The sequence below is a fragment of the Thamnophis sirtalis genome, unplaced genomic scaffold (assembly GCF_051295495.1).
Source record: "Thamnophis sirtalis isolate CommonGarterSnake01/CBP01778 unplaced genomic scaffold, rThaSir2_p1.2 scaffold_7, whole genome shotgun sequence".
Classification (NCBI taxonomy): Eukaryota; Metazoa; Chordata; class Lepidosauria; order Squamata; family Natricidae; genus Thamnophis; species Thamnophis sirtalis.
Window position 1 is genome coordinate 57,023,997 of NW_028261387.1, and position 121,896 is coordinate 57,145,892.

At 36.6% G+C, this 121,896-nt stretch overlaps 1 protein-coding gene across 3 annotated transcripts; it reads left to right on the forward strand.

Annotated features, from left to right (window-relative positions):
• Window positions 1-33,288: 33,288 nt before the first annotated feature.
• RAP1A (RAP1A, member of RAS oncogene family) lies at window positions 33,289-121,327 on the forward strand. 3 transcript variants are annotated; one of them, XM_087720135.1, is made up of 10 exons: window positions 33,290-33,484; window positions 35,455-35,504; window positions 84,032-84,102; window positions 95,372-95,455; window positions 100,947-101,015; window positions 102,612-102,668; window positions 103,767-103,907; window positions 111,550-111,693; window positions 117,399-117,514; window positions 120,596-121,327. In XM_087720135.1, the coding sequence occupies exons 4-9, from the start codon at window positions 95,399-95,401 to the stop codon at window positions 117,483-117,485; spliced, it is 555 nt and encodes a 184-aa protein (XP_087576261.1). In that variant the 5' UTR covers window positions 33,290-33,484; window positions 35,455-35,504; window positions 84,032-84,102; window positions 95,372-95,398; the 3' UTR covers window positions 117,486-117,514; window positions 120,596-121,327. The 3 variants fall into 3 exon arrangements, with proteins under 3 accessions (XP_087576263.1, XP_087576261.1, XP_087576260.1); XM_087720134.1 differs by lacking the exon at window positions 35,455-35,504; XM_087720137.1 differs by lacking the exons at window positions 35,455-35,504; window positions 84,032-84,102 and having other exon boundaries at window positions 33,289-33,484.
• Window positions 121,328-121,896: the final 569 nt, after the last annotated feature.

Below are 121,896 nucleotides of genomic sequence, written 5' to 3' on the forward strand. Positions count from 1 at the left end.
CTTACCATTTCTACTGGTCCTCAAATAAATGTGAGCGCGCTCAACACATTTTTTGAATTGTGGCAACCAGAACTAGACACAGTATTTCAGGTATGGCCTTACTAGGGCAATATAGAGCAGTACTATCACTTCTCATGATCTTGATGGTATCCCTCTGTTGATGCATCATAGGACTGCATGTGGCTTTTTTGGCAGCTGCAGCACACTGCTTGCTCATACTTAAGTGATAGTCCACTATGACACCTCTCAAAGTTACTACTGTGAGCCAGGTAGTACCTATTCTACACCTGTGCATTTGATTTTTCCTGCCTAAGTGCAGGACCTTATTTTTCTGAGCACTGAATTGCAGCCCATTGTTCAAATCTGTCAAGATCCTTCTGTATCTTCAGTCTATCTTCTAAAGGGTTGGCAAATCCACCCACCCACCCAAGCTTGATGTTGTATACAATTTTGATGAGTCCTTTTATATCCCCTCATTAGATCATTTATGAAGATATTGAAGAACAATGGTCCTAAGACAGAGCCTTGAACTACTCCACTGCATGCTTCCCTCTGTGTAGATATACAGTAGTTCCATTGAGGACTATATGTTGAGAGCGGTTGGTCTGCTAGTTGTGAATCCATCTGGTGGCGATGTTGTCTATCCCACATTTTTTTAACTTGCCAAGAAATAGGCCATGATCTACTTTGTCAAATGCCTTACTGAAATCTAAGGAAACTAAGTCCACAGTATTTCTCTGATCCACTAATTTAGTCATTTTATCAAAGAAAGCAATAGGGCTTGTCTGGCATGACCTGTTTTTAACAAACCCGTGTTCACTTTTTGTAACAGCTTTGCTCATTTCTAGGTGCTTGCAAATCTACTTCTTGATTATCTGTTCCAGGATTTTCATATGCATTGATGTTAGGCTGATTGTCCTGTCTGTCTGTATGCAGTAATAACAGGTGAGACTCCTTTGTTTTAACTAAGCTAAGAAGTGACATTACAGCATATGCATTTGGAAGCACATCTCACCATATTTGAGAGGGATTTAGTTGTTTTAGTTACCTAATTGTTATTTTAGCAGTCCACTTTACTGTATTTAGGGATGATCTGCTGATTTCAAGTAATCTTTACATAATTTAATTGGGCATGAGCATCCTGTAATATATATCTGATTCTAAAACACCCATGGCAATCTTTGTAATACTTGAAATACCTCTAGAATTCTTATGAATATCCCCATTGGGTAGATATAAATTTAAAGCAGTCTTTCCTAAGCTTGTGTCCTTCCGATTAAGACTCCAGGTAGTGTCAGGGGGAAGAAAGTTGTACTGAAGTCTTAAGATGACAACTGTGTTTCCAAAGGAAGAAGCAAGAATGATTATACTCAATGAATATGTGTGCTTTTTCTGTTGTCTCTTATATGTCATGCTGGTATGGGGTGACTATAAACTAAACTGTATGATGTAGGCCAGTGGTGGGTTTCAAAAAATTTTCGAACCTACTCTGTAGCTGTGGTAATGTATTTGGTACATTAGGTGTGGCCTCCTTTGTGGGAGTGGCTTGTCACCCATGTGACTGGATGGGAGTGGCTTGCCGCCCATGTGACCGGATATGAAGATGCCGACGACATTTGTCAGAACCACCTTAAATTACCTCACACACAGCACTGGTATGCATAAGAATATGATGTAAACTTGTTTTTTAAAAGGCATCTTTGGTTTGCGTTAAAACAACTTCAACACACGCAATGTTCTGATTGCACCACAAATGCAGTAGTCATCCTTACCTTTCACAGAGGCACTGAGTTTTATAAATATGAGCATGATAGTGTAGAATAATCATATCCAAGGACCAGTGGTGGGTTTCAAAAAATTTTGGAACCTCTTCTGTAGGTGTGGCCTGCTTTCTGGGTCCACTGGTGGAACCTTTTCTAACCGGTTCGGTAGATTTGACGAACCGGTTCTACCGAATAGGTGCGAACTGGTAGGAACCCACCTCTGATGTAGGCAGAAGTCTTTAGATAAAATAGCAAAGAAAAGGTAGTAAAAAAACCATCAGTAAGAAGGAGACTGCAACCAATTCAGCTAGGAACAAAAATAACTGGAAGGGCCTGGAAATTTGGTTGCCTGAGATATTTCTACCCTTAATAATAAAAACGCAATAAATTAAATAGCTATTTTGTGCTTATTTGCAATATTCAAGATCTAGTATCTGAGATGGCCACTTCACTTTCACTAGTGGTAGACCAATCCTGAAAAGTTAAAATACAGCATATAGGATCAACAACTGAATATAGGCCTCGCTGCATATTTGATGGGAGTCAGTTTTATGAATGAGGAGCTTGCTCTATCAAAAAGTACCCAGTTCTTTTCTTGTTGCCTTATTGCTCTGAAACCAGAGTCATACCTAATCTTACACTTTAGGATGTTTTTTTTAATGTGTTTAGTTTGCTCCTAGGTAGAATAAAAGGTTATAATGACATTTACCACACTTTATCACTCTGCCTTTTATATGACTGTTTGCTGAACGCTGTCAAATGTTTGTCTTCCTTATCACATGGAAATCCAATTTATGGAATAAAGTCCCCTTCTTTTGCTTGACTGGCATTAGTATGACTTCACAGTTTGCATGCCTGTTTTACAAAAGGATGCTCAATTGATTTTTTATTGTAGCAAGGAAGTAACTCCCAGCATTTCAGGTTACTAGGTGACCTAATGCAAATGTTTAAAAATAACAGCATAGTTGTATCAAATGGATATTTATAGAAAATGGAAAGTAGTTCCTAGTATTACCATCTGGTAACCATGACGAGGCAAGTGACATGAAATGGTAATGGCTACAATCCTGCTTCAACAATGTGTGTGAACATAGAAAGATAGCACGGTGCAGTTAGATTATACAGTAACTTCAAATAGTAGCTAAACTGAGTCAGCCAGGCGCTTTACTATAGTTTCTCCTACACTCCCCAAGTAAGACACAATTATTACTTCTGTGGAAAACAGCTTTACATATAGGATCAAAAGATAAACAGACTGCTAGGTCCTTCATTTAACCCAGCAGAAACTCAGCTGACATATTATCTCAGTTCTTCTTGTGCAGCAATGAGAATAATGGAGAGGGGAGAGTTGTATTGTTTAACATTTCTGAGATGGGGGAGGGAAAGGACAGGTAGATGCCTTCAATTGAATTTAATTCCTGCAAATTATATGGAATAACCATCGACGATTTTTGGCAACAAGTAGTAGTTTTACCACTGCCTTTTTCCAGGATGTTTTTCAGTTTCCTGGTCTAGTCTATATTATCTGGTACACGTATATGCTTATAAAGTTTTGTTTACTGTTTCAAAAGTTTCCAGAAGGATGGCCCTGTTTCATTATCATTCTTCATATGTGATCTAGGTCCGTGATGGCGAACCTATGGCACACGTGCCCAAAGTGGCACACGAAACCATGTTGCCCAGCATGCACGGCCTTGCCTGTTTGTCTTCTGGATTTCTGGCATGCATGCACGTGCAATGATCAGATGTCCTTTGTGTGCACAGCAGTGCCAAAAATCGGTGTGTGCATGCACACGCGCTAGCTGATTGTCGGGTGCATATGCATGCCAGAACCCAGAAGTTCAGCTTTTATGGTGTGCGTGGCAGTGCCAGAAACCAGCCTGTGCATATGCGCCAGCCAGCTGATCATCAGGCATGCACACGTGCTAGAACCCAGAAGTTTGGCTTTTCCAGACTTTCTGACGAGTGCAGGTGCAACATTTCTGCATGACCTTTTTGGCCCTTGGTGCCGAAAAGGTTCACCATCTCTGATCTAGGTCTTTAAGTGGGTGATTCGTGAACAGTTCCCATTTATTTATATGGGTCTGAAAACAAAATCATATCTTGCTTCTATGTACTTAAACATAAACAAAAAGCCAAAGAACTGTTTTTCCTCTGGGCCATTTTAAATATGTAATGTTATTTTTTTAATCAGGCGTTTCCTTGCATTTTCCATTTCTTTTTAATATTTGTGATATAATTTCATGATACATCAATGGAAGAAGGAGAAATTATCAAGTCCAATCCAAAAAGATTCTCTCTCAAAGGCACTTCTACACCCTTCCATTACCATCACTGCTTTCTCTCACAAACACCAGGAAAGTAACTGTGACCAATTTTACTCCTGCTAATCTTAATACGGATAATGAGGGAAAGAAAGGATGTGGAGGCAGAACAAGCCAGAGTTTCCATTAATGAGAAAGCAGACTCTCTACCAGCTTGGTCAGATTGCAGTGACTGAAGACAAAAAGGCCATCTTTAGTATAATGTTACATATACTGTGAAATTGACTCTCTCCCAGACTGCAGATGTGGAGGGTAAGGCAGATCAGGAAATTTACAAATCTCCCCTATGGAAGCATCCTCAGCCTCTGACTTCATCTTCTTATGGAATAGCTATGTTAACAGATACAGTATATACCCGTGATGGTGAACCTATGGAATGCATGCCACAGGTGGCATGCAGAGCCCTCTCTTCAGGAATGCGAGTCATTGCTCCAGCTCAGTCCCACTGCACATGCATGCACGACTCCCACCAGGCCTCCTTTTGGGCCTCTACCACACATGCGCTGGAGCTGGGTGCATGCGTGGGTAGCATGCAGGGATGTGTGGCGCAGGCCTCCTAGGGCCCATTTTTGTTCCAAGGAGGCTGCAGGGAGGCCAATTAGGCCCAAAATGGGGCACAGGAGTCATGTGCACATGGATGGGGGGGTCATGGGCACTTGTGCAGGGGGCAGGGCACTCGGGTAGGGTCACACACAAACATACACGTTGCATTATGGGTGCAGGCACACGTGCTGTCCCGCACATGTGCTTTCGGCACACAACAGCAAAAAGGTTACCCATCACTGGTATATACTTTGGAGGGGAAGGAGGATAGCAAAAAGCACTATGTGGCTAAGCTCTCTACCCTCATAATTAGATGGTGCACTTTTGCCTTTCTTTCCATTTTGAAAAGTTACTTATCACCAGTGGTGGGTTTCAAAAAAAATTGGAACCTACTCTGTGGGTGTGGCCTCCTTTGTGGGAGTGGCTTGCCGGCCATGTGACCTGGTGGGAGTGGCTTGCCGGCCATGTGTTCTCTCTCTCTCTCTCTCCCCCTTCCTTTTGTCTCTCTGTCCCTTTTTTCTTTTTTCTTTCATCTCTCTCTCACTTTTTTCTTTCTTTTCTCTCTCTCTCTCTCTCTCTCTCTCTCTCTCTCTCTCTCTCTCTCTCTCTCTCTCTCTCTCTCTCTGTCTCTCTCTCTCTCTCTCTCTCTCTCTCTCTCTCTCTCTCTCTCTCTCTCTCTCTGTCTATGTGGCAGTAGTGGGTTTCAAAAATTTTTGGAACCTCTTCTGTAGGTGTGGCTTGCTTTCCGGGTTCACTGGTGGAACCTCTTCTAACCAGTTCGGTAGATTTGACGAACCAGTTCTACCGAAAAGGTGCGAACTGGTAGGAACCCACCTCTGCTTATCACCCATCTTTGCCTCATGCTAAATTTCCCTTTCTCTTTCTGTAAGTATTTTGGTTCCAGTGCCTTATTTCCTTTGTTGTGGTGGAGAAATAATCCCTCTTGAGTTTTGTATTCCTTTGGTTTGAGCATGCACTTTGCAAAGGGAAAATTAACTACAGATTCCTGCAGGAGTGACCTGGATTGTGGAACTGGCCATGAACATGCCTAGATTGCAAATATCTCCTGACTGAGATCTGGAAAGAACTGAAATGAACATGACTGATAAACAACAACAAACAAAACCCTAAGCTAATGCCTCTCAGTAGTATACAGAGAAGTTTTTCCAAAATCGTTTAAAATGGAAAGATTTGTAATAGAATGCTACTATAAATGGGACAAAGCCTGGAGAGTTTAATGGGATTTATGCCTTTATGCTTCTCTTTTCTAACAGTTGGGAGCTCCCCATATTTGTTTCAGTAATGTACAGCATTTTAAAATGTTTGCAGAGCCACAACTGTGGAAATAAAAGAACTACTGCTTTGGGGTTTGCTCTGCTGTGACTAAAAAATAAAATAAATCCATATTCTCCAATCGGGAATAAAACAGCCCAAAGGAATCCTGTTTTTTTGGAACAGGCAACCCACTCAAATATTTGCTGCTTGGGGAAGGAAGTTGTTCTACTCCTGAGCCATCTGTGTTATCTCTTCCAGGCATCCTAAGGGAAACAGCAGTACATTTCTGGTGAATCTTCTTGAAGTAATTTAACAACAACTACAGATCTCATGTGAGCTGTATAGGCGAAAGGGATACCCACTGAGAATGTATAAATTCCCAGTAGTAAACTATTAGCGCAAGCATCTCCTAATGTACATAGCATACACAACTACTGGTGGATGCAAAGTAGCAATTGCACTAAACTCTTGTGTTAGGAACATGCCTGTAATACTCACAAACAAGTTGGAGGTAGTGAGATAGGATAATAGTTGCTAAAGGTTAATGGGAGAAATGGTATTGACACACTGAAGAGGAAGTGCAATAGTATGTATTGATCTAATTCGCAACCCAAATCAACCACAAATTTGACCATATCTATGCTTAACAACTAAGTGCACCTACTGGTGCACTCTTTTATGGTTCTCATACTGGCTTGACTCTTTTAAAAAATCCCATTTGACTAAAAGGCCTTGGCAATGGCTTTCAAGGTATTTAGAGCTGGATACCATGTCATCCCATTTTACAATTTCCCTGGTGCTCAGTCCTCCATTTCCAAGAACGAAACAACAATCATTTTTCTTCCTAGGCAATTATGATGATACAGATAGCTCTCGAGTTATGACCACAATTGAACGTAAAATTTCTGTTGCTACATGTAACATTTGTTTTGCCCCATTTTATGACATTTCTTGCCACAATTGTTGAGTGAATGAGTGTGGTTGTTAAGTTAGTAATGTAGTTGTTAAGTGAATTGAGTTTCCCCATTGACTTTGCTTGTCAGAATGTTGCAAAAGGTGATGACATGACCCTGGGACAGGCAACTGTCATACATTTGTGTCAGTTGCCAAGCATCTTTGATCATGTGATTGTGGGAATGCTGCAATAGTTGTAAGTGTGAAAAATGGTCATAAGTCATTTTTTTCCAGTGCCATTGTATCTTTGAACAGTCACCAACTGAATTGTTTTAAGTTGAGAACCACCTGTAGTTGATAGTGAACTAGCTAGCTAGCGTTCATGACCCATGGAGTTACCAATTTTAACTATTTAAGAAATAAGTTATGACTTGCAGCCATCAGTCACTTTCCTTTCCTTGTTTTGGCTTTAATTTGGTCAGGTTCATGTAGTTTAGTGTATTGTCATCATTTTAGCCATTGTCTATCCACTGCAGGATGAAGGCCTTTTCTGCCTGTTTCCAGTTAATACAGCTTTCTTTTGCCAATTGAGCCCACAATACTTGTTTTAGAGCTCTTTTGTGGATGCTTTTTATCAAGTAAGATTCATTTTATGACTGCCTTGGTTCTTGCTATGCCGCTGCTGGCCCACTTCTTCTGTGACTGCTGGCTGCCAATGGCACATGTTGCTCCCAGCCTCCATCTTGTCATCAGAGGCCTTCAGGAAGGGCCTCTGAAGCTGAGAAATGGTCTCCAGATTGATGCATGCAGCATCAATCTGAGAAACAAGCTCTGAATTGATGCACACATCAGTCTGGAGCTCTTTTATTGGCTGCAGAGGCCTCCTGAAGAACTCTGACACTCTGTGCAACCAGGTATAATGGAGTGGGTGGGGTCTTAACTGGGTTTTTTGGGAGGGTAGAGTGTATATTGGGCACACGTGTAAAAGTCAAGCTAGGGTTTATTTTGGGAATACGCCTTATTTTCAGGAAAACACAGTATAAAATCTACTATTTTTACCATTAGCTTTTTGATTAAGTAAAGCCAACTCATTAGACAGTCGCTAAGATTTATAATAAAATTGCAGGAACTGTGAATTCAACCTCTTGCTCTCCTGCCAGAAAAGTTAATGGAAATCTTAAACAAATACATAATATTCTCAATCCCTTTTCTGCTTTGCTTTCTTTCCATAACCACCTAGTCTGTAAAGGTCACCATCATAACATTCCCACCCACATGCTGTTCACTACTCACAAACTCACATTTGTAAGTTGTCCAGTAAACTCCTTCTAACTGTACTAATCATAGAAGTGAATGTTTCTTTGCTTTCCAAAAAAGAAAAAAAATAGAAACAATGAGTCTTTCCCAGGGAGTGGCTAGCTACACCATTACCCAAGGGCCTGAAGCCTTCTCGTTGGCAAGCTGTTCAAGCTGTTCAACCCTGACAACCCAAAAATAACATCCTTCCCCTGGATAGCTTTGCTCTAGCTAGATAATGGGTGGTTCCACCTTCTCTGCAGGCTCATCACTTCCTTCCCCCACAGGAATGGAAACGTCCTCCATCTATTTCCTGCCCAGTGCATTTCCTTAACACACCAACCAGGTCATGTATGACTAATCTTGGAGCTGAGCTGAAACAGTGCATAATAAGGTTTTAAGGCATGAGTCAGTGGTCTAAGCTGGAATCATGAGACAAAGTTTCTTTAGTTTCTGACTCAAGAAGGCAACAGGGATCAACTGCAGGATTGAGAAAGCACTTTATGACTTTTGCCTTATGGTGGAAATAACCATGAAGTGAGTCAGAGATTATCATGATTTTTACATAGAATAAAACAGGAGCATGTGTAGTTTATTTAATGAACTCACATATATTTATTTAATCAGAGTTTTAAAAAAAATTATAATCTGGAACTATTGCAAATTTGAAAAATCAAACTGTGAATTAGCTAATATTTAGGTTCTTCAAGAAAAGGTCAGTGTATGAACCTGACTGAAAATCACCTCCTACAATGAAGAAAGTATTCTTGTAATCTTAGGCACAGTTTAGAAAGAAAGAAATCCATGAAATCCAAGATCCTGCAAATTACTTTACATGTTATTTGAGAGTTACTACATAGTGGTTTGAAGGAGAGGTTCAAAAACATACAAGTGACTGAATGAATCATCTTTGGTAGATCAAAGATGGTTCTTTGGCCTCATTGGTTATCTATGGACATATGTCACAGGAGATTACAATGCTGATGAGAATATAGAATTAGAGGATTAGTACAAAACTACATGTATTACAATTGTTTAGGACAAAGATGATAACAAATTTTATTCATTAGTGCTGAAGCAATTATGAGTGGCAGCTATCTATAGAAACTTTGTAGATTGATGTTGCATGCTGGAAATCACATATATCAGGTAGTAGAATTAAGAGCTTGAATAATGCAGATGTGGAATAGCATGAAAACTTTACTTAAGATGAATAAAGGAATGATACTGCAATGCTAAGTATCCTACTGAAAGAAAACCTTAAGTTATTCTGGAACATAGAATTTATTCTGCCCTTTGAACACAAATTGCCTATTGTCTAGTTTAAATTGCAATGGCAGGCAAATATGGAAAATAGAAGCAGGTGCAACATAAAATTTAGCTGTGCCGAAAGAGTAGGAATTGAAGCAATGTTTTTCAGCATGCAAAGTAAATGTGTTGATATTCAGCTGTGCTCCTATTCCTTTTCCCTTTGATTGCATTCGAGCACAGATTCTCATGTAGAATGTAGCTCAGTAGACATCACATACAAAAATGTGATCATTCCAAAATCTTAGGAAAATGGGAAGTGAGAAATTTCATACTCACATTAATAGAAGTGGTAGAGATTCTCCAGAAAGCAGCATGCAGGCCATAATTTTCCTGCATGTTTCAATTACAGATATAGGAACAGCTTAATCTGAAACAGCGTCTGTATGCAAACCATGACCCATTTCTAAATGCATATGCCTATTTGTCTGATGGCAAATATTATAGCAGGAAAAAAAGATATCTAAGGAAACTAGGTATATCTAGCTTCACCTTGGGGTGATATGATAGTCATATTCCAATATTTGAAGGACTGTTGCAGAGAAAGGAAGACAATTTATTCTCTAAAGCACCAAAGCTAAGACAAAAAGCTTTTCAAGCCTGCCATACCTACATTCTTCAAAATTTAGAGAGGAGAATTGACATCACCAACGTGGTTATCAGCTGAACAGTAGACTGAGAAGTATATTAAATAAACCATTATATGATAGTAATACGTGTACTGTATATGATAGCATCCAGAACATTCTGATGTGGACAGATTTAACATGATTCTTGGTATTTGAGTACATTAAAGACAAATAAACATGTTCTGTGGAAGGTTTTGAAGACAGAAGTGTGAAAGCATAGAAAAATAGAAGAATTGTGGGTAGGAAAAACAAAATTTCAGTCCCCAGACCTGACTCTGAGACATTGTGACAAAAGTTTATTCTCTAAAAGGTTTTTTTTTATCCCCCCCACCCCCACGCCTTCACACTTCTACTTATAGAGTAAGATGTTTAACTTTATTTTCATCATTAGCATCTTGGTGTGAACTGATGATAGTAGGATGTCTAATGTATCAGTTCTGGGCTGAAAAAAGGTTATTTATTTTAACAGTCTACACACTTATCCATATTATAATACAATGATGTAGTGTAGATGGTGAACAAAAAGATTAAAACAAAAGCACAGTATTAAAAAAGCAACCAGAACCGATATTAAAAAATATATACCAGATTGAAAAATACATTCCATTTCTAATCCAAGGATTGGAACAAAATAAATTAATCAACAAATCTTCCTTCAGCTCTGGTTTCAAAAGGCATTAAAGACATGGGACAACAATCAGGTCTTTATAATAATGCTACATGAAAGATCCAAAGGGGTTAAGGATATCTGATACTCTTCTAGGGGGTAACTTTATCAAAGATAAGATATAACTACTTTATCCCTACTTAACAGGCAAAACCTGGAATATGCCCATCTTTTCTGCAAAAACAATCAAAGACAGGCAGTCGCACAGATACCCTTTATGCAATGACTTCTAGCTGGCAATAAAATAATACTAAAAAAAAATCTGACATCTAATAATTATGTAGATTTTTGCACTCCAGATCAAGTAAGTCTATTGGAGCCCCAATCACACAAAAGGAACGAGAGAGTTCCAAGGTCAAAATAGCAAGGAAGAATGGGCAGAGTAGTTGCCAATTCTGGCGAAATCAACAAACAATGGCTAGGCAAGCAACCATTCAAGACATATAAGTTCAATCACTATTTGTTCATAAAAAAGAAGGCTATCATTTCTTGCGCTAAGAAACTAACACATGGACATATGTCTGAAAATATGAACAAAAAACTTGTGGCTGGTCTGTTACCTTAGAACTGCATGCTGTAATGTCTTCTCTGCTCTGGTTGAATACTTAATAATCATTTCTCCTAGGCTTCACTAGCACATTGTCAGAAGATTGCACAATTCTATTGCCTGGAATAATCTATTTTTCTTCTTTATGTGGTGAGTAGATTATCATTTTTGTTAGAACTCATTGTCAGAAACGAGTGGCAACCTTTGCCTCTTGTCTCTCCCCACCAAAGTTTTCCATAATGCAGACTACAGTATTCTGACGGTTTTTTTTTCTCTTTTACTGAAAAATTTGTTCCTTAACATATTAATTCACTTATCAATGGACTTAATATGCTGTTCTTTCTGCCAAAGGTTATCAGAACAGTGTGCATATGCGCGCACACACACACACACACAAACGCACACATATCAAATGAAATAAAAATCTTTATTACAGTCATAGGTCAGTATAGACACCCATCACACATGCACACACAGTATATAAAAATAATATATTTTTTAAAAAATCTAATCACAAATATAAAGTTCACTTTAAAAGGGAAGTCTAAAAGGTTTTGTGGCAGGTGGTGTCTCACAAAGCCAGAGGTGGTATTCAGCCAGTTCTGGAAATGGAAATTTTGAGTAGTTCTGAGAAATGGCAAATACCACCTCTGACTGGTCCCACCCCCATCTATTTGCTGCCTCCCAAGTCCCAGCTGATTGGCTGGGTCTTCTTCTGTTGCCCTGCACAGGAGAACGGAGCTGGAAAGCAGGCTAATGAGGTGGGGAGGGAATGGGGATTTTACAGTATCCTTGCCCTGGAGTGGGATAGAAATGGGGATTTTGCAGTATTCTTCCCCTGCCATGCACACCAAGGCATGCCCACCAAATCACACCACACACACAGAACTGGTAGTAAAATTTTTGGAATCCCATCCCTGCACAAAGCCCTGGGTAAAGAAGCATGTTTTTAGTTGTTATTATTACACACAGACACACAGACACACATACACAAATACAGACACACATTCTACATGGGGATCAGTTGTTTTTTCTTGGGAAAATTTTCTAACTGAGGATTGACCTGAAGGAAGGCTTAGTCCTAACCATTATAACTGCATCAAATCCAACAGTGAAAGTTGTATGGGAACGAAAATGAAGATAACTGCAGAATTATTATTTTCCCTTCGTTTTTCATGTAGTATTAGACAACCTGTGCCTTGTTGGGTCATCCTTTCAGAGGTAATTCCTTACCTGAACAAAGAAACAGAATGACCACAGGGCGTAACCCCCCCCCCCCCTAGTGATTTCTGAAATCCTGCCAGTTTTCCCATTAATATTGCTTGTGAGAAATTAGCAGGGAATGTTGGAAATCACTCTTCCTCTTCCTTGGTTGACCTGAGGAACTTTCTGCCATTTTGTTCAAGAACCATGAAGAATACTCATCCTGTTCCGCATCCCAGCATCTTCCAAAAGGGCCTATCCTTCCTGAGAGGAAGTGGCTTATCCATCAACTGCTGGCATTCCCCAGTCAGCTCTACCACACAGCATTTATCTGAGTTGCTGCTTCATCCTCATAACCCGACCATGGTTAAGAGATTTGTCCCTGGTTCCAAAGCAGCTAACTGCCACTCACTCATCAGGCTCTTCCACCAGCCAAATAGGAACAGGAAAAGGAAAGAGAGTGGGGACATACTCCTCCCATTTTCAATTGCACCGCATAATCTATGAGTTTGGGGAATGTATAGTCAGTAGTGCTGAAGCTGCCACAACTTTATCAAATTTAAATCCCACAGGAGTCATGGATCCCAGATTTTGGATGCATTTTGCAAGTTAACCCATCTGAGTTACATTGGTTCAAAATCTGTTGCCCTATAATGCACAATTTCACCCAATTGAAGGTTGCAAACAGACACAAGAGCTTTAACAATATAATAGTTTGGAGAATATTAATTTGATAGTTGAATAATGCTTTAAATTTTATCTCCCACAACACTAGTCTTAAGCCACTTCATTTTTTTTCCGTACTGGATGATTTAAAGTTAGAAAAAAAGTTGGCAGATCTAATACAATGTTTTCAGCATAGCCTTAATTTTTATGCCTTTATTTACAACATCATCCTATTAGATATGGATCTGCCCAAAATTATTTACTCTGCATTGCTGTGAAATTAGAGATTCACTATAACCATTGGGGCTATTAAAAATAAATTAAATTTCTGCAGTTTACATGTTTAGAAAAGGAAGCAGGTAACTTAGTTCAAATTTTATCTATACTGTTTGTCTGTATATCCACAATTACATTTCCTGAAAAATAATCCTTGCCTACGTTACTTTTAACAGTTAGGGTTTATCACTTAGTTTTTCCAAGTGTGTAAAAAAATAAAACACACCTTGATATTTTAAGGAGCAATTTATACGTACTTTTGAAAAGTCAATATATATTTATGTTAAAGCACATACATATCATAAACATATATTCCTGTATACAACACAATAAAATGTAAATTATATTTGTAGAGTGAACTATTTGTTCGTAAAAGTGAAGTCTGCAGAATTATAATGTATGGTTCCTTACACTTGAGGGCCATTGTCTCATCTGACTCATATGGGAAACATCATTAATTGTGAGAACCACATGATGGGATGTGTTTTCTGAAGTTATCTTTTCCCATATGATGCAGAAGATGAAAATTTCAAAAGGAAGCCTTTCTGTCTCTGGGCCTGGTTCCTTAAGTCTCACAGATCTTAACTTTAGAACATTGTTTTTTTGTTTCTACATTTGTAAGACAGAAGACTTTATATCCCTTGGGATATAAGGATATCTGCACTAGATCAAAGAGTTTCTGCTTCTGGGTAGTTATGTATCTAGAATCAGAAATTGGTGATTTATTAGGAATTGTTCACTGGTAATTAGCTCACCTGTATCAGTCTTGTGAAGAGCTAGTTTGATATTAAAAGGTTTGGAAAGAATGTAAGATGAAAATATTGTCAGTGTTTTGCAGAGATTTGAGGAGGGTCTGCCATTAGTGGTGGTGTGTGGTGTGTGGTGCTTTTCCAGAACCTAAAATAACTGGGGCTGACAAAGCTTGTTTCAAAACCTCTAATGTTTTATCATAATGGCTTTTTCTTGGTAGTTGAATAAAGATTTTGGTTCCTTTTTTAAATTATCGTTTCTTCTGGAACTATATTTGGCATTGAGAGAGTTAAAAGTTATACAGTTAATATTCATTGTCATTGTTCAAGGCTGGCTTATCCAGCACAAGTAGCATTTGTTTTACTCTGGGTTTGGGGTCTTAGCTACACACCTCTGATTTATACTAGGTGGTGATGGCTTAATGCAGCTATCACAAAAAAACACAACTGAGAACATTTGAAAGAATTCCAAGTCGTTTTTCATTTCAAAAAGAATGAACAGGATAATTAATGTTTTAAAATTAATTATCCTACTGTCTTCAGAGGAACTAGAAAGCCATTCTTTTGTCTCTGGGTCAATTTGAGGAACTGGAAATCAAAGTAATTAGCTGAGAATAAAAAATAATAATTGTCTTACGGGAAGTCCATTTGTTCCTCTTGGTGGAGTTTCTGATAGCAAGTATTATTAGTACATACAGTACATAAGAGGATTCAGCCAGCGGATAGGATATCATGCTCCTATTTGAGTCACTTACTCCTCTCCCCAGCTGCTAGGAGTTACCTTCAGCAGACACACAGGCAGACAGATGATTTAGAAAATGATGTCTGTCAAGTTCGTCATTAATGGAGGCAAGATGTAGATGGATCAAAGATGCGCTGTCCTCTGAAAAAATAAAAGCATTGACTTTAGAGCTGTTCAGAAAGGGAACAGGCAAGCAGTGGGAATTCATGTGTGGCTCATCTCGACTGGGCTGTTATTATGTTTTGTTTGTAAGCAATGTATAAAACACTCAGAAAGGGAAGAAGGCTCATTGTTTATTACAATAGCTCTAATTTTAGTTTCAGTTAGAAGTAAGCAATGAGATTGATTGTTTAATATGAATAAATAATCTTGTCAGGGTTTCAGGTAACACCCTTAATGAAAGAAGGCTCCAAGGCTTGAGGTTCCTCAAAGTTCCATTTTATTAGAGATGTCATATTAGCACATCTGGGAAAACCCAAATCTGAAAGTTTCCAGGTTTTCCCCACCCAAGTGAAAATTCAAGTCCCTGCCAAGCATCCACATGTCCATCCCATGATCCAATCAGACACCACTCAAAACTGGAGATGCCTCCCAGTCATCTCATCACAGCTGCAGGGCAAGGTGACATTGACTCTCTGAATTTTTTTTTTATTTTGACTATATATCTCCCATACGCCATATAATCCCCCCTCCTATTTTCTTACAGTTGAAAATGTGGGAGGCCTGAAAGCCCAATGTAAAAGATGCTTCCAGGTCTGACATATCTTTATTTCCCAAGGTGTGCAGACTACCACTGGAATTAATTCATCAATTTTCACTTATTTTGAGGCTTTCATGGGCTTGGGAGTATGGAATTTGTTTATCCCTTCTTCCTCTCTGCCTACATTGCAGCTGATAGTAGGCTTCCAAGAAAAGCCAGTATCTAAGAAAGAGCGGGTAATTAAAAATGAAATGAAAGTAAAATAAAATTAAGCATACTAAAGCCTACACAGAAATGTAATGAATAAAGCAGAGATGCTTTAAGTAGTCACCGTCTTGACTACATACGTATGCAAATCAAATACAGGGCATAAAGCTACATATTTTCACTATACCACTGTACTACGTGTACAAAGTTGGTATTACATGCTAGTAATCATGTACTTGCACTAACAGCCTTTCCTTCCTGCTTTCCGCTGTCCATATAAAGTCTCCAGAATGGATCCAGAACAGAAAAATCCAATCAACTGTCTGATAGTCAATAACACAGAAGATATAGCAGGTTTCTTATCTTTGTTTTCAGTGCAGAAGTGGAAAGAAATGGCAGAGAAGCATAGTCTGATGAAATGTTAGCTGAACCACCTGAATTGTCTTAGTGACAATTATATAATGTCTGATCTTTTTGAAACACTACTCTGCATAGTAGAGTGAGAAGTCGAGGTTGTATTATTTGCATGGTGTGCACAATGTATACTGTACTATTAAGCTTTCATCTCTCCTTAAAGATGGAAGCTTAAGAAAAAGAAAGAAAAAAGGATATTACTGGCTCCAGCTAAAATTTCCACAGTGGAATACAATTAAAGGGAAGAAGACTCATAGTTCAAAAATGTGAAAAATAAATAAATAAATAAAGGGCAATATTAATGCATCAAATACATGCTCAACTGCTCAAAGCAAAGCTCAATTTAACCACTTACCATAACAATATTTCAGTGAGTAATGTTTCAGGTTAGCATTCAAATCATGCAATCAGTTACCAAATTTTCGGAGTATAAGACGCACTGGAATATAAGACTCACCAAGAATTTGAAGAGGGAAATTAAAAAAAAAAGTTTTTCCACTCTGCAGACCTCCCCAAAATGCCTCCCCTTTTTTTGCAAAAACAGGCCTATTACAATAGCCTTTAGGAGGTTTATAGAGTGCTCCTGGGGGCTGGGGGGGCAAAATTGAGCAAAAAGCGGCCTGTTTTTTGTCATTTCTGCCTTCACCAGCCTCCAGGAGCACCCTGAAAGCCTCCTAAAGGCTATGCATGACCATTTTGATGAAGGGGCAAGGTTTCAGGAGGCAAAAAAATGCTGCATTCAGTGTATAAGATGCACCAAGATTTTCATCCTCTTTTCTGAAGAAAAAATGTGCATCTTATACTCCAAAAAATATGGTAAGTCCTTTCCAAGGACTCTCAAGTCCAGCTGCACCCCCACCCCACTCCATTTTCCATTTCAATTCCTCAGCTGTTGCTACTTAAGGTAAAGGTTCTTTTGTACATATGTGCTAGTCATTCCCGACTCTAGGGGATGGTGCTCATCTCTGTTTCAAAGCCAAAGAGCCAGTGCTGTCCAAAGATGTCTCTGTGGTCATGTAGTCGGCATGACTAAATGCCAAAGGCTCACGGAATGCTGTTACCTTCCCACCAAAGATGGTTCCTATTTTTCTACTTTCATTTTTAACATGCTTTCGAATTGCTAGGTTGGCAGAAGCTGGGAGAAGTAACGGAAGCTCACTCCGTTACGCGGTGCTAGGGATTCAAACCGTAGAACTGCCAACCTTTCTGAGCAACAAGCTCAGCATCTTAGCCACTGAGCCACTGTGCCCCCAGCCCACCCCATTTTCCATTCCAACTCCTCAGCTATTGGTACTTAGCATTTGGTAAAAACTTAGCATATTTGATCCTCACTGAGCTCTATTTTCCCTACAGAAGTTCTATTATTCTGTATTCTCTTACTGAATTCATCCCGGTAACAGTTTTGTTTGCATAAGGTTGCACTCAGCTTGGCATACCCTATTCTCAGAATCATTGGTTTGGATTCCAACGTTCAAAATCTTCTGTGGTTCAAAGTGGGATCTGCTATTTCAGGGTCTTTGGTCTGTCAAGTCAGAGAAATAGTCAGGTTTGTATTTAAATTAGCAGAATTAGCAGAAGGTGGCATTTGTGGATACTGAGAAAAGGATGTCCCTCAAGGCTTCTCTCCTTACTGAAATGCATTTTAGCTGTTTCCTAGTTTACAGGAAGGTATCTGTGTTGTTCAATCAATGTCTTGTATAGCCTACAGTACATTCTAGCTGTTAGAGAAGCTTGTGGTTTTGGTGCATTGCATCTAACTGCTGCATTGCCCTGCGACATTAGCCTTCAGAAATTAATGATGCCTGCACTCACTTGCCATGTATGAGAAGCCATTACAGTATTAGACCTTTTTAATATGAATGAACCTGATCACACAGTACAGCAAGCATATAGCGGAAAATTTGTGCACCTCTATATCAGACGTTTCTATGGCTATTTTATATTTCTAAGTTTTTTTTTACATATTCATAACTACAGGACAGAGTTTAAACTACCCATAGTTTAAAAAGCAGACAAATTTGTAACACTGAAATTCAAGGAAATTTATTACCATCTGTAATTCCTGATACTGATGACCTGTACATAGTAACAGCACTGAATACATTTTCATTGAAACAGAGGACTGATCTGTTTTGAACTTGACCTTCCTCTACTCTCCAGGGACATGATCCTATCTTACAAGAATCTGTGCTCATTATGAACATGCAACTTGTTTCTGAATGCCGTTACATTGCCAAATGTGCATTAATGAATCACTTGTGCTATTGAATAATATATTCTATTGGGCAATAGCAATTTTGAATCAGAGAAAGTTTTTATAGAGATTAAGGAGGGGGGGGGGTTGTACGCAGAGATACACATACCATATGTGATCCCATATTTCCAGAAATTCAGAGTGCTTTCTTGTATGTTTCAGTGGTTTGTATTTGGTCCTGATGTCATACAGCAGGGATAGTCAACCTTTTTATACCTACCACCCACTTTTGTACCTCTGTTAGTAGTAAAATTTTCTAACCGCCCACAGTAATGGTGATTTATAAAGTAGGGAAGTAACTTTATAAAATTTATAAAGCAGAGTTACAGCAAACTCCTACCGCCCACCATGAAAGCTGGAACACCCAGTAGTGGGCGGTAGGGACCAGGTTGACTATCACTGTCATACAGTGAAAATATTTACTCTTATAATATTAAGAAAAAACAGCTAAATGGTACTGATCCCATGTTAGATACTAAGGGTGGTTTCACATATTTCTCTGGAACTCTGCATCCACGATTACAAGCCCACATGTTGAATTCATGACATCAGAAGTGAGCAACAAGTTCATCTCCCAACAGCTGTGATAATTTCCCTCCATGGCATATCGCCACCATATTTCAGCTCAAGGATTTCATAGTTAAACAGGAACTGAAGACTGCTATTATATCCCATTTTATTAATCAATTTCCTCATGCTATTATCTATTAAGCAAATACAGGTATTCCTTGTATTAAAACAGTTCATTTAGTGACCGTTCAAAGTTACAATGGCACTGAAAAAAGTGACATGACCATTTTTCACACATGTGACCATTGCAGCATGCCCCTGGTCACATGATTTACATTTGGATGCTTGACAACTGACTCATATTTATGATGGTTGTAGTCACGCAACCCCTTTTTGTGACCTTCTGACAAGCCAAGTCAATGGGGAAATCAGATTCACTTAACAACCGTGTTACTAATTTAACAACTGCAGTGATTCACTTAACAAATGTGGCAAGGAAAGTCATAAAATGGGGTGAAACTCACTTAAGAAGAATTTTCTCACTTAGCAACATCAATTTTAGGCTCTATTGTAGTCATAAGTCGAGGACTAGCTGTAACCTACACAATATCATTTTTTAATTATATAAAAAGCTCACAAACAATATTTTAATACTTTATATTTTCATATTTTCATTCTTGCACAACACAACATCTAAGTTTTGAATTGAGTCTTAGGAATATCTTTAGTAATTACTTCTTTTTTGAATCCATATTTTCAATTAATCAATCACTAATTTTTATTTGGTCATAGACCAGCAAATAAAACAAAGATCACACTTAAGATAAAAAAGAGACATAAAATTCTAAAATATTCTAATTCTAAAATTCTACAAATATAAGAAAAATTGGAGGAGATATTACAGGGTATTATACAAACTATAGAGCACTACTTAATTGTCGTCAGCAAAACAAAATTGGAATGATCAGTTAGTAACTTGAAATAGAAAGCATCGTTTAAATTGCCACAGTCTTTGTTCAAAAGGGATATTTTGATATTTCCTTTCAATGACAGCTGTTGAGAGGGCATTAAATCTCACCAAGGATAAAGCTCTTCTAAATTTCAGAGTTGTTATGGAAGTTAGGTTTCTATCTAATTTGAAAGAATATGTAGAATGGCCCCAAAAGACGTTTCTAGGTAGGATTGATAAATCAGATCTAGATTCATGATACATTGCACATTTCTAGCCTATAGTGATGGCTGCCCATGTAAAGCCATAGGATCTATTTAGCATGTATTGCCTAGGACTAGGAAAGGGACAAGGCAACTGGGGAAAAAAGAGCTTAAGCCAACAGGAGGAGATGTAAATCCAAGCATAAGTTTCTGTTTAAGAAAAGACATGATAACTGCTTTTCAAAGAAAAGCATCAGGAAGGTCATCTGAGTTAATGTTTTACCCAATACTAACATTTCCTATGGTTTGTCCTAGTATTCTTTATGGATGAAAGGTAACTTTCTAAAAAAAAATTTGGCCAGGGAACATTATCCTATATTTAGACTTGTATACCTTTATCTTAAACTGAAATGTATATTGTTAACGTGATTATATCTGTGATGGCGAACCTATGGCACGCCTGCCACAGATGGCATGCAGAGCCCTCTCTGCGGGCATGCCAGCCCAGCTCCACTGCGAATGCATGTGCATCTCCCACTAGCCAGCTGGTCTTTGGGTCTCTGCCGCAAATGCATGGGAGGTGGGGTGCATGTGGGGAAGACATGCGCGTATGTGCGGGAAGTGGGGCGCATGTTCGGGGAGAACTCACATTGCATTTTGGGGATTCACACCTCTGTTTGTGTTCTCCTGTGTCCCATTTTGGGCCTGGAAGCCAAATGGGGCACCGGGGCACTGCATGAGGCCCCCCAAGCTCCGTTTTGGACCTGGAAGGCCTCCTGCACCAACCTGGAAGCCAAAAATGGGCGAGAGGGGGCAGAGCGCATGCACAGGGGACACATACATATGTGTGCAGGGTGGGTCACGTGTGAAGGGTGCATGTGTGTGGGGCGCTCGCATTGCATTTTGAGGTTTTGCATGCACGCATGCACTTTGAACACTCAGCACCAAAAAGGTTAGTCATTACTGGACTACAGTATATCATCTTTGGTTTGGAAAGAAACATGCAGCCAATGAAGGTGTTTTTATTTGTAGATTGTATGTAACTCATTATGACTTAGATTAATGAATAACCAAAGGATGAACAAGTGAAGCTAAAACACAGCACCAAATAAAACATTTCAGAGCAATCTTATCATAAGGTCACTAGAGATACTAGCCAAATCTTGGGGTCCCCCCCAATAGATAGTGAAAATGGTATACAAAAAGTGCTCTGAGCAATGTCAGGTTTAGGGCTGCTCACAAACTATAAATCTGATTCCAGAGGTTTTCCCTAGTTGTCAATGGAGCATTCCATCAATACCACCTTTGCTCTGTTTTTATCTGAACTAAGTTTTGATTTACTTACCCTCAGCTATCTATAGCAGTCATATTCTACCAGGATCTGATGGAAGGAGAAACAGAGCTGAGTTTACTGCTGTGTCAACTTCCCATATCAATTCTTCATTCAATAGAGCAACCTGGACTTTGAAAGGCAGGTTTGCCAGGTCACGATGAGGTGAGATTAGAAGACAACTCCAGTTTACTACTGTTTTAATCCAGTCTTCTATCTTTGCTATAATAGAACCTTTCTTAGCTCATCGAAATGAACTGGTTATCAAATAACAGAGTTAGCTCTGGATTTTCCCATTTCATTTAAGAAATATTTTGTCTAGTTACTTACAGTGAAACATCTGATTCAGCAATTATTTAAGTCTGTTTTTTGCATCTTTCTCAGAAAAGCTTGCTCTCAAATGTAACAAGATATAATATGGGTTTCCATGCTAAATCAAACACACAGCCCCTATCTACAGATGGATAATACGATCTTCACAACTGTTAGGTATGGAAGAAATAATAGATAAGTATATCATGAGTCATTGGTTACAAAGGTCAAAGTACTAAATAGGAAACAAGAGATAAATAGATAATAGAACAAAGGTTTAGTTTCAAATGCTGGCTCACGTTCAAATCTATACTGAGAGGGAACAAAAAAAATTATATGCCAAGCCACTTGTAGCTCTTCTGAAAAAAAACAAAAACATGACATTTCAAAACATCAGAGGTTATAAAATATAGAATTTATAATTAGTTCAAGTGCCCTTTACTATACCTTAATCCCCAAATGATAGCCAATTTCTGAACAGCCCCCCAACCAGAGAAACTCTTCTTTCTTACCAACAAATCTGCTCACCAGTTTCTTCTGTTTTTCCTAAGTCTCCTTCTCTTTCAGTTTTTTTCTGTCCCACCTAACCTTTTAGATACGTTTATTACCTCTTAGATTTATATCCTACTTTTTCCTCTCAAAGCTCAAAACAGAGTTGATAGAACTTCATTCTATAATTTTTAACCACAACAATGTGAGCCAGGGGTGGGTTGCTGCCGGTTTTACTACTGGTTTGCAACCTACGCACAACGTGTGCCAGACATGTGCTGTGCGTGCTATGTGCAGAACAATTTACAGTGAACTGTGCACGTGCAGTCACTAAAAACCAAACAGGCAGCAGCCCAGTGGCGGCGAGGGAACTGGTTCGTGGGCGTGGCAGTCCTGGGTCGCTGCTGGTTCTGTCACCCAGGCCTGAATTTCACTACTGGTTTGGCTGAACCAGGTCGAACCATGAGCAACCCACCTCTAGTGTGAGCTAAATTGTGTTAAGCACCAGTGACTGCCACTCTCATTCTGAGTTTTCATTCTGTAGGTGGTACTTTTAATTACATCTTCCTTCTCTTGGGCCACTCCTATAACCAGAGGTTCTCTCCTCTGGGGGACACAATCATTGTATGATCCCTACAACCTTATTGAAGCTCACACAGGCTAGAAAACATGAATATTTATTGCAACCCAATTGTGAAATTAGGAAGCCAAAAAACATTGTTGGGTTCCAGCTTCTTTTGCAATTCAGAATTTGAAACTTAAGAACCGAATGCAGATGTTAGCTTGTGTCACTGTTTCTGCACTTAAGATGCAGAATGTAGAATGGATCAAGTACAGAAACTGCCTAGCCATGATTATCTACCACTTCCATGTTTGAAGAAGCACACCTCTAGAACAAGACATAGGCAGCATTCCATGGGTGGGACTGAATAGGCAGATGTTGATGTACATGAATTTTGATTTGCTGATGGTTCTGAATCCAATTCTCCCTTCCAGATTCAATAAAAGTAATTTATTTAGGGTATTTTTCTGTAGGAACATCAGTGGCAACTTTGGTGCCATCTGGGATGATACCGGTTATGTTCCCTTTCAGTTCATGTTAACACTGCAGAATCAGATATACTTTTTAAACCGATGCCAACAAATTTCACCTGAAGAGTTGCTCTTTGCATATTGGGTCTATTGTCTATGACCATGAATTATTTATTTATATTCCATATTTGTTATTTTTGTAAATAATTCATGGTGGCAAACATAGCTGACACTCTTCCTTCTCCTATGTTTTCCCCACCCACCCAGCGAGGTGGGTGAAGCTGAAAGAGAGTGACTGGCCCAAAATCACCAAGCCAGCTAAAGCAAGGCTAGAACTCATGATTTCCTTGGTTGCTAGCCTGGTGCCTTAACCAGTAAACCAAACTGACTATATATGTGACCATATCTGGCTTTCTGGATGATCAGATCACAACCATGCGCTTCATAGTTGTAACTGGGTGAGTCATGTGGAGCACCACAGCAAGAAGCAATATTTATCCTACATTCTGAAAAGAGTTGGGGCCTATAATTGCAAACATTCCTTTCTTAGTGAGTACAAGACAAGAAACATGAAGTCTACCTCAACTGAGGTGCAATGTATATAAGAAGTAAGCATATTTGCAACTATGCCAGCATTTCCTCCCTGCATTGGTGAGAGAGAGGATATCATCCATCTGCATTGATAGCATTTGTCAGCTATGATGCCTTCGAAACATCTGCCTGATAGCTACTTCCACTATTGTGCAAATATCCTGCTGTACTCATGAGCTGACGCCCTGCTGCTGGATGGCATCATGGGCTGCCTAGTGTTGCCAAAGGTGGGAATGACATCTAGGTGCCTAAGCAGATGCGGAAACAACCACAAGAGCAAAAGACACCTGGTGTTTTTCTCTTGCTCAGATATTTCCTACAATAGTTGTAGAACATATAACAGGTGTTTTCAAGCAGAACCTTGATGGGATTCCATATTATGTTACTTTTTGGATTGCTGTGCCCATTTGGGTCCACCATGGCCATGGACTCAAATTTGAAAGGACAATTCCTCCTAATCTTGACCTTTATTTTCACTCCTAGTTGCTAATTGAGAAGAACATGCTTGTTGCTTGAAGTGTTAATCTCATCACATTTTCTGGTTTAATTTCAATCATTTCCAATCAAAATAATTGTGTTTTGATTCATATTCAAAAGTAATTCTTGTTTTAATTTGTATTTGTATATCTTTGGTTTCATTTGTGAACATTGTATTCCAAGTTCTAGGCTTGAAATGGGTAATTTTCAGACTGTTTTGGATATCCCTAGGGAATAACCATTGCTTGTGGGATGGATGTTATTCATTATAGCACAGTGACGTGCGGTCAGCTTTAGGGCTGGTGAGGCACTTTTTAGACTTGTGGACTTCAACTCCCAGAATTCCACAGCCAGGTATGCTCAATTCCGATTTAAAGCGACAGCATTTTCCCTCCTTGCAAAATAAGTTTTCCCATTCTTTTTCTTCTCCCTCCCCCTCCTTCCTCCCTCTCTCCCTCCCTCCCCCCTCTCTCAAACAGACACACGCACAGAGAACTTTGATCCCTCTCTCATTCACTCACTCTCAAACACAAACACAAACACAGAAGTTGGATTGGATATATTTTCCAAAGGCTTGAAAGCAGCTCCTCTGCCATACTCCCCCCTTCCCCTGCTGCCTTCCGATCAAACATTTTGAATTCCTCCCCCCTCCCCACACAAACCTTTTCCAGCTGTTTCAGAGACGATTTCAACTCTGCTTCTCCCTGCCCTGCCCTGCCCTGCCCTGCCCTCCCCTCATGAAAGGCCAGAGCTCTGTCAGACTGAGCTAGTTGTTCCCAGAGAACTCTAAAAAGCCTCTAAAAATGCCCTTTACAGGAGGCAAGAGAATACGTGCCTCATTTGCATAAGGAATCTTTTTCTTGTTAACCCTTGCTTAACTCTTAAAAGGCGAAAAATTCCTTATGCAAAAGAGGCCCTAGTTCTCTGGCCTCCTCCTATGGTTAACACAAAGCACTGTTCCAAGTCACTGTGAATCTGGCAGCAACTACCTTGGCTTTAATTATTTTAAAAAAATTCTTTAAAATTCTTTTTCTTTTCCTCATGACTGGTGAGGCCATGCCTCCCTTGCCTTTAGTGACTGCACATCCCTGTTATAGCAATATTAGTAAAATTTGAGATGAAGTCTGGAACATCACTGAATCATCATTACAGTCTGCTTCTACATTTCCTGCAACAAACTTGATGCAGGAGATGACCAGGCTGAACCCAAGGGAGGGTCAATGCATCATCAGTCTCAAGTCTCTTTGTACCCACAAGAAATCTAAGTCCAGCCCACATTGAATTCCATTGGCTCTTATCTATCAACAATTTGCTTTGACTATTAGTAGTTCAGATTCTTGTAAGGAGCTTAAGCTTGCAATAAACCTTTTTTTTGAATTGGCTGTATTTTCTTATTTCCCCATGCTTCATACTTAAAGCATCAACACCAGCTATTTCCCTCCAATACCACCTCACTCATGCATAGTTCTGAGGAACTTAAAAGATTTCTGTTGGCTCATAGTCATGTACATAGTCTGTTCCTTATTTACTTACAGAAGTCTGTGAGATAGGTTATAGAGCTTTTGAAGTCTTTTTTTTTTTAAAAAAAATATTCCCTCTCAAATCTTAAACACTCACAATGTATCTGAAGCAAGTGGGTTAATCTTAAAATGATCTAAGACGAAAATCATAAACATTGGACCTGGAAAGTGATGAGTTGTTGCTTCTTGTCCAATTATGTTGATTTAGGGAGAAGACCAATTTCAGCAGTAATTACTGCTACTTAATTTAACACCAGTTGTCAATGATGTGCTGAGTTGGCTTTTTCACTAAGTCCTGAAAACAAATTGGTCATACTTATACACACCGACTAAGACTAAGGCCCATTTTTCCATTGACAGGTAACTAGGCAATGATTATAGATGACTTAGTCATTTCAGATATAAAGAATAGCAGTGTCTTCTTAGTAAAAAAGTAGGAATAAAACAGCTGATCATCACTAGAGCTTGGGAGCTGTCCTGAAAAACCCTTTGATAATAACATATCTAATTTGGGCCTTCCGAATGAATGTTTTGTGAAGTGAAATACAATTAAAATTTGCTTCTGAATTTTTCAATGCAGTGCTTCAGTTTTTAAAAATGCACGGTTTATGTAAAGATTTGAAACACACACATATTTTCAAAAATAATGCATAAAAGTTCACTAAACTAGGGGAACTGTTCTGTAAAAATAGATTATTATTCAAAGGTGCATAAGAAGATGATAAATATATATGACAATTATAGGAACAATTCAGCTTTTTTTTTAAAAAAAAAACCTGTGCAAATAGGATGCAATAAATGTAAGACTGAAAAAAACAAGGGCAAATTGAAACATATTAGTTTGCCCTTATCTAAAGAATTTCCTGATGCTGGAGTTAATTTTGGTATTGCGGTTTTGATTGCTCTATTTCCTGTCTTCTCTCCTTGCCTGGATGAACTTTGTCAGAAGTAAGAGCTTAGAAGAAAACATGTCATACGTGACTCTAAGCCACCATGTGGTTTGTTTGGAGTTTTTTTTCTTGTTCAATATGTTGTTTAAATACAGCCCTTGTGGTATGTATGCCATGTTTCATTGCTTAACACCAAGTACAAGTTCCCACTTCTAGTTCATCCAACAAACCATATTTACACAATACATGGCTTAGTGCAATGTGGAAAACCTGTCCTTAATTGATGCAATCTGATGTCTTCAGCATTTAAGTTGCATGTAACTGCAGCCCTCACCCAGTGTTAATCAAGACAAAGACTGCACAGCATCAGATTCAAGGATGTTCACTAATATAATACTGTGGCATTAAAATATTATGAAATGTGTGATTGTAAAAATAACTGAATACATGTTCATTGGTGATATATCAATAGGCTGCAAATCTAAATATATTGTAAAATGTGTGATCCCATTCTACCCTGTTATAAGGGTTTGATACTCTTACCATATCCCAAGTCTAATTTGTGCAGTATAACTTTAAATATTCCTAGAGATATACCACTGTGGTTCTTGCTGTGTCCCTTGGCACCTGATTATGGCAGTCTGCTTACAAACAAATGCCAATGCTCTCTGAGTGCTGCAAAGCAGCATTCAGGGAGTATAAATCATGTCAGCTAATTCACTGTGTCAAGTTATATGAAGGGACATATATTTATTTAATAACTTTCTTAGCTGCTTCTCAACACTAAAATTTTCAGTGTACCTCAGGACATATAAATAATATAACTCAATACCAATTTAAACTCAAGCAATTTAAAAGTTAAAATGAAATTCCATTTAAAATATCTAACAGCTATAGCTTACTGCAAAATAGGAGTGCTGAACTGATGGGCTCATGGACACCCCCTCCCTGATACCCCTAGATTTCTTTTAAAAGTGATAGGCTGTAATTCCAACAGGTTGGAAGGTGGAATTTATTAAATATTTTAAAAAATGGAAAATGGTCATTGTAAACAAAAATAATTGAATTTCAAGTAAACACACATTAAATATTGTTTTGGTTTGGTCTCATTCATTTTTGGGTGCTAAAAGGATGTTAGCTGGAAGTGGGGGTTCAGGAGAAGAATAGGACTTGGGAAATAGGACTTTAATCTTTGATTAAAGAACCACATGCCTAGTACTAGAATGATGGAACTAAATAAAATGATAAGGAACCCAAGGAGGATAGTAGAGCAAATACATAAGAGAACTGGTCAATGCCTGGAATGCTCTGCCTGACTCTGGTTTGTACTCCAAACCAGAGGTGGGTTGCTACCGGTTCACACAAGTTTGGGTAAACCGGTAGTGGTATGTTGGCCTTCGTCGTGGAACTGATAGAGACCCAGACTAGCTACATCCCTGAACTGGTTCCCCAGTGCAGCCCAGCCCATGTGCAGAACAATTTACAGTCAACTGCACATACATGCACAGCACATGCAAAGCGGACTGGCAGCAATGCTGGCAGCAACCCACCCCTGCCCCAAACCCCCAAAACCTTAACCTTCGACTGTCTCCTGTCAACTTCACCCCATTCCTAAGAGGTTTGTAAGGGACATGCATAAGCGCACCAACTTGCCTACCGTCCCTGTCCCGTGTCCATTTCATGTATTCAAAATCATGTTTATACTTATATATGTTAGCTAGTACATGCTTGATGAAATAAATATAATAAAGAAACTAGAAAATTGAAGTATTGTAAAACAGGGTTCTCCAAACATGGCAACTTTAAGATTTGTGGATTTCAACAAATGGTCTGTGTTTCACTATGCTTGGCTTGTATAAATATGGTTTGTTCAACAAACCAAATCTCACTAGGTTTCTATAACATACTAAGCCAAAAAGGCTAAAACCTCATTACCCACCCACAGAAAGATATATTCACATATATGCCATAATTTTAGCAGAAGCTATTTTATATTCTAATTCCTCAAAAGATATGATAAATGTTAGAAAAACATGCACTGAACATTCAATTTAGTATTGAATTTATGGCACACATTGAACATGTAGCCCTCAATTCATGGCAATGTTCACTTTCCAATATTCTTTAAATTTGTCCCTGAAATAAGTGGCATCTCAAAAAGGATACAAGGTAACCAGATGGAACTCAATGAATTTCTCTTTCTAAGTATTGACTGTAAACATTTATGACAGTTTACTCCATAGTGAAAAATTAAAACCAGTTCTTGTTCTTGAACAATGTATTGTTCCAATCCAAAATCTGTGTGACACAAGAGCTTGTGGACACAAATAGCAGATCCTATTTATTTATTCATATTTGTATAACTGTCCTTATCTCATAGTGACCTGGGCACAGTGGGCAGCATACATAATAGATCAAAATATATACAAATAATTAAAACAACCAAATTGGAGTATATATATATATTTGTTTTAAGATAAAAAACAAAATGGCGGCAAAACATAGTGCATTCCCTTAACTGTCATACAACTGTTATCATGGTAGAGCTATAGAGTTGACCTCTCCATTCTTTTTTGCCCATCCTGATATAATTAACTAATGTGTCTCAAACCCTTGATATATAGAACCACCCAGACTCCAATTGAAAGTCAGGAAGCATACAACTTTAATAAATTATTATTGATGAAATAGGAATAAAAGCAATAGGCCCTAACTGATTAAAACGTTGTTTAAATTATAACAAGTTGCAGCAACATTTTCTTTCCTGAAATTGAGGGAAATCCATAAACTATAATAAATGAGCATATTGGGAACCAGATCTTCAGATTTATTTTTCTTTAAAATTATTTTTGTTAATATGAATTCAGACATGGATGAAATAGTGCAGTCATATTTACATTAATCCAACATGCTCTTTAAAACTGCATTGCATCGCTCCTTTCTCTTGTCAACACATACTGAGCAACAGCAATGACTACTAAATCTCTACTGTAGGCAACAGCTGGGAAGCATTCACACCTCAGTTGGTACTGCTGATGTGACAAAATGGGTCATTCCATAAGTGAAATGCAGCAGACACTTTGAAAATGGAACCTACTACCGAATTCATTACTCCTCAATCTGCAACATGAATCTTATAGAGCAACATAGTGGAATTATTTTGTTGTATCACTTGAATTTAATTTTTGATCTAAGAAGTGAAATGTGGCAAGTAAAATATAGCTTGAAGCATCCTCAGGAATCTCCTTATCTAGTGATGTCCCTGACTTAAGAATTTCTATGTGGCACCTCAAATTTTCAGTGTGTCCATTGAAACATTTCTTGGCATCCCTGATGTTTAGATTATGATATTTTATTTTTTAAGAAATAAAATGTTAGTTATGCAGGGTAAATATCACCCACCATTATTATTGATGAAAAATAACTAAGAAAGCAGAAGGAAGAAGAAATGTCTAATGGGAAGGAAAGTCATGGCAGAAGAGATGACAAATTACATTCTTATCAATTTATAGTTTGCAACAGATTGTTACCCCAATTGCAGGCATTTTGTGAGAGCAAGCATTCAAAAAAGGTTAGAGATCTTTGTTCATGAGTGCCACTTTTGGCCTTTGAGTGGCATGCTAGAGTCTAAAAAGTGGATAAGTGCCAGGTGAAAAACGAAAACAGGAGGTAGCAAATAATTTGAAAAAGAAAAATAGCTTTGGAAAAATGTTGTGCCTATTTATTAACGTGTGCATTCCTTGCATAAAGGTCAGTATAACACCTAATTACAATTTCCCCCCGACCCCAGACTGTTCAAGGTGTATTTCCTCTTTTCCCTCTGGACAACAGTGAGTTGATTGTTTTTACTGAAGTTTTAGGAGGTTGCATGACTGTATTTGAACTCTACAGACTTCCTCTCTGTTTATTTTGGGCCTAAAATAGAAGGCTTAGCCATAGTATATTGCTGGCAATAAGGGCATCATTCTAAGCATTTTTGGGAGTTGTCAGTATGTGCAACCACTGGGAGGGGGGGACTCCCACATGTCCATATTGAAAAAGTATTCCTGATTGGGATGGGTGCCTCATTTGAGGCTTTCTCTCCCCCTGAAAATAATCTCTGTTGCTTTCTCGTGTAGTTGCAAAGACTGGTAAAGAGGGGGTCTTTTTTTTTTTCAAGCAGGAAACAAGTGACCTAGATTGGGAGCCCTCAGTGGGTTTTTCCCCCCCAGAATAAAGGCAGTTTAATTCATAGTTGGTTTTAAAATGACTCTTGATAGAACATCTATAAAAAGATCATACAGATATTATCATACAGATGGGAAGTGCTACAAATATTACAAAAGCTGTTGAGTTTAAGTCATAGCTCGAGAGTTCATTGAAGGTTCATGCCACAGGGCGAAAGTGACTTTTTAAAAAAGAAATATTGGGAAATGAATGTAGAGAAAAGTGCTTTATTCACTGGACTCCCTTACAATTCATTTATAATATCCTCTCCTGCACTCCACTCAGTTTTCACAACTAAAGTTTCCACTCCTGTCAAAGGAAGAAAATATATATTATGGACAGCAGGTGATTAGGACTTAGTTAGACCAAGTTTGGGGTTCCCACACACCTGTTTGATGTATTTTGCTACAAGGAAAAGATCAGTCCTACCGAATCTGCTTTTTAACTCCAATAAGCATCCTATTCAATTGAAATGGATGCAGTAAATTATCTACATTGAAATTGGCACATATTTGATTGGCAGCATTTCATGTGACAGGTTCAACCTCGAATTGGCCTCAAATGGTTGTGTAAAATGAATTTGGAGACTTCTAAGACCTCACTCTGCCCATCTAAGTGGGCTGTCAAAACTAGATATACATAGAAGCTGAATTACTGTTGTGGAACCAGATGTATTTCTGCAGCACCATGCAGTGTAAGTGTAAAAAGGTACTGTAATATTTTGATCTTGTGTGGAATGTTCCATAAAAGGAAATATTTTATGCCGAAAAATATGTGGAAAGATTCTAAGCCAGATGTCTCCCTACTGTGGAAATGTTTTCACTCCAGAAATCGACATTTATACACACAGTACATACAAGAGCATGATACTTTGCAATGATCAAGTGACTTTCCACTGCAGGCATAGTCCTGCTTGATGTTGTGGACTGGGGCAAAAAACCATCACATTCTCCGTCAGGGTATCTGGAGAGGGGAAAGTGCAGGTAAAGCTGGTTATTGTTTATCTAGGAAAACATAACAAACTACTTTTTCCTATCTTCCGTTGATGATGGTCCAATTTTCTCTATTGCTGGGAAAAGGTAAGTGAGCAATTAAAAGCAAGGAATGTTCCTTCCTCTTTTCACTTTTAGCTGGGCAATCTTCTCCAACTCAATGGGCTCCAGATGTGTTGGACTTATCTCAAAAACTATGCTGGCTAGCAGTTACAAGAATTAAAATCCAACCTATTTTAATGGCATCAGATTAGGGAAAGGAGCAAAGCATTTTGTGCGTTACAAATCACATTGATCTAAAGCATGGGGAATGCTGGAAGTTGAAGTCCACACGTTTTAAAGTTGCCAAGCTTGAAAAACATTCCTTTATATGATGTGTTAGATTTGATTCACTCCCACAAGTTAGGCCAAAGACCAAACTAATTCATTAAAACTGAATTTTTAATTAAAATTTTGTTGAAATAATGCACGAGAGTCAACCCATCGAATCAATGATTGCTAGTCATCACAAAAATCATGGGATAGGAAGTTGTTTTCTTATTCTGTAGTTGACAATACTTGAAAGTGACAGGTCTGCTGTTTAAAATTTAAACACAACATTAGTATTATTAAACGTTCTTCTTTCTTGGTTGGGCATTTTAACGGACAGACGATTAAATAAAACATTAAAACCCCACTTACAAGAGTATCTTCCACTCCTGGAAGTTGCAATTGCGCTGCCCACAGAGAGAGGGCGCTCAAGGGCACCCCGAAAACTGCGCGTGAGCACTTTTCGGAACACTCTACTGCAGTGCGATTCTGTAATAGAGTTGCCCTGCAAATCGCCCGGACGGCCACCAGATGGGAGCAAATAGACAAAAGACCATTGTAACTTTTTGCTGCTATCTAGCGCACGTCGGGATATTTCAGTTCCGAACTGACAGCAGCAGGAGATAGGAACAACTGGCTGTCTCCCCACCCACCCCCAAAGGGAACGAGGAAATGTTGCAGAAGGTCGCATATGCTGCTGCTTCGGTGGATCGTTCCAGGACAACTTCCAACCCGTGAGTGGATCCGGGCCCCGCTCTGGTAGACGAGAGACGACTTAAAAACTGTAGCTTGACACTGCTCCTCCATAGCAAGAGTTGCCGGTCGGACGTCATCCACGCAAACAGCGACGCACCCTTGGGGGAAGGAAAAAAAAATCAGCATACAGAAGCGAAAGAGCAGCTGGGCAGAGTCTCGCTGTTGCTCCGCCGGGCCGCCCCGGATTTGCCGCGCTGCTCCTCCGCCTTCCATGCGTCCGCCGCTCTCGCTCCTCCCTCGCCGGCTCCAAAGCCCCGCCTCAATCCCAGGGAGGAAGGAGGGGGAGAGGCGGAGCGCATGAGCTGCCGCCGCCGCCACCACCGCCGCACACTGGAGCCATCGAGCCTGGAGCGAAGGCAAAAAAAAGAAGAAGAAGCAGGCAGGTAGCGAAGAAGCCGGAGGAAGGAAAGCAAGCAGAGCAGCGGGCGGCCGGGCTCGCCCTGGCAGGCAGCGGCAACGGGGTGAGCGGGGGCGGCAGGAGCGAGGAAGCGGTGGTGGGTTTGCTCGGGCTTCTCCTCCTTGTGTGGGGCCCGGTCACCTCCCTCTCGCAGCCAGGCCGAGGGGCCCTGCAGCTTGGCTCGGAGCCCGGGAGGGAGAGAAGCGGCAGCGGGAGCGACGCTGCTGCTGCTGCTGCTGTTACTGCTGGGGTGTCTCCCACTGGAGAAAAGGAAGGGGACCCTGTTCCTCCTGCTCCCCTTCCCGTAGCGGTGGCGGAATGACTGCACCCCGGCAGCAGAAAGGGGGGGCTCTCCGGAGAGAGCGCCTCTGACAGCCAGGTTGGAACCGGGCCAGAGAGTGAGCTGCCCTGGAGTGCACGTAACGTGTTCGTGTTTGCGGTCGGGGGGAGTTGGCCCGGCGTTGGGGGTGGGGGAGTTGCTGAACGAGGGGGAGCCGTGGGTGATCGAGGGGTTAAAGTGGCGAAGTTCTCCGGCGTATCTTTTGAGGAAGGGAAAAAAAGGGGAGGAGTGCCAGGTGGGAGGGGGAGGAGGAGGAGAGGAGGAAGGGAAGGTTATTTTGATCGATTTGACAGCACAGATACCTTTCCCCCATTAGTTAGAGAAGGTCGCTGCCTCTTTCCTCTCTCTTGCTTGTTTAATTCTGCTCCTTCAGGACAGGATGGAGATTTCTGCCTTTTTTTCTGGGGTGCCCGGAGATGGTGCTGCTACCAGTACAGCTCAAAGGTCTCTGGGTACGGTTGAAAGGTGGTCCTTTCCTCTAGAATAGTGGTTCCCAACGTGGAGCCCACGCCTTACAGGAGGCCAATTTGATTTTTAATGAGGGCAGTTTGAACCTTGTTTAAACCAAGTTAATGGCCTTTTAGCTTCCTCTGCGGGAGTAGAGTTTACTTTTTGAGTAAAGTAAGAATTATATGTCATGGGGGGGGGGAGCATCAGGATTTTAGAGATGCTTAGGTGGGGCATGGCCAAAAAAAAAAAAAAAAGGTTGGGAACCACTGCTCTAGAAAGACTGTTGCTGTGATGTGATTTTTCTCCATGGGACAGAGAATCCTAAGGACTGAAGGGAGCTGCTTCTTTTTTGGTGATAACACTGTGGGTGCCATGCATTTTTCAGACTAGTTTCTGGAACAATACAGTGTGGCTGACATTGGCATTGGTCTTCTGAACATAAGAGTATGAATAACAACAGAACTTTAATTCTAATTAGTTAAATTGTAATCTCCTTTCTAACTAAAGGTGTTCTGCTTTTATTTGTATCTCCAGCATCCATTAGTGACAACTCGCTTTGATGTGCTGGTGGATCCAAACCTATTATTTTGAAGTCATTGGCATGCTGGGTTCTTAATGCCAAATACTTGAATTACTGCCAGAAAGACTCAACTTCCTCTCATCCCCTTCCCTTGAATTTCTGCTTCTGGTTGGTTTCATTAATGAGGAAGTAAAATACAAAATTTCCCCACGTCTCCCATGTAGCATGTAAGGAAAAGAAACTGGACTCTTGACTTCTCTGTTTTGAACTTTTGTGGTTGGGGGAAGATTGCTGGCACTTTGCTGCCATCCTGTTTCAGCTTTAGCACAGCTTTAGGTCTTTTGCAATAGCAGTTTTGCTAAGGATCCCCATTTGGGTCAAAAGACATTCCTTAACTTCAGTTGCTTTTGTCTGCCTTAGATGAATAGCTCTCTCCTTGAAAGAACCAATAACTTCCTGCCAGCTGTAAACTTTGTAGCAAGCTGCCTTTTGAATACTTCAGTGGCTAAAAGCAGTACTAAACTGAATTCTGTGTAAACCAGGGATGTTTTTCTACTGTTATCATAGATACCATCTAGTATGGGGTTGGTGCAGGGGCTCATTCTCTGTATTGAGTTGTCCATAGATTGAATTATAAATTATTCGGGTTATAGTAATTTCTGGCTTGAGGAATCTGAGCAGCTGCTTGCATTTCTAGTGAATGGTCATTTTTTTTTCCTCATAGAAAACGTATTTGATGTGATATCACCTGGCTGGTTCAGCCATGACTCTATGGTAAGATAAAAGGTCCATGGTCTTGAATTCCAAGTGCATATTAGAGTCATTTGATGGATTTGTATAGGCTCTTAATTTATTCTCCCTAAAGCATGGAAATAAAAAAAGAGCAGTGCATAAAAGCAAAAATGCCTTAGGTCTCCTGAAAGCTAGTTATTTTAGCAAATAAGTTAGGTATGCATGAAAGTGGTTTTTTTTAAAAAATTCTTGGAGTGGCATGATTGGAAGACAAAAATTCAAAGGGAATCCACTCAGAAATGTATATTTAGCACTTTAAGTTATTGTTTAATGCTTGCAAGTCTATATTAACTGCTAGGAACTGCCTAGAAAGTCCCTGCAGTTTTCTTGGCAAGATTTCAAAAGTGTTTTGCCATTGCCTTCTTCTCAGGACTGACAGAATAAAACTGGCCCAAAGTGACCCAGCTGGCTTTGAGCGAAAGGCTGGTTTAAATCTTACAGTTTCACAGTTACTAGTTTGGTGCCCTAACTACCAAATTTGCTTAATGGAAACTAGAATTAGTACTGATTTGTCGAGTTGATAATATTTGAACGTATTCAATTTGAAATGTTCTTTTTCAGGGAGATGGGGAGCGACTGGGTTTTGAATGTGAAAAATGAGCTTAGCTGATCATTAGTACAGTTTCCTAGCTATAGGATTTCCTATTTTGAAATACCAGCAACATCTTCAAAAAGGGAAATGCAATATACTATTTGCAGTATGTCACAAGACAGAAGGGCAGTCACATTGTCTACACTTCATGCCAGTCTTCTATTTTAATATGTGGGAAGTATAATTCTTATCCATGTACATCATTTCCTTCCTGAGTAGTACCCCATGTCAGTTCATCATGTCTGTACTTGTTTGTGTATATTTTAAAGTTTAATTATCTAGATAAACACAGATTTGTAGATTGCTTCATATAGCCCCCCCCCCCCACAATTGAAGTTCCAAAGCATCTTAACAAGCTGCATGTATTGACCAATGGAAAGATTATATTCTCTCTCATTGTAAAATTTTCAGAATAATTAACTTTCTATAGTAATAATCCATGAGATATTTTTTGTGTGCCAATATTTGTTATTTGTAGAAAGACTGGAAATAGTTCAGATATCTGAGATGTTTGAAGTCAGAACAAAATCATCAATTAAAACTAAATATTATGAATATAAATGAATGTAAATGAAAGTAACATTTATATATGGGCTTTTAAAAACTTAAAATTAATAATTCATGTTTACAAAACTAGCTATATGTTTACAACTCTTTCAGATTTCAGAACATAACAATGTTCTGTCAAGAACTGGAAGTTTTCATGGCATTTACTTGTCACCTTAGTATTTTTGTAGTTGAGCTTGACAGCAGCAGTTTGATTGTCAGAATCAATACACAATGTCTTCGTTTTAATTATTCCATGTTACTTAATGACAGAGTTTAAAATAGTCTGGGTGGGAAATGGATTTTCAGCTTCCTTAGCCTTTTAGTTAACCCAAACCCACTGAAGTGCTATTTTTCAAATCAGTGAGCTATTTTGATATGTTGGCGCAGTGGTTAAATGCAGCACTGCAGGCTACTGCTAGATCAGCAGTTCAGCGGTTCAAATCTCACCGGCTCAGGGGTTGACTCAGCCTTCCATCCTTCCGAGGTGGGTAAAATGAGGACCCAGATTGTTGGGGGCAATATGCTGACTCTCTGTAAACCGCTTAGAGAGGCCTGAAAGGCCTATGAAGCGGTATATAAGTCTACTGCTATTGCTATTGCTATGTTGAACCCTGATACTTACCATATTTTTGGGAATATAAGACACATCTTTTTCCCTCAAAAAAGAGGCTGAAAATCTGGGTGCGTCTTATATACTGAATACAGCATTTTTTTGCCATCTGAAACTTTGCCCCCTTCACCAAAATGGCTGTGCATAGCCTTATGGAGGCTTTTAGAGGGCTCCTGGGGGCTGGGGAGGGCAGAAATGAGCAAAAAATGGGCTGTTTGGGGGAGGTTTGCAGAGTGCAAAAACTTTTTTTTAAAAATTTGCCTCTTCAAAACCTTGGTGCGTCTTAATACTCCGGTGCATCTTATACTATGAAAAATACGGTATATACATACCAAAACAAACATTCCAGTGAGAGGTTTAGCAGTGCAAATTCCACTGAAATAAAGTAGTGTAAAAACAGTTACAATACTTGTATAAACTAGTTTGAAAGCCACTTTGGTTTAGGGATTAAAGCACCAGATTATAAAACTGGAGACTGTGTTTTCTAGTCCCGCCTAATCCATGAAAGCCAGCTGGGTGATCTTGGGCCAGACACTTTCTCTCAGCCCATCTTACCTCACAGGGTTGTTGTGAGGAAAAATCAGATGAGAAAGGTTGTATTAGATACGTTTGCTGCTTTTGAGTTCTTCATAAAACCAATAAAGGCTGGATATAAATTAAATAAATATATATAAACTTTGAGATAATACATGTGTTAGTTTTAAGGTGCTATGAGATGTTTAGTGTTTCTGCCACAAAAGTCAAATGTGACTCTCTTTTGGAATCTTACTTTAGAGATACCCAAAAATGCTGGCCACATTGTGCATATTAGTATTCAAACTTTTCAAAAGCAATATAAAATACTATAACTCATATGTCTATAGTTCTATTAAAACAGTGTTACATTACCAATCATTGTATTCTATTGCCATGGATTTCCCCCAAAATAATAAATATTCACATATGATTTGGAAATTACTAATATTAATGCTTTATTATTTTGTTTTTGGACTATTTGATTATTCTACTGCAGATTTGAAGTGTGTTTTCTTTACAGTTGGTGAAAAAAATGTATTTATGTCAGTAGAACATATGTAGTTTTTAAGGTGGAGCTGAATTAAAACAGGAAGTCCTGTGTTCAACTAATTCTGTAAACAGATCTATTTTCATACATATTATTTTGTGTGAAAGCTTGACACTTCAACAGAACAGTGGTTGCTGTTTCAGAAAGTCATAATGTTGATCCCTGCTATTTAGTATAGGTTATAATTTAGGAACAAAACAAAACAATTATATTGTATTCAATAAATATGTAACTGACAAAGGCTCACTTTCCCAGATAGATTGGAGGACCTTGATTAGAATAATTAAGGGAATACTATTTCTGAATGGTAGCAAAAGGGATAATTTGCGGAGTTTTGTATTGAAGGGGCTCTTACAATCTTTAAACTAAAATGTATGACTACTTCCTAGTTCTATCAGTGTCCTATTGCAGGAAAACATTAAAATTCAATATACTTCATAAGTACAAACATTATGATTTCAGGAAGTTTTGAGACAAAAGAATAATTGTGTACTGATAAGCCATCTTTTAAGAACTAACTATAGATGAACACTCAGAATTTTAAAGTGATAAATGTTTCAATATCTATGGAGTGGTGGTATACTGTGGATATTTTACTTTCTCCATGATTGATGATTGATTTACACATGTCAGCATATTGCCCCCAACAATCTGGATCCTCATTTTACCAACCTCAGAAGGATAGAAGGCTGAGTCAATTTTGTCCAGGATCGTGGGCAGAGTTACCCTGCAATACTGCATTCTAACCATTACACCATCACTGTTGTAATTTTGCTTATTAAGAACAGGATAAATGAAATTCTCTCAAATGTAATAGATAAATTTAGTCATTATTTTGTATAGCTACCTCTCTCAATAAGGGTCTTCGAGTGGCAATGAATTATTTTCCCATGTTGGAAATACGTGTTGAATGTTCTGTATAGTTTTGAAAGACGAGAAGTCAGAAAATAGAAAGGACTATAAATACAAGGTTAATCAAGGTTAAAATTTCATGCATTGAAACCAAGACTGAAGAAATAAGCAGACATTTTATATAAAGATCTGAAGTTGATTTAAGAATCAGAATCAGTTGTAAATCCTATTTGAAAAAACAAATAGATGTGAGTCCATTTTGAATTTAGATAGGAAGTAGATAGAGTTCTCTGCTTAATGAATTCTGCCACCTCTGGGCTGGATTTGAAAGCTAATTAATACATATATGAGGAAGACAGAAGTGCACACACTCTTGAGGAAACCATTTTTTGATCAGCTGTATTGGACAACATCTACTCTGTCTGCAGTCCTGCTTTTTAGGGAAGATTTCTGAATCTTCTAGTCATGATTCCGGCTTGGGTATGGGAGAGAAACAGTGTTAGTTTCTCTGGTGAATGATTTATGCAAGGACCCTGATGGAGAGAATGCTCTCCTCTGGTTGCATTAGACCTCTGAGTAGTGTTTAAAATGATTAATGATAGTATTCTTTATCTTTAACCCCTGCAGTCCCTATTGGAAATGGGAAACACCTTAACCGAGTTTCTGCATCTTCCTAGATCAGGTCATTCCAGTTGGTGTACATGGGAGAGAATGTTTTGAACCCTGGATTACATCAGTGAAAGCATCACAAGACCAGGCTGTCTCCCATCTAATTTATTATATACCAGAAACTGAAACTGTGAATAAATACATTTCAATCAGATTTCAATTTGCACATCCCTGAATTAAATAATTCCTATATTTGTTTCTATTGTCTGTTTCTCAGATGGCTAAGCAGTTCTGTCACAGCTTCCTCTCATTCCATTATTGTGATGGTTTGATCATTTCACAGACAGACTTGATCTGTTCTGGATACCTTGTGGGTTGCCCACTATTAAATAAGGCATACCACCCAAATATCTATGAGTGTGCTTTTGGAATCTTAAATGACTAACTAGCCTCAAAACACACACACACACACACACCTATTCCTGAATGAGGGGAAGAATTGTATTTTATTTTTCAAATATAGCTTTAAAAAAAAACTGGTGGGGCAGTGATTAGTATGCAGTATTGCAGGTTAACTTTGCCCACAGTCTGATGTTCGATTATGATGGAGCTTGAGGTTGACTCAGGCTTCCATCCTTCCGAGGTTGGTAAGATGAGGATCCAGATTGTTGGGGGCAATAACTGATGTTGCAATATGGTCAAAAAGTATATAAAGCACTAGGGAGCGGTACGTAATCTAAGTACTATTGCTATTACTATTGCTATATTCATACAATAATTTCAATGCATGTCTTTGATAGGAAATTATAAATAATATTTGAGGTTTTAATTTATCTTTCCTAGGGTGTGTTTATAAGATAGCCACCTTGATTTAATCACTGCAGAATAAAGAGCTATTGATCCATTGATTTCTCTTAGAAAATTCATGCAGTATTTTTCTCAAATGCTAATGACTAACCTGGCTTGAAGATCAGAATTTTGGCTAGAATAAACGTCATTATTGATATCCCCTGTTTTCTGTATTCATGAAACAATGATTAGTGATATTTATTTGGTATTAACAATATAATAAAAAGGAAGTAGATTGCGATTTAATAGGATGCAAAATAAGAATTTTGATATTATTCCTTGAAAGAATTTCTTATTCTTTATTGAAAAGCAACACTATTTACATTTACTCTTTGTATAGCTTTATACTTAACTACTTCTCAAATTATACATATGTGCTTTTACAACAATTCCTGGATTTGATAAATCCCTGTGGAATGGAGACAAATCTAGAACTGAATCTATCCAGTTTCCTTGTTTGGAAACTTAATATATCATTAAAATACACAAAAGAAAAAAAATCCCTCTTCTCTGAGTGGATCTTAGCAATTTATAGTTATAATTGTTCCAGTAAAGTACTAAAGGTAGCATCTGAAGTGATTCCTTCGGTGAAAGATAACTATGTGAAGTTTTTTAAAATAAAATTATGTTTGAAAAAATACAGTTCAATCTGTACAGCTATCCTCAGAATTAGATGGAAGATTACCTGTGTTCTTAATTTTTTTTTACAATAGAGTACAATATTCTAAAATGAAGTTGGTTACTGTCAGTTACATTGTAAATATACTAATGCCAAAATCACCATGACTTTGTACTGGACTGACTGATATGCCAGTATAAAATTGCACATTACTGTTTCTTCTTTTAACTTGGTGGCACTTGCATCACATGAGTGAGAAAATGCAGTACTTTTAAAGGCTAATTGTAGACTGAGATCAAAGATGAAGTCTGCTTCAAATCAAATTCACAGCTGGTGACTTCCTGGACTTCTTCATATTGTTTTCTTAAGAATATAGGTAGTCCTTGATTTACAATCATTCATTTAGCAACTGTTCAAACTTACAGTGGCACTGAAAAAAAATAAGTTATGATCTGTCCTTAGCCTTATGATTGTCACAGCCTCCCTAATGTCATATGATCAAAATTCTGGAGCTTAGTAACTGGCATATATTTATAATGGCTTCAGTTTCCTGGGTCATCTGATCACCATTTCTGACATTCCCAGTCAGTTTCCAACAAGCAGAATCAATGAGGGAAACTGGTTTTGTTTAACAACCACATGATTCAATTAACAACTTCAGCGATTTGCAGTGAAAGATCTTAAATTGGGTATTACTCACTTAACAACTAACTTCTTTAGAACGGAAATTCTGGTCCCAATTATGATTGTAGGTCTAGGACTGCCTGCAATATGGAAATTGTTAACCAACATGTTCTTCCAGGTTTTCTTGATTTTCTTGCTTGATTCTTGATTTTCATTATTCTACATCCAACTATGCTTAGCTTTTCAAAATTAATCAAAAAAAGACTGTCCTGCCATTGGGCAGATTAGGAGGACAAGGGTGGAACATTTAGTAGTAACAATCTATTTTAGTTTCCCTTTGAGGTCACATTCCTAAGAAATGTTGGGTCCCCTATTACATGCTAGAAGATGGTGGCCCCATAGTCCAAAGTGAGTGAGACTATGCACTTTCACAATTCTCTATTACTATTTATTTTTCTTGGCACATCTTTACTTTCAGTTTTATGCTATTGCATTTCTCTTTTCCACTCTTCTTTTCTTCCAGAGAAAGGGGGAAAGGACTTTATTCATTTGTAGTTCCTATTTTAGCCAGTACAAATAGACCTTGTTATTTATGGATGTTACATTCCAAGGTCAACCACATATGATGTAAATATGGATATTGAGACCTTGAAGCCTATGAGAATGAGGAGGGGAGTTAGTCTGGGAGTCCTAAAATGACTGAAATGTCCACAGATTTCTCCAAAAATACAAGTAGAAGTAAAAAAAAAAAAAAAACCCAACCCCTTCTGTATCAAGGCCATAACACAACTTTTGCTTTTCTGATCTGTTTCATTATGAATAAAGGTTAGGCAAACAAAAACTAAAGCGATAATAACTCTTTTTGAATATTATAACTGTTTTAATTCTTTTTAAAAAAGCTGTAGAATACAGATAGTCCTCGTTTAGCGGCTGCTTTAGTGACTGATTGCAGTTTAATAATGATAAAAACATTAACATTGTGACCAATTGTCACATATATGACGTTCACAGGTCTGTAAAGTTGAAGTAACAGTTCACCTAGGTATCACGTCATTTTTCGGGTTTCTGGTTCCGGTGTGCTTGGTAAATAAGAAATATCTGTACAGAAGAAATAAGCAATGGAGTGCCTTCTCTGCATTGTTGGAGACAGCTGCTTTCCCTCCAGCATTTACAGTAGGATCTAGGTTTGTAATTTTTCCTCATTCCAGTGTTTTAAATCTAAAGTAGTTGTACTTCTTGAGCAGCACTTTAAAAGTGGGTGAGATTACAAATTTTCTTCTGCATTAGTAAGGAAGTTCTCAAAGTTTCTGAGATTCTGACACCTCTTCTGACAAGCCCTTTACTTCACAACTAGGCCTAGCAAATTAAACAACAGCAGCAAATAAAAAATAAGAGGAAAAAATACCCTGAAATTCAGTCATGAGAGGAAACATCCTATGTTATTAGTCATACAAAACTTTTAAGATCTTATTTTGGATCCTTTTAAAGAAACCTTTTTCTACAGCTTCTAGATCTGGCATGGTATCTACTTTTGAGCTAAATTGAGGTGTAATCAGCGTGTTAGCAGTACAGTGGTTTTGTTTTCTCCAAAATCATTTGGCATATAAGTAGGATAATATAAATATGGTTTCTTTTTTGGCTTTATTTTTATTGACCCATCAAATGGTCCAAAGCAAAGAACAAAATATTCCATAAATGTATTTAATTCTCATAGTGCTGCCTCCTTGCATCATTTCAGCAGTCATTTTTTGCGCTTTGTTATATTCTCTTTAACACAATTGCAGCCCTGGAGATTTTCATGCCACTGATGTTGACCAACCAGGCTATTTTGGGAACTCCTGCAATTTGGATTTGTGTGCCTATCCAGAGAACCGGAGCTGGCAGACTGTTCCATATAAACAAAAAAGTTCCCAAAATAATAACTTAGTACACAAAGAAAAATGAATGAATCTAAGGCTGTTTTTTAAAATTGTTCTTCAGAAAAAATAGATTTATAAGTTTTACCTTATTATATCTTTTATTTCATATTCTCTTTCCATATATGTTTTTTAAGGAATGGTTTTTTAGACTAGATGCCAAATGTTTGCAAGTTTTACAGATACTATTTGTAGTCTGTCCCTTTCGTCAGTAGCATTTAATAGATCTAGTTCTATATGCAGTGTTTGGGAAAAGAGTAGAGCTTTTTGTAATTTTGCAGTTATCTTTTGATGTGCTATCACAGATAACTAATAAACTGATTAATATTTTTGGTATAGGATTAATAATTCTGGTAGAGGATCTTGCTCATCTACTCTAGTCTAAAGGTGTTAGCTTTATTATTATTATTTTATTAAAAAAAAGATTGATTAAAAAAAATCGAGTAAGAATGATCTGAATACAAACAGGTTTCCAGCAACTGGAAACCTTTTGGTTTCAGTGAAACAATTGGGACACTTGCTTTTTAACAATAAAGTTGCATTATTTGTATAGTGATTATTTAGGGAAATACATTGTATAATTACATCATTTCAATATATGTAATAATATATTGGCAAATAAGGGCAGGAAAATGTAAATTCACAAAGTGTTGCAATCTGAATTTATAGAAACTAATAAAAATGATCTAGTTGTTTTGACAGATAGGACAATGAAAACATGGCTTTAACTAAGGTGACGCTAAAAAGACCTATGCTAGGAAGCACTACAGAATGAGTAGTGCCTTTCTCATGATGCCTTTATCTGCAATATAGGAAGTATTATGAACAGTTGAGCACACCACTGGAGTAAAGGATATCCTGGAGATGGAAACACATGGAGAAGAGGAAACATTTGAAGCATTTTCCTTGAAGCATTAATTTTTTGACTATAGGGAAAAGAGTTTATGTCAAGTTGAACTGCAGAACTTGCCTCCCCTTAAAGACATTCCAAGGACATTTTCTGAATTGTAATTCTTAATTTTTAGAGGAAATATATGGGAAACATATTGTGTATTTAATTACATTTATTTTTATCAGACTTAAATTAAAATTTGCTCTTATTTTAACCATGTTTCTTCTTGTCCTGGCTGTCTTGCTTTTTAAAATGTGATGTTCAGCCTCAAATTCCTTGGCCTTAAAATTATTAAAGGTAGGTGTTTACAGTAAGATGAGTTGGAATGTCCTATATTTATTATTATATTTTTATCCCACCTTTATTTTGGTTAACTCAGCAATATAGCTGGTGTTCCTACCTCCAACTTTCTCTCCAACAATAATTATGTGAAATAGTTTAGGCTTAGAGAAAGAGACAGAGTCACCTAGCCTGCTTTCGTGCCTAAGGGAGGCCTGGGCCTTCCGACTGGTAGTCTAGCACTTAGCCAGTGCACCAAACTGGTTCTCCTTTTCTTTGTGCCTGCTTTCTATTTTTCTTTCATGATGGAAACAAAATCTGGTTTACACAATGAAATGTACTGGCAAGTGATTCATAATGGAAAAGAAAGGCCTTTTTCACAAAGCACATTCAAAGTTTTGTGGCTTCAGTGAGATTTCCTCCCAATTTCTTGGTAGTTGCTAATCTAAAAGCGGATGATATGGCCCCAGTTCTGCATCTGTGGTGTATCGTTTCTTAACATGAAATCTTGAAATACGTATTCATTAACTCTATTAAAATAACCTACTGTATTGCTCAAGACACTTGGTAGTATTATTTTAATCAAGTTTACTCTTTTCTAAGTGTCAAAATGTTAACTAGCAAAGTTTTAACAAGCTGTTTTACTTAAATATGGCATTATGGTTGCTTTATTATGAATGTGTAATTTTAATTCATGTTCCTCTATAGTGACTTTCTAGGCCATATTTTGTTTGCTTATTTAATGTATAGTTTCCCATGCAATCACATTCTGTGATGGTTTACACAAATATTAAAATGCAGCTAAAGAATATAAAATATATTAATTGCTTGATCATGTGATCACCGAACCAATTGATCAGGGAAAGGGAGTTTCAACACATTATACAGACAGTAATTTGTGACTAGAACTCTTTTAAGTTCATTCATCATATTAAATCATAATGTGATATGTTTGACTTTGGTTTACTGACCAGCTACTGGGAATTAATGTTATATATGAACTGAAAATGATAATTTATTCAGTAAACTAAGGTTAAACAAACTATACTGGTGTAACTATGATGCTATTTTTAAAATAATAATATAATACTAATCACCAAAACCAGGCGATTATGGATGAAACATCCATTGTCATCAGGGCACTTGGTACCATGTCCAAGAATTTTACAAAATACATCAAGAAATTGCAGCTTCCATAATCTTTTTAAACTGTTCCTAACAGCAGCTGCTAGGGATACATTGTTTTGTTATTAACGTTTACTATTCCTTTTGCTTAGAATAACATTGGTTGGCTGATGATGCTAAATGTTAAAATTAGACAAAAACACTGGAAGCTAGGAAATATAATTTAAGAGAGGGAAACTTTTTATATACAGGGCGGGGCATAACCTTTTCCTAGGGGGTCACAGCAACACTTGTAATAACAACACAAATAATTCATACACCATTCGAAAGCCCATCAAAAACTGAGTTTATTGACACGATTTAATAGTCAGTATGACCACCATTAGCCCTTCGAACAGCATTCAAACGAGGTGGATAAGAACACAACAAATCTTCAAACAGTTCCGTTCGATTTTCCAGATTTTCCAGAGGGCGGGGCATAACCTTTTCCTAGGGGGTCACAGCAAGATCGACAGCAGTTTACAACTTCCGCGACACCTCATTTTAAAGCCCATAAAAAACTGAATTGAATGAGCTATTAAATGTTAAATTTGTTTCGGTTGAAACTTTGAGAATGAATTTGGAAACTGTGTTGAAAAATCTGGAAAATCGAACGGAACTGTTTGAAGATTTGTTGTGTTCTTATCCACCTCGTTTGAATGCTGTTCGAAGGGCTAATGGTGGTCATACTGACTATTAAATTGTGTCAATAAACTCAGTTTTTGATGGGCTTTCGAATGGTGTATGAATTATTTGTGTTGTTATTACAAGTGTTGCTGTGACCCCCTAGGAAAAGGTTATGCCCCGCCCTGTATGTATTATACAGTAATGATTTTTGAAGATAGAGAGGATTCTGAAGTAAAATATCTTGATATTTTGTTTTAAATTAGTCATGTGAAGAAATTCAAGAAAATGCTAGCTTATAGGACTTCACCTGTAGGTTTTTAGGCTGATGCTTAAATACAAGACTGGTTGTAGCTGTGTAACAGGCTGCAATATTTAGCATTAGATAATTGCAGTTGTTCAGTATTCTGATTCCAATCACTTGCAAGTAGGAAACTTGCCTAACTTAACTTAATTGAATTGAATAGTGCTGTCTCTTATAACTTACCAGAAAAAAGGCAGTATACAATTCTTGATATCCATTAATATAAGGATATAACAAATAGGTAAATTACCAATATTACTGATTTGCAGAAGATCTTCCTGGAAGAGCAAAAGAGTGGCCAAGTATGAAATTTCAGAAGTTATGTCATTTTAAGATGATTTGGTCATTAAGCTCTAAAGAGTAATGGAGATCTGAGTTTCTGAACAGAATCTCTAGAGAAATATTTTAAAGTAGTGGTGATGTGATTGTCTAATTATTTTGACTTTCTAAGATTCAGTAATACAGAGAGTTCTATTACCGTAATTATTTTGGGAAAAAACCTGGTGCCCCATATTTTGTCTATCTTGTAATTTTAACATGATACGTAGTCCAATTCTTTACTTTCCTGTATGATTCATACTGGCTGAGCAAGGGGGAGGAGTCAAGCAGGGCATCAGTTTAGAGTCTCTACATAAGTTACAAGAGAATGAAGTTCAACCTCCCCTTGAATGCTGTTGACCCTTACCTAGTTTAACCCAGGTGCAAACTGTTAATCTGAGAAAATTTCTTGCAGAGCCTTGAGCAATCAATCAGTAAGTTTGAACCTTCATATGTGGATCTGGTTGTTTGCGCTTGACAGTCCCATTGTAACTGAACTATAATTTGTGTAATCTTTTCTGTTCTTAATCCTTTGTGTCTTCTTAATTCATGCCTGTGACCCTTCTAAAGCTAAACATGCCATGTGGATCTGGAATGGCCTGTCTTTAGCATAAATTAAAGTTGAAAATCAACCTGTATATCAGAATCATAAACAGGTTTTTTGGGGAGAGTATGTTGCACGGTGTAAAATGGCAATAAAAACCAAAACTTCCCTTACAATAAATTCATTCTTCTAATATTTAAACAGAAAGTATTATATGAAAAAAAAACTATAAGCAACTCTGTCCCTCAGAATTCAGTTACTTGTGAAGTGATTAAGACTGCTTTCTAATAGTAAAGTAGTCTTATGTCTGCTCAAAAAAGCTTGATCCAATCACAGACTAACTACTTTGTGTCCTGTGATGCTAAACTATAAGAGGCCTTTCTAATTTCTCCCTCTGCCCAACCTTTCTTCCCTGGGGATAGATGCCAAATTAATTTTCCTAAGAGGTTTATGGGTGGCCTGCCAGAATTTCTATCCATTTACAACAGGCAGTTTCAAAAAGACCCCAGTCTTTGAGAAACTTTGGCAAATGTTATAAACAGTAAAAAAAAAAGTTGGTCCCCTTCTTTGACTACTAAGGCCTAGTTTGGCATCTCCACTGCAGTGTTCTGACACACACCCGACTCAGAAATGAAGAAAACAGCTACCAGGTTAGGTATGCCACTGGGAAATTCTTATTCTCCATTATTTCAAGCCTAATTTGTATGAGTATATTTCAAATAAGTTGGATAAATTCTTGAATTTGTTTAAACTGTTAAAGATGAAAAGCTGATCTCATACTGGGACATTTTGACTATTTATGTTGATATTGCAACACAAGACTCTTGGCGGTATAAAAGTACAATAAATATTAAAAAAATAAGAACTATAAAACCCAAAGAAAATATGTGGTATCCCTACAGATCCCTACAGCCTTCAGGAAAGATTTGTCTTCAGACTTTTTTAGAAGGCAATTTTGGAAATAAATAGACTATGATTGGGATAAACTATGATTAGCTAGTTTTGTACATTGATTAAAGAGCAGAAAATAGAGAGTATATAAATAATTGGCAATATCCTAAATGAAGGTATGTGATTAAAATGTCCCATAAGACCTATAGTGATTATTTCTAACTGACATGTAAATAATCAAAAGTTAGAGATAAGCAGTGAGATGTTAAATCTGTATAGAAATGGTAACTAAAATATATAACTGAAATTTCACCTATTTGTTTAATAGAGACCTAGTTCAATCAGATCCATTCTGTTTTCATTCTGCTTTTAGGAACAGGTTTTTGAGCTATCAAATTTGGAATAGACATGGGTTACACTTAGGATAGTATAGAGCTTACAAAAAGGAAGAATGATGATAAGCCAATTAGGCTCAAGTGATTATATCTGCTTCTTTTTTATTTGAAAAAAAAACTATGGGAGGGATATTGTAGAACATGAAGATACTAGATAGAGAAATATTTTCATCCTTGGTTTCTTCTGTTGAAACTAAGATGGTGGGAAATTCAGGCTTGATAAACGCAGCGCTTCAGTTTTTAGGAATTGTTTTGAGTTCACTGATTGAGTATTCATTTGGATGGCCCAAGTGGCCTTTTCCAAGTCAGTATTTTCTATCCCATAATTCATAATAATAGTCCCAAATTTAGATGGCTTCAGGAGGGAGTTAGACCAATTCCAACAGCGACAGTGCTTGTATGTTGCAGATGCTGGGAGAGAGGCATGTGTTATGTCTGCTTCTGGGATATGGTTGGGTAGTACTGGAACATGCTGCTGAACTAAATAGTTATTGGACAAGTCAAGTGTATATTTTAGATACAGATTGATATGGTAGAATAGACTTTATCAAGGTAGTCATATTTGTGTCTGCTGACTATGAACTGAAAACCAGCCCAGCAAGCAAATGAGAAAGCTTTTCTCCCATTCACTAATTTAATATGACTTTAGTGTGTGTTTTGCTTGTTTGTTCTTAATCCAACTATGTCCTGAAATTTTTTAAAAATTAAGAATTGAGCTTCTTTTATTATAGTTTTAACTGGTACATTCCATTCTGCTCACTCATTCTATTACATGAGTGCACTCTCCTCACTCTCTGCAAAAGGCAGAACCAAGACATTGCAATTCTTCCTCAAGTTCTCTAAAAGCCGCATGTGGCTGGCGATTATGGGAGCTTGCTGTGCAAATCAGGGACCAACTTGCTTAGATGCAAGAAATATAATTTAAAGTAGGAAAAAGGCTCATGTTGAATTAGACTAAAATCCAACTTCTATTTTCAAATGTTTTTTGAGTAGCATTAAGGATTGTGTGCTTAATAAAATGAACATCTTCATTCCCTCCTGCATTACTTTTAAAATCTTGCTACTATTATTAAATAGTTGCATGTTTTGAATTCAGAAATATTGCCACAAAAGAATGCCAGGTACCTTTGATTCCTTCCTTAGGAGCTTATGCACAGTGGATATATTGGAAACTGAGAGAGCCAGAGATATTTCCATTAACATGGTGCCTCAAACATGGAAAATTAATCAAGCATTTTGATAGAAAATATATATAAAAGGTGTGGAAAATTAGCTGTGTATTGTGCGATCATTACATATGCATCCATCTAGTCTAAGTGTTATGTTAAAAAATGTGCTCTTTGCAGTCTCAAAGAATTTGCTGAAGGTAAACAAATAATTTTAGGGCACAGGAAAGACTTTGTGTGTTGGGAAACAAATTGCTACCTTTTGGCATAATCAAGAATGTTATTCTCACTGCATTTCATTTGCATCTGATCCAGCCTGGAGTGTGCCAAATAAAATTAAAGATTGGTGATGTGATTTGTGAAAAAGCAGGTTTTTGATGAACCTCCCAAAGTGTTGTGATTTAAAATTTAGATTGAATACAAAACTGGATTATTTTTAATGTCAGTACAATTATCGTCTATTGACAGTCTCTTCTGGGAATTGTCCCATGAAAAGCTAGAGCTGAGCTCCATAGGCATATTGTAACTGAGTTGCCTTTAGCAGTGGTTCCATTCAGTTTATTCTTAGCAATATCATACTGCCTCCCAATTAAATTTAAAAAGATATAAAGAAAACTTCAAAGAGTAAATATCTCTCTATATAGAAGGGAAAAGTTTAATATTTTAAATTTTATTGCTTACTTACCCAGCTATATTTAAATCTACATTTAAAATAAATACTTAAAACATTTACTTTAAATATAGACTTAGCTTGGCATCAATGACCTGTCAGATCATAGATACAGATGTGACTGGTTCTCAACGTTTGTATAGTGGGGAAAAATAAAGTTACTTAGTTTTCAACTGAAATATTTTTTTTGTCCCGGTTGCTTACTTAATGGATGTAGAGTCACTTGGTGAGAGGGCAGCTACAGAAATAAAATGATTAAATATCATTTTGTAGGATTTAGTCCAAAGGCACTCCCTATGGATGTATCAGAAGACCTGAAGCAGAAAGGTACTGGTATGAAGAACTTGTAACGATTTTCTTAAAAGTGACATCCTCTAAAAATGCTCAACTACATCTCTCATCTTCAGCCAGCATCTGAAAGACCCTTTCTCTATCCATTTATCTACCTACCTACCTACTCACTCTCTCTCCCTACCTATCTACTGTATTTCTCTCTTTTTTCTCTATTTCTCTCTCTCTCTATCCCTCTAACCACCTACCTACATTCTCTCTCTCCCTACCTACCTACTGTATCTCTCTCTCTCCCTCCCTCCCTCCCTCCCTCCCTCCCTTTATCTACCTACCTAACTACTCTCTCTCTCCCTACCTATCTACTGTGTTTCTCTCTCTCTCTTTCTTTCTTTCTATCCCTCTATCTACCAACCTACTACCTACTCTCTTTCTCTCTACCTATCCACTGTATTTTTCTCTATATATCTTTCTATTTTTCTCTCTATCCCTCTACCTACCTACCTACACACACTCTGTCTCTATAACTCTCTCTATTTCTCTCTCTCTATCCCTTTACCTACCTACCTACCTACCTACCTACTTACCTACTCTCTCTCCCTATCTACCTACTGTATTTCTTTCTCTTTCTCTCCCTGTTTATTCCTCTATCTACCTACCTACTTTTTTTTTAATTTGCCTCTTCAAAACCTTGGTGCGTCTTATACTCCAAAAATACGGTATATGTTTTCTATTATACAAGACAATTAGACAGTAGAGGAGAACTGAACTTAAGTTCCATGATTATTGTATAAGGTGAAATCTTCATATGTGCAATCTTGGCCCGTAAGGGAAAAGGCAGGCTAAATGTATTATAATAAAAAGCTACTATTTCCCATCTATATGCCTGAAGGACACTAACTTAGGGAAGGCTAAATTGCAAATATTCTTATCCTTCATTAATGAAGTTCTAATTTAATCCATTAGAAGGGAAATTGCTTCTACCATCCTTAGGTTGGATAGTCATATATTATAGAACATTGACTCCATTCTTTATTTCAGTAATATATTTGGCTATCGTAAAGACTCACTGTAGCTCTTTAGGTACTATCAACATAGTATGCGTTTCTTTTGTTTTTATAACACTTTTCTAAAAATACTAGGTCTTGAAGGAAGCATGTTTGAAGTTCTTTTTAAAATTGTAGGAATAGTGGAGAGAATTATGTTGGAAAATACCAACTGACCTTTATAAACCTAAAATCTAATTACTGAAGGTGCATGCTCCCTGACTTCTATTTATTTCAAGCCAGTCTATTTCATATTTCTATCTTAGATAGCATTTACAAAGTATGTAATGTGTCGGTTTCCAGTGAGATTTAAGTTGGAAGGGAACTGGGAGAGCTCACTTTATAGAGATGGCTAGAAAGTTTGGAAAGCAAATGTCAGACCATTTTGGTAAATTAATTAAAGGTCATCTACTATTATTTATTTATTTATTTATTTATTTATTTATTCTGTGTATCTTGTCTGTATATGATCTGAATAGGATAGGTCTAACACTCATCTGTTTATATCTTAGTAATTTTTACTTTACATACTCAAAATAGAGATAATAGATGACAATGCATAACTCTGTAATATTTTGTATACATTCAAAAAAAACCAAATAGGTTATGCTCTTCTGTTTTGATAACTTCCTCTATGTCCATTGGTTATTTTAGTTTAGGCTATCATTGTTGAGGAAGATATAAACATACTAATATTTCATGCATATTACATAGTAAAGGTAAAGGTTCCCTTCACACATACTGTATGTGCTAGTCATTTGCTAGGGGGCGATGCTCATCTCCATTTCAAAGCTGAAAAGCCAGCACTGTCCGAAGATGTCTTGGTGGTCATGTGACTGGCATGACTAAACGCCAAAGGCGCACGGAATGCTGTTATCTTCCTACCAAAGATGGTCCCTATTTTTCTACTTGCATTTTTATGTGCTTTCAAACTGTTAGGTTGGCAGAAGCTGGGACAAGTAATGGGAGCTCACTCAGTTACACAACGCTAGGGATTTGAACCCCTGAACTGCCAATCTTTCTGATCGACAAGCTCAGCGTCTTAGCCACTGAACCACCTTATTACACATGTAAAGTATTCATATAGGAAGAGTTGGATATAATTTCTAAAATATGGTCATATTTCTGTTTTTCTAGACCAGCAGTGAGGAACTTAGCCTTTTCTAGATGGTATTAACTACAGCTCCAATCATGTCTTTCAACTGGCACTTGGTTTAATGTACAGCAATATCTGAAGGGTCAAAATATCCCCATAATGCACTAAATACATTGTTCTTAGGCCAGGTGCCTAAGAGTACAGGAACAATACATTTGGGAGGTCTGAAGACAATGATATTTTGGGTCTGAATAAATTATCATAAAATTGTCGTGCTGGATCAAATCAAATGTATATTTAACATTATCTTTCCACAATGGACAATCCAATATCAAAATAAGTGAATAAACATGAATAACAATACCTTCCTTTCTAAATGGTGCCTCTAATTTTGAGGCAGTATAATATTGCCTATTTCCCTGTGTGTTCTAGTCTTTTAAAACTGCCCAAGTTAGAGGCCATTTCAGGCCAGGGTTTACATGTGGGTGAGTAGCATGCTAGGGTACATTGTTTAGATAGTATGTCACCATTCTTTCGATTATCAGATACAAATAAGAAATAATTGATAATTTCACCCATTGTTTATCATACATTCTGAGAGTCGATTGACGTACGTAGAAGGAAAACATTGCCTCAGGGATATTCAGATTGGTTTGCGGTGGAGGTGCTTCATGATTGAATCATATTTCCTATTGTTTTGTTTCAAGTATCCTTTAGGACAGTGTTTTTCAACCTTTTTTGTGCAAAGGCACACTTTTTTCATGAAAAAAATCACGAGGCACACCACCATTAGAAAATGTTAAAAAAATTTAACTCTATGCCTATATTGACTATATATAAAGTAATTCTCCCACGGCACACCTTACACTATGTCACGGCACACTAGTGTGCCACGGCACAGTGGTTGAAAAACACTGCTTTAGGAATCCTCTTAAATTTGCTTGGTTGCCATGAAGGCATTTAATGTAACGCCTACTGTATGTGAAGCTAGATTGCATGCAGAAACACAAATTTTTGTTTCCTAAGGTGACTGTTCTTCCAAAGATATGTATATGACTTGTTTCTACTTTTTAAATAGGGAAACATAGATGCTAAAAATAATTCAGTGCTTTTAGAAAGTAATTCTTTTAACCAAATATGGGCAAAGTTTTGATTTCCACACTTGCTTGTTTTGAGTTAGTTAAATAGTTTGCTTTCTGGTGTGGGTCGCAAATATTTATTTGTGCTTTAGTTTAATCATATAATTATTATAATATACAGTGTTTGGAAAGCTATACAAATGTGAGACCTAATGACGTGGTTTATTGCCAGAGACAAATTCAAATGGGTTTCCAAAATATTCTCAGGGTTTTCCTAACTTGTATGATTGTTATAATGGCCTGCCATTGGCTAAATTTACCCATCAGACTAAGCTACAGTTCAGTTTCTTTCAATTTAATTTAGTATTATGTATAAGCACAATAATTGTAGTTTGTAAACATGTGAATCAAGCTATCTTGGTTAGTTCAGCTAATTATAATTAAAATAGGCACAAAGTGAAGCCCAAGGACACTTTCACAGATCCAGATTATTTTCTTACTCTTACTTTAGGCTAAGAGTAATGGAGCAAGTAGAATGATAGTTTGAACATACATAGAGAAATACTTTTGCTACAGCAATAAAATGCAGATTGAAACTCATTATTTGTACAGGAACTTTCTAGCAGAATTGTCTTCCTGTGTAATCTAGAAAGAAATGTCTAACATGAGGAAAGGCTTAATAGAACTTGACATTGAAAGAGAATTGGACAAACGTAGAAAATGTTACTATAAAAAAATGGAAAATACCATATTTTTCAGAGTATAAGACGCACTTTTTTCCCTCAAAAAAGAGACTGAAAATCTGGGTGCAATTTATACACTGAATACAGCATTTTTTGCCTCTTGAAAGCCTGCCCCTTCACCAAAATGGCCATGCAAAGCCTTTAGGAGGCTTTCAAAGTGCTCCTGGGTGCTGAGGAGGACAGAAATGGGCAAAAAAACAGGCCCTTTTTCACTCAATTTTGCCCTCCCCAGCCCCCAGGAGCATTCTATAAGCCTCCTAAAGGCTATTCATGCCCTTTTTTGAAAAAAAAAAAAAAAACAGGCCCGTTTTTGCAAAAAATGGGCCATTTTTGGGAGGTCTGCAGAGTGCAAAAACTTTTTTTAAAAAATTGCCTCTTCAAAATCTTGGTGCATCTTATATTCTGGTGGGTCTTATACTCCGAAAAATACATTACTTAGAAAATAAATTTGCCTGCAACCAACATGCTTTAGACTCACAATGCTGAGCTTCGAATCTAGAATCAACATGTAGATATTAAAACTTGCTTATTGAGACATAATCCTTGGGTGAGTGCTGGCAGTCATTTATGTGCTTGATCACATCCTGTGATTGTTGTTTCTAATAAGCAATAATGGAAACATAGATTCAGGAGGTTTTAAATTCTTTTTTGAAAGATATGGACTAACACAAAACTTTTGTAAAGAGCCATCAGGTCACTCAACAAGCCATTTCTGTAAAAACAATCTGCTCATAGATTCAGAAGCAAGGAATATATATATATGACAGCACTTATCTTTTGTTGGGCAAGATGAATGAATGCCAGCATATAGCAAACCTAACTTGTAGCCAGATGATAGAGATTTATAGAATCTTCTAGTGTCAACGAAATAGTCTTATGCCAAAATAACAATAATGCAGAAAGGACTTGCATCAGCTCAGTTATAACTGGGTGACACTACTAAAGATGCTATGAGTCAACTTTAAACTTTGTTTGATTTGTTTGATCCTCTTGAAAACTGTCTGAAAATCTTTGCTCAGAAAGAAGAACTGTCTTGTATGTCTCAGCAGCTTCATTATCAGCCAAAATATCCTCCTGGATTAGCTATTAGAACTGGGAATTAATGGAACTATTTCCAGAATGTAACCATGGGATTACTTTACTCCATGGCAAATATGCAGTGTTTGTAATTTTATGCTGCTTTTTTTTCTATGGAACTTCTGGTGGAGATTATGGATAGGGTAATGTATTGGTTAAAGAGCTGGTAAAGCTTAGTTCAAATAAGACAACATTACTATTTATAGGAAGAAGGATGATTTCTTTGCTCACTTCAATACTATTAAGTCTGTTCTGCAGAGCAATGAAAGCACGTAAAGGATCAAATACACAATATCAAGCTGTTCTTAGACCTGTTATTGTTATTGGTGACTAAGATAGCCTTATCCTTTAGAGGTGACCTTTCAGGTCATGTCCATATACTAACAGTGGTCTTACCTGGACACGATAGTCTGGTATTGAAAGTAATAATCTTTTAATTGGATTATATCAATTTATTATATGTAGGATCTTCTTTAATAATGGTTCAGGGACTTCAGCTAGTTTAAAATAATACTGTTGAAATTAATTATGCTTGCTAAATAACTTGTGTAATGTCATGCTTGCTTGCTTATGTGACATCAAATCAATGTTGATTCTTAGCAACCACACAAATAGATTTTCTCCATGGTGATTTGTCCTAACTTGGTCTTTTGAATGAGTGAGTATGTATGTATGTATGTATGTATGTATGTATGTATGTATGTATGTATATGCATGTGTTTGTTTACTGCCTTTTAATTAATAACAAAGAAAGAAAAAGGGAAAACACAGAAATAATAATGATGGGGATACATAGTGTCAAAGAAAAGAGGGGAAAACATAAAAAGTGCTGTATCAAAATGGAAAAAATAACAAAAAATGTTTATGCTGTTGTAACAATAAATAGTTATAATTCAATATATTTAATGCAAAAATTATTCCATCATGTATATATTTCTAATGCATTTATATGATTATCATTTTTACCTGATGTATATGGTATAAACGAGTTCCATATTTCATTATATTTGTATATACAAAGTCCACATTTATAAGCAATCTGTTTTATAAATTTCATATCATTTCAGTGCTGCAATATCAGTTTTTAACCATAGTAAGGGCACAGAGAATAAATTTACATTGTCTAGTTATCAAATTCCATATACCAAGTATATAGTTCAAAGGATATTATTCTCTGGAACTTTTAGCTTATATCAATTTATATAATTTTTCCCAAAACTTTATAAATGCAGGACAATGTAGAAACATGTATTAAAGAAGCATTCTCCTTATTGCATCTTCAAGAAAGTGTTGTTTTGTTGTCTTTTTCTGTACAAACAATTCAATATATTCTAAATATTAATTTTTATTATATAAGTTGTAATTTAAGGTCCAAACTCTTGCTATAGATGGCATCATTGCTGGTCATCTTTTCTCTTTAAAGCCTTCTCTGGAGAACTGGATCTTGAAATAATATGCCTAAGATATGAATTATCGGTTGATTTGTTTGATAATCCATTTCTTTCTTTTCTTGGCTGTCCATGATATTCTCCCATAGTTTCCTTTAATGCCAAATTTCAGAAGTGTCAATATAGGCAATCCTCAATTTATGTCTATAACTGAAGTTGGAATTACGGTTGTAAGTTATGGAAATCACTGGATGACAGTGCCTGATGTTATAACCTTTTTTGCACCAGCCATTAAGTGAACGCTGAAGTTCACAAGTGAACATCACAGTCATTACAAGATTTTGTTTTCCACCAAAAGGGCTCTTTTGGCGGGAAATTAGAAGTAAATGCAGGAAACAGGCAAAAAATCATGATCACATAACTGTGGGTTATGTATGACATGTATGCTAAGACAATTGCAAAATGCAATCGTGGTCATAAATGTGGGTGCCGCATTTCAACCTTCAAAACAAGTAGCTCTGATGATTAACTTATAACTTTGAACAGTTGCTGCCTGGTCAGTCATTAAGCGAGGATTACCTGTAGTCTTTATCCTGCTTTTTCAAACTCCAAATCTCAGTACTTAAGTCATGCAAGCACACTACTCTGATCTTGGGGTAGATTCAGGCAAATTATAATAGGAGGCTTTCTGAAGAATGATTGAGAAGGCAGTTTTGAAAATACTTGTAAAACAGCTTTATTTTTCTATGCCTGTTTTCTTTTTTTTTTTAAAGAATCTTCATTACTCTGTATATTAGGTAACTCTGTGTGTGTGTTTGTTTGTTTGTTTGTGTACGTGTGTGTGTGCGTGTGTATGTATTCTTGGATGTTTTTGAAGAAGGAAAAAAATACTTGTTCCGTTTTTTTAGTTTTATTTTTTCTCTCATATATACATTCACAAACATACATTCTCATAAGTACTATTAATATTTATGTATTACCTTTTAACATTTATCACTATTCATTTAAAAGTTTAAAAATATAGTTGGGGTTGCTTCCTGCCACCCCATACATCCATCTTATTTTACAACAACCCTACTTCATTCCTCCCAACCCCCCTTTTCTTCCTTCTTTCCTTCTCTCCTTTATCTTTTCTTCGGCATACAAATCCTATTAAAGTTAAAGTTAAAGTTCTTCCCCTCCCTCTCCCCCACTCCTCCTCCCTTCTTCCCCTTCCTACCCTCTCTCCTACTCTTACTACCCTCCTTACTTCCTCTCCTTTTCCTTTTCTTTTTTCCCTCTCATTTCTCCCTCCTTCTCTTGTTGTATTTACTTATTTTCTTCTTCACTCTGATGGATTTTCGGGGTGAGATTCAAGCAGACCCATTTTTATATTTACATAAAAATATATTCTAGTTGTATTACAAGTATAGTTGTGCTCATCTTCTTGTGGAATGTGCATTCTTAAATCAATTAAAAGGATTTATTGAAAAATGAATAATACTAGTTGTGGATTATGGAATCTGGAAACTAAGGAACATTTATCAAAATATTTTTTTTAAAGATACTGTATACAGTATACTCGCAGATAAGATGACATTTTTATCTTCCAAGATGCACTGCCAGAATGGGGATCAGCCAGTTTGCATATGGGCTTATCTGTGAGTTTATATGATATACTACATATGAATTGTATTCCCTTATACTGTGGCGATTCGAATTGAAATGGTTGTCAAAGGAAATTGGTTGCACAATATTTATATTCTTTTAAAATCCAGTGTTTTATTTTTATTAGAAGGACTGTAGCCAAACTCATGTTTGTTTTGAAGGTACGGAAACTGAAAGATCCGTGACCCTCCTTTGTCTGCTATGAATGGAAGAGGAAAAGCAGATTGGGGCTTTTTTCCACCTTGGGATGCATCCTGTGTTGAAAATGCTCTGCAATGCTATGCTATGAGAGGCCTGTGCTAACTATGTGTTTTGGCAGCAGAGAATGACATTAAATCATGTGGTTTTGAAAATCATTACACACACACACACACACACACACACACATACACACTTCAGTTTTCACAGCGTTAATGTACAATTGTTTCTGTGTGTCAATGCAGCTTCATTATATCTCTCTTTTTCATCAATGTAAGAATAACACCCACCATCATTATTTGCAAAAACAAAACAAAATATTACCCAGTTTAGATATATTTCTATTCTTCCTGTCCCAAAGACACATTCAGTGCTGTGAAATTTGTGCCAGTATTGCAGTTCATTTAGAGAAGTCTCTGCTGCCAATAAAGTCATGTTTTGTTCTAAGTAAAGGGTGTGACATGCTATTTTCAAGCTCTGCCACTGGCTTTCCTTTTGTCTGCTTTGCATCCCCTTTAATGTTTCTACAAGTATTAATTAGACAAATTAAAAGTAAAGTTTCCCAATAGAATGGTAGAAATCTTAGGTTGTATGTGAGTGAGTGAGTGAGTGTGTGTCTGTGTTTGAGAGAGAGGGGGGGGGACTGAAAATTAAAGCTAAAAAGTAAACATGATTTACAAGGGTTAGGGCTAGTTAGAATCTGCTTGGTTTGTTTTGATTTTTGTTTAGAGCCAAGGTGGCGCAGTGGTTAAATGCAGCACTGCAGGCTACTGCTAGATCAGCAGGTCAGCGGTTCAAATCTCACCGGCTCAGGGTTGACTCAGCCTTCCATCCTTCCGAGGTGGGTAAAATGAGGACCCAGATTGTTGGGGGCAATATGCTGACTCTCTGTAAACCGCTTAGAGAGGCCTGAAAGGCCTATGAAGCGGTATATAAGTCTACTGCTATTGCTATTGCTATATTGCTATTGTTTAGGAGTTGATGGGATTTAAAATTTGAACTTTTCAAGGTGATGGCTTTGTAAAAAGTAAATCATAAAAGTCACCTTAGTAGCACAAATTTGGCAATTTTTAAAGTTTAAAGGCAATTTTTAAATGGTGTACATTGAGAGTTCTAAATAGTATTCCACCCAAACCCAATCTGACCACATATCACGGATAACAAATGGAAGGGCCTATGAGGAATGGCTGCTTTTCCTTCTAATTTATGCTTCAAATTAAGGGAAGTTATGTAACACAAAGATTTTAGATGGGGGTGGGGGAGAGACCAAGATAATTTTAAAAAAAAACCTCAGATGGATAAGATACCAGATTTACTGGTTTGAAATATTATCTGCCAATGCTCTTCTGGGAGATTGGCACAGCACTTGAGAGATAGTATGGAAACCCAGTCCCCCTACTCTGTTAATCTTCTGCCAGGGTTGCACAATCTGTACAGTAAGGGTTTACCCACACTGACTTCCTTGACTTAGCTGCAAGATGGCACATTTACAGTTTGTTGAGGACATGTCTTCATGGCAGAGTCTCCATTTTGTTGCTAGTCTGCTGTTCAGGCTGGCTGAAGTTCAATCAAGATAATCCAGAAGTAATTTTATGTGAGAAAATGGAAAAATACGTCCTGTGATAGAATTCGGTATTGTGTGAATGAAGAGCCTTCAGAAGATTGACAATTTGAAGGTTTATAATAGGAATGATAAGTACAGTCCAATCTTGGATTCCAATCCAGTTATGGCTCCATGCCTCTGGGACCATCTCTACTCTACTGACGAGATCCAACACTTCTCTTGTGCAGCTGACCCCTTTTCATACTTGTTGAGGGGAATTTCAAGCTTGTGGAAGACTAACACTTCACAAGGTCAGTATTCCCATTGCGATGCAAAGAGCTGAATCTCTTCAGAAACTTCCTTAACCTAAAGTTTAATAGTTTATTATGTCAATACTAGCAACTTGCTTATGTTTCATTTGTCTCTCGGTTTCATCCACTTATATACATCAAAATATAAAGGTATCTACATTAACTATAAGAAAAATCCCTGAATCTATATTAGGACAACATTTTATTAAAGCAAATTTAAGTCACCAAAATAGGGTAATAATAGAGTGAGAGCAGTCCAATATCAAAACTCATCCAACTATCAGAAGAATTTGAGGGGCTGGAATGGAATTCCCCTCTTCACTCTCTGGCATGAATGGAAAATGAAAAGAAACCATCATACAGGGAAAGAGAACCTGGGTTTGGCAAGAAGAACTGAAGAGGAACTGAGAAAATTCTTTTCTATACTGCTCTTATTGTAGAAATGACTCAAACACAGAGTTATAGTTGAATCAGTAGGACCATCACTTCTTCTTTTGTTCCTCACCCTGGTGGCATGTTGAAGCCCATGACTACTATCCCTGACAGCAGCAGCAAATGTCAATCTTTGTGCAACTCTGTCTTCCTGAACCTTGTAGAAGTTCATTGTGGGGCAGTGGTTTTCAAACAACACACATTTCTCGCCTGTCAGTAACAGGAAAAATACATCAATGGGTCTGTGCCAATGTCCCTTAAGGATGCATATTAGAGTTGCAACCATTGGCTTTAATTTTGCCTCATATGACCAATATATAATTTAGTGCAATGGCTTTTAAATGGTGGAACTTTGTTAATAAAGATTAGGCTGCACAATATTTCAATTTCACTTTTTAGTTATCAGCAGTACTCTATACTGCCACTAAAGGTGATGTGGAAATTGATTTTTTTAAAAAAGTTTAAATTATTTTGGATTTTGTGAATACCTATCAATTTTAAAATAATCTGGGACTGGTTTGTGGGTTGCTTAGTTTTCTATCTTCTGTAACTTTCTCAAACAGATCTCTATTGGGGAGCTGAAAGAAATAGTCAAGCACACCTTTTTTTTTTGCCAAGCCAGGGAAAGATGCTGAACCTTCTAATGATCTTGATTGGATTAGTATCTGTTTGTGGCAGTTTTTCAACCATTTAAGAAGTCTCCAAATAGGAAATATTATGCTTAAGAATGAAAAAAGTGTTGGACATTCTTAGATAAGCTGCTCTGGTCTTGATTTTTGCCTTTCTTTTTCACAAGTGTTTGCTGACTCATTAAATTCTGCTTTGCGTTTCTGTTAGTCTTCCGATTTGGTAAACAACTTTCTGCGCAGTTTTGTTCATTATATCAGTTGACTGAATTTTGACATCTAAGTTATACTAACAAGCCTCTATGGCAATCAACATATTTTCTGACCAAAGAGCACTGCTTATTTGTTACTTGAAAAATCCAGCAGTTAAAACTAATTATAGACATGGAATTGCAATGTGCCAGTTATAAACCTTGCATCATATTAGCTCAGTTAGTAAAGGGAGAGAGAGAGTGAGAAAAATGGGTACATATTAACTTATCTAGCACATTACGTAATATCTCAAGAACTTCACAGGTAACTTTTCACAAAGTATTTGTTATTTGTTATTTGAAGACTGGGAAAATGCCTATATCTGTTATATCTTTGCCATGGATCTTGACTTAGAATTATTTCACTCAAGGTCAAAACTTTTTGTATTGGCCTTTTCATTGATCAATGTACTTGTTGATTATCACTTATTATTCTTTATTGCATTCACTCTTATCTTACTGCTGATTTATTATTGTGCTTTCATTGTGGTTTTCATGACTACCTGAGAGTTAAGGTTGATGTACATACAATATGGGAGGTGATATATTAATAAGTACAATGGTAGATTTGAAGAATTTGCAAACATGCATTTAATATCATTGTTTTACTGAATCTTTTTAGGTAGGGCTAGTGTTCATTCTTAGCCTGCCATGCCTTTTATTGTAGAGTTTTATTTAATACATATCCGTACTACAGAGCACATTGATTAGCCAAAGCTTAAAAAGAATTTTCTTTTTAGTTCAGTACTGCACAAAAATAACAATTATAATAATAGCATTTCCTTAATTGATTACATATTTGGCTAAGCATTAATTAGTGTAATACATCACCAATTAATTATACTTTTCAAAATAATTGACAAAGTTACTTGTCTATATGTGTTTGAACTTGTAATTGTAATACTATATTCACAATAAAGTGAAAAAAATAGACAATTTAAAAAACCTTCCCTTAGGTTCTGTTGGGAACAGACAAAACAGCTTGTTTATTATTAAAGCAAGAATTCATAAAGTTGATAAGTTACAATGGTTTTAAATAAAGTTCATGAGCTAGATGGTACTTTACAATTTAATTTGTCCAGCATAAGCAATTGCTAAACACACCAGGAGGAAGATAACATGTCTCTATGATAGCTACTTTGAGCTTAAATTCATTGCATGTGTTTGAGTAATTAACCCAGCATGAAGTTTAGAATCTGTCCATTTCCTGATGAAAATAAAAATACACATTTCAGTTTGTTGCAAGAGCTTATTTGTTGACATTTCAAATCACAATAGAAATCAACTGAACTATTTTATTCATTCCTGCAAAGGATGAAGATACTGTTAGTGGGGGGGATCTGAGACCAGAAGTTCTGTACTATCTTATCCAAGGGCCTACTGGACTCCCTTTGGCAGGATGAATAGTAGCATTTTTGCTCTTTCTGGTTTCTTAACTTCCTTCGCTCTCTTTGGTTTTAGACACAGATGTTTAGAAGTAGCTTTGATCAGGTGCAGATGCACTATCTTTTGGCACGTCACATAAACAACATTTCACCCAGCAGCACTGGTTTACTAGTGGACAGGTAGGAGCATAAGGAAATTTCAGGGAACCAAGATCTCTGCCTTTAGGGGGGGGGGAAAGGAAATGGGAGATGGAGACATCTTATACAGTATTCAGTATCATGATGCCCAAGTCTCTCAGTTTAGATGGTATGTACAGTGTATGTGTGTGCGCGTGCGTGTGCGTGTGTGTGTGCACGCACGCACGCGCGCGTATCTCTAAGACGAAAATGTCCAAAAGCTAAAAGGAGAAGCCATAATCCAATTGAAAATTCATACTACATGTAGAATCATCCATTGCATCTCCATGTAAAGTTTGCAAAGGAGAGCTTAAAAAAAAAACCTTTCCCAGATGCCCTGGGTTAGATAGACCAATGGTTATCTGACCAAGTCAAAGCATATTGCATTATTTTAAAGATAACTGGACTGAAGATTTGTATTTATGTGTCATGCTTTGATTAAATTGTTCAAGAGGTATGTTGTTCAATACTCGTGCCAGTTCTTGATTTAAATGATATTAAAGAGATAAGGATATTAATTTCCTTTTGTGTGACTGCCAATCTGCTTCTCCTTTCACCAATGATTTTAAAGCTCTGCTTAATCTTGCTGCTGCTTTTCATGACTTTTGCTTCCACTTTCATCCACCTTAATTCTGTGTTTTTGGGCAAATTCCAACACCTTAACTCAGCCTTTCTGAACAGTCAGTCATGTGCCAGCCTGGGTGCCCCCCCAGATTTATAGACACCAGTTTCAAGAATTTTCCAGCTTTACATAGCTATTGCTGAGAATTTTGGGAGTTGAAGTCTACACAAATCTCCCTGGTTAGGAAAGGCTGAAGAAATGATGTTTTAATTTCATGCTGACTATGTTGTCAGTATTGCCACAACTTTTACGGTGGTCTAGTTGAAGTCTGGCTCTTGGTGCCACCAGGTGGATTTTTTTGGGGGGGGGGGGCTGTTCCAGTTGCAATTGCTTTTTCTATCTGCCATTGGTCTTGCATTTCCCATGTCCTAAAAGATGGGCACAGGACCACATTACTAAAATGTATTTAGATTAAAGCAGTAAATAATTAGCTATGCAACATCCACATTAAAAATGATTATTCCGAAGTTATCATTATTAGGCTTGATCAGTTGTTACGACCCATTTTTGAAGCCTAGAAGCAATAGCAGCTGAAAATAAAAATTAATGATAGCTTGAGGTCAGTAACTGATGTCCCTTCTGATCATATTTTTTTAAGCCAGCGGGGATGGTAACAGTTGCTTAATAGCAGCATGGACTATCAAAATAGACAGTGCTCACTGCCGAATCCTCAGTTCCAGTAATTGAAATGCAGCCTTTTATCCAGAGCAGTCAATCATGTGGCAGCCTCTGTGTCTTCACCCAGGAATCACTTTGATCCTTGAATCTCAATGGGTATAAAATGAACCTGAAATCTTTTAATACTCAACACAGTCTATTCTTCTTTATGGCTTTACTCTCAGCTGATCTGTACATAAGCCAGTATTATAGGGAAGTTACTGAATTCTTGCTGTTTACTAACTCTAGAACAGTTGCACATCTTAACTTAGCATGTCAAAGTTTTTTTCTCTCCCCCTACCCCCCCCCCCCTTTTAAAAAAGACTGCAGATTGCTTGAACTGCAATTTCATTTTTGGTCAATTGGCCAATTTTGGTTTCTAAATACACAGTATGTTTAAATATATTGAGAAGTTTCACATTTCTGTTTCTTAAACTTAGAGGAGCGTAGCAGAAATGTAGCAGCTTTCCATTCTGTTTCTGAATACTGGTCAGATTTCAGTTGGTGGTTTTGGTAGATAATACTTCAAGCTGAATATATATATATATATATATATAAGCTAAATAGAACAATTGAGAGCTTTGTGTGGTTCTCTTTGACTGATGGGTAGGAGTCTGATGCCTATGAAGCATTGATGTGATTGTGGGCATTTCCCTTACTTCCTGCCAGATTCTGTATCACCTGACTTAATTTTAAAAACTTTAAATTGACCTGTTAGTCCAAAAACACTGCTGACATCTATGTTTACCTATACCACAGACATATGCTACACATATGATTTATTTTGCCTATTTTTTGTGACAAATATTATCCAGCAAGCTCCATATTAATTGAATAATTCTGACTGATATTATTTATTTCTTTATCTTTAATACTGTACATTCAGGCCTCGGGAAGTGTTCTACGGTTGCCTGAGAATCATTGTTTGTTCTGTGTGGATTATCTTATCTGAATAATACTAAAAAGAATAGAAAAGGCCCATTCATGAGTTTTGATATGAGCCATTTCTTCCAACTCTGACTGATTCTTGTTATTTTTGCACTTTTAAAAATTTGTTTCTTTTGTATTTGCATATGACTTACTGTTACTGGGTATAATCTTGCTGACTAGACCTTTTGTAGTTCTTCTTTGGGGTTAGGGCTTTCTGTGAACAGAAAAAAAGTAAGAAATAAACTATAGAACTTTTCACTTAGACTTTCCATATTTTTTTAAACCATACCTTTATTAATTTACATTTATACTCAGCTTTATCAATAAGCCCCTTGTTTTTGAGAAGGTTGGGAAACCATGTAAGTTTGAAAAGCAAACATTCTTTTATTATCCTTTAAATTATAGCTTCGATCCCATGAACTTTTTTATTTTGCTGTTGCTTCTAAACTCAGGAATTAGGGCTCAGGGAGAATACATTTGCTAAATAAAGAAATTAAATGCCTCATAAACAGAAAGCCACACATGATATAGAGCTAGATTGAAAATTCTTATTTAGATCATTTTTTTTAATTTTTTTTGCTCCCTGAGTTTTCTTTTGAAAGCTGTTGAACTGTTGAATTTCAAACCCCCACCTGAAGCCTGATAACATTTGCTTCATTATTTATAAAACAGGTGGAGAAATTCTGATGAAATTATTGAAGGAGGAAAGACATAATAGTTTAGGGTAGCACAAAATCAGAAGTACTACATCTGATGAATTGAGCTGCAACTCAAGAAAGCTTATGACTGCTTACATTTATTAGTTGGAAGAGGTGATTTGATGCAATTATTATTTACTTTGGTCAATATTCTAAAATACACGGGTATACACTTTTTGTATTTCCCAGATTGCATCACCCAGCTTCCCAAATGTTGCTACAAATGTGTGATAAGAGGTTGAATTTTGAATTTTTGGATGACTCTTGGCAATTATAGTACATAATTGTTTATCTTGTGTGTAGTATCTGTGAGTTGCCTGATGAGCTTACATCATCTACCACCTTGTATCTATGGAAGGCAATGGTATGAGGGAATTATTATATTACCACTACAAGGGCCTTCTCATTTGAGGTTTGTACAAGAAGTCAGAATTTTGAGGAGCGAGAGCAATGAATGAAGAATTATTTTCCTTTCAAAATATTGCAAATATGTTATGAACGAGCTCAGTTTTTACCTGATGCAAAGAATTCATGGAAAGTTACAGATGGTAGATATAATTATTTTGTATTTCCCCCATCATTTAAGTGGAATTGTTCTGAATATCTGATTGGATTTCATGTTTGGGCAGGATTCTGAACCCTGACTTTTTGCAATGTGTCATGATTAGATTTGCCTCCCCATTATGGCTCATGGAATGATTGCATGAAATCTATTTTCGCTAAGTAGAATTATATTTCACTACCAAGAGCAGAATAGCAATATTGGTTCTTCTCCCACAATTAAATTATGTTGACATTGAGGCTTGAAATGTCCTTAATAGTTCACTGTTGTGATTAAATGCAGTAGATAAGCTTAAGTTGATAGGAGAAAAGTAGTTAATATCTTAGGTTGTTTAGCATGGGTTTCCATAGGTTCTGACTCAGTGTCCCATGCTTTTTAATACCGTTGAGAGAAGTGGTCATCACTGAGGTATCTTTACTACACTTACACTTTTCAGTTATACATATACAGTTATACAATATCAGGCTGGGGTGGAGATGGTGACTAGGTGCTTGGAGGCTGTAAGGGACTAGGTTGGTCAAAATAATTTCAAATTAAATTGTGGCAAGATGGGGTTGCAGTTTATGGCTTGATCCAGATTCACAGGTTGGCTGTGGATGGAGTTGCATTTCCCCTCAAAATATTAGTTCACCATGAAAAGGGCCTCCTGAGCAAATGTCTATTGCTTGTGGAACAGGCTGAGACTATGGGGATGTTTATTCAGTTTCAGCTGGTGTTCTACTTGCAGGCTTTTCTTTTGGAGGGGGGTGTCCAGATATATATGCAACAGTATAATAACCTGGATAGAAATCATTAAAAAAATCTGTTTATTTAAATTGGTTTTTAAAATTTAAATTGGATTTTTTCATTTTTATCAATTTTATTTTAATAAAATGCTTTTGGAGTAAAAATCTATCTAAAGATAGTTTTCTATTTCAGATACATTAATAATTTAATTTATTCAGCAGGAAATGAAGCTTAGTTATGTAGCATGAGGTTATATATTCTGCAATATTTACATTTTTTGTAAACTCATTCAATGAATCCAAGCTCTGCAACTAAATAGGAAACCTTCATTTTGTTTGCAAATAATATTAAAGATTTAACTACTAGCAAGAATTTCTTATATTTAAAGAGCACCTGTCATTTCAGATCCATCATGATAGCACCTCTTAGCGGGCATCCACTCATCTGCTGCCCACCACATCCCTCACCTTACCACCGCATCACCAGCTGTCCCATTAAAGTGAATGGGACTGTCAGTGAGTCAGAGGAGGAGCTGCTGCAGGAGAGAGATGACAGTTGCTCGTTAAAAATTATGATTTAAATTGAATTTGTTTAAATCAAGCCTTTTTACTAGTGATTTAAATTACGATTTAAATCATGATTTAAATCGACTTGATTTAAATCAAATGTACCCTGATAACGTATCCCCTCATCACCTTCCTGGTAGACTACTACAAAGCCTATTACAAAGGGCTAGCCTTGAAGACAATTCAGAAATTGCAATTGATCCAGAATACAGAAAACCAACTTCTCCTAGTGGAAAAAGGGAAATAGGGCAGTGTAAAATTTATGTTGAGGGTACTTTTATTTGGGCAGCTTTTGAACCCAGTTGAATAAGTTGATTTAACCTTAAAAGCTCTATGTGGCTAGCATTTGCAAGATTGTCTTTCCCAGCCAGAATCAACTTGCTATGTGTGTTCCCTCAAAGGAGTTCTCAAGGTTATCACCCAATGTGTGACTAGAGGGATAGAAACCTTGAGAGATGCCTTCTTGGTGGCAGCCCCCACATCCTGCTCTCTGAAAAACAGTAGCTTACTTGCATTTCCTTTAAAACTTCAGGGTTTGCATCAGGCATGTCAAACTGGTGGCCCGCAGGCCAGATATGGCCACGCAGGTCACTCCCACCCTGCCTCTGCAAAGCAAAAAACATCCCGATACATCCCAATATGGCCTGAGATGCGATTGTGTTTGACATTCCTGAATTACGGAGCATATTGAGTTGTGTTGCTTTATTTTTCTATTATATAAGATGCTTTGTATTATTAGGATAGTATAAAAGGTTTAAATATCAAAATTGCAGAACTTGTGTGCATTGTTGAAAGCTGATTGGTCAAAAATTTGAGTTGAAAAGAGAAGTCCCATATCTAATTAATTACAAAGTAAATGATGATTTGAAAAATTTAGGATTCAGTACATAGATATTATTATTATTATTATTAATAATAATAATAATAAAGACTGATTATAAATTGCGGCACAATTCAGTAGCACAAATGATCCATTGGAATTTGTGCAAAAATTATAATATTAAAACAGCAACAAACTGGTGGGAACATCAGCCTGAAAAAGTCACCGAAAATCAGATGGTCAAGATCTTGTGGGATTTCCGTATACAAACCGACAAAATACTGGCGCATAATACACCAGACATCACACTGGTTGAGAAAAATAAGGTCACAATCATAGACATCGCAATACCAGGTGATAGCAGGGTCGCCGAGAAGGAACATGAAAAAATCGCAAGATACCAGGACTTAAAAATCGAAATTCAACGACTATGGCACAAACCAGCAGTGGTAATTCCAGTGGTAATTGGCACACTGGGTGCTATTCCAAAAGCACTGGAATTACATTTAAAACAGTTAAAAATTGACAAAATCACCATCAGTCAAATGCAAAAAGCCGCACTGCTTGGACCTGCACGCATATTACGAAAATACGTTACGACGTCCTAGGCCCCTGGGTGGGGCCCGACTAGTAACCAATGCCAAATCCGGCGAAACAACTGGCCGCTGTGATACAATTGTATAATAATAATAATAAAATCTTCCATTGGGGAAAAATATGAGAATACTGTGTACACAGAAATACCACAAAATGGACAGACATCTCATATCCAAGTAGGCAGTAAAATAAAATAAAAAGTAATTAAAATGCTTTCTTAAAATGTCATGCTGACAAAATAAATTAAAATAGATGGGTCAGTACGCAGTTCATTTTTGTTATGCCTGTTCTTTTCATTGAACATTTCATATGAGGGAGCTGTTAAGTATCTTGACATAATATTGTATTTGAATTTATGCATATTGCTAGGCTAAGGACTTTGTAGCCATGATCTGTTAAATAGGCTGTAGTGTCTTAATTAACTCATAAAACTATAACATAATGTTGAGTTCATATATCACAATACACTGGCAAGAAAGAAAGAAATGTTATGATTTAGATTGTCTATAAATCAGGCCAGTGAAGTCTTCAGAGTTACAGAATAAGCATACTTTACTTTCCAGTTTGTAGTTTGTCCAGCAGCATCCATATAAGGCTCTCACTCTCATCCTCCCTCCCTCTCCCCCCTCTCAAAATAGGAGGGATGGTAGTTGCAGCAGTGGATTGAAGCTCTGACCCTTTTGTAAGTGAATGGATGTCACATGCCTGAACAAAGGGGAGAGGTTTGATTATGCTCCCTCTTGTCTGTTTTGACTTCTCTTCCTGTGGACTTTGGTGATTTGATGAGTAATATTACCCATTTTGATGCATTCCTAGTATGCAAAACAGTACCTCCCAACATCTGAAGGACTGTTATGCAAAAGACAGGCCAGAATGGTTCAGAATTGTTCCAGAACACAGGTTAAAAACAGTGAGTTTATATTAAAGTGAAGCAGATTTTGTACCAGTATAGCAACCTGATGAGTGGTGAGTTGTGGATTCCCCTTCATTGAAGGTGTTTAAATTGATGTTGGCTTTCATCAGATGATTGAGTAGTGGATTTCTGACTGATGAAGTCTTTGACTTGTTCAGAGTCTTATACTTATGCTTCTATCCCTGACTAGGTAATGTCAGCAGTCTAAAGCTAGACAACAAAGGATGTTATTGGCTTCTTCAAGTTCTAATCTTTATCTATTTAAAATGACCAAAATTTATTTCTAGCTTTAAAAATCCTTTGAGTTTTGGGACAGGCATACCATAAATAGCCTTTATTGAAGCAGACATTTTATATAGGGGATCTTTGGAAGTATTTAACTCTAAATCAGGAAGGTGATAAAACACTGCCAGGGTTTTCTTTTCTGACTCACCGTAATAATTACTGGGTACTGGGGGCTGACTTTTACAATAGTACTTGTTTTGCCTTATCTTGGGTACATTTGGGAACTAATTGTGGAAGTTGCTTTCTATTCAACCTTGAGCTATTCTGGTTGATTGGTTAAGCATTTATATATAATCTTGAAGGATGAATCAAACAAGATTTCTATGTTGACCTGTTTTTAATAGCTAATGAGTACCCATTCTTGGATAATATCTTCTCGTACCACTAATCCTCAATGTTTAGCAGGCTGGCCACCCATATCTGCCTTCTTCCAAATAGAGTGAACTGAAACTCCCGTTGCCCTTCTTTTAAACATGTTTTCTGGAAACGAGTGTCCCTGTGAGCCCTACAAATCTGAAGAAGGGTAGGCTAGGAAACACTGGGTTGAAACTACAGTATCAGGCATATATTTCTTGACTCTATTATGTTGGTGATAAAGTCAGAATTGAATTATGGGTTTGCATGTTAAGATTTTAACAGTAGTTTCACTGGAGGCAATATTTGCTGAGGGAGATTTTATGTGAATCTGTAGATGGATCACATTTACCATATGTATAAAATAGATGAAAATATTTTGGACCATAAACAAATCCAAAGATAAATTGTGATTATTCGGCTTGCAGAATTTCCTTATTTTTCCTCTGAGGAACAAAAAATAGAAAAGCATATGCTGATATTCTGTCTGTAAAGGTTGGTGCTAGTCACTGTTCAGTACAAAATTAGATAAGTGAGTGACATGGAATAAGGCACCGTATTTTTCAGAGAATAAAATGCGCCTTCCCCCCCCCCAAAAAAGAGGGTGAAAATCTGGACACGTCTTATACACTAAATACAGCATTTTCTGCCTACCGAAACCCCGCCCCCTTTGCAAAAATGGATGTGCAGACGGTTTGGGAGGCTTGCAAAGTGCTCCTGGGCACTGGGGAGAGCACAAAAATGGGCTGTTTTTACTCCCCCCCCAACCCCCAGGAGCACACCACAAGCCTCCCAAAGCCACTGCATGCTCTCTTTTTTTGTGTAAAAAAATGGCCCGTTTCATGGCAGCTATTTTTTTTTTTAAAAAAATTATAGTGTGTTTTACAAATTTGAGAAATATATAAATGGAATAATTGCAATCTGGAGTATCTGAATTATTAAACTAGAAGAACTGATAGGTTTTGCAATTATCGAGGCCTTGCAATCATCGAAGCCTTAGTTTTAAAAGATCAAACAGCTGGATAATAATGTAGACTGATCTCAGCCAAGCTTTGTTTTCTCTTGATAGAGTTAAGGACGGGCGTTCTCATTTTTTGCCTTGCACTGAGTACAGCATGACCTCATGCTTGCACATATGTTAACTGATTTTGCCACTGCCCCTTTCTTGTTTGTGTTTCTGCATAATTAGCTCGAATCACAGGGCCTGATTTCTGAGAATGTTATATATTCAACAGAACCTTCAACAATGAGTCTCTTTTCTTGCACAAATGTTGATCATCACTGACTAATTAATCATTTTTTACTCTCCCAATCCATGATCATTGCCTTGTTGATCTTTAAATCCTAACCCTACTCCTAACAGATAGATATACACAACCAGGCAACCTACACCTTCTTTGTTGATTTCTGTTCATGAGCACATTGAAGTTGTGACTGTCATCACAGGATGCCTTTACTTCCTTTTATCTTTGCTCCCCTTCTTTCTTTTTAAATAATCCCATAAAGAACTCCAAGCCCAAAATATGTAGAACTGCATAAAGCAAAGTGACAGGATAGCAGAAGAGAACGGAAGCTGATTGTAAAAGCACTGCTTATAAAAGCACGATTCACAAAGGCCTCTAGTTATCCTTGAGCTGAGCAAATTGCTCTTAGCCTTTTGATGAGGACAGTTTAAAGTAATTGATAATTGAGTGGGCTCTTTAACTTAGCCACTTGTGCATTGTTTTTGCTAACTGATCATAATTAACCTTGAAATTTGAACTCCAGTTTAACAGCCATGCAATTTCATTTGTTTGTTTGTTTTGATAAGTGGGAGCAGCATTTTTCTTTTTTTTATTGTATACTTTTTTATTTTCCATTTTCATAACATACAATCACATGTATACTATACATAGCCAGTATCCTATAATATTAAATAGAAATTACATCAGTTCCCCTTGTCATCAACGCCCAAAAAGATAAAAACCCATTATTAGCTCTTCTGCTCTCCATACACCTCTGTCTTCTACCTCTCTTCTACCTCCTTTCTTCCCTCCATCATCCTTTCCTACTCTACTTCCCCTTCCTTTCTCCTTCTCCTCTCTCTACATTCCACTCCTCCTTCTCCTCCTCATCTTTCCCCATTACCCTCTCTCCTATCCCTCTCTTCCCATCTTTCTTCTCCCTTCTGTTTCCCACTCTTCCTCTCGTTGGTGTATTTCCACTTCCATATCAATATACTCAACATATCCTAGTTTTAAAGAAAAAATAAGAGAAGAAGGGGGAGGGAAGGCTGGGGGGGGGGTTGGGGGAGAGGGTGGGAGGGAAGGATATATATTAGGTTTGACAAAAGGTGTTAGATTTTAATGTAATTTGATCCCACATGAGCAGCATTTTTCTTGATGAAAAGTATCTTATTGGCCAATTATCAGTCTATACTTTCCCCTTATCCCTTCCAAATGTTTTGCACTAGTTGAGGCTGGCCAAATTTTTTAAATTTGGGACTAACCATTTCCTTTGCACTAAACATTTTGTATCCGGGAAATCCCTATTCAAAAGATCAGCCTGCAGGCAGGAATCCAACACAGTGTGTAGAGAGCCAGGGCTACATATGCTAACCCACCCCTTGACCTTAGACATTTGTTATGAAGATTTGCATAGTTAGTGTATTTAGGGGACAGTGTTTGAAAGCTTCCCTGAAATGTGGAATTCTGTATTAGCAGAGGTTGCAATTGAGAGGTGTTTTCTACTCATGTTAAATTACACATACATACACACACACACACACACACAGAGGGTGGGGGCAGGCATTCAGGCAGACACACAAAGCCACAAAAATCAATCCCTAATATTTCTCCCTAAACAAAATTCTTGGAAAATAATCTAAATTTATGGAATAAAAAAGCTTGATTTAAATCAGCTCAATTTAAATCATAATTTTTAAAGAGCAACAATCATCTGTACTGCAGTGGCTTCTCCTCTGACCTATTGTTGACTCACAGACAGTCTCAATATTGCAGAATATACAGCCTCATGCTACATAACTAAATTCAATTTCATGCTGAATAAACTAAATTATTAATGCATCTTAAATAGAAAACTATCTTTAGATTTAAAAAGCATTTTATTAAAATAAATTTGATAAAAATAAAAAAAATCCGATTTAAATCAGAAAAAAAACTGATTTAAATAAATACAATCCTTTAAAAAAAATTATTGATTTTTATCCATCCTGTTTTGTTTCCATACCTCTGCCTCCAGGTTTTTGAGGGCCTCACAGACTGAATTTGAACACCTAAGCAAGATTAGTGCTGGGACTTCATGGTTATAAGGTCATTAAGTAGGAATTATTTAGTGATGATAACATTTTAAAACAAATCTGCAAAACAATAATTCTGGCTGAATTCCTTGTGATGCCTAAAACATGTTCTCTAGAAATAGATGTTGCTGCAGTTGTGAGTGAAAAGCCTTTTCATGATGATCCATGAGGTAGTCTAAATACGTTTCCTTTGATTCTAAAACACATATACTTTTTTAAAAATAAAAATATGTGGGTGAGGTTCATAAACAGAAGGGAGTGGTATACTAATTCTGCTTTTTTTTTAAAGTGCTGTCCCTAATTTTTGAAAAATCTCTTTTTACATCTGAATAAAACACATCCTAATGAAGTTTTCTAGTTGGAGCAAGCAGACTTTAATCATTAGATGTTTATAAATTGCTGAGTTCAAGATGATATAAGTGCATGATTTATTATTTTAATGTGATGATAAATCCTGATGTAAGGTTCAACTTATGGAAAGTTACATATGAATTATTTCTGCATTGCACATTGTATATTGTTCAAGTACTAACATTTTCTGACTTAATTCTTTAATTTTAACCATTAAAGGATAGAGAAAAATTGCACTTTATAAAACAACCAGAAAGCACAGCAATATATAATGAAACTCTGAATTTCATGTTGACAGGTATCTTGATACTTCTATCTAACTACAGGATTCAAATAAAGTAAATCGTACCACACTCTTCTCATTGCCAACAGAAATTTATGGAAGTTTACAAATTTGTTGTTTTTAATTGTTTCCATAAACATTACTCAACAAATGAAAATCCTAGCCTTATTTTACCAGCAGTAGAATAGATGCACCTGAAACCTTTGGACATCATGTTGATCTAATATATCTCTTTGGACAAATTAAAGTTGATTAAAAGTTATAACTTGAGATATATTCCATGCACATCTACCTAGAAGTAAATTTTACTGAATTAAATGGGACCTGCAGTGATTCTGACTTGAAAAAAATATGTAAACAGGGGGAAGCTGGTAAAACCTGATTATCTACCTGCAAAAGAGAGCTGGCAAAATTGGAAACACATTCTGCATCACTTAAAAAAAAAGACTTGGGATAATGGCCATGCACAGATACAAAAATGGGAGTGAGTAGATTATTATTTAAAGAGCACCAGTTTTAGGTTTCCAAAAACAAAACATAAATTGAGGAACTGATGACACATATTTTGTTAGTGGAAATAAAGAAATGTCATAAACAAATAAATAAATAATATTCTAAATTAGGGCTTGTTTTGAGCTCACCCTTTTTCCATTTGTGGCACAATTACAAAGAATTAACAGCATAGTTTCTCACAAAGTTGAGGTAGAAATTACACAATGACTTCACCACCTTCCTTCAGATAGGCACAGCATACAATGAAATGTATTAAAATAATAAGATAGCTAGCATAATTTGCTTGGTTAGTGAAAGAAGGAGTTACATTGTTTATGCCACCCAGCTCATGTTGGTTTCTCTGCTTCATGTTGCTCTTTTATCGTCTCTGTTGAGGGTGCTTTTGGTTTCTCTGCTGGAAGCTAATACTACCCACAAATGGCTTTAGTGGATTTTTGGAATATTCTTTTTTTTTCTTTTGGTGTAGGGTAAAAAAATTAGTTTCTTAAATTTTCCATAAGAAATCTGTTGGGGTAACTGTAAAAAATTAACCTGTGGAAGAATGCAGAAACAATATTTTTGCACAGTCCTTTGTAGACAATTTCCAGATGAATATTTGCAGGCTAATCTTGTGTAGTAAATTTCCTACGGTTTTGGAGGGTTATTCCTAGATAATACAGGAAACATAATTTTGTTATATTTAAAGGCATGAGAACATTTTAAAAAAATGCAAAACAAGCTGCTCCTTTCTGGAAATTAAGAAAAGATGAAAGAAATGATGCTTCCGGTGGAAGGAAATGAAGAAAGTTGAGGGCTTCTTATCAAGAGCTGTTTGATTAGAGGGAAAAGTTAAGTATCAGCAAGTACAGGCATCCCCCACTTTGGGCCCAGAATAGCTGAATAGCAGAGGAGGAGCTAGCAATCTATTAGGCATTAATCTTGGAATGATGCGTAGGCAAAGAGAATAGTAGCTGTTTTCCCCTTAATTCCCAATTATTTTGCTGACTATTGTTTGCCAGTGTCTTTAAAGGGAAAGCTGATCTGCTGCTATACTTTTACCATGACAAAATAGCAACATAAAAAGGATTAATACTTTGTAAAGGATATACCTTTGCAAAATGACATTAAACAGGTACTACTACTGGGAAATGTACCTGTTTTTCATATTTTTCCAAGCATAATAAAATGTTTAGGAAGCAGTATTGAAAAACTACATGCATGTTGGTTAGGATTAGGAAACTCTGGGACTTGAAGGGAGTACACATCTCAAAGTAGTGAAGGTTGAAAAACACTAATCTAAACCAGGCCTGCATAAAATATGAACCATGGAGTATATGCGTTCTTCCCCCAAGCAGTGTTCTATAGCATACCTGCATTTAAAAGAAATAATAATAACCTATTCACTATCACTAAATGTTGTACTCTGGACTCCAGTTCTGAAAGCCTTTGCTTTCAGAAAGTCCACCATCTGATACTTTACTCAGATTAAGTCTTTGTCTTTTTTGGGGGGGGGGGGGAACCTCCCAAGTGAATAACAAACCTAATATCTGGCCATCATGTCTCCTGGCCAGGGGTAGGTGGGCAGGGGATAAATTGATTTAGCCCACAGGTGTCAAACTCACGGCATCGCGTTGCCATCACATGACATTTCACGGTGTTTTTCCCATTTCTGGAGCTGGGTTGGGTGTGGCCAGTTTGACACCCCTGATTTAGCATGAGCTGGTCAGATGAAGTGCATCTCCTCTACTACTGTCAGTGACTTCCACATCAAGGTTGCTGGGGATTCTGCAACAAAACACAATTGAAAAAAATGATTTTTTTAAAAAAACTTTCCATGCTGCATAATGCTAGAGCTTGCACACTGGAGATTTTTAATCTGTATTTCAGCTGCCAGCCTTATGCTTTGTTGTTATAAATGTTGTAAAATGTGAGAAGTATAGGTTAAAAATAAATTTTATTAGAAAGTTTTCATATTCTTTTGTAAATTTTATGAGAATTTCCCTGAGATTATTTCCAGGTTTCCTCCAGGATAAAAGTTGGAGAAGTGTGGTCTACATCACTAAGTAAACCATTCCAGTATTTCCAGTGGTGTCTGTTGCCTGGCCTATGTCAAAAGGTTGACAATGGTTGGATGTTTTGTGATTGCTTCTTTGCACTGAACTGAGCCACTTCCAATACTGTTCTAGAGAATTTTCCAAATTTTCACTGGAGATTTTCATAGATGATGAATAAATGAATAGTTAGACCCAGAACTGTTACCAAGTAAATCTTTGTGACCTGGAAAGTTTGGAAGACAAAGCAAAACAGATAACTTAGTTTTGTTAATTATTAGATTTATTTATTTATTTGGGCATGGCATTATTAGATTAGCTAGATTATTTCTCTGACCTTTATGGCAAATGTTAAAATACTATGAGCCAAACTAGATGCAGTAACAAGTAGGTCCATATTGTTGTTATGAATTTGGATAAAGAAGATGCCAGTTAGGATGTATGGAAGAGCATCCTGGAAGAAAAGTATTTTGGGGGATGTCCTCTCCCTCCATACCAAATTTGCCCTATCTGTTACTTCACCAGAAACACACTTTGGTAAAGGTAATAACACCTGTCATTTCTATGCAAGTATTTGGGAAAGGTTATATATTTTCTATAAATGCGGAACTAGAGAATTTAGGTAGAAAAGGAGTTGTTAGTATATATCTGCCAGCACTGTTTCTGCCAATATTGGCAAACATTAATTTCAGCGACACTGTATTTTTGCTGAATTTCTATTATAACCTAGCATTGATGTAATGACAAGTCTTTGTTAATTTCAGTGCTATTGAGCATGGTTCCAATGGGCATTTTGCTTATATATAAAACATTTGACCATAGCTATGCGCGTGAATCCAGTTCTGTTTCACAGCAGCCTTTGAAAATATATCCCAAGAAGGATCCTGTTAAATTTCATGAATTTTGGACATGTATTCTGTCTAGTTAAAATTTTCTTTTCTATACTGATACCTGCAGTCTATAAGAAAAAGAATGCATGTATGTCTTATAGTTTTAAATTGAAGGCTGATTTATTTTATCCCTAAGAAACTGGATTGAATTTGGTCTTTAATTTAGTTGCATGTCTATCTGTGATACAGAATAAAGCTTCCTTTGCTCTCCCACATTCTACATTTGTAGAGAAGTTGGAAGCTCACTGATACTGCAGTAAGCAGTTGTTTCATACCTTAATCAATTGCTAGGACAAACATTTGTTACGTATTATATACCTGAAGTGAATGAATGGTTCATTGTGCTGAACTGGCATGCACTGCTGGAATTGCTTAGCAGAGTAAAAGCCAAGTATTTAAGTGAGGTGCCTTGCTTTTATGAAGCACTTGTTTTACCAAATAAAGGATAAGGAGACTGAATGGAAAAGGGAGTAGACACCATTCTTGCCCCCTTAGTTGCTTGCTTACACAATGACAATGAACAGGTTAAACTTCAAGATGCCCTGAGATTGCAAGGCTGGAAGGAAGCACCCTCTATCACTATTCGTTGGTGGTAGATGAAAGATTACCAGTGTCAACTTGTGAAGCTATAGATAGGGGATGGGGAATCGCGCCTTGCAGCTGCATCGAACAATTCGCATCTTAGTCAAATCGAAACACATCCTAGCCTGCTAGAGTCAAAGCCATATCCATAGAGACCCAGAACGGCCAGAGGGACTGTCTTCTATGACCGTGAAATTGCTTCATTGAGGAATGTGACTGATGACACACCTTGCGGGGAAGTGGAAACAGGGTCAGAGGTAAGATGCAAACTGAGTGAAGTTACAGCTGGCTTCATTTGGTCTGTGTGGATATGGCTGACTTTAAACAACTGGATTTTTCTTGAAACCTTGCTTGAGGCTCCTGCTTTTATGAGGGCATAGTTTGGAACCCTAATAAAGATCTGACAGGAAGCTAGTTCTAACTTCACTCAGTTCACAACTTGCCTCTGACCCTGTTCCCCCCTCCTCCCAAAGTATGTCATCAGTCACATTCTCCAATGAAGCAATTTTGTGGGCCATAGAAGTCACTCCCTCCGGCCATTGTGGGTCTCCGTGGAGATGGCTTTGATTTTGGCTGGCTGGGATGTGTTTTGTTTTTACTGAGGTGTGAATTCCTTGTTGCAGCTGCAAGGTCTGATTCCCATCCCCCTGCCTATGGTAACTTGGGAGCAGGTCAGGAAAGCTTTGCGAGTTGACATTCGGCTTCCCTCACTTCCTGAAGGCAACCTGTGCAAAGCAAAAACAGTTTGAGTACAGCTATATCTTTATTCCCCCACCCCCCCAAGGCTTAGTCGGGTTCTTTTCATGGAATTTGGCTATGAGGTGATCAGCTTGAATGTTTCTGGTCTTTACCCAGGATATCCCTGATAGAGTGTAGCTCTTCCACTTAATTAATATTGGAGCTGCCCCCTGTGCCACCTAGAGTCAAGGATGTGTTGCACCTCGTAATGGTTTGGCACCCTATGACCACTGGGCCCAGAGGCTCATGGGGTGGTGGTCTCAGGGTCGACCCAACCACGGGTTTTAAGAACTAGTTTGTTTATTATGTAGAAGTGATTATTATAATATATCATAAATCATCTAGAGCAGAGGTATCAAACTCATATTGTCTAATTGTGATCATGTGACATATCATGCTTCCCCCCCCCTTTGCTAAAATGGGTGGGTGTAGTTTGACACCCCTGATCTAAAGGATCATTCAACTGAATGCAGAATATTTAGCATATAATATATGCTATTTCATATGCTATTATTGCAGTGTGGAAGAAAACGGTAAGGCTGAAACTATAACTACATCAATTGCATATTATAAAGGAAATATCTGAAACAAGCCAAAACCTTTTTTTAACTCATGTGAATTAGCCAACAAAGAAAGTGCACTTGGAGTGTGTGATTGTCTAATATATACCCAATGCCTTGAAAGATCTTAACCATACCTTGAAGGGAATCTGTTAAACAAAGGAAGTTCTTGGCCTTGTATTAGCTTTGTGATCCTAGCTGGAAAAGATTATATGCTTGTCAGAGTTACCCTTTCCCTATTCACTCAAAGATTGTCTTAATGGCACTTACGTTGAAGGAAAACATAATTTTTCCATCATCATTTTTCATTGTCTGTCTCTAATCCAGCTCAAAAGAATGGTAAACTTCATAAATCAAGAAATGTATAACCAAAGTTTTGCATAGACTTTGTGCCTAAACATTCAGATAACCTGCATTCCCAGGCAGTAGCTTTTTGAAGTGCTGTATTCAATCCCGGGAATAGCCCAATGAAAAGTCCAAACAATACATTCTAAGAAAGGATTTCTAGCCTTACTGATTGCCCAAGGTCAAGCCAGCTGGTCTGTAGCTACTTAAGACAAAGCCCACTCAGGATGAACTCTCTCCTCAGTAACCTTGTCCCTAAAAGACTCCTTTGGGCCTGGAGCCAGGTCTTTCACAGTTCCTCTAATGGGCTGTCATCTCTCAATGGAGACATTTTGTTCTGCTTTTCAGGCTGTGAGTAAAACTTGCTAATTTTAGCTCCTAAGCATTTCTGTGATATTGTGGAGTAAAGAATGCTGAAATATTAGTTGTCTCACAAGTTGGCACAGCAAAGTAGAATGTGATAGCCATTTGAAACAAGGAGAATCTCTTTGGAAATAAGGCAAAAGGGAACTATCTTTGTCTCAATTCAATGTGCAGGTCTTCAGAATGAAAATAGAAGACCGAAGGGCAAAGTATTTAAATCCTAGGATTTCTCCTTATATGGGGACCAATGTAAGTGTATACATGTGTTACTGACACTCCCTTAACTGGTGTTTAGTATTGCCAAAAAATGAGGTATAGAGGATTCATTTTAAGAACTTGTGAGCAAGCTAGCTTTCTTTGCTTCTGATGAAATGTTAAATGTAATACCCATTTTTATCTTGCTATACCGGCAACATCTCAGGTTAATGTGCATCTAATTGACTCCAATAACATTACCAGCAGTTTTATATCTGTTTGTGTCCATTACTAAGATAAATTTCCTCTGGTTTCCCACTGAGAATCTTCTGCCACATTCTGCTCGAGGAGAAAAACTGCTTGCAAAATACAGGGAGTGTTAGGCTGCACATGTATTTTGAAATAAGTTCTTCAAATCATCAGGAATATTTATAAAGTATCTCTCTTTAAATGTTAAAGCAGCTGCATTTTTTTCAGATTCCTATATCTGCTTCAGAAGTTCCCCCAGCTGTGTCCACTTGTGTCCCAGCTAAGCAACTGTGTATGAACATGCATGTGGAAACAGCCAGTAGCATTTTCCAAAGTAACCCTGTAAATCTGTAAAACAACATGGCTGCTTTAATGATTTGCTCTGAATATGCATTGAATGCTTTTGAACAATCTGTTTTAGAGGGACATTTTTTGAAGAGATAGAATTTGCATAAACCGACCAACTTGGAGACCTCTATACTTCAACAAAAAAAACTGAGTAGTTTGTGTTTTGTTTAAAAAGCATACTTTGATTTAAAATACAATTTAAATGTAAATTACTGCTGGTAGTAGGGATGTGGTCTTTTAAGAAAATACAACTTCTTAAAATACTTTAAAATGTAGATTTCTTAGAAAATTAATACAACCATGCCAAACAATGCATAGATTTTACCTGTTTTTGGAATTAGGTATTCAGTAGAATGTGATGTTTATAGGACATGATCATGTTATACTGTTTAGCAACCAGCATAATATAATAATGTAATAGGGGAAGAGAGAGGCTCTGTAAAGGGGATCAAATTGCGCTGACTTTACCACTACTTTGCCGTATAATTCGGAGAAATGTAGTGCATTTGGAAGAAGCAAAGCAAATTTGTGCACCATATTATTGGCTGGTATAATAACAAACGTGGCTATTTTAACAGCAATAATTTATGTTCAGGTGCACTTTATTGGAGTTACACAATCATATTGTTCTTTTAAATCTTACTTCAATAATATGATTTACAGTTTCCAAATAGTTTTTGTTTTGAATCAAATCCCAGTGATTACAGGGAGATTCCTGTAATCTACATTCATGTAATTTTTTTGCAACAATTTGAAAGTGGTTTGCCCTATCTGTTTCTTCTGTTCACAAATTTTTAATCTAGTATTCAACCCTGATAATTCCTGGTGGTCTCTCATCCAAGTACTAACCAAATCCGAGCTTGTTTTATTTTTCAGAATTACCCATAATCCACTAGGTGCTCCCATTTAGTGAGGCACTGCTTAATAAATACAGCAGCCAAAATGTGTGGTCATTTTTAATTTTCTATTTCCTAAATTCAGTTACGTGAAATTGCATATATTTTGTATTGTGACACTGTATTGTTATCTTTATTGGTGCACAGAATGGGAAGGATAAATGGTATGAGGGCTTTTTGAATGTGTTTCTGCAGTCACGATCCTTAAAGCAACCAGTCTAATTGCTTAAAATGTGCACTTTTCAGTATATATAAATATAAGTTTTATGTTAATATTTACATTTTTGAAAATGAATTCCATTATTTTTTTTTTCTTTTCAGTCCCTTAACGGGCGTTTGGGAAGACCTCTAGCAGGTGCTGTTCACACGGATGAAATATCTTATATGCCAAGGTTTGAACTATTTGTTATATTTGCTTTTTCCTTATACTGAGACAGACTCTTGATTCCTCTACACATCACTGTAGTTCTGTCCATCTACATTCTTACTCTACATTCCGCCCCCCTTTTAATTTACCTGGAAATATCAGGGATGAACTAGGGTTGTTTTCATTCAAAAATATATGCTTTCCCACTGTGTTATGTTTCTTCTCTAATCCAGTGGTCCCTATTTGATTGTAGCCCTGGCTGAGTAGTAGCCCTGATAGAGTCAGCCAAAGACCTTTCCTGACCCTAGTGCCAGAAAATACCTAATTATAAATGCCTAGGCCTTGATCTATATGTCCTCTGTGTATAGACAAAACTATCCTTGAATTCTCACTTCTAATGAATTGGAAAAAAAACTCTGATTAAAATTTAAGAATTAAACAAACTGAATTTTGTTTGCAAAATAAGTCTTACTCATGTCCCATTCCATTGCTTCTTGCCAAATAGATATACCGGTATCTCATTGACAATAAAAAGTATCTTGTTGCAACCTGGGATACTTTAGCAGTTTAGATACTATTATAGTTTACTAAAATGCTATCTATCGAGCTCCAGAGAAATTAGGAGATTCAAGCAGTTCATATGAGTATAAAGATTTATTGCAAGCATAAGCTCTTTACAAGAATCTGAACTACTAACTTCAAAAGGAAATTGGTGGTAGATAAGAGTAGAAGGAATTCAAGGTGGGTTGGATCTTTTGTGAGCACGATGGGATTCATGATTGATGACACATTTGACCCCTTCTATGGACTCAGGCCTGGTAATCTCCTACACTATCTACAGACTTATTGAGAGATAAGACCATAGATAAGGGCACTTCATCAGGGTACTGCTTTTTTAAATAAAACTATATTTTTAGAACAAAAATATCTGAACATTTTGTTTCGCTATTGGAACTTTTCTACAAGTTAGAGTAATATTTTCCTGAATTGCTTTTGAATGTTACACCATGGAAGCAATTCAGGTCAAGAGAATTAGTAGTATTGCTTTAGCAGAGCCTAATTAATGGAATTCCTTCTGATGGAAAATAGATTGGATCTGTTTCTGATAACTTATAGCTGTCCAACAAAATATTTTGATTCCACCTGTATTTTCATGGTACAGGGTTTCAAATTAAATCTGCCTAGAAGTGATGGTGGCATATTTTCTTTTGCACTTTATTTTGGGGACCCATGACAATGACAATATCTATAACTCAATACAATATCTTCCTATTGCAAATATGAAATGTTCATGCATCCATTAATTCCCCCAGTCCTTGACTTACAATCATTTGTTTAGTGACCATTCAAATTGGCACTGAGAAAAGTAACAATTGGTCCTTGCACATATGCCTGTTGCATCAACCCTATAATCACATGAGTTCTGGTGCCTGGCAACTGGCAACATCCCAGCGTCATGAGATAAAAATTTTAGCCTTCCTGGCCAACTTCCAACAAGCAAAGTCAATAGGGGAAGCTGGGTTCATATAAGAGAGAACTACATTACATGGAAGGCAAAGAACAGCCTACGTACCTGCCAGTTTTGTATGATAAAGTCAGGTGTTTTTTTTTACATGGTGGAATATATGCAGCATTAAAACAAGCAGCATGAGCTGTAGAGCATTTCTGTTGTGTAAGGTGTTCCTGTAAGTCATTCAATATCAATATGGATAATGGGCAGCATATTTTACCATGTTAGCAATATAGAGAAAGCATTAAGTGAAAGTATGATGGACTGAAGTGTTAATATTTTCAAAAAAGTAAGCTCTTTCTCATTTGTTTTAAAAAACAAATCCTACTCTGAAGCACCTTTCCCTTTCTTTTTTGTTCTTGGCTTTAATCATGCAGTGTACTAATTAAAGTTTATAGAGCACTTTGCAAACTGTCTTCATTTATAGCTTCTAAATTGGGAAATTAGCTGAATCTTGCAAAGCCACAATTGTACAAAACTTACTCTTCAGGTGAGTTTTCATCCAAATCTGTCTGATCATTCAAATGATCAGGCTTAAAGGACTTTATAGTGATGATGACCTGGCCTAACATCTTCCAAATCAACTTTTCTAGCCTCAAAATTTTGCACTTTTAATGACTATAGAACTATATTTATTGAGGTGTTAAAATCTTTGAAATTTTCTGGGCTGCTTACATTCACTATGCTCACTTCTGTATGTACAATAATATTGATCATATTTATAATCTGATTATTTCTAGTTCTTGTTTTATATTTAATTTAAATTTATTGGCCAGCTCTAATGGACTCTGTTCAATCAACATGTGGTTCAGAGGTGGGTTGCTCCTGGTTCAGCCAAACCGGTAGTGGCGGTAGCGGAAGGCTCCGCCTACCCTCTCGGATGCTTCTGCGCATGCACAGAAGCGTTGCATACAAGCATGAGCAAACCAGTAGTAAAATGGTTAGCAACCCACCACTGTGGTTGTAAATTGCAAAGATAATGAAATAAAGCAATTATATAAGATATATTAAAACCAAAAAACAATGTAAATCCTTAATTAACAGTAGTCAGGCAATATTGATTGTGTATTGTGTTACTGAACATATTAATTTTCTGTTCTAAGGCCTAAATTTAATCAATTTAGTAATAAAATCCAAATCAAGCTTCCTTTTGATTAATATACACTATACCTGAGTGAAGCTTCAGTATAAGTTCTAGTAGTATGCCTTTAAACAGCCACTTAAAAGACCACTTTTTGTGCATTTATTTATATAATAAAAAATTAGCACCTTATAGCCCAAATAAATAATTCAGTGAATGCTTTAAAGACATGTGGAGTTAACATGATTGTGTTGAAACTGAATATGGGGATTTTGTTATATCAAAATGAGTTTTAGTATAATAATGTGTTACAACAATTTCTATTCTGCATTTCTATCTTGCATGTTGCTGCATTTAGCAAGAGTATTAAATACATTTGTTGATCTTCATTAAAAAATATCACATTATTTAAATTAAGCAGTAAATCTTCTATTTGAGGGGTCCTTGGTGTTCTCTGAGCTTGCTAGCATTCATGATGTTAGCTAGTTTGGGTAATGAAATGTCTTCAAGAAAACAAGCAAGCTCAGAAAGCACCAAGGACCTCATTTCAGCCCTGAGTTACAATTGGTGCCATCTTCTATTTATTAGGATTTTTGAGCTGGAAATAGCATTGTTTTATGGGTTTTACAGTTCATTCAAAATAAGTCTGTTTAAAACTGATATACACATTGAAACTGGCATCTACCTTCCAATCAAAATTTATTTTATAAAAGACAATCTCTGACCCATTAGGTCATCATTTCAGAGATATTTCCTAACCTAAATAAATAGAGTAACCGTAGGAGGGGGGAAAATTCAGTGGGAGTGAGGCAACTTAGGGCCTCCTGCTTGAGCAGGGAGTTGGACTACAAGACCTCCAAGGTCCTTTACAACTCTGTTATTCTATTGTAATACAGTAGTAAGTAATGTAGTTTGTGGCTTTATATGTTAAATCAGATATTCAGACATTTAGGTTAGATTGACCTAAGAACAAGATGTCACACAATAGACTAGATTTTGCTAGGATATTTGGTTTGGACATTGCAAACCCAACCTTGGCATTTTATTTGTTTACTTTTCACATGTAAAATGCAAACATTTTAGTATACAGTTGTTTCATCAGAAAATGATTCAAAAAATTTTGTATAAAGGATTGTTTTGGCTGTTCATGAACACATCTTTGCCCCCAAAAGTCTTTTCTTTCTGGTGTTGGACTACAACTCCCATTGTTCCAGGCAACATGGCAGAGAATGCACAAAATAGGCCTATTATGTGAGTGAAGAAGCAGCTTTTCCCAAAAAATATTCCCCAAACAGAATTCAAAGAACTCTTCTGAGCTCTATTCTCACAAAAGTTTGTACCACAATATATAATTTGTACCTTACGAACTATATACTGGTTGCAGTGTAGCTCAAGTCTCCAAAAAAGCTGATATTTAGACTGTTTTGTGCCATTGCTTTAGTCTCAGTTTCAAAAAAAGGCACTTTGTTGTTTTGCTATTCTTGCTTATTTATTTTCTCCCTTTGAATTACCAAGCCCTTTGACCTTTTGTTCACATAACTGTAGTATTTCCTGTTTAGATAGATATATATATATATACAGATTTTATGGGAACTGTTCGGAACTTTATGAGAGATAATAAGGTGTAGCATGGCTTTTCCCAAATGTGCTATTTTCAAGTATATTATGTTATTGAGGAAAGGAAATCCCAACTGTGCTCTGTTCAAAGCAAGCAAGAAGTGGGTTTTATTGCCTCCTCATAATCCCATCTAAGATCCCACAGGCAAAGTGACACTTTTTGTTTTTGTTTTCCTATCAGACTTGGTACAAGTTGTTGGGAGTTCTGGCTTTGCAGGACAAAGCAATGTGTGTTCATTCCCTAGATGCACTCTCACTAATCTGACTAGCTCTGCTAGGGTTGGGTGGATGCAAAAGCCTTTGCATTCCTCTTTAAAGTGAAATAATGAAAAGAAAGCCAAGCATAGAGAACTTAAGTCTTCCAAAATAAGTGAGTTGATGCTGTGAAATTCTTCCGGCAGGCTCCTGGCATTTCGGCTAAAATGTTGTTGGGATTGGGGAGGGGGAGCTTGATCATTTTACACCTGCTCTCCTAATTACATTTGTCATGTCTGCCAAAAGCGTTATAGCAATTACCTAATTAAGCTTCCCAATGTGGCTGTGAGGAAATGAGACCAGGTGGTATTATTCCACTCGTAGGGAAACCCGAATCAAGAACTGCAAGTCTTTGATAAAAAGGTGCCTCTCAGATCAAAGGAAAGTTTAGATGTTTTGGGGAAGAGTTTATGTAGTATCATATGAAGGATCTACCTTGGTATTTCGTTGTGCTTTATACTCCTATTCCCTCTTAAATAAAAGGGATTTTATAATACTACTTTTATTTTAAATGATTATACCACCCACTCTAGTAGACTCTGGGCAGCTTACAAAATCTAAATAAGGAGTTAAAATAGTTACAAGCACAAAATGGTTAAATAGTTTATGTGTAAAAAGCATACCTCCCAACTGCTGATTTTATAGTTGATCCTGCCTTTAACAGCTTGGTGCCCAAGACACAATATTGAATGTCCAACTTAAATCCATGCTGACATTTAAAATATTTTAACAAGATCCATATTTTAAGGCAGAGTTGTGATAAGAGACTTCTGTCCTGTCCTGTATAAGCACCAGCTGTTAAAATTCTCAGTGTTTCAAAAACAATTTTTTGTCCAATGTGGAGTTCATGGAGGATTGATGAAAAACACAATTTGTTTGAATTCTGTATTTGAATTCATTCCATTATTAACTGTCAGAAATATTATATTTGGAAATGCCTTTTAGGAAGAAAGTGTTTTTTAAGTGTTTGTCACTTCTTATTTCCATAAAAAGGTTTTGTTGCATAGCTCAGAGTAATAAAACTTCAATTTAAACTCTATTCCTAGATTTTTTTTCAGGCTTGCAAAGCAATAAAAATCATACCTAATAACTGTACACTTTTCAATTTGCTTTGGCATTGTCTTTTTTTCTTAATTCAAGATCAGATTCCTTTAATAATTGCACGCCACACTTTCACCCAAGTTATTTTGCTGGCTAGGAATAGGCCTCCTAATGTCCTGGTACACCACAATGTCACATTAGACAGACAGCTATTCAAAAGATTCTTTTGCAAACCATTCTTTCAAGAAGAACCAATGTAGTCATTGTTCAGAACTTCACTGCTCTTTCCATAGCTGCCAGCCAGCAGAATAATAGGCAGAACAGTTTGACTTGATGCCTGCACAAGCAAAGAATTGTTATCTTCTTTATGACCCACTAACTAAATGACACACATATAAAAACCAGTGAAACATTTGAAGAATTGTATTTTCTGGCCAATTCCTCTATGTGCAACTCAAAGAATCTGCTACCACAAATTAGTTTTGACCAGTTACATAATGGTATTAAATTTGCTCACTTTTCCCATGTGTGGAAATCTAGTCTGTAACCCCTTTCCTCTGGCATTTCTCAAGGTTGTATTCTCTCTCCATTCCTATTTAACATTAATATGAAACTGCTGGTGAAGTCCTTTGTCAGGCCTCATCAATACATTAATGACTCCTAGCTCTGTCTTAAGCTGATCAAGTGATTATATCCATGTTCTTAGTATTTGGAGGCTGTGGTAATCTGGGATGAATAGGCTTCAGCTCAACTCAAGCAAAACCAAGTGTGTATCTTGATTCTTCCAGTGCTGATGGTTCTCATCAGTTGCTGGAACCCAGGTACAGGAAATGACACTCATGTCATTTTTGTTGTCGTTCTATCTTGTTGGCCTCCAGGGCTTTGCAGTTCCTTTGAAAGAGGTGCTTTGCATTGCACTTATGAAGCATTTTCTTCATAATTCAATTCATTAGAACAGCTGCCTTTATTCAGGCATGGATAGCTGTTTTGCAAGTTGTTTTTAGAGAGGGCATAGGAAATGTCCTGAAGAAAAACAAAAAGAGTTGCTATTAAGGCAAAGATCAGACAAATGGGACTTTTTCCAAGAAACTAGTTTGAGATTCTCAGACACATTTGTTCCTAATTCAAACAGATAAAGTGCAAGATTTTGTCACTGTAGCTCAGGGGTGTCAGACTCAGGGGCATCAAACCAGATCCACGGCATACTTAAAGATGGAAATGGCAAAGGACCAGCCTGTGGTGCCTCATGCCCCCCACACCCTTTTCAGCTTAGGCGGCCTTCTGCAACACTTTGCCCGCCAAAACAGGGCGCAAGGGGGTGCATTTGGCACCCCCATGCCTCGTTTTGGCTGCCAAGGTGCTGCAGGAGGCATCCATCCTGGCTTCCTTCCCCAGGCTGGCCCGCAGAGGAGAACTACAATGCTTATGCAGCCTTGAAGAAATCCAGTTTCACACACACGCACACCGGTTCTAGCTGATCTAATAAAAGTAGTTTTAGAGCTATAAGCATTGCTTTCTTAGTTTGGTCAACTTCAGAAGACTTACTGTTCCTCGATGATTCCACATGTGTGCATGTACAGCAATTTTGCTTTGTGTCTGCACCCAGCAATATGCTGTGGCTGATGCAGATTCATGCACAGCCAGCCAGGAGAAGCCAATGAAGTAGCAACATGAATGTGAAAAAAGACAGAACTGCTGTAATCTTTCAAAGGGTAGTATTCAGATCCCCTATGCTAGAAAACACTTTACAGGATTTGCACAGTCCTACTGGACACTGTGGGAATAGAATGCTAGACTATATAGGTCAGTGATGACGAACGGTTTTGACACAGAGTGACGAAAAGGGAGCATATACCCTCATCTGGGCCGCAACCTGGAAGAACTGCCCAGCTGAACTTCTGTTTCTGGTGCGCACATGCATGCCGGCCAGCTAGTCTTCTGGTTATTGGCTCACATGTGTCCGTGACAATCAGCTGGCTGGCGCTCATGCTCACCCCAGGAAACGCAAGACCAGCAATGCCATACACATGAAGGCCAGCTGATTGTCGCAAGCACATGCCAGCCAGGAACCCAGAAGAGGAACGGGCAATGCCGCTTTGGGCACATGTGCCATAGGTTCACCATCACAGATATAGGTCTTTAAGTTGATCCGAGTTTATTTTATCTAGAGTTTATTGTTCTTAGCAAAGTTGGATTATGGTGTCTCTGATGAGGCTTTTGCTGTTTCTGAATCCTTACTTGGGAGGGCTGAGGAGATCATTAGTAAATGATGTCATGACTTGGCTGGGATCAGTTGAGGCAACGAAGGCTGTTTATAATATAAACACTTAAAATGTTTATCATAGGTTTTGCCATTTTCCATATTTGTCAAGTAATCTTGAAGAGAATGAAAGGTTTTCTGGTACAGCATAGTAACTAGAGAGATTTCCATAAAAAGGCACAGAGAATGCTTTCAGGAACAGAAGATTTCTCAGTTGGCAGTGGCAAGTGAGGCCTGACCTTGTACAGAGGAAAAAAATGTCTTAAATCACTCCCTGTTGGGAATATGAAAGCAATCCTAGTTGCTTGCAGCTCGCTACTATAATTTTATTGCTCAATGGCACATACTTCTGTGCAACTGAAGGTGGAAACATAAATTATGTAAGTGAATATTAATGCATTTGAAAGTAAAATGCTAATGTCTTGGAATTCAATGTAGCCGTGTTACTGATTTCTACAAAATTTTAATGTGCCAGGGCTGTATTCAAACTATTTGATTTCAAATAACAGAGAATATATCTCTATCAATGCATAGAAATTTTAGGGTAAAACATATATAATTTGTTTTATCATAGTTATAAATATATATTGCTCTTTTAATCTGAAGTCTGTTCAAATCTATAAGGAGCTCCATCTTGCTGTATGCACCTGTGATTTTTTTTAACCCAACAGTCTTTCAGGGTTCTTACTCAGATAGAAACTGGTGCCCAGGTAGGTTTTGAAAATGTCAACCATATACAGTTGGGTACTTGCTAAACTGGCAACATCATCAGTGATGTGAACTTCATGGACAGTGTGATATATCAGGGACGTACACTCACTAGAGGCAGGGGAGGCAAGGCCTCACCAGTCTCCTCAGGAAAGGAAGGAATTTTAAATATTTTTTTTTAAACAATTAAGGCCAAGCTAGTTGCTACCAGACTTCAACTCACAGTGATTTGGAGTGTATATAGTGTTTAAGTGTAGGAGGAGGCCAGAGAATTCGGGGCCTCCTTTGCATAAGGATTTTTTTGCCTTTTAAGGGTTAACCAAGGGTTAAAAAGCAAAAAAATATATATGCAAATGAGGCCCATAGTTCTCGGGCCTCTTCCTGCAGAGGGCACGTGGTGGCTCTAGGAGCCACTATCCTAGCCTGCCTGGCCCTGGAGCCTAGCTAGACCGAATCTGGAATTTTGGCGTAGCTGGAAGGTATGTGGGTCAGAGAGAGGGGGGAGGAATTCAATTTATTTGTAATTTAAGTAATTGTAATTTGTTTTTATTGTGTGTGTGTGTGTGTGTGTTTCTTTCTTTCTTTCTTAACTTCACTCAAACAAACTCTCTCTTAATTTGAGGGAGAGTTTGCTTGAGAAGAGAGGGAAGGAGCAGACACAGGGAGGGGAGCCTTGTTTGTTTGAGAAGAGAGGGGCAGCCCTCTCCCCCCCATCCTGCTCCCCTCTTCCTTTCCTCCTCCTCCTCTCCCCTTCCTTCACCGGCTGCCACCTCGCCCCCTCCGCCTCCTCCGTCCCCCCCGCTGTGTCCGCCAGGCATCTCGCGTTTATGGCAGGCATAAACGCGAGACGCCTGGCGGACACAGAGGTGGGGATGGAGAAGGTGGGGGGCGAGGAGGAACCGCGGAGGCGAAGAGGGGTGGGGGGTGTTTGCAGCCCTGGTTCCATCTCCCAGCAGCCCCAGGAGGAAACGGCGAAGAGGGGTGGGGGGTGTTCCAAGAGGCCCCTTCCCCTTTTGGCACTCCGCAAGCCAGGCCCGCAGCGGCAAGAGGATCCGCTCTGCCTCTATTGCCCCCCCTCCCGCCCGCTCCAGAGAAGCCAGCCGGGCAAGTCTCTGCAGCCCTGGTTCCGTCTCACAGCAGCCCCAGGAGGAAATGGGCCAGCCCTGCTTCCCTTCCCGGACTTTCTGGCAGTGGAGGACAGCATTCCGCTCCCTCTTCCAAGCCCCAAGTGGCCAGCCTTTTGCCTCGATGGCTCTCGCTCCAGCCTTGTCCGGGCTCCTCCTCGGCAGGCCTGCCGGAGCTCTGGGAGAAAGCGGCGGGAGCAGAATGGGCTGGCCCGTTTCCTCCTGGGACTGCTGGGAGACGGAACCGGGGCTCGTGGAGACTCGCTCGCAGCCGGCTTCTCTGGAGCAGGGGGGGGTGATAGAAGCGGAGCAGATCCTCTTGCCTCTTGGAACACTCCCCCCACCCCTCTTCGCCTTTCGCCTCTGCGGCTCTCGCTCCAGCCTGCTGCCGGGGGGGGGGGGGTTGCCTCACCAGCCAGAAGCTTCACCGCACGTCACTGGGATATATTATATCCTGATGTGGCCCTTTCATTGCATGCATGCCTTAAGTTACTGATTAGGCCTACTGTCACCAGATCTTTTACTTGTTGTTTCTACCTTCCTCAGTTTTTCCCCTCCCTTTTTTATTTTTTATTTTGAAACAATCTATTTCTTCATTAACATCATCCTATCTAAATTTTAGGGCCTGGAAGCAAAGAGATAGTTGAAAGTTGGACTCAGTAGTGTTGGACTCAGTAGTGATGGCAGAGTTGGCTTACTTTGTTTTGTACATTTTATTTCCATTACTTCGACTGTCTCTTATTTAACTGTAATAAAACAGCTGCATGTTCACAATCTGTCAAGTGCTATAAGCTCAGGAAAGAAGAACCACTTGAATTTTTAAAAAGATCTTTATTGCTGGTAGAGTATTCTAACAGAATCTTGAAAGCCTATCAAAGTGACTCTCTCACTCAACTTATACCTAGTATTATTAAAGCAGAGTTGCTTTGCATCTCTTTGTCATATTTATTCCTTTATAAGCTTAAGGAATATTTTTGAACTGATTTCAGCTATCTTGTTTAGCTGTTTAGTTCCATACTCCATGCTCCTAGAATCTGGCAGGCATTCCATCATTTAAATGTAACTGGTTGGACACTTAGATTCTCCTGTTTTTTAATACTAGTGTAACATTGTCATTATGTGAAAATCAATGGTTTGGAATAAAGATTCAGAGAATTTAGTTTGCAACAAAACTATTCAAAATAAATAGAGAGAAACATTGAATATATAGTGAGTTTTTTCAGTTTTTCAGTCTATAACAGTTACATAAACAAACTTCTTTTTGAATATGTTTTTATTTTATTGAAAACAAAATTAAAATAAATTGCCATGCTTTCCATAAGGAAGGGACAAAGGTTATCCAAAACAACATATATCGAAAGAAAAGGAAAAGAAAAAAGCAATTAGAATCCAGAAAGGAGTTGAAATAAATCATCATTCAAGGCTAATCAACAAGTAAACATATTAGTCAAAATATCTTGGTCATTACAGACTGTAAATGAATTTTATTGTGCATTTTAGAAGATTTGGGTGAAAAGTAGAAACAATACTTTCTGTCAATTATAAGACTTTTCAAATATCTTATAAAATCTTATATATTTCTTGTTTATAACTGAACAAATAAATATATCTCAAAAACTGGCAGTCTTTGCAAAATATGCTGAAGTGTATCAGCATAGAAAAATTTTGTTTTATTAATTACTAATTTCTCTTTTACAGCTTCTCAGTATTTGAATAGACCACATCATGCGTGAGTACAAGCTAGTGGTCCTTGGCTCAGGTGGTGTAGGCAAGTCTGCTTTGGTAAGTTTAATGCTCAGTAAAAAGCAAAGTTTCTCACTTCTTCAAGAATTTGATTTAAAAAAAAAGTGTATTTGGAATCTTCCAAGTTTGACCCTTGATACAATAGTCAAGATGTTTGAATTTAAAATATTCAGAAAAGAGATATTTCTTAAGTAGTTGCTTCTCTAATATTCATATGGCAAAATTCTGAATTGAACTGAACAAGAAAACTTAGAATATTTACATCAAGGTTATCTGATTTCCATTTTCATGTGAGCTTCTATATCATCTAGAATGCCTGGGAATTGATATTTGCTTAGTAAACACATTGCCGCCTTAAAGCTTTTTCTAATAACCAATTTCTAAATTATTATGTATGTAAACTCAGCAGTGTGTGTGTTTGTGTGTGTGCGTATATTTGTAATCTCAATACATTAAACATCTTTAAACATATATGAAGTTGTTACACTTTTTTCTTGATAAATGAACCTTGTACCAAACTTTGTAATATATTTTAATTAAAATTTGGAAGAAGTACCAGCAACCAAATACAATAAAACAAGTGATCGCAACAAATCTAGAGAAACAATTTGCCACCCTTAATTTAGACCAATGGCATCTGTGTGCATTTTGAATGAAACAGGTGTTTTTCACAAAATGTTGCGCTTTGAAATAAGGACAATACAGTAGGTTATAACTGGAAAGCAACAGTCAGGCTTTGGATCCCTGCTAGATGCTCTCTGAGCACTTAATTGCATCTCTTGGACTACCTTTGATTTTTAATGTAATGCAAGGTAGATAATTAAGTCCCAATCTCCAGCATTGTAAAGGGTTTAAGAGCGTTTTGAAAAGTTTATAGTTAAAACCCATATTGTATTTTTAGTTAACTGAAACTGAATTGATGCAGCTGAATATTTTTAGAAGCTTAAAATACCACAGTTTAGATGCTGATAAACACTGATGCTTACTTTAAATTCTAAGCCTTAAATTACTATGCCTCCATGTTTACTTTACTGCTCTTTTAAGTATCATATACATATGTAGCCTTGAATAAAAAAAATAATATGTTTGGTGTTGGCCTTCTAAAAGGAGTGGATTAGATAGTGTAGGTTTTTGTAACATTCTGTGACTAATGATTTGTAATGCTGAAATAGATGAGACTAAAAACTGCAATGGTAAATCTCTTTTTAGTGGTTGTCCTCATTATCCTTTAAAGTAATAAAATTAGAAAGAACTGATTCCCAAACAACCTTTTCTCGAAAAGATTGTGATCACAAAGCAAGTGAATTTAAATTGATGTGTTATACAGTAGATAGGTATTTTTAAAATGTAATCAATTTGAATCATATGGAAATCATTAATTTAAGAAGACTGAGTTTAATTATATAAATCCTATTTATTCACTAGTCTGGAAGTTTCTAAAATTGTTTCTAGTACTAAAATGGATTCTTGATTTTGTGTGTTTGTGTTTTCAGTACTTTTGTATTTCCACTATACTTTGAAAAAAGTTGTATTTGAAAAATGCCTTTTAAAGATTCTTTTTATTAGAAATAACAATCACTGAGCACAGAATTCTCTTTTTAAAATACAGGGAATTTATGTGCAATACATTTTTATACTAAAATCTTATACTTTGGCCAGATAGATTTTTTAGTTTCTCCTTGGCATTCTTCTTTATTGTTCTTTTCATCTTTGCACTCAAAAAAGTCCCTCCTTGATTGATCTCTTTTTATTATATTTTATTTAGTGGTGACAAAGTCAATGTTAATATTGTTGAAGCTGGCCTTGCTGGATGACCCTGGGAAAAAAAGCTTTATTTTTCACTATTAGGAAATAGCATTAGCTTATTTAATTCTGATAAGATGATAGAAAGTTACTATCATTAACCCACAACTTTATTAGGCACTATACTGAGAGCTATACTTTCTTGGTCTGAGTACTTCCAGATGTGTACATTTGAAAAGAAGAATTTTCCAATTCACATAGTCATTGCTAAGACATCTGAGAGTTCAACGTTGTTATCGGGAGGATATTCTGATTGAAGAGGGCTGTTGAAAATAAAGATAACATAGTCTATTCTTCTGATGTACTTAGCTTAGTCTATGTAGTTTTGATCAATATTCAGTATAGTCCCACATTTTGGATAAAAAAAGTGAAATTTAGTATTTTGGCTTCACAAATGGTAATACTTATCTGGTTTTATGTTATAATAAATCTACTTGACATTTTGTAAAGTTGTAAATTCAGTTCAGGTTTCTTACATGTTTAAGCAGACTCATCAGGAAGACAGTATTTAAAGATACAGCAAAAGAGAATCCAGAAATAAATTGAACCAGAATTTTTTTCTGCCAGTTACCGTACTGACCTGTGATTGTTCCCTATCTACCAGTAGCTTTTGACTCCATCCAGACACATCCACACTTAGAGAACTGCTTCCTCTCATATATTCCATTTTGGATCTTGAGATTATCCTTGAGGATTTATTTTTTAGTTGTTAAGTGAAATAAGGTAATAAAAAGAAGAGGAACTACTACACTTTTATTTTGATTGCATCTTCTTGGAGAAGAGCATACTTAGTATATGTAGTCGTCCAATAATTACGACAAGCAGGATGGATAGGCAGGATTGAATTGGTGGACTTGATATATCTTGATTTCACCAAAACATTTAATAATGTACATCAAAGATACTAATTAGCAAATAGTTGAATCAGGATTGGATATTCACAATTAAGTGGATACATAAAATATTCAGTATCCACCTGTGCAATTTAAAAGTTGCATAACCTACTCCAGATTCCTACATATGAAGGCATGTATTGCTGAAATAAATAAGTTATTCCTATAGCAACTCTTACTTTTTGTTTCCCCTTCAAATTTTAGATTACAATCTCCTTCAGGAAGAGATTAGTTTTCCTATACTCAACATAGCACTAAATGTGCTAATGGTGGTAAATAATAATAAGCAGTTGCTTACAAAAAATATTCTACCATTGGCTAAATTTAAGCCACAGTACCACAAGTCTTTACCGTTCCTCTTATGCAATTATGCCTTTGATAAAAATATAAAAATATGATATAATTAATAAAATGCATGTTCTAAATAATTAAAATAACACTGATGCATACTCTTCTTTTGCTATTTGAAGGAAAGCTATTACAACATACGTATTTACAGAGTAGCTGCACTCCTGTATTTAGAACACTGGCTCTTTTGCAAATGGCTTAGGCAAGTGAGAATTTTCTATAATTCTGTGTTTCTTTGGCAATAAATAACTATGTTCGAATCATTTATCCTATGTCCACACTGTACTTCAATCTAATTATTTGGGTCATCTTCCCCTTTGAAGTTAAAAAAAAACTAGGATGAGTTACATAAAAACAACTTAAACTGGTGTTCATTTTGATTATATATTGGGAGACCTTATATATAGGAGAAAGTGTAGGTTGAGCTAGACTGGCTAGTATGTCCGTTGTCAACCCTCCCTAAACACAATTGCAAGAAAGCACCTATGAGCATGAAAAGTATAACATTGGTTTCTTGCTTGTTAAGAATTTTCTGAAGCATTCATCAGTTTGTTGAATACAATGATGTTTTCTGCAATTAGACTTTCAAATCTGAAACCATTTATTAGGAGCAATAGTACTTCTATTCCTTGTTCTCAAGAGAAATTTTGCAACTTTTTATTTAAGGATGTAGTAATTATTTTTCAGTCACTGCAGAAAAAGCTCACTCAATATAAAGGGGAAACACCCAAATCCTATGCTTTTGAATTATTTTCATTTAATTGTGGAAAGCAAAGGATTTCATTTTTAGAGTTAATGCTTGTTCAAAAGTGAGAGAGGCCTATTTTGAAAGCTGTTGGTTGGCCTTAAATGAATGTAAAATGGTGGTGGTGTGTTTATAATATAGCTCATAGAGAGTAGTAAAGTTGCTGAAAAATAGGAAGATTATAACAAAGGGTAGCTTAAGTCCATTGGAACCTTATTCCAAATTTCTCATTGTTTACATTTTTATTTATGGATAAGAAGCACATATTGCTTCAGTAATGAACTCTAATTTAAATTAGAACTTCTTTATGCACAACTATCAGAATCTAGCTTCCTATAGTATCTTTTTTGACTAGAAGAATGAGAGAACAACAAGATAACATACATACATACATACATACATACATACATACATACATACATACATTTAGTGTCACAACCCTTGGTATGCCCCAATTATGGGAGGAAGCTAACTGCGTCCATTATCTGTCAATCAGCTTGTCACAAGAGTCCATCACAACACATACATATACATATACATATACATATACATATACATATACATATACATATACATATACATATACATATACATATACATATACATATACATATACATATACATATACATATTGTGTTATATTTGTGCTGGTTCAATATATATATATATATATATATATATATATATATATATATATATATATATATATATATATATATATATATATATATATATATATATATATATATATATATATATATATATATATATATATATATATATATATATATAACCTTTTGGCCTTACTTCAGGTTTATTATTTCATGCCCACTTATCTGTGAGCTATGATTGTCAACATATGCCTTGATTCTGAAACATCACATCTTTAATATATCATCTAATAAGTGTATCTATTTGTGTGTGTGTGTGTTTGTGTGTATGTGCATAATACACACACATATATTGTGTTTATACATACATACATACATACATACATTGAATTTCCTAACCCTAACCCTGGCTTAGTTTACACTCTATGCTTTACGTGTAACAAAGTACCTGATTAATAAATTAGAGCATCCACAATGGAGGAAGGTCAAGGTAAAAGGGAGAAAGAATACATGGGCACTTAGTTAGAATGACAGTACATCTATATTAAACCATATTTCTCTGTCAGCATATATTTTATTCCTATGAGGTGCATTCAGAATATGTGTCCTTTATTACTAGAGCTATTTCAGTCGGTGTGTGTGTGAGAGAGAAGGGGGGGATATTGCACTTATATAGAAACATGGAAATGCTCTACAGAATTAATCCATGAGCAAGTCACAAGATAACCTTGGATATCAACTGTAATCATTCCCGACCAGTCCATGAAGGCTTTTGAATTAAGAGAAAATAGTCTGATTGATCAGTATTGGAATAGTTTAGGAACCAGTATGGGAGGAGTTTAACATACGCTAAAGGAATTCAAGCTGGTTGCCATAATTTCTTACTTGAAAACAGACTAGTTAAACTTTATAACTGGACTAGTGTCATACATGCTTGGAAAAGTAAACCCATTCATATGTTTTGTTGAACTCATGAAATATATAAATATATATTCTTCTAGACCTTGGAGCATGGAAATGAGATTCAAATAACCAAACTTAAAACTGTATTATTACTTGAATAGTCTGTTGTAGGTTTTTGGCTTCAGGCAACTAACTGAGGATATGTTTCCCCTTTCCTTATTTTCTAGACTGTGCAGTTTGTTCAGGGAATTTTTGTTGAAAAATATGACCCCACAATAGAAGACTCTTACAGAAAGGTAAAATACCAGTTTTTCAAATGTTATGTCAAATCATACCCTTTATTTTAATCAATGAACTTATACATTTCATGCCTTAACTGAGATAAAATTAACTTACAATGATCAATAGTTCCCTGCAATACAGATTCTGACTGTAGATCATTGGTTCTTTATAGTACTATACTTGTACTATATATTATACTATGCTATAACTATAAACTATACCTATAATTAGATTTCTTTTTTCTATAAAATGATAAAGATATGATCTGAACTAGAATCATGACCCTCAGGGAAAAAACCCTTGATTCTTCTTCCATTTCATTTCACTGCAAACAAAAACAGATATTTGCTCCAAAAGGGGTGTTGGAGCAAATTATACTCATAAGATAAATAGATTTAACAGTGATTTGTTGGTATAAAGTGGGGAATGGTCTTTGAAAAAAGGGCTCAATCAGTTTCTGAAATAATCAGCCATCTTTCCAAAGCCTCTTTCCAAAGAATTCTTTATTAGAAGCCTGTTGCAGCCACATATGTTAATACCAACAATTCCATGGAATGAAATTAGAGTTAATGCAGGCATATTTTACAATATCAGATGAAATATGTAAATCAGAATTTGTTAAAGCTATTTACTTATAGCATATTAATTTTTCATGTTTATGTGACCTGAAGAAGAAATTTAAGATGGTTCCACCATAAAAGTATAGCGGGTTTTTTTTAAAAAATATCTCTATGCTTACAGTATTAGTGTACTCTCAGCTAATTTTCAATTGAGTTGAAGTTATTTGGGGAAAACATTTTTTTCAGTATGTGAATTTTCAACTTGTATGTGAATTTTCAACAGTATGTGAATTTTCAACTTGTAAAAGTAACACAAGCTAACTAATTATATGAAAGATTTTTTATACAAAGTATGTGACTTATATTCCCCAATTATAATTATTGCAGTAATTTGTAACTACAAGCCACAACATTTATAAAACCCACAAGGTAGATAAAGTCCTTTATAATTTCATTTCAGACATTTTTACTGGTGATTATAATACATGTCAACACTGTCTAATAAAAAACTTCCAAAAATGAGTACAATTGTCCATTTGGATAAGTATTCTAGTAAAGCTTGACATATGAATAATCAAAGACATGCTTTAATATGTTTAATTTCAAATTGGCAACCTGTGGTAAAGCTAGAAAAAACTGTTCTTTGTTTTACAAACATTAGATATTGCTAAATGAAATTGTCTCAGTAAGTTCCTGCCAAAACATATAGAAGTTTGGCAAAGATTGGGTTCATCCAATGCATTAAACCATAATATAGCTTTTTTGGTTTCATCTTAGTACAATTGTCTCCTGTGTAGTTGGGAAGCTATGGCTAATAGTGTATTGTGCAAAACTTTGTATTCAGTATAACATAGCTAAACAAACTGGTTTAGAGTAATGTGCAAAGCACACTACTAAAAACCATGTTGTTATTCTAACAAATTGGAGAATTTGTAGAATAACAAACTATATTGATTAATCTGTGTATTTGTAAAAACCTGTGATCATGTCTCACTATAGTTGTGGTCTAAAGCACTGAATTTTTATGTGTCTTGTTCCTTTACTTTTCAGCAAGTGGAAGTAGATTGCCAACAATGTATGCTTGAAATCCTCGATACAGCAGGGACAGTAAGTACAAATCTATAATACATTTTGAAATACTTCCATTTGAAGACGGAAGCAAGAACTTGAGAACTAGTGTTTAGGAGAATGTATCTATCTTCCTTAGTCTAATTTTGCTTATAATATATTCAAGAGTAGTTCACATGCAGTTACATATTTAAGATTGCTTTTATAAGAAATAAATTGGAATCTCATGATCTATTCCAATAATATTTTAAAAATATTTACCCAATTCTGGAATACTTTAGCTTTGCTTAACTAAAACTTAACTTTGGTCACTTGTAGGACTCTTACCAGACCAACCTGTTATGGTCATTAGCTAGGGTTAATGTTAATTGAAAAGCAGATTAATATGGAGTTAATCTCCACATTAATATTGACCTTCCTGTATTTTAATACAGCATTAGTCTTTACAGCAGAAGTTAATAGATTTGATCTGAAGCTATGTATTCCCATAACATATGGTCTGACTACAGTTTTCTAGAGCTAGCTGGTTGTTTCAGTTGTGCTGTGTAAGTGTATATAAGAGAGAAGAAAGAAGAATCTAGTTGGAATATTACACAATTGTCTTTCACTGGAAAAAATAGAGGCACACTCATGTAAAATATGTATGTAAAATATAAGATAAATCCTAAATCAACAGTGGAGAACATCATTGTTTGGGATACATTTTTTTTCATTTCTAAATTTTCAAAAATTACATTGAAATAATTGATACCGTGTTTCCTTAAAAATAAGTCAGGGTCTTATTTTCTTTTGACCCCCGGAATAAGCATTTGGCTTATTTTTGGGGAGGTCTTATTATTTTTGAGGTGCAGGAGGCAGTGAGCATGGTCACCTCATGGCTGCAGGTGTGTTGCAGTATTTTCAGGGAGGCCTTATTTCAGCACTTGTGCTCAAAAGCCCGATTGGGCTTATTATCCAGGGAGGTCTTATTTTCTGAGAAACAGGGTATCATTAAAAATACATTTGCATGCTTCATTGGTTTTCTAGAAGAGCAGAGTGAAAATTTCAACATTAACAATGGCACTTTTGTGTCTGGTTTAACATGAGCTAACTCTTTTGAATAGTTAATTTTTAAATATATGTATATATTGATTACAGGAGCAATTTACCGCAATGAGGGATCTGTATATGAAGAATGGTCAAGGATTTGCACTAGTTTATTCTATTACAGCACAGTCCACGTTCAATGACCTACAAGACCTGAGGGAACAGATCTTAAGGGTCAAGGACACTGAAGATGTGAGTAAAGAGGGTTTTTGTCTTATGAAATGTAGCATTTTTAAACAAGGCACCATCTGTTTTTGTGCAGTGTCTATGTGATTGAAAAACTGTTCTAAATATTTTGTATGATGCAATAACATTCTCAATTGATTGAACATTTTTTATGTGGCTATTACTGGAGAATTAGTCACCAATGTTCAGCATCTTGAATGGGTACTGAACTCTGGAAAAATTCAAATCATGTAGTAAAGGGTCATTGCATATCTTTTGCTATAGACAAGTTGACCATTAAGCTAGATGCCCCATCCTGTCCTCCCAAAGCATCAGCTTCCACTGAACTATGTTGCTAGTGTTCTCAAAGACTCATTTAGTTCCATTACTTTTTTTTACCTAGAGATGCATTTGTCACTCTTAATAAGAAATGTTTCTAATTACCCTTACAACTATTTTGTGGCTTTTTAAAAACTGCATAAAATTATTGGTAAATTAAAGAATCAAAAGTACTACCAAACCTAATTGCATAACAATTTTAAATGTTGCACTTACAGTAAATAATCCTTCATTAACTTATAGCAACACAGGGTTTTTCTTTCTTTCTGGTACTCCTAATTTGGAGAAGTGACTTCCAGAATGTGGCTTAATGACATAGTATTCAATTCCATTTGGTGAAAACGAAATTCATAGAATAACAAGGTTGAAAAAGGCCTTAGAGGTCTTCTGCTCCAACCTCCTGCTCAAGCAGGTCACCCTATGCCATTCTGGACAAGCAGTAATCCAATCTCTTCTTCAAAAACCTCTAGTATTGGTGGATGCACAACTTCTAGAGGCACAGCATTCCACTGATTATTGTTCTCACTGTCAGGGAATTACTCCTTAATTCTTGGTTTGATGAGTCTGTGATAATCTTCCATCCGTTACTTCTTGTCCTGCTCTCAGATGCTTTGGAGAATAGATTGACACCCCCTTCCCCTTTTCTGTGTGACAGCCCATGAAACACTGTAATCATGTCACTCTTAGTTCTTTTCTTCGTTAGACTAGACATACCTAGTTCCCACAACCGTTCTGCATTCTTTGTACAGCCTCAGCACCAGTGCACTATAAAATAGTACTATCACTTCATGTGATTTTGAAACTATCTCTCTGTTGATGCAGCCTAGAATTGCTGGGGGAGGGAAGGGGGGGAGTTGCAGCACACTGCTGGCTCATACTTAAGTAGTTATCCATTAAGTCACCTAGATCCCTGTTATAGTCACTAGTGTTGAGCCAGGTACGACCTATTTTGCGCTTAGAGTGGTTGTACAAAATTTTATATTCAGAAGTAATGTTTCTATTACTTAGTTTGGCTAAGGATTCTTCAGTATTTGAGCTGTTTTTGGTCACATTTAAAAACATTTGCTACTCTTCCATCCATAGTCTAGTGATGTGTGTGAATGTTTGTGTGTGTGTGTGTGAATATAAATACGTTAATTAAATAACTCATTTTCCAACCAAAATGACCGCCCTTCTTCCCTTTTTTTCTCTTTATGGTAAACTACTTACTTATTGCATAAGCTTTGGTAGAAGCATTAACAAGTTGCCAATTCTTACTATAGACAGGAAACGACATTGCTATATTTGTTTTATAATATAAGCATCTTCCTACCTTTCTCTGGGAGCTGAATTGCTATTTAGTATTTTATCTACTAAATGGGACAACAAGTGATAACAAACAGTGATAACAAGAAGATGTGTTTGTCAGGGATACACATACACATTTGCACGAACCAGTAGGAATTATTGTCGTTGGTTCAGCGAACGAGTAGTAAAAAAAAAAGCTTTTGACAATCGTGCAACTCACAGCTGATCTGCGCAATTATCAAAAGCTTTTTTCACTTTTTAAAACATTTTTTTCCTGCCCAAACCAGCAGGAAGCTGGTTAAAGCTGGAATACTATGTATTTTTTCCTTTCCCAAAAATTGGAATAACTAAGGCTGCAGTGAAGACTACATAGTTCCATTGCAAATGGAAATAATTTTTAATAGGAAAAATATCAAGAATTCAGTAGTTTATCCTAGAAATATCAATTACACAAAATATACATTATTTTGGCAGTATATTTTACTATTAATGTGATAATATTGATCTAATCTGGTCTTTTCCAGGCATTCTAGAGTTGAATCACAAATGAGAAATGAGGACCTAACTTTCCTTTGCTTGAAATGGAATCATAATTCTGTTTTTATGAATTTAGTTATAAACTTACCTGCTACGGAGATGAATAAAATTAATGGTGAAGTTTACTTTCAAATCTTCTCTGTCAGAGTAGGGAAGTCAAAATGAAGAAGTGGAACTGGATAATATATTTCAGTCTCTGTCTAACAAATTAGATGTGATAAGGCTGAAGATGGCTTTATTTTGAAATCAGAAAATACTATATTTAAATTGTTATTGTTGAAGAATTACCTACTAAGATACATGAGTAGAGGGATTTTAGTTGCATATTTCTGCTTTTCTAATGTTATACCAATCATTGTTTCATTTTCTTTTCTATAAGCTTTTGCTACCCATTCTGGCTTAAGTAGATATCTAAAAAAGGTACTTGTAAAACTAATCTTCCTTAAAATAGGGATTAGTTTTCTTACAGAGCCCTTGAAATCCAATTCTTTTCTAAGCATCTAAGTCAAAGTCCTATAGCTTGCGAAGCCGTTTTCACCCATGAAGTGATACTTTTATCAGATGACACTAGTCTTCAATCTAAATGAATTAAATTGAACACTAGTTCCATAATTCTGCTTGTTTCTGATTTTCCTTTTTTACTAACACATTACTTTTCAGGCTTTAATATGCTAAAATGTTCTCATTTGTACTGTTGTGAATGGCAATGCCAGGGGACATGAATGACTTTAAAATATAGTATAACTTCTTTTAATCAAAATGCTTTCTCTTCTATTTGGAATATTACATTTTCAAAACAATGTTAATAGTCAGCTTGAAGTAAGTTGAATACGATCAGTGTGCAGTAGTTGAGAACAGTGTTCCCTCTAAGGAGCGCAGGTCCACGGCCGCGCATGTGGCAACAAAACACAGCGCAGCAGTTTCCAATTGCCGCGCAGTGGTTTTTGTAAGACACGATAATAGGAGAGGAGAGCCAGCCTGGAGACAGCAATCACTTCTAGGTTCACAAGGCAGAAAGTAGCTGAGAAAGGGGGTGTGGGGGTTGGGAGAAGGCATGGGACGGGCTCCCAGCAGCGGCTGCTCAGATTTGCCATTTGAGAGAGACAGAGAGAGAGAGAGACAGAGAGAGAGAGACAGAGAGAGAGAGTTAGTTAGTTGGTGGGCAGACTTAGCACTTTGTTAAGTTTGTTTCTTTGTGTGTTGTATATATACATGTCTCCATGGGTGCAATTGTGCAAGCATTTTTTCCTCTTTAAAAGAATTTTTGGATTTCTCCTCACCAAACCTTTAAGACTGAAAGGGTTAGAGTTGAAATATGAGGAGATTGTCAATTGCCATACTGTTAGATTGATAGGCAATTATGGACTATATTGATTATATCCTCCTTAGAAAGAATATGCTACTGTATGGTTGAGAAAAAGATCAAACTTCATTCCATGGAAACCAACAACGTTCATAGGGAGGGTTTCTTTCTACCATGGGCTTCTTGGGTCAACAGTGAATATCAGTTATCAAAAATGTAGGTAGAAAATTAAGCAGGCAATAGGCAATTACAAAAAGGGAAGCCAACTTTCTGAATTCTTTTTCTTTGCACTTAGTGACTTATAAATAGTAGACTAATGTTCTGAAAACCTGACCTAAATTACTATATATTTTAAATACCTGTAAAGCTGTGCTGAAAAAGTTATTCTCAAGATATTGTGATAAATTCAATAAAAAGAAGGGAATTCTTGATGAACTTAAGGAGAAATGAGAGTATTTGATAGTAAATGGACAAATAATATTACCAATCAAAGAGAATATTGGCACCTCAGGGTTGAAATGAGATGTTCTCTCTTACTCTTTCCTCTTCCTCTCTTCTCTCTCTGTCTCTCTCTTTCATCCTCTTTCTCTTTGTCTCTCTTCTCTTTCTCCTTTTCCATTCTTCTATCACTTTCTCTCTCCTTCTCCCTTCTCTTTGTCACTCTCTGTCTCTCTCACCCTCTTTCTCTTTGTCTCTCTTTCTCTCTCCTTCTTTCCCACTCTTCTGTCACTTTCTCTCCCCTCTGTCTCTTTCTTTCTCTCTTCCCTTTTTTCGTCCTCTCTCCCACTCTTTTATCACCTTCTCTCTACCGCCCAACCTGTCTCCATACTTATCTTTGACTGATCATGTTTGCAATAATTTACCTTCTTTTCTAAATAGGCGCAGTTCCCTTACCGGATCCCCCTCCCCCCCCCTCTCTCTCTCACACACACACACAAACCATTTTTCTCCATTCCAATTCAGATCCTACAAATCAATTGCTCTGTGAAACATCTGTGAAAAAAATTCAGGTGCTCAGGCATGAAAATATGCCGCTTAAACACTATACTTTTCCGCACACACTGAAAAAAAATTAGAGGGAACATTGGTTGAGAATATGTAGCACCACAATGTTCATACTTTACTTAAATTCAGAACCTGTTCAATATTCATTATTAGGTTGTAATTTGAAGCACAGGTATGCAAGCTAAAATGACGGAATTTCACAAAGCATAAAAAGCTTGCTGAGAAGTGGGTCCTATTCATGTTCATCACTTATCTGTCTCCTACAAAAAAGCAAATTTTGTCAATGTGTGGAAATTATCTCTCTATCTGATAGTCACCCAGAAATGGAAACACCATTATCATTATCCATGGTTAAACATGGATTTTCCAATATCCTGTCCAGTTTAGCCAGGTTTAAAAATGCTGTTAGGACCAACATTTATAGAGTAATCTCCTTTTTTCTTTCCACTCTCACATTCTGTGGGTCAGGTTTTAATTGAAATAGTCAGGCCAGCCTCAGGTACTGTATGTTGGCTCTCAACAAAAAAAATAGTGACAGTAGTTTTTGTATTTGCTTCGGAATATAAAACAACTCCTTTAGATGTTCATTTTATAGACTTGCTAGCAAGTACAAAAGTCATCGTTATTTACATTTTTGTTCATGATCTTTAAATTATCTGAGCTCATGACAAACCTTAGAGATAATTTCTTTTGTAAAATCCTTTAGCTTTTTACCTCAGCTCCCAGTTCTTTATGAAGTGCCATCCTTTTCTAGAGTATAGAAAGTTTAGGGTATGGTATATTTAATAGATTGCATTCCATCAAACTGTAAGAACTAATGTTGAAAAAAGTAATTCTTTGTAATTTCCTGCTTTGTAATTTCCCCCCTCAAACATCCTTAATTTGGCAGGATCTTTATTAAGCGAAGCTCAGTGTCTACTGTTCAAATATATGAAACTGGGGGTTGAAGTTCAAAACTAGTGTCAAAGTTTCTTCCCTTTTCATGAACTCATTGGGATTTATACATCTCCTTTTGATGTTTGAATTGAACTGCAGTAAATGCAAATGTAATCTAATTAAAACAAAATATAATTCAATTTTCAATTCAATTCAATTTGAAATAGAATGTAAAATCAGAACATCAAGACTCGAGGGCCAGACTGCAGACTCTGACAGACTCCATCTCTCAGGATTTCATAATGTTGTTGCAAATGTCAGTCTATTGTGTACTGCATTGTGTGTCTGTAGGATATTTTGGAAGAAGGGGGAAGCAATATTTGTTTCACTTTTTTAAACTAATGACCATTTGTAGATTGCCTACTGTAATTAATATTTTCAGAACTGACTTTTGAATTTTGCAGTCTCCAAAATAGCTTGATTTTGATTGGTTAATATTTCAGAGCTTTCTTTTAAAATACCTTATTTGCTTGTGTAAGATTTTCCTTTTAATCTACACTTGGGAATCTGCACTATCTTAAGGACTACTCAAACAAGAGATATAAACGAGACTGGAAAAATGGATTGATTATACTCAAAACAAATATGGGACTAAGAAATTCCAGATAGCGTATGATTAAGATTAGGAAGGATATAAATTGTTTAGTGTTAGCCTAACAAGGAGAAGCTAAGTTCAATTTAAAGATGTTATTAATTTCTTATTCTTTTTTTCAAATATATTTTAAACTGTTTTTGTTAAAGATTTATACCGTTTATTGGTTCTGGGAAGTCAAGGGAGGGAAGGTTGGGGGGCGGCTGGGGGGGGGAGGGTGGGAGGGAGGGAAGTATATTAGGCTTGAGGAGGGGTGTTAGGTTTTAAAATAATATGATTGTACATGTATACTGTTTTCTCTTATTTTATCTTTAAAACTAAGATATGTTATGTATATTGAAATGGAAGTATAAATACCATCAACACAGAATGGAGTTTGCTCAGAAGCTGAAATACACCAAGTGAATGAGAGGAAGAGTGGGAAGTAGAGGAGAGAAGAAAGATAGGAATAGAGGGATAGGAGAGATGGAAAGGGGGGGAAGATGAGGAGAATAAGGAGGAGTGGAAAGAGGAGAGAGGAGAAGGAGAAAGGAAGGGGAAGTAGAGTAGAAAAGGATGTGAGGGAAGAAAGGAAGTAGACGGGGAGGAGACAGGCAGAAGAAAGGGGTGGATAAGGCATAAACAGGGTGCATGGAGAGCAGAGGAGTCAATAATTGGTTTTCTTTCTTTTTTCTTTTTTCTTTCCGAGAGTTGATGGCAAGACGAACTGATGTAATTAATAATTAGTACAATATGATATTGGCTATGTAATAGTATACATGTGATTATATGTTATGAAAATGGAAAATAAAAAAGTTTTGCTTAAAAAAAAACTACACTCGGGAAATGGTCAAATAGAGGAACAAAGATCTCTGTTGATGGAAAGAATTAATAGTAATGCATTTTAATGTATTCTGTTCCTCATTTTGTTTCTGCAAACATAACTTGTGAATAATGGTGATTCTATTATAGAATTGCAAAACAAATAGGTAGAGATGTCCACCTATTATACGATCTTTTTTGGGGAAAGAGAGGTGTATTAATATCTACTTAATTTTTCCCCTGGGAGCTCAAAGCAGTGTATTTAGCAATCTTTTAATGGGTAAACTTGACTGAGAGAGCATGGTTAGCCCCAATCATTTGATGGGTTCAGAGGAAACTAGAATATCCCTTGTCACAGGTTCAGCACCTCAATTAGTGTGCTATCAGACTTCACAAACTCCTTTGGGGGTGTTATATTCAATGAAGATTAAAACTGAGGGTCTTGTCTGTCTCCCTGTGTACGTATCTTTTTTGTTTTAATAGAATTTTTCACCTTCATATAACTTGTGATGGTGGGAGGAAAGCTTATAATAGTAATAATAATGCATAGCTGAACAAACGCAAAATCCCTGTATTCTTTAGAAATTAAATGAAGTAGACCTAGTAAACTAAAGATGGGATTGTGCATTAAACACCAGCAAACAAAACCTTTTCATCTTTTGATATTATCCTGATTACATTGCCCTGAAAATTATGAATTGTTTTTCCAACTATTAAAAAAAGATATGAATGTTTGGAAAGTTCATTGATATGTTTACTTTCTCATGACAGGAAACTAGCCAGAATTTTTTTTTCAGACCAGCCCAAAATAAGGAACTTAAGCATTTATTTTATTGTCAGTTACATACCTTTCTTTTCTCTTTGTACAGGTGCCCATGATTCTGGTTGGCAATAAATGTGATTTGGAAGATGAACGAGTAGTTGGCAAAGAACAGGGACAGAATTTAGCAAGACAGTGGTGTAACTGTGCCTTTCTAGAGTCATCTGCAAAGTCTAAAATCAATGTTAACGAGGTAATATTGGTTGATTTTTCAGAACCCATTGTATTACCTGGCTTGTAAACATGAATGTATTTTCTATTTGTATATTTCTATTGCATTTTGCCAGTAGAGTTTCTCAGAAATGTTCCCTTTCATGTGCCAGTCTAAAAAAAGCTTTTCAGATAATCACCATTGATATTTTTGTTCCAAAAATTCAATTAATTAAAAATGATAATTGCCCCATCAAAGCATATAAGCCTACATTGCTGCCTGTTAATGTTTTCTTCTTAATGCAGAAGTGATAATAAATTCTATTATTTCATTAACAAGACAAAACAAATGTCTGAGGAGAAATATCTTTGACTCCTGATGAAAAGATGGAGTTATTCTTATTAAATGATGAATACCCGGGTATTTTGAAGGCAGTAGCATTGTTGTTGTTTTTTTTATTTATAGCTTTACAGTACTTATAACTGTTTGGTACCTTCAGTAAATGGTTAATTTTACAGGGTTTTTTACATACATACATACATACATACAGGGCGGGGCATAACCTTTTCCTAGGGGGTCACAGCAACACTTGTAATAACAACACAAATAATTCATACACCATTCGAAAGCCCATCAAAAACTGAGTTTATTGACACGATTTAATAGTCAGTATGACCACCATTCTATTATTTCATTAACAAGACAAAACAAATGTCTGAGGAGAAATATCTTTGACTCCTGATGAAAAGATGGAGTTATTCTTATTAAATGATGAATACCCGGGTATTTTGAAGGCAGTAGCATTGTTGTTGTTTTTTTTATTTATAGCTTTACAGTACTTATAACTGTTTGGTACCTTCAGTAAATGGTTAATTTTACAGGGTTTTTTACATACATACATACATACATACATACAGGGCGGGGCATAACCTTTTCCTAGGGGGTCACAGCAACACTTGTAATAACAACACAAATAATTCATACACCATTCGAAAGCCCATCAAAAACTGAGTTTATTGACACGATTTAATAGTCAGTATGACCACCATTAGCCCTTCGAACAGCATTCAAACGAGGTGGAAGAACACAACAAATCTTCAAACAGTTCCGTTCGATTTTCCAGATTTTCCAGAGGGCGGGGCATAACCTTTTCCTAGGGGGTCACAGCAAGATCGACAGCAGTTTACAACTTCCGCAACACCTCATTTTAAAGCCCATAAAAAACTGAATTGAATGAGCTATTAAATGTTAAATTTGTTTCGGTTGAAACTTTGAGAATGAATTTGGAAACTGTGTTGAAAAATCTGGAAAATCGAACGGAACTGTTTGAAGATTTGTTGTGTTCTTATCCACCTCGTTTGAATGCTGTTCGAAGGGCTAATGGTGGTCATACTGACTATTAAATCATGTCAATAAACTCAGTTTTTGATGGGCTTTCGAATGGTGTATGAATTATTTGTGTTGTTATTACAAGTGTTGCTGTGACCCCCTAGGAAAAGGTTATGCCCCGCCCTGTACATACATACACACACACACACACACACACACACACACACACGTATATATTAAATGATATGTTGTATTTTTTACATTCTTTGACTTGGATTCTAAATGAACAAATTCATAGAAATAGACCTGAGCGCAAATTTTTTTTAAGTAACTAGTTTATAATGCCACCCAACTCCATTGGCTCTGGATAGCAAAATAATAATTTAACATGTCTACACACATCTCATGGACATCTATGAACATGGTTTTAATATTTTTTAAATAGTTTTAATATATATGGTACACCCTTGCTTGTCACCCATGTTGTTGCATTCTGGGTCAACTGTGATTTCTCATCCATCATTAATAGCCATCCTGCAAGTGGACATTTGTAGTAATCCAACCTTGAGATTACTATAGCCTGGTTTCACTCATCTGAATATGATAAACACACTGTCTAGCAATGGTGCCACATCGAGGAGGACCTTCAAGTTGTGAACCTGGTCCTTAAAATTGAGTGCAGCCCTGTCCAAGTACAGTGTGCCATCTTCACAACAGAATCAGCAAGATATTAAATATATGCCTGAATGATAAGATATACAGGGCAGGTTTTCTTAAGTTGCCATTCTGGCTGTAATAATGAAGTTGTAATACAGTGCAATGGGAAACTATCAAATTGTGCAAGATTGGTAGTAATGTGTCTTGCTAAGACTAGAAATACAAGATTTAGAATCTCCAAAAAGAACTCCAAAAGTTAACACGGTTAACAGGAGAACATGAATTGCCTATTGGTTACTAAGCTTAGTAATTGCACTAATAAATTAAATAGACATTCTCATCTCCCCTGTTTCCCCCAAAGAAGACCTTCCCAGATAATAAGCCCAATCTGGTTTGCGCTATGCGCTAAAATAAGCCCTCCCCCAAAAATATTGCAACACAGCAGCAACCATGAGGAGACCACGCTGGCCACCTCCTGCTCCTCAAAAATAACCTCCCCAAAAATAAGGCCAAGTGCTTATTGGGGGGGGGGGGTTCAAAAGAAAATAAGATCTTGTCTTATTTTCAGGGAAACTGTAATGAATGAAGTTTTTAATGTACTTGTCTGCATTTATTTTGAAGATGAAAATATGTATTCCCTTATTTTTCTTGTTGCTCTTCTCTTTCCCATCTCTTGCTCTGTTTCATTTTTCTTTTTTGAGAAGACTAGTTTCTGTACTGACCTTTAATATTCTTTGCACTCTGCCAAGATTGTGGAACTGCTAAAGATTACATTATTATTTTATGTTTTGGAAGCAAGAAGTGACTTCCTCTTGTAATTTCCATTTTTCAAAATCAAAAAGAGTTTTTATCCAAAAGAGCTGTTGTTATACTTGCTTTGATTTTCTTAAATAAGATCCATTATGGAAAGCACACTTTTTGCCAATCTATTTCTGAACAATAGAATAAAAGAGGAGTCAACTTTCCTTCCTTAGGAAAGGAAAAATTGGACTTCTGGTTCCCATCCTTCACAAGTAGAATAATTAAAGAAAATTAAGATCTAAGTATGAATTATAAACTTAAAGTCTAATATATCTGGTGGATAACATTTCTAGGAGCTCATTTTTTCTTGCTTCTTTTGTTGCAATCAATATTTTTTAACAAATCTAAAGAATCTGGATGTCTTATTCTATCATTTGAGAGTATGAAGTTAAGGCTTAAATATACTGTCTGCTTTTACTAATAGTATCAAAGCATTTCAATCTCCCTGGATACATTATTTCATTTGGAAAAGTGAGACTTTAATAGTACTATTGAATGAGAGATTACCGAAATCATTTATATCAAACATTTCACACAATCTTAAAAAGTCTCAACAAACTCAACTGGTTTTAACACATTGCAGTTGTTTCCTCCCAAAAAATATATATATATTGTTCTCTTACATACCGTTTTAAGTATACATTCACATAATTGTTATTCTTCTTTACATTTGTCATTCTTATACATTTATTATTTCATTTAATAGATTATAATACACAGTTTGGGTTGCTTTGCTTACCATCCCTTCCTTACTTTTACTATACCACAAAAAAGCATGCCAACCTAGTTGCAAATAATGACCCTCCAATGTATTCTTGTATTTTGCAGTAATATCCCTTCTTTCATCCAAGCTAATTGTTTGATAAGACAATTCTCAGTTTGGTAATCCAAATTGCAGTTGTTAATTGATAAGGTGCTTGTAATCTGTCTCACATGTAAACTGAATTTGCATAACTAACTCCCCCCCTCCCACATCTAATCCCAATTTAAATCCTACAGTACATCAGTGTAACCACTTTAGGCATTTGATTAAGTGAGCTGCAGCTCACAAAAGTTTATAATTTTTAATAAAATATATTAATCCTTATTCTTGGGGGAGGGTTATTCTTTTTTCTTTTTGGGAGAAAAGGTTTGGCAGTACGATATTATATAGGGCTGTCGGGATTACATATTTCTCTCATTTACCAGGAAAAAGGATTATGTTGCATAAACCATGAAGCAAATGATGATTTCAAAGAAACATTTGAAATCTGAAGTTCATGTTACCAGATTCTACATTTTTGTAGAACCTTGAATTTTTTTTTCATAAACATGAATGGTGAATGACTCAACCCTGAATGTTTAAAAATTAAATAATCTATTAATAAAAACATTAAAGTCAACTGCTAACAATTACATTAAAATAAAAATAATCAGGGACTTCACATAATTAAATAATAATTTAAATAAATAAATGTATTATTAATAAATTAAATCCTCTAGAAGATGCAGTTGCTTTAAGGATCTTTTCTGGTTGAGTGAAGATTGAAGGACATGGAAACAAAATAGGAGGATCCTTGAAACGGCCACTTTTAGAGATGTAGCTACTTTGTATTAATTCACTTCCTTACATCTGGTTCAAATATTTTGAATAGTCTTAATAAATGATTAGTAGTAAGATGGAATGTCTTTGAGACATTGTTATCAGAAAAGATAGTAGGTACTGTCTGCCTATTCCTCCAAAATCTTTTCTCAAATCTGTTCATTGCAATCATTGACCTCTAAATTTTATCAACATCTAGCAAGAAGCAGTCAAGTTGATCTTATTAGAGTGCTGATATGTTTTGCTTGGCTGACATCAGAAACTCATATAACTGTTTATGGAATATTATTGTATTGAGTAAAAAAGATGCTGGTTTTATCATGCTTTTATAAAATACCTGGTTATACTTTAGAGCTTTTAAAGATAATATCGGTACTAATTTCTGGATTCTGCAGTTCACAAAATACCAATGCTTTTGGGAATCTTCATAGCAATGCAGGATTGGAAGGGAAAAATAAGTTAAATTAGGTTTTAATTGAAGAGAATATACATGGCTCAGGGTTGAACAATAGTGTCCTTGGTGTTCTCTGAGCTTAGATTGCTTATACTGATGATGTTACCAAGTTGGGTAATGAAACATCTACAAGTAAATGACCAAGTTCAGAGAGCACAGACAACTTTGCCTTAAATGACGTTTCCCTGAAGGTTGCATTACTACAGAGCTGACTTTTACAAGAACTTGTGTCTGCAATCTCTGAGAGAGGAAGGTGCCTTTATTCTCCAGACTATACCCATACCAATAAAATGTGTCATTTGTGTTTATAGTTGCATATACAAGATGATCTATCTCTGAGAGCAGTGCGTTGCAAGTGAAACACTTTGGCATTAATGATTTGTTAGACTTCTCTTAAGATTACTTAGCACAGCTTTTGTTAGATTGACTATTCTCAGAAAGTGTTCATACGTCCTGCAAAAATTAACTCTCTTATAAGAGAGAATGAAAAGGAGGCAAATAATTATAATGGCATCAAGGTGTTACGTGTACAAAATTTACATATGGACAGTAGCATATAATGTTTACAATAAATAGCTAGTAGAACGGTACTATTTTTAAAGGATTTTTAGGATATGATACTGTCTTTGTTGAAGCAATAGTCATTTAAAGTAATGGGAATATTTGAAGAGCACTTTTTGTTTTGTTTTGCATGTGCATAGTTTCCATGGCTAGGAAAGTCCCAGTAGGAAATCAACTAAATCTCTGTTTTAACTGAATTGGCTTGTGTTTTTGTGACAAACTCTTCTTTCTGACATCAGATTCCTTTCCACTTCTTTCTCACTTGATGACAGAACAAAGATAGAATTTTTGTAAGAAGTTTCCATTCCGTAAGACCCATCTCTCTAATTGCTCTCGGTGCTTTTTTATGTCTTTCTTTTGTAGATCTTTTATGATCTTGTCAGACAGATAAATAGAAAAACACCAGTGGAAAAGAAGAAGCCTAAAAAGAAGTCTTGTCTGCTGCTTTAGACCCACAGCATGCAGCAGCTCTGAGCCAGGTAAGGAAACACATTCCCTTCAGGGGGACTTCTAGATGGGTTAGACTTTCATTACCAAAGTTCTCTGTCGGCTGAACAGTCAAATCCGATTATTCTTTTCTTGAGACATGTTTCTACTGACTTTACCCTGAAGCTACTCTGTTATGTAAGAGCAACTGTGGACTGGGGAACAGAAGCTGCAGTGGAAAGCTGTTTTCTGTAAAGTTTTCGCAAGCATTCTTTCTAATTTAGTACTTCATATAAAAACCATCCTTTAGTTTCAAAAGATCTGGATGCAAAACTTTCACACTGTAAACATGACATGCACAACATTTGGTGTAGTGTTTTCTTCTGATAAATTATTCTTCTTTTATATACTGTACCTTCTTTAGCCAGTATCATGCCATAACTGCTTTTTTTCTATTATAGATAAGAGTTTCAGGATTACAGTATATCTTAGGATGTTATTTTCCTCCCTATTCCTTGTTTTATTTGCTGATAACTCAGTGTTGCCCGGGAATTTATTTATAGAGGGAAAATATCCGGACCAAACGTAATTTCTAATCTTACCAGAGGAGGCCCCTTGTGGAGTATTGTGAAGCCATTAACGATGGCAACTCCACTGCACTGTACAGTAGAAGACAGTATGGCACAACAGGCTGTAACATCCCCCAAGGGGTTTTAGGGGTATCTTACCCCCACAGTATTTTTCTCCAAAGAGTAAGTCATCTGTGTACCAAGTTTGTTGAAATTGCTCGAGGTGTTCCAGAGTTATGCTGGAACACACACACACACACACACACACACACACACACACACACAAGATTTCTATCTCACTGCTTGGGGCATGTCTTCATACATTTGTTAGAAGACATGATTGCAGCTTTAATCTACAAACTCTAAAAGGATTAACAAGTATATAGACAGCAGGCCAATAATTTGTAAACAGATTAAGTAGTTGAATAGTTTAAAATGCATTTGGCCTGTTTTGCAAGTGGGGGAATTAATATTATTATATTAATCAGCATTCAACCAGTGAGGATGTAATGTCATCGATGTAATTTACTTGGACTTCAGTAAGGCATTTGATAAGGTAGACCATAACCTACTACTAGATAAAGTAGAAGAATGTGGGTTAGACAGCATCACCACCAGATGGATTTGTAACTGGCTGGCCAACCGCACTCAACTTGTAGTCCTCAATGGAACTGCATCTTCATGGAGGGAAATATGCAGTGGAGTACTCCAAGGCTCTGTTTTAGGCCCAGTACTCTTCAACATCTTCATCAATGATTTAGATAAGGGAATAAATGGGGAACTCATCAAATTTGCAGAAGACACCAAGCTGGCAGGAATAGCCAACACGCCAGAAGATGTGCTAAAGCTACAGAAGGATGTTGACAAACTTGAACATTGGACACTATCTAATAAAATGAAATTCAATGGTGAAAAGAGTAAGGTTCTACATTTAGGCAACAAAAACGAAATGCACAGGTACTGTATAGGTGGTACCTTGCTCAACAGTAATAACTGTGAAAGGGATCTTGGAGTCCTAGTGGACAGCCATTTAAGTATGAGCCAGCAGTGTGCAGCAGCTGCCAAAAAAAGCCAACACAGTTCTAGGCTACATAAATAGAGGGATAGAAAAGATGTGGAGACTCTAGAAAGAGTGCAGAGAAGAGCAACAAAAATGATTAGGGGACTGGAGACTAAAACATATGAAGAACGGTTGATGGAACTGGGTATGTCTAGTTTAATAGAAAGAAGGACTAGAGGAGACATGATAGCAGTGTTCCAATATCTCAGGGGTTGCCACTATTTTCCAAGTATAGAACAAGAAGCAATGGGTGGAAACTAATCAAGGAGAGAAGCAACTTAGAATTGAGGAGAAATTTCCTGACAGTTAGAACAATTAATCAGTGGAACAGCTTGCCTCCAAAAGTTGTGAATGCCCCAACACTGGACGTTTTTAAGAAGATGTTGGATAGCCATTTGTCTGAAATGGTATAGGGTTTCCTGCCTAGGCAGGAGGTTGGACTAGAAGACCTCCAAGGTCCCTTCCAACTCTGCTATTTATTGTATTGTAATGTGTACATTGTTAGATTTTTTTTCTAAAGCATTTTTTCTTTTTCTTTTTTTCTTTTTTAATATTTTGGTATTTTGTATTTTAACTTTCCTTGAATAAACTGAATATTATTATACAAGCTCTAAAAGGTGTTTCTACTCATGTGATTTATCTTTCCTGCTCAGTGCAAGAGCTGAAACTTGGGGATGGGTGCATGCACCATATAGTCAACATCTATTGTCCTAGTTCTTTCTCTGTTTGGTAATCTTGCGCATTCAGAGGAAAATGGGGTCTTGAATTGAGGTCTTTTGAGAAGCTTACATAAATATTTGTAACATTTTAGTTCATTCATTCAGTGAAAAAAATAAATTTATTGAATTAAAGTATTTACATCCCAACCTTCTGATGAAAAATGTTTTATGATGAATATGTATCATTATTGGCAAAAGATGCAGTCAATAACACAAGGGTAAAGCAGCAGCTGCAGAAATCATAGACCCATCCTCTTTATACCCATCTCTCAACTACTGTCTCAAATCCTATACCATTGCAGAAGGGCTCCTCACCCCTAGGACTGACAGCTGTTGAAAGAAACTGGGAATCCCCTTGTGTATATGTTTGCTTGTACTCACATTTACAGTGATTAATCCATTAACAAATATGAGAAAATTAGAACTATTTTAAACAGTGCTGTCTATACCAATGAAACATCTTTAGGGAGAAAGTTACCCAGTTGGAGTATTGATACAGAAAGAGCAGGTTCCCCAGTAGGAGGTCCTTCTTTCTGAAACCTAAATCATGGTGTGTAATCTGGAAAGTAAATAAAAAAATAAAAAATATAGTGTTCCCAGTTTAAATGACTCAAGATGTATTGGACAACATCCCAGAATTCCCTGCCACTGGTGCTGATTGAAGATGACTGGTAGAGTACTCAATGCTACAGTAAATAAGACTCTTGGTAGCTCACATTATCCTTTTTTCCTAAAAAGTCTATTTTGACTTGGATGGTAATGTTTCCCTTTGACTTCTTTACCTAGGATCGCAGGAATGAAGAACTGTTGCCTAATTTGGAAAGTGCCAGCATTCCAGAAATTCAAAAAAGCTACATCACAAATTGACATCATATCTGAAGAGGCTTCTGTTTTTATATATTATGTGAAGAAATTAGATCTTACAATGGTTTGCACAAAGGTCCCTGAGGAAAAAAATAAGAAAATAAAATTGCTCTGTGTATAACTCTTGGAATTAAAGACAATAGTACTTCTCTTTTGCAATAGCAGTTAACAATGTGATAATAAATATAATTGACTCTAGTTGTATGATTATACAAGAGCATGGATGCATTTCAAATGTTAGATATTGCTATTATAATTTCATATTGACCTCTTCCCATAATCCTGTGCCCATCAAGCACTAAAAATGATCAGTCATTAATATTTGATATCTATCATGATAGATACAACTATACAAATTATACTGTTCATACTCACTGCAGCTATAACTTTCCAAGTCATTGACTTCATTTTATATTTAAAAAGTTATGGACTATCATTATTTTCATTCTGCCCTATATTCTAATTAAAATTGTGCATTATGCTTTGGAAACAAATGGGTCTTTTATAGGAAAATAAACTGGGATAACTGATTTCTATGGCTTTGAAAGCTAAAATATATAATATACTAAACCAATTCTAATATTGCTTCTTGTGTTTTACTGTCACAGATTAAATTACAGCTTTTATGATTGATTAAATTTTAGTACATTTCCACTTTGTTTGTTTGTTACTCTTTTAGGTTGCAAGTCTCGGTTTTTAATTGAAAAGGTGAAAAATATTTGTAATAGTAAATACAAGTAAATACACTAGTAGTTCCCACTTTGGTTGTACCAGAAAGTCTCTTACTGCACATATAGTGCATGCAGAAGTGGTTTGAAAATGCAGTTAAGAATGTTTGTATAAGTAAACAATCATTAAAGAATTCACACCATTGTATTAGACAAACACAGTAACTAAACAGTAATAGTATATTCAAATAGATATAATGGACCAGTAGATTATGAACATAGGTACCTTTTAAGTTTCAATTCTGGAAACTAGTACGGATCTGTTCTCTAGTTTGCTTATATGTTGGATCCTATAATACAAATCTTTTGAAAAACTGTGGTTTGGAACGAGGGCTACAATGCAGTGGGAATGGGAAGAATATTTAACAACTTCAGATTTGTATTTTTGCCTACAATTCAGGTTCATGTGTCCTCCATAATGAGAGTTGTCATTTAGGTTCCAATAAACAGTATTCCTGTGCCACCTAGTGGATATAAAAACAGAGTAAGCTTTTC

Excerpts from the sequence above, each read along its gene's own strand:
- RAP1A (XM_087720137.1), top strand. The coding sequence starts at position 95,399 with ATGCGTGAGTACAAGCTAGTGGTCCTTGGCTCAGGTGGTGTAGGCAAG. Across the intron at positions 95,456-100,946 it reads GTGTAGGCAAGTCTGCTTTG|ACTGTGCAGTTTGTTCAGGG; the intron begins GTAAGTTTAATG and ends CTTATTTTCTAG. Across the intron at positions 102,669-103,766 it reads TCCTCGATACAGCAGGGACA|GAGCAATTTACCGCAATGAG; the intron begins GTAAGTACAAAT and ends TATTGATTACAG.